The following is a 140,329-nucleotide window of genomic DNA, read 5'->3' on the forward strand; positions in this document are numbered from 1 at the left end:
ACATGTGCAGAGGCTTCAGGAACCTAGATATGAGTTAGTGAGAGCAACCTGGGAGCCCAGGTGTTCTAGAGCCATTGTGAACTGTGCATTATGATGTCACTGTTCTAAAGGTCAGCTTGCTTCCCACTCACCTGGTGAACTTTCTCACTCAAAACCAACCAGACACTGGCTTGGATTTTCAGTTCTGTCATATTGCTTTTCTTGATTTTTGACAAGTTCTAGCTATAGCACAGCACTGTCCAATAGAACTTTCTGCAATGATGGAAATATTCTGTATCTGCTCTGTCCAGTATGGTAGCCACTAGTAACTTGGAATGTAAATAGTGTGGCCAAGGAATTGAATTTTACATTTTATTTAATTTTAATTACATTTAAGTAGCCAATGTGGCTAGTGGTTACCTTCTTTTTTTTTTTTTTAAGATTTTATTTATTTATTTGACAGACAGAGATCACAAGTAGGCAGAGAGGCAGGCAGAGAGAGAAGGAAAGCAGGCTCCCTGCTGAGCAGAGAGCCTGATGCGGGGCTCGATCCCAGGACCCTGAGATCATGACCTGAGCCGAAGGCAGAGGCGGTTACCTTCTTTTTTTTTTTTTTTTTTTTTTTAAAGAATTTATTTATTTATTTGACAGACAGAGATCACAAGTAGGCAGAGAGGCAGGCAGAGAGAGAGAGAGAGAGAGAGAGGGAAGCATGCTTCCTGCGGAGCAGAGAGCCCGATGCGGGGCTCGATCCCACGACCCTGAGATCATGACCCGAGCCGAAGGCAGCAGCCCAAACCACTGAGCCACCCAGGCGCCCCTAGTGGTTACCTTCTTGAAGTGGTTACCTTCTTAAGTAGCCAATGTGGCTAGTGGTTACCTTCTTGAAGAACATTTCTGAAGATGCTTGGAAGGGACAGCAATTATTTTCACATGGCAAATGAGAAAACAGGTTGAGTGGAGATTTGAGGAAAGAGCTTAAAGAAAGCTTTCCTAAAGAGTTAGTAGTTTACTCAGTAAATATGGAGGGAGGTTATTCCTGGATTATTTTGCAGCATTCCCTTTTTTCACATGTCACTATTGCTTAGAAATTGTGATCTTTGGGGAGACTATTTAAATATATTTGAGCCTCATTTTGCTTATCTGTTTACAGATGGGGATTCCACATCCTTTGCAAAGCTTATATTAGAAACATGGTATAATTTTCTAAACACTTTGTAAACTATAGTGTGCTATACAATAACTTATATGGCATGTTATCAAATCAATTATTTACTGACTAGTACCTATCTACATTCAGCAAGGAGGTATGAAAACATAGTATGTATGGTCCGCACCCAAAACACTTACAAGAAAAGAGCTCATACACATTTATATTCTAAATTGAGATCAATTGTGAAGACAGCAAGAATCCAAATGAGGATTTGCACCAATAGGAGGGGGAGAGGCAAAAAGGAAGAGGAGAAAGGGTCAGTTATGACAATTTTTAGAAAAATACTGTCTGATGCTATTCCAATTTGTTCATTCTGGTCGAAATAACAGTAGTGGGGGGCTTGGTTAGGAGGAATAGTTTTTCTGTTCTTGCAAGAAGGGGTGGTATGACAAGTTGCTTGGGGTGTTAGAGATACATCCAGAAAACAGAGTCTAGTGTGCTGTTGGAAATGTAGTACTTATGACAGCGTGAAATAACGTACTGATTTACAAGTGACTGCTACTGATGTTGAACCCGTAGACTGCTAGTGAATGTCAATAGTCAGAATCCTCTCTAGGAAGGCATAACAGTGACTCAGATAAGATTTTGGATTTGGCTATTACGGGTTAAACATAGGTCAGGAACCATTAAAGAATGGTAACCAGAAACTTTGGAGAAAGATAGGGCTGTGACAATTAAATCATTACTTGAGACTCTCCATACTAGAGAAGAGCTCCTTATTACATGGCACCTCGCACTTCACTTTTAAAGCACTTACACAATTATAGTTATTTGTGCAATTTTTGGCTTCACATCTGTCTTCTCTGACTGTTGTAAACCTAAGGAACACACTGACTACTGTAACTCTATGGCTTGGCACAGAGCAGACATTAAATATTCGGTGACTACGAAGTCCCTTGGAAGAATTCTAAATATCGTTATGGCCTAATCTGTTCATTCATCAAGTGCCTATTACTGTATTTGTATACTTGTTCAGATAGAATCTTTATCGAGTAGCTGTTAAGAGGATAGGCCTTTGGGAGTGCAATGGATCTGGGTTAAAATTTTTGGCTCTCCTATTCATTAACCTTGTTACCTTAAGCAAATTATACTTAACCTGAGTCCTAATATCTTCACTTGTGAAATGGTAGTAATTCCTACCTGGTAGGCCTGTAATGAGAATTTGGTAATTTGTATAAAAGAACAAGCTACCAATACAGGTAAGTTGCAACTATTATCTGTAGTGACATCCATGACCAAATATAAGGTTATTATAAATCTCAGTAGTGTAAAGTGCCTTAAAAGAAGCTAGTCCGAAAAGCCCATTTATAGTTTGACTGCCTTCTTATATACCTGAAAACCTCCAGTGAAGAATTACCCCTATGCAAGGCATCTCAGCCCACCTTTAGTCAGAGCGACCCATCCATCTATCCAGCCATCCAGCCAGCAGTCACTTACTTCCACCCAATAGTCTTCCACATCAGACTGTTTCAGGACTTGTTGGCATACGCTGCAGCTTAATGACTCGTCCAATGCCTACTTTCATACCTTCAGAAGGTTCTTCATTGCTTTTCAAACAGAATTCAAAATGTAGAAGTTGGTTACATGACACTAAACTACCTGGTTGCTGTTGACCTACCCAGACTCCTCTCCTTTCTTCTTCCCATCTTTACTCTCAACACCAGCTATAGCAGACTTTTCTGTATTGGTACTTGAAAACACAACAAAGCATTAGCGCACAATAGGATTACCTAGGTGGCTAATTTCTACTGGTTCTTCAGGTTTCAGTGCAAACATAACTTCCTCAAGGAAGTTTTTCCTGGCCATCGCAGCCACAGCACTTTTGATTGTCTATCTTCTTTAGATAGAAGACGACTATCTTCTTTAAGAGACTCTAACCTCCACAATGCAGGAAGCCTACTGTGTCAATGTTCAACACCCAGGAGCTAGCAGATGTCACGGGCTTAAGTGAATATTTGGATATACCTTTGCTGCACTTCCATTCTTCTCTATTTTCCAGGCTAAACCTGTCAAATACATGTTGACGGGTTTTTAAATCTCCTATCCTGGTTACCTTTCTCAAAGTGGTTCAGACCTCCAAATGCAGTCTGTCACAGAATCTATTCCTGCAGGTGTAGACGAGGTAAGTCAGATTACGGTGGGGGCACTCTTTCCAGACTCACCTCTGCCTAACAGAAGGTTTTGCCCCTCAGTCAGCAGGATAAAGCCATGAGGTACCACAGTCTGTTGTAGGGGTGGGAGGTGGGGAGAAGGGACTGAGCAACTTTCCCGACTTTTACAAGTTTCTCTCAGAAATGAAAGTTTTCCTCTTTCCTCAAATGAGGAAATGTCAATAATAGATATGTGATTGGAACTGGATTTGCATTACCTGGATTTTAATTAGACTTCAAACTTTATCTCCCATTATTCACTTCCATAAATAATATGCTCGGTTTAATTATAGAACTGTGTTTTTTTTGTACTTTAAATGCCACTTGCAACTTTCCAATGTTCTTCCTTCACATGAAGTTCCCCTGATATCCTTCCAGTCGAAAGAAATTGGGAGACAAATCTCCAACCATACCCAGCTTTTATCAGCTAGACAAAACACTTCACCCTCAAGTTTTTATCTGTCAAATGAGGGTAAAAGTACCAATACAGAAGTTATGAAAATTCAGTAAGAAAATCTATGGCTCAGGGGCATCTGGGTGGGTCAGTGGGTTAAACCTCTGCCTTTGACTAAGGCCATGATCTCAGGGTGACCATGATCTCAGCCCCACATCAGGCTCTCTGCTCAGCGGGGAGCCTGCTTCCCCCTCTCTCTGCCTGGCTCTCTGCCTACTTGTGATCTCTCTCTATCTCTGTCAAATAAATAAATAAAACCTTAAAAAAAGAAAAAATCTATGGCTCAGTTAGTTAGGCATCTGCCTTCAGCTCAGGTCATGATCCTGGGGTCCTGGGACTGAGTCCTACGTCAGGCTCCCTGTTGAGGTGGGCTCTGCTTCTCCCTCTCTCTCTGCCCCTCCCACCCCATTTGTGCTTTCTCTCTTAACAAAAAAAAAGTGTAATTATAATTATCCTTATTATCCCGAATTCTCACAGTACTTTCCACTTTGTTCTAGTCATTGCTTCACAAATTTTTCCATGCCTATGAATCATCTATAGAGATTTTACTAAAATCCAGATTTGGGGACAGAAGGTCTGGAGTGGGATCTGGCCTGACAGTCAACATTTCTAAAAGCTCCAACGTGATGCCCATACTGCTGGTCCACTATCACACAACGATTAACAATGTTTAAGCTACCCCAGCCCTCACATGAAAGCTTCACACTGGAAGATGCTTTGACAAATTTACTTTGGTATTTTTATCACCCAAAGCATCTGAAACAGTCTCTAAATATGGGTGCACTTAAGTATTTGGTTAATGACTAATTCCATCCTCCAGTGTTGGCAATGCAGGTCAGAAGTAGGCAACCTGGGACAAAGAAGAGAGGATAGATTTGGGATGGAAGCTCTAGAATACTCCTCAAAAACTTTCTTCTCCATCATTCCCCACCCTCTTTCACACATGTTCATGAACATGGGGAAACACTGAAACAGGAATTCTGGGTAAAAGGATAGAATAAAAGTTTGGGCACTCCCAACTTATACCTATCATTTAGGGGGCATTCTCGAATTTTTAAAATTCAAGCCTTTTTAAGGCTCTGAGGGGCACTTGGGTGACTCAATTAAGCCTTCAACTCTTGATTTCAGCTCACGTCGTGATCTCAGGGTCATGGGCCCTGCATGGGCTCTGGGCTCAGTGTGGAGTTTGGTTTTTCTGTCCCCTCTGTTCCTCCCCCATTCTCTAATAAATAAATTAAAATCTTTAAATAAAAAAGGCTTTAAAAACGAAGCCATTGGGGCGCCTGGGTGGCTCAGTGGGTTAAAGCCTCTGCCTTTGGCTCAGGTCATGATCCCAGGGTCCTGGGATCGAGCCCCATATCCGGCTCTCTGCTCAGCAGGGAGCCTGCTTCCTCCTCTGCCTCTCTGCCTGCCTCTCTGCCTACCTGTGATCTCTGTCTGTCAAATAAATAAATAAAATCTTTAAAAAGAAAAAAAAACGAAGCCATTGTTTCCAGATTTGTACCAGCATGGGGACAAATCCCAAAGATGCAACAAGTAAAAATGAGTCCTAAAAGCTACAAGAATTAATTTTCTGATCTTCTGTATTATCATAGAACTGCACATGCTACAATTGACATAAAACACTGTTTTTAATAAAAATCAAATAAAGCAAGATGCTCCAGTGGGAACAGAAAGTAATCTTATGATGAACCACTTTGGCTTGCACTTGAAGCAAACTTTCAAAAGAGTTCTGAAAAATAGGATTTGGTTCCACCACAAACAGACTCACTTGGTCCTTTCAGGGGATAGAAATTAGGGGTAGCTGAGTGGATGTAGTTCAGTCGTAAGCAAATTAGCAACTTTCTCTTGTTCTGGGCTCAAAATCTCTAGTATAAGGAATTTTAAGAATGAAGCCAACAGATGTTTCTCATACTCAGATCACAGAGTGACTTTTTCAAGAGGCTAAACTATTATCTCCTCACAGATGAGTAAACAAGCCAACAGAAATCAGCTAAAGGTCCCAAGGAATCAGTAGTAGCCTTAGCCTCTAAGATGTTCCATGGTTTCTGCTACTTTTCCTTGCAAAAGATTCTTATTTGAGAGCCCTCTGTTATCTACTAGAATCTGAACTAAGAAACTACAGGGCAGGGGTATGCTTTAGACTTAAGAGTAAGAGGTGGCAGAATTAAATTCCTTAAGAGCCAACAAAAGAACAAGGTTTAAGAGTCAGAGAAAAGATCTTAAAATCCTAACCACGGACATGGAAAGGGATGTTAGGAGTGTCTGAATCACTTCACTGCTAGCTAATGAAAGTGACTGAGAATCTCACAAGAACAGAGAATAAAGCTGCCGTTATTTGTAAGAACACACTGCTTTCTTTGTCAGCAGACATACATGGCTTACAATCCACTGAGGCTCAACACATCCAAAGACCAAGCTCATCTTGGCTTTCCATCCTCTTCCCCAAATTCATTTCCACCTTCTGAATTTCCTCCTTAGTTGGATGCCATCACTACCAAATTGTTGTCTTCCCCAAAGTATTTTTTTCACCTACCAAGGCCCAGCAACCCTTTCTTTAAATTTCTCAGTTTCATCTCCTCTTTTCTTGTTCTGCAGCTGTCAGTATAAAGCCTCATCACATTTGCCTCTCATACTTCAACAGTCTTAGTATCGGTTTCCATTCTCAGCCCCTCAAATCATGCTCATGATCTACAAATTATTAATTTAACATTATTAAAGTTAATATTATGTTATTTTGTTCAAATCCTTCAAAGGCTCTCAGCTGCCTGTGGACTCAGGTCCAAACTCCTTAGCATTCATGGTGGGCTAGCTCGATAATAATCTCATCATCTCAGTGCTCCCCTTTCACTGAAGCCTACCAAATTCTTTGTAGTTCCCTGGAAACGTGATTGCAATCATCTATGCCCATCATGTTATGCTTTCTACCCAGACAACTTTTCTTCTACCTGAACAACTCCTGGACATCCTCTTTTGGGGATTACCTTGACTCTCAGAGCTAATTCCTCAATTTCAGTATTTTCTTTTCACAAAAAAATTTTAAGATAATAGTCATTCAGAAAGAAGCTTGAGCTAAGTGGTTTGGTTAATAAAAACAAAACACTAGTGGGGCAAAATACTAGTGCACATTCCAGAAAATACAAGTGCAGTTTATGTATGGCATGAAAACTCATTATGAGTAAACAAGAAATGGGTGAAAAATTGTAATTTATTGAAACTCAACTCAAAAAATATAAGATGCTGTAGTGTACAATATATTACACAAAGCACCCTCAGGTGCACATTCAAGTCAAGTAAGAACTCCATATCCCTTTCCCTAGCCCTCCCACCCTGGGATCTTAGTATTTGTTCCATATACAATCATGCACACTTAATTTGAAAAAGGAAGCCCCAATATATTTTGATGTATTAATTAGCACCAAACAAGAGTACAGTTCCATTTTTTTAATAAACAAACAAACAAACAAAAAAAAAACCCCAATCAATAAACCAACTGGAGAGCTAATGGACTCAGCCAATACTGCTGACATAGATATTATACATTCATGTAAATACACAGCCTATTCTACCCTAAACAACGGTGTGGCTGGTTCTCAGCCTTTGTTCAAGTTGGCAATTGTCCCCATGTTGCAGTGTTGGAGCCAGTCTGTTTCTAAAACAAAATTGCTATTTAGGAACTTCCTACACAAAGCTCATCTGTCTTTTTTGTTGGAAACAAGTCTAAAATTGGTGTGGAAAACTTAGATCTTTCAAGGACAACCACTGGCCGAAGATAATGAAGCTGTTTTAAGGCAAGCTCTCCACAGTCTGTTAATGCTTTGTCCAATACAACCCTCAGGTTTTCCAAGGAAGGAACTGCTGCTGTCTCAGCTACTATCAAAGGTGGGATTGCAGTCAGGTTCTCATGAATTGCAGAGTCACTGGAAGAATGAGGTATGTCAACTTCAGGGTCATTGTCATTCACCATATTATTTGCCATAACACTCCCTGTTAAGTCATTACTGGGTTGTGAAGAATTACTTAATGTTAAGTGCTCCGAAGGCTCCCAATCATCAAAATCATCTTCCTTCTCTTCACTTTCCTGAATAAATTTCAGAAATGAAGATTCAAATCCCATAGGTTTATAAGTCTTCAGATCAAATGACCTGGGCTGTGGATGCTTCCTAAAATTCTCTTTTGGGACATGGGTTGAATTTTTTACAGTGTTTTCTTGCCCTGAACTTTGCTGCCCAGTTTCAGAGTCTTTGATCCTTGGTAAAGGCAGCTGGAAACTTGTGAAGTAAGTCCCACTTTCAGTCCCACTAGGATTAGGTATGGAATTTTCTATTTTACAAGGAGGAGGCTGAACTATATTACATTGTTCCAAAGAAGTGGTTTCTGAACTATGATTACATTTCAAAGTTCCTCTGTAGAGCAGATTATCTGCATCAAACACTGGTTTGCTTTCTGTACATCCTTTCTGACCTCCTTCCCTTTCGCCTGGATGAAGGGAATCCGTGTTCTGCGCAGGCACGCTGTCACCTGGGGAATGGCTGTGCTTTGTGTGCTCTGATTCACAGCTATTTTCTTCTTTCTTTATATAGGGCTCTGCTTCAGAAGGGGGCTCCTCCTTAATTTTGGTACCATACTTAACACAGACGACAAGATTTTCCATCTGTTGCTCTAAATAGGCACTACTCATCTGATGGGTACGTTTATAATGCCTCACTATGCTGCTCTCCAGCTTCACCACAGATAAGCATCCCTGAACCATGCAGGGATACTGTGTGTGCTCAGACTGCTCCACACACATATGAAGGGCTTCAGCTCTTGTTTTAAAACTAATTGGTGCCTTCTTTTCTTTGATTAAACTACATTTTTTAGCCTTAGCATTAAATGATCTCCTGGTAGTCTGATGTCCATGCCCTTGAGCGAGCGCCGTCGGACACACCTTTTCACTCCTTAGTAGCCTTTCATTTGCCACTTTCTGGCTTCTAAACAGATCATCATAATAGTCCTTATGTCGGTAATATACGTGTTGAGAATAATTACTGCGATGGGTGAAAATCTGACCACAGCCATTAAGATCACAATGAATTTCATAATCTGAATGTATTTCTCCTTCAATATTATGCTGTTCCATCAAGTGGTGCTTCAACTTGCTGAACGTATAAAAAACAGCAGGGCACTGAGGCTGGTTACAGGAAAACCTTGCTGCAGATTCAGCTTCGGAAAGCACTTTAGGCTCTTCGATATGGTCTAGGTTATGAGAGTCACTACAGTGCTTAGCAAGAGCTTTGGAACATAGGAAGCGTTTGTTACATTCCTTGTATTTGCAAGCAAATATCTTTTTACATTTGACAAGTTCCCTTTTGGTTCTTGCTTTGTCTTTCTCTAAACACAACTGTTCTTTGTTGTACTGATGTACAGTTCTGTAATGACGAATCAAGCCTTTAAGATTGGTGAATGAGGAATTGCAAGTTTTATGGATACAATGGAATGGTTTGTGGTATTTATTCAAAATATAGCAGAGATTTCCTTTAGCAACAGTTCTCCTGCTACCTCGTCCCTCTCGTCCTTCTCGTCCTTCTCCATGGCCACCTATTGGTGATGAAATATCAGAGGTCTTACTTTCTGTTTCTTCACAGGATGACTCCAAATCTGTTTCTGAACTGCATTCATCCTTTTTAGAGTGACAGTGTGGCTTCTCAGAGTTACTGCTGGGATCACCGCCAAGTTCTGTGGAGCAATCACTTTTCAATCTATCTACTGAGCACGGGCCTTCATGATCACATTTTTCATTATCTAATAGTTTGTGAGTTACTCTGTCACTGCCAATTTGATGTTTATTTTTATAATGAATCCTAAGGTGTGTTTTTCTTGTAAATGACCTTTGGCAAATATGACACTGGAATGGGGAATACCGATGTTGAAACATGGTTAACTGAAGGACCTTTTCTTTTGAATAATTGTGTTTTTTAAGATAATGCATTAACAAAGCCTCTCTGGTCACAAATTCATATTTGCATCCTTGAAGCTCACAGAAAAACGGCTTAGCTGCCAACTGTGCAAGGTACTGACTTGGCATATTCTCATCTTGATTCTGGAAGTTCAGGTCTGAGATAGTAGGTGAAACTGACTGAAGAGACTTAGCACCACTGGATGGGTACCCCTGCAATGACCCTGAGAAAGATCCATGTGTTATTGAGTTTTTCAAGCTTAAATGTTTCAAGCGTAACAAGAGTTCCAACATGGTATCCTCCGTACACGGCCTTTTAGAAGCACAAATGGAGGCTTCTGAGGAATAACCTTGATATTCTCGTTTGCATTTAGTATGGATATTATGATCAAGACCTTCATCTGGAGAGTCACTATTTGTATCTGAGCTGGGTTTAGGTTCTGCATCAAACTTTTCAGTTGTTTGATTATGTTCATTACTCAAACAGGGAAAGAGATCTTTTGTCTTTATCTTTTTGGGTTTGAAATGGTATGGATGAACTTTCCGTAGATGCTTCTGCATCCCTCTTGCATTTTTGTATGTGGACCCACAGCCATCAAAACCACAGGTAAACTTAGTCCCATCAAAACAAACTGCCACATTGGAACATTTTTCTTTTAAACTGGAGGGCATGAAGACTTTCTCATGAGATAATAATATATCCTGCATGGTTTCAGAGTGATCCAGTGTATCAATTAACTCTTCATTCATGGAAGCTGAAGAGCTATGACTTAACTGATCACTAGAATTACTGTCACTGTTTTCTTTCAGATTTTCTGTAGTTTCTATTTGAGAACTAGCTGATCCTGCACAGAAAAGATCCTCTGGTAAATGCGATTTATCAGTTTGGTCAAGTATATGGGGCTGATCAATACAATCTTGCTTTTCACTTGGTGCAGCCTCCTCAAGTTTCACCGATTTCTTCACATCTCCATTTGAACTTTCAACATTATGCATTGAGAGGTGATCCTGGTATTCAATTTTGGAATAATAGAACTTTTTACAGCCAACAAAGTTGCATGTGTAAGATGCATCCCGAAAGTGTTGTGCTTCATGGTGGTAAAGCTGTCCCAAGTCACTGAAAACAATATTACAGCCATTTAATTCACATTTATAACGCAGATCATCATGTTTTTGTTTATGGTTAAGTAGTTCATTCACTGATCCAAACCTTGCATAGCAATCTATAGATACACACATATATGGTTGAGGACCACAATGCACTTGTTCATGCTCCCGCAGGTGAAAAGCAGACATGAAATGTCGTCGACAGTAAGTACACTTCTCTCTTCTGTTTTTCATATCCAAGTAGTGCTTGGCATTTTCATCATTATTTTGGTGTTCAGCTTTAAGATGCACACTTAAGTATTTAAATTGCTTAAATACACGGGAACAGTCTGTGCCAGGACATGGGTACAAATCTCTGTCTTGCAGGTGGCAATCTTCTAATTTGCTGAATGTGACATATTCATGAGACTCTCCTTTGGCTTGTTCATCTAATGCCTGGTTTTGCTCCAGGGTTGCAGAGGGGCTCTTGGGACAAATTCCTTTTTGAGAGCTTTTTAACAGTAATTTCTTTCTAGAGCGGTCCCTTCTGCTTGGTGGCATTTTAACATGTTCCATCACATGAGGAACAAATATTTCTTTTCTCTTGAATTTTTTAATACAAACCGGACAGGTATAAATTCCATCTTCCATATGCATCTTAGAATGATGAAGAATCCTGGCCTCTATACATTCCCGCTTACATAACAAACAAAAAAATTTATACTGAAGCCACCTCTGGTATCTTTCAGAAGAACCAATGGGTTTTTTATCTCTTTTCTCCTTATGCTGATCTGTCAAATCTCTTCTTCTATACTGTTTGTCTTCTTTACCTTCCTCATAGTCACTGAGAAATGACTCTAAAACATCTGTGTCATTAATTGATATTTCATAGCCACTTAGATCATCATCAGAATCGGAGGCTTCTTGTCCGAGCAGTTGGTGGCAGTGTCGTTTTAAAGTTTTCCAGTCCCAAAATTCAGGATCAAAAGGCCAGTGGGCCTTTAAAGCTAGTAAGAGCTCACATCGGAGAGAATTTGGAACTGGTGCATTTTCTTCATCAAATTTTTGATCTGGCTGCAAATACAGTTCTTCCAACATATTGAATCCATCCAAACTGGGTTCAATTAAGAATTCTGTAAGCTGACAGGCTCGTCTGACTTCTAAATCTTCCGGTAAAAGACAAGCAATTGTTTTACAGACTGATGCCTTCATTTCTTCATCCTCACTTGATCTGAGTTGAAGAGCTCTGACACATAGTAAAATCGACACCCCAAGACCAGCATCTTGTGCCTATAAAGAAAAACGGGAGGAGGGGAGAGGGGAGTTACTATTCTTTTTCATTACGGAAATATTGCGTAACGTTCACTAGTAAGACATATGCATCTCAAAACTTTTAGAATTCTTAAATTTATCTTTAATCTTTCTTCCTGCAAGTTACATTTAGATCCTTCCTTGTCTCAACATGCAAAGGACTGGATTAAATGTTACAACCATGAACAGTTACAATGTACATTTATAGAATGTCCAACTTTATAAGACACTGCATACCAAAGCAATCTCTAACCCTTAAGGAATATATGTCAAATGTATAAACAATAAAGTACACGAACTCAAAGGAATTCAGGATAAATAAAGTCACTGAAGGATTCAAAAAAGAACTGTCTTAAGCTGGTTAGGAAGAACAGGGCTTAAATGGGTATAAGAGGAAATACCTGTATAAAAGTGAGTTTGGGAATCAATTCGATTGAAGAAACACATGTGTAATGAACAGCTGGGTATTTTCAAAATCTTAAGGCTAAAATAAATGATTCTCCCAATTTCCTCCCCCACCTTTTTTTTTTTTTAAGAGAGGGGGAAGGGGCACAGCGAGGGAGAGAATCTTAAGCAGGTTCCATGCCCAGCATCCAGCCCAATGTGGGGCTGGGTCTCACAAACCCTGAGATCATAACCTGAGCTGAAATCAAGAGCCCAATGTTTAACTGAGCCACCCAAGGGCACCTCCGCATTTTCTCCTAAAGAAATTAGTACTTTAGTACTAATTAGCTATAGGTGTAATGTATTTCAGCTTCCCATGGGAAAAACAACAGAAATTTAAAAATCTGTCTATAGCAACAGGTTCTCAGAACCAATCAAAAATCAGGAAAAAGATCTGGTCATGTGATAAAATGCTAGTGCATACTAACAACTTATGTGAGAGGCTGAAATAGAATGTAAAAATATTATAAACAAAGACAAGTGGAATTATATGGCCGAGTGGCTTAAAATACTTGAGCATAACAAAGTTTTTAAAAAAGTAACCTCAAACAAACAAATAAAAAAGGAATCTCTATGCCCAAAGTGGCGGTCAAATTCACAACCCTGAGATCGAGACTCGCATGCTCTACCAACTGAGCCAGCCAGGTGCCCCAAGAGCACAGAATTTTCAGTCAGACTTTGAAGGCCTTTGAACCCCAGCTTCACTGCAGTGACGAGTTCTTAACTCCCAAGCTGTTGCTGCCTCATCTATAAAATGCTAACAGCAGTGATAATATCAGATTTTCCTCCTAACATTATTCTAAAAATGAAGTAAGATAATATAATTACTACATTGTTAGCACATCTTAAGTATTCATCAGAATACTATGTAAAATGACTGAGGATAAGTTCTACTGTTCAAACTGGTCATCAATTTGTTAAGCAATTATTCTGTGTTGGGCACCATTCCAAATTCTATGAACACAAAGAAACAACTATCATCAATTTATAGAACCCTTACTACATTCTAGGTACTATTCCAAATACTTCTTTTCATATATTATCCCCATTTTATAGATGAAGAAACCATGGCTCATCATGTTAATTGCCCAAAATCACCAAGTAGTGAGCAGAGGAAAAAGGATTTAAACTTAAAGCAATCTTTGTGCATGACCTCAGTTCTTAACCACTTTATAGCCAGTAAGAATTCCAAAGGTTACCTAACATGGCCATAATCTATGTTCTCTGGATATAATATGCCACACCACTCTTATTCAGCCACCTGGTTTAAAATCAATTTAGTCATGTCCATCAATGCCTTCAAAATTCAGCTCCATATTCCATATCCTAATTCTAATTTATTCATCACTCTTTTAACAAGTAACTTCTTGTTATAACTATTCAGAACGGATAACAGTGTTTTTAGACTGTTTTTTGAAAAGTGCTTAGCGATTTCATAGATTTTACCATTTCAAACAAATTTGGCTATTTAAGAAAGAATGGGCATTCTTGGGGCACCTGGGTGGCTCAGTGGGTTGGGCCACTGCCTTCAGCTCAGGTCATGATCTCAGGGTCCTGGGATAGAGCCCCGCATCGGGCTCTCTACTCAGCAGGGAGCCTGCTTCCCCCCCCCGCCCCACCTGCCTCTATGCCTACTTGTGATCTCTCTCTGTCAAATAAATAAATAAAATCTTTAAAAAAAAAAAAGAAAGAAAGAAAGAATGGGCATTCTTTGCTGTTTATCTTCATCTTCCAAATTATTAAATAATAATTTGTTGAGAACCTAGGAGTTATTTTAAAACTTATCAGACCCTCCAAGTCCCCTGTGCTCTGATTTAGAAGTGATAATCTTCTATCACATTATGCAATTTATCTAAAGACCTATGGCCAGTCTTCACTATGCTACGAACTAGGTTTATGATCCTTACAAGTCACACACCTCCAATTTTCAACCTCATCATTACTAAAGAGAAGGAATTAAACTAGACAAAGTCTTGTTTTGCAAACAGTAAGCACCACATGTTCTACCAAAAAGGGCCCATATGGCCAAATAAACTGGATTCAAGATGATCCCTCTTCTTGTTACTTTCATTTCAAAATATAACCTCATCTACATCCATTCTGTTATACTATTTTTAAAGTCTAACAATTCCAAGCACCTTTTGTTTTGTTTTTAAAGTAGGCTCCATGCCTAGTGTGGAGCCCAACTCGGGGCCTGAACTCATGACTTTGAGATTAAGACCTAAGCTGACCTAAGAGTCAGATGCTTAACCAACTGAGCCACCCACGTGCCCCAATTCTAAGCACCTTTATGTGATGATCTGGTATAAGCTCTTTATAGAAAATGGAAGCCCAGAAAATAAAGAGGTACTATTATAAAGCCCTTGCCATTATACACTCACAGTTGCCTCCTCCAAGAGGCCTAAACTCCACACAACCTTTTTAGCATCATTAACATATTCCATTCCAAGGGCTATGTCACTGGTTACTAGTTATCTCCCAATATCCTCTCCCCTCTTTTGCTACAAAAACAGAATGCCTGATTTCTATCTGGTTACAAAATAACCTGAAATAATAAACATTATCTCCTCTCCCTTGCAGCTACATATGGCCATGTGTATGTGTATTGGAGGGAGTGAGGAAAAGATGTATCATAGTGTGGTTTGTGTGGTTTACCCCTCTCTCCTCATCCCCTGCCACTGTGCTATCTAGAATGGAGACATGATACCTAGGATTAGAATATATAGGTCTTAGAATGAGATGGAAACTGTGTTGATGGCAGACAGACAAAAAAAACCCCTGGCTTTCTGCCATTAAAAGCATCCTTGGCCTGTCTGCCTAGATTATCTACCTATATGAGAGGGGTAGAAACTTCCATCTTCTTTAGACCACTATTATTGTGGGATATCTACCATTCATTGCAGAACTAGATCTTAATTGCAATAGGTTAGATCATCTCTACAAACCTAGCGGCGAGTCTCTCAATTTGAAAGTAATTCTACACTCACTCCCCCTTCTACCTACCAGTCCACATCTTTTCTACCATTCAGGCTACTTACCATAATGATTATAGTGGAAAGTACCCTAAGACTAGGATTAAAGAGAAATGGGTTCTGGTTATGCAAATAGATAGCAAGTTCCTTAGCCTGTGTCAGAAACCCATTTTCCCTAGTCCTCAAGTAGCTTTCCCATTCTCTGTGGTTCCTCATGGCAAGCAGAATTCTAAGATGACCCCAAGTAACCCTCACCTTTGAATGATCTCCTCAAGTTTAAGTGAATCCTGTAAATATGATACCCATTCCTATGATAATGTCATATGGCAAAAAGGACCATGCAGGTGTAATTAAGGTCCCAAGTGAGTTGATCTTTAAAACAGGTGCATTACTTAGGGGGTCCTGACCTAAACATTTAAGGTCTTTAAATCTAGGCCTGGAAGTCAGATTTAGAGAAGGTCAGATTCGAATTAGGAGAATTCCTTGTACCTCTGCTGGCTTAAAATGCAGGGAGGCTTCTAGTAGCTGAAAACAATGTGGCTGACAGGCAGCAAAAAAATAAGGACCTTAGTCCTACAACTGAAAGAAACTGAATTCTGGCAGCAGTAAGAATGAAGTTAGAGGCGGATTTTCTACAAAGCTTCTAGGTAAGAAAACAATCTGGCCAACACCCTGATTTCACCTTTGTGATACTCTGAGCAGCAAACCTTGCCACACCATGCTACACTGTATCATACAAAACTGCAGCTAACAATTGTGTGTTGTCTTAAGTACTAAGTTTGTGGTAATTTCTTAAGAAGCAATAAAAAAACTAAAACTTTCCTTAAAGATTACAAACTTTTAAAACACCAGTTCTAAAACTAATTTTTAAAATATAATTATTTGTACATGTTGTTTCTGTGATAGGAGATACAACTGCATTCACAGTGATTAGAAATAATTGCCACCTAACTTATCTGACCACAAATTTGCTCTTAATGTTTTACCTTTTCCTGTCTTCACCGGAGAAGACCAGAACAACATATTTCAAATAAAGTATAGGATACAGATGTTTACAACATTAAAGGAGGCAGGATGTATCAATATATAACTGTGCCTTGGATGTTGTCAAAGAAGTAACCCATAAAACATATCCATTAGCCACTACAGATATGGGTATACTGAGAGCTCAGTCATGAGCAGATACTAAAAACAACATAAAAATAGAGCACAGGAGAAGATTCATCCTGAATCTCCAGGCTGGTAGTCTTAATACAATACATATATAGGGCTGACCTCAAAACACAAGGCTTTATAGATGGCACTTTATTTCTCTTCAGGAAATAAATATTTGCTTTTGATTTAAACCAAAGTTTATAATTTGTACAAAATTAACTCTGGAACTGTTCTATTATTTTAAAAGTTAGAAAATGTATCACTCCATTCTTAAGGAAAATATTAAAAATCCAATTATATTTTCATTTATGAAAAATTATTTTAATAGGCAAACATGCCTCCATAAAAAAACAGAAAACTGTTCTAGTAGAAGTAGATATAGGGTAACTGAGGTGACAGCCCCAAAACATAACCTTCCTTTCCTACAATGGTCACCTCAAATCACCATTTTCCATTAAGAACAGCTGTGGATTCCAGAAGATCAATATGCAGAAATGGCTAGGTATGTCCAATTCCAAATCTTATTAAAGCCCATTATTTCTCATTTTCCCTCATCTAAGAGGAGTTGCCTGAGAAGTTATCTCCCCACTCATTTCTTCATTTCAGGACAATCATAAAAAAGCAAAATTACTCACTTCAGTTTGTATAACTCTAATCAGGCAAAATAAATGCTGCTGTGTTTTAGCTATGACACCAAATTGACGACAGCGCTCCAAAAAAGTGTCTAAAGAAGGGTCAATTCTTCTTTGCAGTTTACTCCAAAAGAGAGTCAATTCCCTATAAAAAGAAAGATTAAGGTAAAACATTTAAAGTAACTGGTATTTGCTGTCCACCTCCCCACCCCATTTTGGTGTTCTGTTTATTTATAAAAATAAGTTAATAGCAATCAAAAACTAAGAGGGGGGAGGAAGCTATTTATATTCCCTATTTGTGTCCTCTCAAACTGGTAAAATTGCTGAGAATCCTCCCTGAAAATTCCACCACTTCTTTCTTCTTTGTGGTGGGGAAAAGTAAAAACAACAAAGACTACTCCCTTTATGTTGACATTTTTTTTTTTAAAGTGGGCTCCACACTAGGCTAGGCGTAGAGCCCAACAAGGGGCCCAAACTTACAATCCTGAGGTCAAGACCTGAGCTGAGACCAAGAGTCAGATACTCAACCGACTGAGCCACCCAAGCGCCCCTTTATGTTGACATTTTAAAACACTTAGATCCCACTGTGTTCCAAAAGATTTTACCCCTTACACTGGTAATTATATTGACTGAATTAAACCTTATCCTAATGGGCAGGGATCATCAGATATCCCTAGACTGCTAAGAAAATATACACAACTAATAAATATCCTAACAGTACACTTCTCCACACTGATCTCCTGCTCCTTTCAAGCTCTAAAATGTTACGATGCTACTTAGGCATGTACTTGGGGATGTTTAAATATTACTAATACAGTTAGTAAAACTGCATTCTTGGAAATGGCTAAAGTACAAGAATCCTACAAATACTCATTATGGAAACAAAAGGTTGGAAAGATTAAATTAATTAAAAGCACTGAATGGGTTAAGAGAATACTCTTAAGGAAAAGCACCAGAAACTCAAAAATGCCTGTGATAAAAATGCTAATATGAATGTGAAATATGAATGCAAGGTAAGTTACTTAGTAAAACCAAAGAAAGTATGTTATCACTTAAAAAAAAAAGGGACTTTTTTGTGTGCTCTAATATCTACTGGGTAATATTTGTTAAATAATTTTCATTAAAAAAGTATTATTTTCACAAGCCAGTTTTAGAACACTAATATCTTACTGCTGTTAAAACACTATTCTAGAAAGCTGGGCACAAATACAATGCTTAACAAATGAATATATATCTTTTTATAACAGAAAATAAACATATTTAACAGAACTTATAAAGAGGTAACCTGGATTTTCATATGATGAAATGCTTTTTTTTTTTTTTAAAGATTTTATTTATTTATTTGACAGAGATCACAAGTAGGCAGAGAGGCAGGCAGAGAGAGAGGAGGAAGCAGGCTCCCCACTGAGCAGAGAGCCCGATGCGGGGCTTGATCCCAGGACCCTGGGATCATGACCTGAACAGAAGGCAGAGGCTTTAACCCACTGAGCCACCCAGGTGCCCCTCATATAATGAAATTCTTACAAACATATAAAACTTGTCTCAAAGACTGAAATGGATATACACCTTAAAAGATGTACGATGAAAGCTTATAATATTTCATAGTGACAAATTTGAGTTGAAATAAATAAAATTAACTTGAAATGCCTTTAAATATTTGTCGTTGGTGACTACTGTTGCTTTCCTAACCAGGAAACTATAAAGTGAGACAGGTCTCCTTTGAAAAGAGCTACTGGCCAGGCAAGTAACTGGGATGGGCCAGGCAAAGAAATTCACTTTTAAACTCACAAGATTGCTTCTTTTAGATATTAAGTACCTGAGTAATAAAAAGTTTTGAGAATAGTGCAAAATTCAGAATAACAAAGGAAACAGAAGTATACATGCTCAGGGATAAAAAGGGAGTTCAATCAAAATATATGTGTAAAATAAATCCTATCTGAGAAGAACAAAATTACCAAAACCAGTAAAAACCTGATTATGAAGAGAAAAAAATAAGGAATACCTAGGATCTAAAATTCATCAACCAGCTAGAGGTTTAAAGTTAGGCAAATCTGATAAACTGTTAAGTAAAGCTGAGAATTAAAGTCTTTCAAATACTTTTTTTCTTTTCTTTTTCTTTTTCTTTTTTTTTAAAGATTCTATTTATTTATTTAACAGAGATCACAAGCAGGCAGAGAGACAGGCAGAGAGAGAAAGGAGGAAGCAGGCCCGATGCGGGGCTCAATCCCAGGATTCTGGGATCATGACCTGAGCCAAAGACAGAGGCTTTAACCCACTGAGCGACCCAGGCGCCCCTCAAATAATTTTTCTTAAGATTTTTGATTTTAGGGAGGAGAAGCAGAGGAAGAGAGAGAGAGACTCTCAAGTAGACTCCCTGCTGAGCAAAGAGCCCACCACGGGGCTTGATCCCATGACCAAAAATGACTTGTGAGCCAAAATCAAAAGTTGGATGCTTAAACAACTGAGCCACTCAAGTGTCTGCCTTCAGCTCAGGTCACGATCTCAAGGTCCTGGGACTGAACCCAGCACCAGGCTCCCTGCTCAGCAGGGGGTCTTCTTCTCTCTCTGCACCCCACCCCATCCCCACTTGTGTGTGCTCTTTCTCCAACCAATAAATACATTTTTAATAAAATAAATCAGTATGTCTAGGGCTTGATTTATTCCAAATTAAATATTTTTAAAATTATTTTTATTAACATATAATGTATTATTTGCCCCAGGGGTACAGGTCTGTGAATTATCAGGCTTAAACATTTCACAGCACTCGCAATAGGACAACCCTCCCCAATGTTCATAACCCAACCACCCTCCTCCTACCCCCCCACCCCCCAGCAACCCTCAGTTTGTTTTGTGAGATTAAGAGTTTCTTATGGTTTGTCTCCCTCCCGATCCCATCTTGTTTCATTTTTTCCTTCCCTACCCCCACAAACCCCTGCCCTGCCTCTCAAATTCTTATCAGAGAGATCATATGGTAATTGTCTTTCTCTGACTGACTTATTTCGCTTAGCATAATAACCTCTAGTTCCATCCACATTGTTGCAAATGGCAAGATTTCAGGGTTTTTTTGATGGCTGCATAGTCTTCCATCGTATGTATATACAACCACTTCTTTATCTATTCTTCTGCTGATGGACATCTAGGCTCTTTCCATAGTTTGGCTATTGTGGATGTTGCTGCTCTAAACATTTGGGTGCATGTGCCCTTTCAGATCACTTCAATTGTAACCTCGTGATAAATACAGAGTAGTGCAATTGCTAGGTCGTAAAGTAGCTCTATTTTCAACTTTTTGAGGAAACTCTATACTGTTTTCCAGAGCGGCTGCACCAGCTTGCATTCCTGCCAACTTTGTAGGAGGGTTCCCCTTTCTCTGCATCCTCGTCAACATCTGTCATTTTGTCCTGACTTGTTAATTTTAGCCATTCTGACTGGCATAAGGTGATATCTCATTGTGGTTTTGATTAAATATTTCAAGCTATAGTTATCTTAAATCCAAATAACCATGACCAAAAAAGGTCATCTTTATCATGTATTTTGTTTTTATACATTATTTACACAATTACAATTCAATAATTTAGAACTGCTATTACCCACCCAAACATATAAACTTGCCTGAATGAAACCAATTGTTCCTAAAAATGCTACGATGCCATCCATTCAAATCTGCACACTAGAAAACTGAAACCACCAATAAACAGTAACTCAGCCTGCTGGATCGTATATGCAGCACTAGGAAGGACAAACACTTCTTCAATTACCACACTCACATGATTTTTAAAAATGAATAGTTGTTAAGTAATACACTGAAAATGATTCCACTATATGGATGCTTCTAGTGTTCAGATAATTTATTAACCCAATGCCTCAGATTAGCCCCTTGCCTACCATAAGTCAATAAATTATATACAAATTCATAAAAACTGGAAAGGAAATTAGTTCTATTAATAGTGGGAAACATATTTTGGCAGAGATCTAGCTACCAAGCAAGAGCTTTAAGCTACACTGTGTTATGGCACAACAGGAAGCCCGTGGAGTCCAGCTAGTATGTCACACTGATACCCAGAATTTAGGCATTTGGGGAATAAGGCAAAGAAAACTTTGGAATTAAGGAGTGACCATCCCTAAAGGCGGCTCCTGCAAAAACAGTAGCTGATTCTCATGACCACTTTTTTTTACTCTTTATTTCCAACAAAACTGGGTTAAATGAAACATATATGGACATCTGGTCTTTGACAGGCACTGAGGGCAACATATATGTCGACCCTGGTACATCATAGTCTAGGCTGGGAGAGAACAGGCATGAAATTACATCTGAAAAACACAAATGTACAAAATACAAGATTTAAACTCAGTTCTAAGAAAGTAAAGGTCATGGGCACCTGGGTGGCTCAGTCAGTTAAGAGTCTGCCTTCAGCTAGGGTCATGATCCCAGGGTCCTGGGATCAAGCCCTGCATCACTGGGCTCTCTGCTCAGCGGGGAGCCCGCTCCTCCTACTCCCTCTCCCTCTGTCTCTGCCACTCTGCCTACTTGTGCCCCTCTCTCTTTCTCCCTCTGTGTCAAATGAATTAAAAAAAAAAAAAAAAGAGGCAAGCAAGCAAAGGTCAACCTATCAAACACTTGCTGCAAGCTTTGTGTGGAGGTTTAAGGTTCATCTGTATAAACTTTATTTTAAAAGCAGCAGTAGTAAAAATAAAGTAAGATAAAAAAAAGAGAGGGAGGCAAACCACAAGAGACTCTTAACTACAGGGAATAAACTAAGGGTTGCTGGGGGTGGGTATGGGTAATGATGGGCTTATTAAGGAAGGCACCTGATATATAAACAAGCACTGGGTGTTATATGCAACTGATGAATCACTAAATTCCAACCCTGAAACTAATAATATACTATATGTTAACTAACTTGAATTTAAATAAAATAAAAAAGTAGCAATAGTAATTACACATCTTTATGCATACTGTCCCATTCAAAAATGGTTATCTTTATTATTTTAGTGGCTGCTCTAACACTACCACAGTAAACAGCTATAAGAAACTCATTCCTCCAACACATCTTTGATTTTTGCAGAGAGCCAAAACTCATTTGGGCCAGGGTTAATGAATAAGCTAAGCAATATACCTTTTGAAATCAATAATGTGGTGACTGCTATAAAGTAATATATTTTATTGTGGTTTATAAATACCTCTGAACGAAATTTCTCTTTTAAAATATTTTATTCATTTACCTGAGAGAGAGAGTGCACGCCAGCACAAGCAGAGGGGAGGGGCAGAAGGAGAGGGAGAAGGAGACTTACCGTTGAGCAGGGAGACCAAAATGGGATCCTGGGATCATGACCTGAGCTGAAAGCAGCCAGGCAGGCAGACAAATATACATACATACAATTATTTATTTACAGATTTTACTTATTTGAGAGTGAGTGAGAAAGAGAGCACAAGTGAGGGAAGGGGCAGAGGGAGAGGAAGAAGCAGGCTTCCCACTGAGCAAGGAGCCCAATGTGGGGCTCGATCCCAGGATCCCTGAGATCAAGACCCAAGATGAAGGGAGATGCTTAACTGACTGAGCCACCCAGGCACCCCAGTGCATGTTTTTAAAATCAAGTTGACTGTTCAGAAAGGCTAAAATTAACAAGTCAGGAAATGACAGATGCTGGCGAGGATGCAGAGAAAGGGGAACCCTCCTACACTGTTGGTGGGAAAGCAAGCTGGTGCAACCACTCTGGAAAACAGCATGGAGGTTCTTCAAAAAGTTGAAAATAGAGTTACCCTATGACCCAGCAACTGCACTACTGGGTATTTACCCTAAAGATACAAACGTAGTGATCTGAAGGGGCATGGGCACCCAAATGTTTATAGCAGCAATGTCCACAACAGCCAAACTATGGAAAGAACCTAGATGTCCATCAACAGATGAATGGATAAAGAAGATATGGCATATATACAACAGAATACTATGCAGCCATCAAAAGAAATGAAATTTTGCCATTTGTGACAACGTGGGTGGAACTAGAGGGTATTATGCTTAGCGAAATAAGTCAATTGGAGAAAGACAACTATCATATGATCTCCCTGATATGAGGAAGTGGAGACGCAACATGGGGAGTTGTGGGGGCAGGGAAGGAAAAAATGAAACAAGATGGGATCGGGAGGGAGACAAACCATAAGAAACCCTTAATCTCACAAAACAAACTGAGGGTTGCTGGGGGGAGAGGGGTCAGGAGAGGGTGGTAGGGTTATAGACAATGGGGAGGGTATGTGCTATGGTGAGTGCTGTGACGTGTGTAAACCTGGCGATTCACAGACCTGTACCCCTGGGGCTAAAAATAAATTATATGTTTATAAAAAAATTAAAAAATTAATAAAAAATAAAAATAAGTGACTGTTTTTGTCAGATTCCAGTTCTGTCACATTTTTACAAATATTGACTATAAAAAATACCATTTAATTTAAAGAAATTTTCTTTTCTAGACAAATAGTCCTAGTCCATATACCCACTATCTTCAATAAAGGAAATTTCTAGCACAACAAAAGAATCTATCCTATCTAAACAGAATTCCTGAGTTTCATTTTCTTTAGTAAAATTCACCGTTTTATGTTATAGCTATTCTAATTCCAATATCCCAAGAACAAAACAAACACCTATGAAAACAACAAAAGGGTTAAAAAAAAAATGCTGCCAAATCTGAAAATTTTAGATCCTATTTTCCTTTGAATTGCTTGGAATAAGTTTACTTTTAACAAAGTGTGAAGTGACTTATATTTTCTTTCCTCTACTCATTACAGCACCTCAGGAGGCCAATAAAAGGGAAATCCCTGTTAATCCCTTCCTGCTGCAGCAGAGCAGCATTAATCCTAGAGCCACTAACATCCTTGGAAGGGCTAATGTGGCTGAGTGAAGAAAGGAAGAAAAAAAAAGTTATGGGTCACTCTAAAGGGGAAACTCTATCAGGAATATTAAAAGAACTGTGTAACTACAGTTTTAAAATTACTTTGTAATCATGAAAAATCTCAAAGAACCTAAGCTTACACCTAAAGGAGCTATAAAAAGAAGAGAGATCACAGCCAGTAGACAGAAGGAAATAAAAAAAGATTATAGAAGAAATAAATGAAACAGAAACTAAAGAAAATAGAACAGATCAATGAAACCAGGAGCCGGTTCTTTAAAAAAAAAAAAAAAAAAAAATCAACGAAATTGGCACACCTTTAGCTAGACTCATTTAAAAAAGAAAAGGGGGGTACAAATAAATCAGAAATGAAAGAAATAACTGACACCACAGAAATACAAAGGATTACAAAAGAATATTATGAAAAACTACATGCCAATAAATTTGATAACCTAGAAGAAATGGATAAATTCCTAGAAACATATAATCTTCTAAACCCAAATCAGGAAGAAATAGAGAATGTGAATGTCAACAAATAGCAGTGAAACTGAATCAGTAATCAAAAAACTCCTAACAAATGAAAGTCCAAGACCAGATGGCTTCATAGGTGAAATGCCAAACATCTAAAGAACAGTTAGTACCTATTCTTCTCAAACTGTTCCAAAAAACAGAAGAAGATGGAAAGATTACAAATCCATTCTATAAGGCAGGCCAGTGTTACCCCAATATCAACACCAGGCAAAGACACTACACAAAAAGAAAAATACAGGATGGTATCTCTAATGAATAAGGATGCAAGTATCTTCACCAAAATATCAGCAACCAAATTTAACAATACATAAAAAAAAAAACTACTCACCATGATCAGGTGGTATTTATTCCAGGGATGCAAGGTGATTCAATATTCACAAATCAATCAACATGATATGTCACATTAATAAGAGGAAGGATAAAAACCATATAATCATCTCAAAAGAGGCAGAAAAAGCATGTGACAAAGCAAAATGTCCATTCATGATAAACACTTTGAATGAAGTGGGTTTATTTAGCCAAGACCATACTTCAATATAAAAAATACTATATATGAAAAACTCACAGCAAACATCATACTCAATGGTGAAAAACAGAGGTTTTCCTCTAAGATCAGGAACATGACAAAGATTCACTACCACCATTTTTATTCAATACAGTACTGAGAGTTCCAGCCACAGCAATTAGACAACAAAAGGAAAAAAAAAGGTATCCAAATCATTACAAATGACATGATACTATATACAGAAAACCCTAAAGACTCCACTAAAAAACTATCAGAACTGATAAATGAATTCAGTAAAGTTGCAGGATATAAAATTTATATATAAAAAATCTGTTGCATTTCTATACATTAATAAAATAGTGGAAAGAAAAATTAAGAAAACAATCCCATTTAACAGTTACACCAAAAAGAACAAAATACACAGGAAAAGACTTAATCAAGGAAGTAAGAGACCTGTACTCTAAAAATTATAGAACAGTAATCAAAGAAATTGAAGACGAAATAAACAAATGGAAAGATCCCATGGTTATGAGTTGGGAAAACCAATTATTATTAAAATGTCCACACTACCTGGGGCACCTTGGTGGCTCAGTTAGTTAAGCATGACTCTTATTTTGGCTCCGGTCACGATCTCAGGGTTCTGAGATTGAGCCCTGTGTCAGGCTCTATGCTGGGTGTGCAACCTGCTTGGGAATTCTCTCTCCCTCTCGCTCTGCCCTTCCTCAACCCCTCCCACTCTCTTAAAAAAAAGAGTCCATAGTACCCAAAGCAATTTACACATTCAGCGTAATCCCTATTAAAAAACTGATAGCATTTCTCACAGAACTAGAACAAATAATCCTAAAATTTGCATGGAACCACAAAAGAAGGCAAACAGTTAAAGAAGTCTTGAAAAAGAGGAGCAGAGCTAGAGGTATCACAATCCCAGATTTCAAGATCATATTACAAAGCCATAGGAATCAAAACTGTATGATATTGGCACAAAAATCAACACATTATTCAATGGAACAAAATAAAGAACCCAGAAATAAACCTACACTTTCATGGTCAATTAATCTATAACAAAGGAGGCAAGAATATATACACTACGAAAAAAACAATCTCTTCAACAAATGATGTTGGGAAAACCAACAGCTACATGCAAAGAATGAAACTGCACCACTTTCTTAGACCGTACACAAAAATAAACTCAAAATGGATTAAAGACCTAAATGTGAGACCTGAAACCATAAAATTCCTAGAAGGAAACATAGGCAGTAATCAATCTCTTTGATATCAGCCAGAGAAACATTTTTCTAGATAAATCTCCTTTGGCCAGGGAAACAAAAATAAAATTAAACTACTGAGACTACCAAAATAAAAAGCTTTTGCACAATAAAGGAAACCATCAACAAAGTAAAAAGACAAGCTACTGAATGGGAGAAGATATTTAAAGAAATTACACAATGGAACACATACAAAAATAACCCAATTCAAAAATGGGCAGAGGAGATGCCTGGGTGGCTCAGTCAGTTAGGTGTCTGCCTTTGCTCAGTTCATGATCCCAGAGTCCTGGGAATGAGTCCCCATCAGAATCCTTGCTCAGTGGGGAGCCTGCTTCTCCCTTTGCCTGCTGCTCCCCCTGCTTGTGTTCTCTTGCTCTAGCTCTCTCTTTCTTTCTCTGTATCTCTGACACATTAAAAAAAATGGGCAGAGAACACAAAAAGACATTTTTCTAAAGACACACAGATGACCAACAGACACTGAAAAGATGTTCAACATCACTAATCATCAGGGAAAATCAAAACCACAAATGAGGGACGCCTGGGTGGCTCAGTCAAGCTGAGTGTCTGACTCTCAATTTCGGCTCAGGTCATGATATTGGGGTCATGAGGGGGAGCCCAGCACTGGCACCACTCTGGGCATGGAGTCTGCTTAAGATTCCCTCTCTCTCTTCTTCTGCCCCTCCCTTCCGCTTGAGTATTCGCTTAAAATTTTTTTAAAAATAAAATAATAACAAACCCACAATGAGGTACCACCTCACACCTGCCAGAACGGCTAAAATAAAAAACACAAGAAATAACAAGTATTGGCCAGGATGTGGAGAACAAGGAAACTTCATGCATTGTTGGTAGGAATGTAGGCTGGTGCAACCACTCTGGAAAACAGTTTGGAGGTTCCTCAAAAAATTAAAAATAGAATTACCATATGATCCAGCAGTTCTACTACTATTTACTCAAAAGACACAAAAACACTAATTCAGAAAGATATGTGCACCCCTATGTTTATTACAGCATTGTATACCATAGCCAAGATAAGGAGGCAGCCCAATGTCTATCAACAGACAAATGTGTAAGATGTGAGATATATGTAAATATATGATATATATTTTATATAATATACATTTTTTGTAGTATCTATCTATCTATATATAACTTATCCATAAAAAAGAATGAGATTTTGCCATTTGCAACAGTATGGATGGATCTAGAGGGTACAATACAAATCAGGCAGAGAATGACAAATACCATATGACTTAACTCATATGTGTAATTTAAGAAACAAAACAAATGAACAAAGAAAAGAAAGTGGCACATGAGAAAACACTCTTAAATACAGATGACAAACTGGTAGTTACCAGAGGGAAAGTCAAGAGTGGTGATAGGTGAAACAGATGAAGGGGATTAAGACTACACTTATTGTGATGAGCACTGAGTACTGTATAGGAATGCTGAATCATTATACTGTACATCTGAAACTTAAAAAAAAAAAACAAAAAAAACCCCACAAAAACCTCCATAACTTATAACACATCCCATATGTGATTTAATACATTTCTTTGCCCTGAAAACCTAGGTATCATTAGCAGATACTTTTTCATTACAGGCAAAGAAATTAACTGTAACAAGAAAAAAATTGGGTGTTTGTTCTTTAAGAAATACATCTGTTTTAACTGAGGCTAAAATCTCTAATCTATAATGTATGAAAAATAAAACAAAACAAAACTCCTCTATTTAAATTAATAAACAAAACCCTCACTGCTACCTTAATTCTTTTTATTTGTATCACCTCTTTTTTAGTTTCTTAACAAAATGCCCATAATGATTATTACAAAATATATTTAACTCCCTATTCCACTATCTCCTTTCTCATAGGAGATACAACTCTGGCGTAGTGGACTCAGTGGTAGAAGATTACAATCTGAATTCTTGCCCTGTACCAAGAAAACAACCAAAGAAGAAAAGCACTGAATTAGCAGTCAAAAATCCTGGATGTGAATTTTAGCTCTATCACTTTTGCCTTAAGACCCTGGGCAATCACAAGACTTCGGATTCCTCTGTCCTCCATTGCCTCATCTGCACAATGATAATTATGAGGATTGGGTAAGATAATTTATAGTATATAAATAATATTTCTATACAAAATAGTAAATAAAAAGAAATAATGCTAATAATAGTAAAACTGTATAAATACACACAGAAGCTCCAAAAGGAGATCAATGAAGGCTAAAGTACATGAAGGGCTTTACTGCGTTTTTCTATAATCAAAATGCTCATCTTCAACCTCAAGCCATCCTTAGGTTCTAAAATGCTCAAGGTTCATCCCATCAAGATCATGCAAATCCAATCCACTCTTTGAATTAAAGCTGATAATATCTCCTCCTTGACACCCTTCTTAAACATACTATGAGAGTAACTTTCTCTAGTATCCTATAGCATTATCCATACTACTGATATGGTACTTATTCACAGTCTTACATTCTAGAGGTTTCCTGTGTACCAGGTCTGTCCTTTTGGTCTAAATAGATTCTATACAGCTAGAATAAAAGAACTGTGGGTTACACTTACTGTTTCTTTCTTACCAACTATTTTGTAGGCAAACACATATAAACTAAATTAAAACTAAAAATTTAAGTTTGGTTCTGCTATTTAGTACCAAAGTTGCAAGATTACTATTCAAATGGATATCCTTCTCTACTGCCAGGTTGACCTAGAAACCTACATAATTAGTGGGTTTCCAAATATGAGGGGGAAAAATGACTATCAGAAAGTATAGTAAGTGTTAAGGAAAATGACCTAATACCAATTCGTTTCATGTTGCCTAACTTTATTTTCAAAGACAACATATCTTAACAGACAACCCTCTATAAGATGATCAAGAGGAGCTCAAATTTTTCACTTTCTCTTTACTTCTGGATTCTTCTGGAAAAGATTAAACTAGTAACATTTTTTAATTAAATGGTTTAGCTTCTAAGCAAGATTTAATTCACATGTTATCAGCTAGGCATTAGATTTGAAACAAGCCTAAGTTTTACATCAACTCTAAATGCCATACTCTGTGCTAAACAAACAATAAAAAGTAAGTATACTTACCAAGAACAGTATACACTTGCAGTCTGCAGCTGCTGGGTAAGGTACGTCGTACAAAGAACAAATGCTGTGTTATCCTGACCCTCAGATTCCAGATTACATATGATGTCTAGTATCTCCTTGCAGTCGACCTTTGCAATCTATCAAAAATGAGAAGATGCAAGTAGAAAAGAAAATGGTGACTTTCCTGTAAGTTCTGTTATGCAATATGAAGCTTCTTTTAATGTTTTCTTTGATAATTGATGAGGCAATTAGAAGGATATAATTTTCTTCTATTAACTCATGGCTGAGTCTTCTAGAATATTTCAAATTAGAAAATACTAAAGAGGGTGCCTGGGTGGCTCAGTGGTTTAAGCCTCTGCCTTCAGCTCTGGTCGTGATCTCAGGGTTCTGCATCGGGCTCTCTGCTCAGCAGGGAGCCTGCTTCCCTTCCTCTCTCTCTGCCTGCCTCTCTGTCTACTTGTGATCTCTGTCTGTCAAATAAATAATAAATAAAATCTTAAAAAAAAAAAAAGAAAATATTATAGAGAAAAGAGCAGACTGCAGATAAAAACATTCTTGTACAGTTAAAAAAAAAATTATTCATGGGGTGCCTGACTGGCTCAGTCGATACAACACCCAACTCTAGATTTCTGGTCTGTGAGTTCAAGCCCCACAATGGGTGTGGGACTTACTTTAAAAAAAAAAATTATTCCTGGGTGGCTCAGTGGTTAAAGCCTCTGGCTTCGGCTCAGGTCATGATCTCAGGGTCCTGGGATCGAGCACTGGGCTCCCTGCTTGGCAAGGAGCCCGCTTCCGCTGCCCGCCCCCGTCTGCCTTTCTACCTACTTGTGATCTTTGTCTGCCAAATAAATAAATAAAAATCTTCTAAAAAAATTATTCATGAACACTGCTACCATATAAATAAGTCAAATTAAACATAGTAACTTCAGATTATTTTCACCTGAAGTACCATTGTTATATATATATGTTTTATGTTATATATATAACATGTTGTATGTGTTATATATATATAACATGTTATATATATATAATATATATATATTTTTAAGATTTTACTCATCTATTTGACAGAGATACACAGCAAGAGAGAAAACACAAGCGGGGGAGTGGGAGAGGGAGAAGCAGGCTTCCTGCTGAGCAGGGAGCCCAACACGGGGTTCGGTCACCTGAGTCAAAGGCAGATGCTCAATGACTCAGCTACACAAGACCCCTAAAAATAAAATCTTTTGGGTGCCTGGGTGGCTCAGTGGGTTAAGCTTCTGCCTTCAGCTTAGGTCATGGTCTCGGGGTCCTGGGATTGAGTCCCACATCGGGCTCTCTGTTCGGCAGGGAGCCTGCTTTCTCCTCTCTCTCTGCCTACTTGTGATCTCTCTCTGTCAAATAAATCAATCTTTTAAAAAAGTAAATAAATGAAATAAAATAAAATCTGCCCCCCCGCCCCGGCCAAAAGAGGAGTGCCTGGGTGGCTCATTCGCTGAGTGTCTGCCTTCGACTCAGGTCATGATCCCAGGGTCCTAGGACTGAGCCCCGCATCACTGGGCTCCCTGCTCAGCAGGGAGTCTGCTTCTCCCTCTCCCATCCCCCTGCTTGTGTTCCCTCTCCCTTGCTCTCTCTGTCAAATGAATAAAATCTTTAAAAATATTTTTTTATTTTAAAATAATCTCCACACCTAATGCACAGCTCAAACTCACGATCCCAAGATGAAGAGTCACATACTCCTACAACTAAGCCAGCCAGGTGCCCCTATTTCTGTTTCAATATAATTCAAGTCACTCTAGTTACAGACAGAAAAATACAAGGCTTATCCTTACTGCCAGTAAGGCTAAAGGCTGGTTGAGAAACTGTTTTAAATTCAAATGCTGGTAACATATCACTTTCTCATGGAGTTAAGAAAAAAAAATTTTTGGTGTAAGTGAATTTTCAAACAACTGAAACACTTAGAAATCTATCTTTTTCATCTATGGTATTTATAGAAATCTTAAAACTACCTCTGGGCAAATCAGAATTTTCTGGGGCTCTTTTTACATACTAATAAAACAGGAGAATAAGGCTTTTAAAGACCCTTTCTCAACTCTATTTTATCATTTCCCTATCTTAATAAAGAAGATGAAGGATAATTTCTTTGTCATTTGTCTATGTGTCAGTATTATAAAATGTTAATTATACCAGACACCAAATGTACAAAACAATGTTAAATTTCAGGATAAATAAAGCATTATCAGAGCAAATGAGGTATTTAAGAGTTAGCTCATATCTTCCAAGTGCTATGCAGTTCCAATAGGTGGTTTTAAGTCTGTAATTTTAGTCAGACCCTCAGGTAGGCACAGAAAGGCTTCTTTCAAAGTTTAGCTCAAACGTCATTTTCTCATAGAATCATCTCACTTCTAAGACCATGGTAGAATCCCCACCAAAATCTCTATTCTTATCAATTAAAAAAACAAAAAAATAATTCCTCCAAAAGTCAACTACACTTTAATTAAAAAAAGGACAAAACCACATACAAAAACTCTACTCTTAATTCTTACTTTGTAATATTTATCACAACTGCAACTCAATCATTAGATGAAGAACTTATTAGCATTTGTCTTCTCTGCTAATATGTAAAGTTAATGAGATCAGGGGCTATGTAAAGCTTGCTCAAAACTCAGCACCTAATACTGTCTGAAACACGTAAAAGAGTAAGTACATGCTGATGAATGGAGTAGAGGAGTAAAATGTTCATGTTTACAAAGTGAACCTCAAACAATTCTGTGCTTTTCTAATGTTTTCAAAGATAATGCAATGATACAATAAGCAGTATAGTATAGTGCCTAAAAGCAATTATTCTAAAACTAGATGGTGTATATTCTCTTCTCAGATCTATAGCTGCTGGCTGTGTGACCCTGGGTAAGTCAAAACTTCTCAGTAACTCTATGTATCAGTTTCCTCATCTGTAAAATGGAAATAATAGGACCTGCCTCATGGAGTTGTAAGAATTTAATGTTTTAGTAAAGCATGGTGACTATAGCTAATATAATATTGCATATCTGAAAGCTGTTAGAACAGACTGTAAAAGTTCTTACCACAAGGAAAAAAATTGTGAACATCAACTAGAGTTATTTTCGTTACCATTTCACAACTAACACACATATCGAATATTATGTTGTACACCTGAAATAATACAATGTTAATATATCAATTATACTTCAATAAAAATGTGGTATCTGTGCCTACTAAAAGTTACAGCTAAGTCTTAAAAAATATGTCCTAGGGGTGCCTGGGTGGCTCAGTGGGTTAAAGCCTCTGCCTTCAGCTCAGGTCATGATCCCAGGGTCCTGGGATAGAGACCCGCATCGGGCTCTCTGCTCGGCGGGGAGCCTGCTTCCTCCAATCTCTCTCTCTGCCTACTTGTGATTTCTGTCTGTCAAATAAGTAATTAAAAATCTTAAAAAAGAAATATGTTCTAAAAGGAATTGGCTAATAGGGAGCATGTTAAAGAGCTGTTAAAAACTTTTTCATGAAACATGTAAGAGAAAGAAAAAAAGAAAGTCAACCTTAAGAATACCAGAAAGCATTTCATGAGTGAAGTAAGTCAAGCAGAGAGAGTCAATTATATGGTTTCACTTATTTGTGGCGCATAAGAAATAACACGGAGGACATGGGGAGATGGAGAGGAGAAGGGATTTGAGGGAAATTAGAGGGGGAGATGAACCATGAGAGACTATGGACTCTGAAAAACAATCTGAGAGTTTTTGTTTTTATTTTTCCTAAAGATTTTATTTATTTATTTGACAGACAGAGATCACAAGTAGGCAGAAAGGCAGAGAGAGAGAGAGAGAGGAGGAAGCAGGCTCCCCGCTGAGCAGAGAGCCCGATGCGGGGCTCGATCCCAGGGTCCTGGGATCATGACCTGAGCCGAAGGCAGAGGCTTTAACCCACTGAGCCACCCAGGCGCCCCCAATCTGAGGATTTTGAAGGGGCGGCGGGGGGGGGCGGGCGGTGGGAGGTTGGGAGAGCCTGGTGGTGGGTATTATGCAGGGTATGTATTGCATGGAGCACTGGGTGTGGTGCATAAACAATGAATTTTGTTACACTGAAAAGAAAATTAAAAAAAAAAAAGAATACTAGAAATCATTTCAAAAGATCACTCTCAGATGCAAGATCACACCTGATGCAAATTTATATCTAAGGGGTACTGGGAGGTAAAGTTAAGTTGTTAAAGCCTAAAACACAAAGTTAAAATTCAGTTTTCAGGTAAGGAAAAGAGAAAAAAAAAACCTCATCATACTTAGTGAAGATGGAATTCCACTGATGCCCTCCCTAAACAACCGTAACTTCATTCACAGCTAAATATATCAGAAGGGTCATCTAGAGACAAAGGTCCACCACAGGGCGGTTTTAAAACTAAAGTGACTGAGGGACCAAAATGAGAATTCCACAGCAAATAAAAACAGCTATTCCAGAGCAACCATCTACTGTCTAGGCCGTGTTCAAGCTCCTGTCCAAAACCAAGAATTCTAAAATTTGATTTTGCAATGTTAACAGCAACATCTCTACAGAGAGAAACAGCATGAAAATCTAAGTCAGACATATAAATTAGAATGGAATGAACATACAACTTGCCTTTCTAGAACATTTTTCATCCATTTCAAGTAACTTGAATTAGATAATTTTATTATCTCATTTTATTAGCATGATAAATACATAAAATTGGCAAGGCAAGCAATATTATTTCTACTTCACAAATAAAAGATGAGCCTAAAGAACTGTGGCTAACAATCAGAAGAATAAACAAAATGAAAAATGAATCTCATGTCATTTTATTCCTACAGGGAAGCTCTTAAATTTTAAAGGAGTACAATTCAGAGATAGAATTTTCACCTTGGAACCAAAGTGTTAAGAAAAATGGAACAAAAGTGAAGTAAGCTAGAAATACAGGTATCAAGTCAAAATTCACTAACCTTAAATGATGGGGGAGGAGGAAATAATATGAAAAATCCAGATTAGTTTATTTTTTTTAAAAAGATTTTATTATTTATTTATTTGACAGACAGAGATCACAAGCAGGCAGAGAGAGAGGAAGGGAAGTAGGCTCCCTGCCTAGCAGAGAGCCCGATGTGGGGCTCCATCCCAGGACCCTGGGATCATGACCCGAGCCCGAGGGCAGAGGCTTTAACCCACTGAGCCACCCAGATGCCCCCAGATTAGTAGGTTAGAAGGCATAGATAGTTCTATTATTTCCATTTATTACAAATACTCTACAGATAAACACTACCTGATAGGGTATAATAAGCCTAAACAAAGAGCTCTCCTCCTCTGGCATGACAAGCTGATCCTCCCCATCTTTCAACACTCAGGGAAAACTTTTTTATCACGAAGTTTTCCTTACAGATTACTCTAGTGTCCAAGATCTCTTGCCCTGCTGTGAATTCACAGCATCTTATCAACATTTTTAATTGGGCTATTTTTTATTCCACTTTGGGCCAGCTTTTGAACTAGTGGCTCATACTGGCCTTTTTATTTTCCTGTTTTGAGCTATGAATTCCTTGAAGACAAGAGCACAGTCTTATAAATGATACCCAAATCCTCTGCACAAAATCCACAGGAAAAAAGCAGCCATGTTAAAATTAAAATGTACACATCTTTCAAAGCAGTGTTATTTACAAAGTAGTGGGGATACAAGTCAGCTTGATTTTTACCTTCATGGAACTCACATTTGAGTCAGAGATAATAAATGAGTAAACAGGCAACTGCTGAAATTACAATGTATATTAACTGCCACAATGGGAAAGTACAGTATTTTAAAACTACCTTTGGGGGTGCCTGGGTGGCTTAGTTGGTTAAATGTCTGCCTTCGGCTCAGGTCATGATCAAACCCCATGTGGGGCTCCCTGCTCAGCTGGGAGCCTGCTTCTCCCTTTCCTTCTGCCCCTCCCCCTGCTCATGTGGGTGTGCCAACTCTCTCTCTCAATAAATAAAATCTTTTAAAAAAGAAAATAGAACTAGTTTATAGTAGGGTTTTTATACAACCTTATAATTCAAGAACTCATTTGAATATTTATCGATGCTACATATTTATTTATCGATGCTACCAACACAAAGCCAATCCTTCTAGACTTTTTCACTTTCATTTAAGTAATGAGAAAAATCTGATCATTCTTACAAATGAAGAAACTGAATCCTTCAATCTGTTACCTACTCTCCCTGATTCTAACTCCTTTGAAAGCTGGTACCATTTCTTATCTCATGCTTTTATCCCACTTAGTGTCTGCTTTAGAATCTTTATGACAAGCAGGCATTCAGTTAACACTTTCAGTTAAAAAGAATATCAGTATTTTGCTTCCAAAACCTGTATTTTCTTGAATATAGAGGAAAAAGAGTTAAAGAAAAAAAAGTAAATAAACAGGAAAATAAAAAATAGAAAACCCCAGTAAATTAAAATGACATACTTTTAACACTTTACTAATAAGTATGGTTATAATACTGGTCCCCAACCTTTTCTAATAAATACCTTATAATCACACACTGAAAACCAAAATTTATGCCATAAAATACTTTTCAGCTACTGTAAATTAAAATAAGGTCACTGGGACGCCTGGATGGCTCAGTGGGCTAAGCCTCTGCCTTCGGCTCAGGTCATGATCTCAGGATCCTGGGATGGAGCCACACCAGGCTCTCTGCTCAGCAAGGAGCCTGCTTCCTCCTCTCTCTGCCTGTCTCTCTGCCTACTTGTGATCTGTCAAATTAATAAATAAAATCTTTAAAATAAAATAAAATAAGGTCACTGACAAGCTTCTGAGAATTTTAGTAAGTATCTAGGAAATACTGCAAAGGTACTGAAAGAATTTTTTTGTTCTTAAATATTATTCATATCCCTGTGGTTTACATTCTATAGTTATTAAGACGAGTATGACACACGCATCAAATAATGAAGTCTTTGTATACTGTCCATCTTGCCTAGTAGAATATATGTTCTGTCAGGGCAAACATCTGTTTTTATTCACCACTGTATCTTCAGTGCCTATAATGGTACTAGGCACCTGGGGAACATCAACAAATATTTGTAGGAATAAAAGGTAACCACGAGATAAATAACATAGTGGCCACAGGATAAATAAGTGGGACAGAATGAAGACAAAATTAATGTGAACTAGAGTAAACAAAGAAGGGTTTGAGGAAAATAGCTCTTGGGGGAATATGAGGGTCTAGATGCATGTGGGCGGGGATGGCCTTAATAAACAAAAAAAGATGCCAGAAATGCAAATTGATAAATGTGAGAGTAATCATGGCACAGGAGGAGGGGAAAGGTTATGTGATGTAATAATTGTAAAGAATTATATTTACCACTAAAGCTATTCAGTGAATAAAAGGTTGGATTAAGTAAGGTTAGAGCCTTTGGATTTAAATAAGATCATGCCCTAGAGTTCTGTAGTTTCATCCTACACAAAGATAACCAGCTAAGGAGGTTAATGGAGGCTGAAATTCAGTCAGCTTGCCAAGCCCTAAGTTTTGGCATGAGGCTCTTCCTCACAGAAGGGAGACCTCTGGAAGGCAACCATGTGAAAGCAGAGGTACTTTCTGCCAATTTCCATGAAGGTCCCATATAGACTAACAATAATGGGACACTGGAGGACAAGTGACTGTTTTGTTTCTAAGGGTAGTCAATAAACATTTACTGAACTGAAATGGAAGGACAGTGAACAGAACCAGCCAAGAGCTTAAAAGCACCTGAAAGACTAGTCAGGGACATTCACTCCACACCTTAAGCCTTCTCAAAATTCTAACTAGTTCCCTCAGATTTTTCCTTACCAAAATCTACTTCATAATAAAGTCTGATAAACTTAATGATACAAAAATATAAATCATGCATAAGCACTATCAATGGCATTTGTATTTAGAAGAATCAAAACTTTCAGCATAAGGAATAAAGTGCTGTCTCTGACTCAGGGATGCCTGGGTAGCTCAGTTGGTTAAGCATCTGCCTTTGGCTCAGGTCATGATCCCAAGTCCTGGGATCAAGCCCTGCATTGGGCTTCTTGCTCAGCGGGGGCCTGCTTCTCCCTCTCCCTCTTCACTCTCTCTCAAGTAAATAAATAAAATCTTTAAAGAAAAAAAAAGGAATAAAGTGGCAAATTCTGGAAACTCTGGTAGCAAAGATGAAAATGTACCACCTTACCCTATGAATTTTATATATATGAAAACCATATACATCTGTGTGTGTGTATGTATAACAATATATATGTATGTATTTGTAAATATATATATAGAGAGAGAGACAGAGAGAGAGTTATATACAGTCCTGCCAACCCTGGCACTAAATAAGGAATAGAGTTGGACCTGACAAGAGTAAGCCTGTAAGTTCTCCTGTGGCAAAGCACTTAGAAATCCTGGGCAAAGATGCCTTTATGCCAGAAATGCCTTTTACAGAACACACAGCCGAACTCTGAAAAAATAAAATCAGGATGCCTGGGTGGCTGAGTCAGTTATGCACCTGCCTTCAGTTCAGGTCATGATCCCAGAGTCCTGGGATCAAGCCCCACATCAGGCTCCTTGCTCATTGGGGAGTCTCCTTCTCCTTCTGCTTGCCCCTCCCCTCTGCCTGTGCTTTCTCTTACTCTCTGACAAATAAATAAATAAAATCTTCAGAAAATAAATCACGGGGGGGGCGGGGGGAGGATGTTTAAGTGTGAATGGACAACTGCCCTAACTTGCTAGATCATTGTTAATTTTACTAAGAGGCTTGTGTGTTCCAAGTCCTGGTTGGGAGCTGATAAAGCTTGGACTGAGGGACAGGAAGTTGACAGGCAGTGAGACCTTCTGCATAAAATTAGAACTCCTAAAGAGCTAAAAACTCGGAGGAGTGATGGCAATCTCATCCTGGGTTCTGCTGGGATAAAATAATATTTGAGAATTTATAACCTGTCTTTCAAACTTGGAATTTGCCATTAACACTATTACGCTATTGTCTAAAAACTGCAAAATGAGGAAAAAAGAAATTAAAAAGAAGGTTCTGACTGGTAACATCTCTGAATCACCTGGGAGAAACTAAGATAAAACTGATTTATAGAGACATATGCTAAGGCCTATTAGAATTCTCAGAAATAAAGCACTCCTTATTCCCACCCACCCCACCAAAACTGACTTAAAAAGTATAGGGGCGCCTGGGTGGCTCAGTGGGTTGGGCTGCTGCCTTCGGCTCGGGTCATGATCTCAGGGTCCTGGGATCGAGCCCCGCGTCGGGCTCTCTGCTCCGCGGGGAGCCTGCTTCCCTCTCTCTCTCTCTGCCTGCCTCTCTGCCTACTTGTGATCTCTGTCTGTCAAATAAATAAATAAAATCTTAAAAAAAAAAAAATCCCAAAGTATAAAAAGCACAAATACACCAGTCATTCCAGAAAATGCAGCATACACAATAAGCAGCAGAATGAGACTGCCAAGAACATCAGATAACAGAATGTACAACACAAAGACTGAACGCTAACCACGGACTTTGGTTTGTTAAAAGAAAAGAAAGAAAAGGAAAAAAAAGCAGAGGAGAGATCAGGTGCCTCTGTTAGTTAATTGTCCAACTCTTGATTTCAGCTCAGATCATGATCTCAGAGTCATGGGATCAAGTACCACTTCAGGCTCTGCACTGGGCATGGAGCCTGCTTGGAATTCTCTCTCCCTCTGTCCCATCTCCCAGCTTACAGGCTCCTGCTCACTCTCTCCCTCTCCAAAAAAAAAAAAAAAAGGCAGAGAGCAATAGGAGTGATGAAGAGAGGTAGGGAAGTATAAAGTTACAAAGTGGTATGAAGGAACCTTAAATGCATACTGCTAAGTTAAACCAATATGAAAAAATCTACATACTACATAAGTCCTAGTATATGACATCCTGGAAAAGGCAAAACTGTGGAGGCGGTGAAAAGATCAGTGGAGGATGCCTGGGCGGCTCAGTTGGATAAGTGACTGCCTTCACCTCAAGTCATGATCCTGGAGTCCCAGGATCAAGCCTGCATCAGGCTCCCTGCTCAGCAGGGAGTCTGCTTCTTCCTCTGATCCTCCCCCTTCTCATGCTCTCTTTCTCTCAAATAAATAAATAATCTTAGTTTAAAAAAAAAAAAAAATCAGTGGATGCCAGGAACTTGGAGGGAGAGGGGAAATGATGAATTAAGTTGAGAACAGGACATTTTTAGTACAGTAAAACTATTCTCTATGGTACTGTGATGGTAGTTACATGTCATATGTTTGTCAAAAACCACAGAAGGTATAATACTGAGACTGAACTTTAAAACTATGATTTTAGTTAATAATAATTAAGTAGAATAATAATAATTATAATAAGTAATAATAATAATAAGTATTAGTTCATTAATTACAACAAAAACAGACTAATGGCAAGATGTTAACAGGTAAAACTGGGGATTTGGGAGATATACCTGCGAGCTCTGTACTGTCCAATTATTCTTAAACCATTTCTGCTTTTAAAAAAAAGTCTATTAATTTTAACAAAAAGGCCTTTACCATTTTTAAAACTGGATTGTCTATCGTTGACTTGTAGGAGTTTTTCATATTGCCTAGATTCAAGTCCTTTATGAGATTTTTGGTTTGCAAATATTTTCTCCCACTCTTTAAGTTGTTCTTTGGATGGAGTTGGATGAAATCTTATTTTTCTTTTGTCACTTGTATTTCTGATGTCAAATTTAAGAAAAAATGGCCTAATCCAAGGCCTTATATATTCATTCCTGTATTTTCTTCTAAGATGTTATATTTTTAGCTATTATATTTAAGTTTATGATGTATTTAGAGTTAATTTTTATATATGGTGTTAATGGTCAAACTTTGTCTTCTGCAAGTGGATATCCAGTTGTCAAAGACTCATTCACTGAAAAGATTATTCTTTCCCTCACGAAACTGTCTTGGTATTCATATAAATAATCATTTGTCTGTAAATGTGAAGGCTAATTCCTAGATTCTAGTCCACTGATCTATTTTTTGCCAGTACCACACTGACTTTATTACTGTAACTTTTTAGTGAAGTGTGAGTCCTCCAACTTTGTTTGTTTTGTTTTTTTAAAGACAGAGAAGGCACATGAGTGGGGTGTGGCTGGCAGATGGAGAGGGAGAGAGAGAATCTTAAGCAGTTTCTAGCATGGAGCCCAATGCCAGGCTTGATCTCAAGACCCTGAGATCATGACCTAAGCTAAAATCAAGAGTCAGAAGCTCAACTGACTGAGCCATCCAGGTGCCCCTCTAACTTGTTCTTTTACAAGACTGTTTTGGTTATCTTGGGTCCCTCAAATTTCCACGTGAATTTCAAGATCAGCCTCTTAGTTTCTGCAAAAGAGGAAGGCGTAATTTTGACAAAGATAGCACTAAATCTGTTGATCAATTTGGAGACCACCTTCATCTTAACAATAGCTTTGATATGCCTCAGGGAGAAAACGCATGTGTTAGATAAGCTTCCCTCAGGCTTGTGCTACCAAGCTGCTGGCTATGAGTTCAATGTTAACGAATCAACAATATATATTAAATAAGGTGTCCTTAACAGAAGCACACATAGAACAAAATTATGTATTGATCAGCTGACAAAAATGTCATGACCAGAGTCTTGCAGGAACCTAACCACATATTTCCCCTAGGAGCAATGGTTTCAGTATTTGATTTGATTTAATTCAGTGTTTGCAGTTACCATATAGACCATAACTACCACAAATGACTAGAACTGCCTATATTTGTAGTAGCTGAGTTATAATTCTATGTCTAGTAAGTCCAAATATCTCGGTGTTCTTAGGAAAAGCTTCTACTAGCTGCTGTTTTCACTGTGTATAGACTATCATGTTTCTTTACATGGTAAGTGGTATTTTAAGTAACATACTGTGGCAACTGTGGAAATCAGATTCCCCATATCTTTAGGGTTTGCTACTGTTACTATTTGTTTGTTTAGTGACTTCCCTATTATAATTCTGTAAAGTCTGTATTCTTTGTCATACGTATGGCCACTAGAGTCTCCACCTGGTTAGCTTAATGGTCAGCTGTATGTTCAATATATTCAAGAGATTTACTTAAATGCATGAATGAGTTCCTGCTTTTGCCAAACAGCTCTGTCTGCTGAGGCATACTTTCAATATTTCAGTAGTCAGTTTAAAATTTTGCCTTTTCATTCCCTATCTGTGCAGAGAGTCTCGAGGTATATAAGAGATGAGGGATTAGGGCCATACTGGGCCATTCCTCACCAGACACATAGCTCTGTACATACATGCTACCTTATAGAATTCTAGGAATATATGAGAGGTTTTCAAGATCCCCTATGGACATCCCATATCCCAGCTTTTCTTTTCCATCTTTTGGCCAGTCTCATTAGCCTGTCTGGTAATGACTCCTCAGACAACTGTCTAAGGAAAACTATCATGTTAAACAATTACCACTGTTTCTGACAAATATATTCAGGACAGAGCTTTTGGCATGGTGAGCTGTCAGTCAAATAAAGACAACTCTGGAGAATGGAGTTTTTCAGAAAGATGCCAGAAAGATCAAATACTGGTAATTCTCTGGGGACAGGCTTTTGGAGAGTTCCAAAATCCATTCTGCTTCCTCGGTTGGCTGCTGGGCTGCTGGTTTTCATAACTACCGTAGTTTCGAAGGTGTTTGTTTTCAAGGTTACTGTGAAGCTGGGGAGGACATGAGAAACAGGGCAAGTTAAAATGCCACCAATTTCACTGTTCTCAGTGAGATTCCTCTGTTTTCCTTGAATAAAAACATCCTTGTGGTGAAGCTTTAGCTAATTTCTGGGGTTCTGAAAAAGTTAATCTTATTCACTTTCTGGTTTCAAATGCTGATGACTTGGATCTTTTAATTTCTAACTCAGACCTCTCCCTCTTAGTCTCACAGTACATGAATACTGTCTCCTTTCTTCTCCCTTTCGTCTTGTTCATTGTTATACCTCTAGTGTCTAACAGAGTACTCCAATGAATATATGTTAAGTGACTGGAAAGCAGATCTATACTATTTCTTACAATAATATGTAAATGTAAAATGATCTCAAAACAAAGTGTCTTTTATTTTTTTAAAAATTTATTTATTTAAGAGAGCGAGCATGCAAGGCCATGGGGGGGTGGGTGCCACAGGGACAGAAAATCTTAAGCAGACTATGTGCTGAGGGCATAGCTCATCATGACCCTGAGACTACAACCTGAGCCAAAACCAAGAGCTGGATGCTTAATCAACTGTGCCACCCAGGTGTCCCAATGCCTACTTTCATTTTAAGAATAAAGAAAAAAGATAACCTTGGATATTGTAGAGAATGAACCTTGGGGACAAGAATAGATGCAACTGGAAGACTTTCATAATAATCAGCCAACTGAACACCAATGGTACAACAGGCAGTCAAGTGGCATGCATAAGAGAAGGTGAGCAGAGGCAGTATTAGCTGCCTTCTTGTTTTCATGATTAGGCTGCCAAGGTAAACTAGTATTCTGGCCAGTGCCATTACTGAAATATTTTATCATTTATCTTTCTCTAGATTAGCGGTTTTCAATTTAGTATTTTTCTGATGAGTTCTGAGGCATAATGCAAAGAATGTTATTCCTAACAGACCTTTAGAACTGGGGCACCTGGGAAGGTATCTCTTCAGACCTATTTAAAAGAACTCTGCCTTAGGAGAAAAAATATTTAAATAGGCAAATCCTCAATTTCTTCATATAGCCTTTTGACCTTTAATGTATTTTTTGAGTGTACCATTCATTTCCCATATAATAAAATTAAATTATATAGATTTTAATTTTATTTTTTAATTTTTATTTATTTTTTTTTTAAAGATTTTATTTATTTATTTGACAGACAGAGATCACAAGTAGGCAGAGAGGCAGGCAGAGAGAGAGGGGAAGCAGGCTCCCTGCTTAGCAGAGAACCTGATGTGGGACTCGATCCCAGGACCCTGGGATCATGACCTGAGCTGAAGGCAGAGGCTTAACCCACTGAGCCACCCAGGTGCCCCAAGATTTTAATTTTAATTATATACTATTATTATTCCTTATTTAGGATCCATCTTAATCTTCTTATTTAAGCTACACCTGAAATTTCTATGCTCCTGTTTACTTTTTCTTCTACTCCCAAACTGAATTCTCAATGGGTCCTGTTTATATGTATTTGCTCTGTTTATCATCTATACCTAGTGATTGTGTCAATTCCCAATAGTGTTAGACTAGTGAGTAAATTAAGTCCTGTTTGTCTTTTCATTTCCCCATCACCAGAAGAAACAAACCTCTCCTGCTATGTCTATTAACATCAGACACTGAAGATACAGTTCGTTCAGGGATTAAAACTGAAATGGACTCCTACTTTAACTATGCCAAGAGTTTTACTGACAGATTCCTTGGCTTTTCATAAATAAAAGAAATGTTCCATGTTTAAAACATCATTATCCTTATATTATATGTGGAAAACTTGATCTCTGAAAAAATTTCCTCTTTTAGTAATGAAAAAAACATAGGAAACATTCACATGGGACACTAGGCCACACTAACTTTAATTAAAAACCTTTCATCTGTAAAATTAATAGCAATATCATCTCAATATCATCTCATTCAACTCTAAATGAAACTAGAATTTGAAGATTCCATTGAGTTCTGAATTTGGGGTTCTGAATTCTGGCTTTCAAGCTGATCCCCTCAATTAATCTTAATTATATGTGCCTGGCTAAATCTTCCCCAGCAGAGGTTTCCTATTACACACACACCCATTACAGTGATACCCACAGGAGCCAACACACAAGTACTTTTATTCCCAGCTGTTGCTGAAGTTAATTTGACTCTTCTCCTGAACTCAGTTGAAGTAGATGGCAAATGTGTATAGAACTCCGTTACCTTAGAACATACGCTGATTTTAAACTCCAATTAATGAACATCTAGTGATTCAACAGTACTTACTTTTCCAAAGCAAAAATTTTTTAAATTCTCTTTAATTCTGTGTCAGAATTGCAAAAGAAAACATCACTGGAGAAGAGACTAATTATAATTATGATGGTAGCAGTGAAATAATTTTAAGATGTGTGTTAAATGTTTTTACATTGATATATTTAACTAATTAATCCCAAACATTATAAAACTTTTAAATCGCACCTATACATAAATATATAAATACAAACAGAATGATATACCACTAAGATGTTTCCTATTTTAACATGGCTCACCATGTTTACCAACTGGAAATAAGCTGTACTGTACAGCCAGGAAGCAAGGAGATTTATGTTATAACCTGAGTTTGAACTCTCTAATTAGTTTAATGCAGGTAGGGCCTTGGAAACATTATCATCTTGGCCTCAGTTTCACCAGTAAAACACGAAGGGTTACACTAAATGATATTTAATGTCTGCTATACACTGGAAAATCTGCTTCTTGTAGACTAGAGGCCGGCCAACATTTTTTATAAAGTAGATATAAAATATTTACAGCTTTGTGGGCCTGGTCGTTTCTCTTACAGCTACTCAACTCTGCCACTGTAGAGTAAAAACAGCCACAAATGATAAACAAATAGGCATGACTGTGTTCCAGTAAAACTTTATTTACAAAAGCATGCAGCTGGGGTGGATCTGGCCCACAGGCCATAGTTTTCCAATCTCTGTTGTGGAAAATCAAATCACATTTCCTCTAACCCTGTTTCCTACAAACTCAACAAATTTGCTGAAAGCAATTAATTATGCTACTTCAGGGGGAAAATCCTGTTTTGTTGTCTTCTTATCAATAAACTGGGACAGGTCATGAATAAAACAAAGCCAATTACTCTCCTAAGTCCTCCCTGTTGTCCATACCTCTGCCACTCTAGTCAGTTAGCAGAACACTGCCATTCTTCTGGTCTCCCAGACCCTATGAGCCTCTTGACAGCGTCTCCGCACATTATCCTCTTAATTCGGTCCTGTCAGCAAGTCCTGTTCTTTCTCCTCTTGCTAAATGCAACCTCTTCTAAACCTAATATACCCTTTCTAAGCTTCCTAAAACACAGTTTGAGTCATTTTTACTTCCCACCTTCAAAACCTTCCTACTTTCTACAGCGAAAAATCTTTCTTTAAAGAAAAAATTATTTATTATTATTATTTTTTAATGACTTTGAGTGAGAGTGAGCGTGCACACTCACGGTGGGGAGGAGCAGAGGAAGAGGGAGCAGCGGACTACCCACTGAGCAGGGAGCCCAATGCAGGGCTCGATCCCAGGACCCCAGGATCACGACCTGAGTGCAAAGCAGATACTTAACTGAGAGCCACCCAAGCACCCCAATGTGTATTTATTTAAGAGAGAGAGAGTACATGTAAGCAGAGGAAAGGACTGAAAGGAGGGAGAGAGAATCTCAAGCAGACTCCATGCTGAGTACAGGGCCTGATGTGGGGCTTGATCCCATGACCCTGAGAGCATGACCTGAGCTGAAACCAAGAGCTGGATGCTCAACTGACTGAGCCATGAAATGACCCTCAAATCTAAGTTCTAATGCACTAGAGTCCCAAAGGACTTCCCTTCTCCCCACCCAAAAGGTCTTATTTTTCATAAGACCTCAACACGTATACTCTGCCATGGCAAGCTGTGCTCTACTGGGCCCCTATAATGTACACATTCATTTCTCCGCCTTTACTATCACCGGCAGTTATCCCAAAACCATTCTTTCTACTTATCCAAACCCTATCATCATTTCAAGGTCCAACTAAAGGATTGATTTTTATAAAGGTTATATGTCAGTCTACAAAGATTCTACACTTCTCCTGAATTTAGGGGCAGTAGCATACAGCTTAGTATTTATTTCTAGAATTGTTTCTGGCATCCAAACTAGGTAATACATATTCTTCTGTTTTTGCCAATGTCTCATACAATGCTACAAACAAATTAAGTTTTAAATAAACAAAGGCTGAGACATTAAAGGAAAAGCTGTTAATAGTACAGAATGAAGAGGAATCAATTCATGTCTAGTATTTTCACTTCTTCTGAATTCTTCTGGCATATATGAAGCGCTGGATATAACCATTACTGTAATTTAACCTGATTAAGTTTCCCAAACACAAAATATTGCAACTGTTATTAGAGGTAAGCAGTCTCTTATCTCCTTACCCTTCCCAACAATGCAAATAAATAAATTAGCATACAGGTTGATAGATAGTCCCTCATGAATGCCTATTATGCTAAGTATTCTTCTCAAATGTAGAGATACAGCAGTGAACCAACCTATGTCCCCATCCTTACAGTTTTCAGTCTAGTGGGAGGAAAGAGAAAAGCAGCAAATATGAAGTCTAGTGGAAGCAGTAATACAAACGCAAAGAAGAAACAGGCAGGTAAGAGAACAGAGAATGAAAGGGACCATTTTAGATGTATCGGTATTTATTTCTAGTAAGGACAACAGGTATTACTTGAAAAACAGTGCAGTGTAGGGGACAGCACACTATTTTAGATGGAACGGTGAGGATGGTCTCCCTGGTATGGCAAAATTGCAGAGGAATGTGAATGATGTTAAAGGAACAAGCCACCCAAAAGATCTTACAGAAGGGCATTCCAGGCAGAAGAAATGGCAATTATAAAGCTCTAAGGCAGGAATATGCTTGGTTTGTTTAAACAACAGCAAAGACAGGGTGGCTAGAGAGCAGGGAGCATTAAGTTGTACAAGATACTGTCAGAGATATTTATAGGAGATATTTATAGAAGTAGCCAGAGGCCATCACACACTGAATAAAGGCTTCTGGATTTATTCTGAAGAAGATGGAAAGCTGCTGTGTGGTTCTTATCAAGGGAATGACATGGCCCCACTTAAATTTTAAAGAGATTATTCTAGTTACTTTTGGGAAGATAAAATGTAGAGGGCAAGAGTGAAAACAAGAAGGCCAGTTCAGAGACTTGTGGATTCATCTTTGTATGCCTAAGATACCATTTGGCATATAAACCCTTAGGTATTTATCACCTAGGATAATATTTATTCTGTATCTGTTATATAATATTAGTAATCACATACCAAACTCAGGTTTGAATCTCAGCTTACACTTTCATGTAAGCACAAACTTATTACTTGATCTGAGCCTCACTTTCCTCACTAATAGAGTCGTGAGAACTGAATGTGACAATCTAAAGCATTTAGCATAGTGCTTAACATACAGTAAGGACTCAAAAAAATGAAAGCCGGTTATTCACTCCCTGCCTACCTCCACTTCTTAACAGAGACTAGACAGCTACAGACTTCATTCAGAAGAAAGCTCATTAAAACAAAGCCCTAATATCAGGAAAATCAGGAGCTTAATTATGGACATGTGAAGTCTGATATGCTATTAGCCATGCCAGTAGAGACAGTGATTAGGCAGCTGGGTATGAGTCTGAATTCAGAGCAGAGGGCTAGGCTGGTGATTTCAGATTCTGACCATAGTTGGTATTTAAAGCCATGAGTCTAAAAGAGATCGGGGAGTATGTACGGAGTGATATGCACGGATATGCATGGAGATAACGGAGTATGTATAGGTAAAAACAGAGGACACACAAGGAGAGTCTTAGAGTACTGCAACATTTATTCATCAGAGAGATAAGGAGGAAGAGCGAGGTAGAACTGAGAAAGACTAACCTGTCAAGTGCATAGAAAACCACGAGAATGTGATATTCTAGAATCTAAGTGAGAAAACTGTTAAAAGTTTAAAAGACAAGTCCGACTAGGTAAGATGAATACTGAGAAATCATCATGAATACATGAAAAATCACCACCACTGCGATGTGCTGGACTGGCAGGGGTGAATGCTGTATTACAATGTGTTCAAGGAGAGGGGCACCTGGGTGGCTCAGCACAGAGTCTGCTTGAGATCGTCTCTCTCCCTCTGCTTCTCCCTATCTTGAGCTCTAAATAAATAAAACCTTATAAAACAAATAATGTGTTCAAAGAGAAAAATGTTAGAACAGTAAACTCGGGGCACCTGGGTGGCTCAGTGGTTAAGCCTCTGCCTTCGGCTCAGGTCATGGTCTCAGGGTCCTGGGATCGAGCCCCACATCGGGCTCTCTGCTCAGCGGGGAGCCTGCCTCTCTGCCTACTTGTGATCTCTGTCTGTCAAATAAATAAATAAAATCTTTAAAAAAAACAAACAAACAGTAAACTCACACAATTTGTTCAAGAAATTATGCTGAAAGGCCAGGAGAAAAATCGGGTGGTCTCTGGAAGGGGAAGTGGAATCTTTTTAAAGATGAAAGAAAGAACAGCATAAATTCTGACAGGATGGTTTCAGCAATGGGGTCTAACTGATGATGCAGTAGAGAAAAGAAGTACTGTAGCATTATTCTTGCGGGGGTGAGAGCAGATGGGATGTGATACTGAAGTCAAGGGGAGTGCCTTGTGTAGAAGAACAGATAGTTATCATTGGTAATGAAAGCAAAGGTGTGCATGCATAGATACAGGTACCGGAACAGATGTCATAGAAGCAGCTTATGGAAATTCTCTTTGAACTGCCTCAATTTCCTCGGAGAAATAGGGAGAAAGTTCATCAATAGAAAGTGCAATGGGGCAGAAAGCATTCCAGTATTGGTTTGAAGAAAAATGACAAAGTATGAAATAGTAATCTATGAAGTAGAAAGAGAACGGCTTTAAAAAATTTAATGTGACTGACTGATACAGTAAAGACATAGAGGCAGTAAAGATTTAGGGATAATCAGGATGCTGGTTAGTCAAATTAAGTACAATTAAGGGAGAAACCAGTAGAGAAAGTGAAGGAATGATAACTTTGACTGACTATGGAAAAGCAGAGTAAGGAGGGAAGTGGGTACATGAGAAGGATGAGGGAGAGTGACACAGGTGAAGGATCAACAGATTTTTGGTCCTGGGGAATGAGGGAGGTAGAAAGAGAGTTGCATTTGGAGTAGGAAATTATATATAAAACTGTAAGCTGAAATTGTCATTAAAGTTTAAGAATTACTATGTCATAAAGCCAGACCCTTGGGATTCTTACCTTTAATAAGAAAAGTTCAGTGTACAGGTAAAATGAGAATCCATGTATCAGATCTAAGAGAATTATAGGTAGATGATGGAACACAGCTAGGAATTCCTCATCTTTCTCCATATAATTTATCAAAAACTATTAGAGAAAGCAAATTCCAACTTTTTAAAAGACAATGATTCAGGTTAAAAAAATGCAATCTGACTGATAAAATAGGTTTTTAAAAAGACTCAACTGTTCTTATTTTCCATGGTAACCAGCTTATCCACTTAGTAATAGCTCAAAATGTATTCATGGGTTCTAAAGTCCTACACTTCTCTGCTTACACTTACATATATGAAGTGACTTAAACTACAGCTAAGCGCCATTCTATTTAGTTTATCTTTTGATGTAATAATTTCTACATTCCCCAAACACAGAGAAATCAATTTAAAAAAATAACTTTACATTTAAAGATTTCAAAGCAAATCACTGCCCAAACACATAAATACCCATCTGCATATTCTCTACTTTTCGAATCCACCTACAAAATAAACTTTATATTCCAACCGCTGAACAGTTATATGCAATTAAAAATGGCACTTTTAAGTAGTCAGAAAAAACATGAGTCTTGGTTTCCATCCTGCCCTACAACATTTATCAAAATCTACTTAGTAACTGTGAACGACAAGAGTGGTTATTTGCTTTACTCACCTCCTTGATGGCATCTTCATTAGGGAGAATGGAACATAAGCATGTGATATAGGCTTGCTGAAAAGATGACACATTTGAAATTTCTTTAGATTCTGCACACAGTTTTGATAAAGCAGTGGCCTGAGGGATGCAGTTAGATTTCAACAAGTGTTTTATTCGCATCTGCAGAAAGGAAGGTCCTTCTTGTGCAATCAATTTATTGACTAGAAAAAAGGAAAAATAAAAATTTGGTAACATTACCTCATAACACATCAAGGTTAAGTTCAAAGTGATCAAAGTTTGATACCTTCTGTTGCTGGTTAGTTATATCAGCTGAGTAAAAGTTCAGCTGATATAATTTGGGAAATTTATTCTGATCTCAATACTCATCTAATAGAGCATAGAGCAAAATAAATTAAATTTGCTAATGATTCCCACCTTACTGAGTAGTTTTATTCTGAACACCAAAACTCTTAATAAAATTACTAACATTTTATCAAAATTAATTATTTGACTTTCTCCTCCCTCTCTTCTGATTAGGATATTAAGAAATACGGAAAGGATCTGTAAGCACAAGTGCAAGAAAAAGAAGTAACCCATGGAACATTAACAACTACCATGTGAACACTTTTATGAGGTACCAAGCTTTAGGCTGAATGTTTCTATGTACCTTTCATTTATTCTTCACACCACCACCAAGGCAAGTATTATTATCCCCACTTTAAGGTTAGGAAAATTAATATTCAGAGAAATTAGGTAACTTGCCAAGGATTCCAAAGCCAGTGGTGTTCTTTCCTCTAAACCAGGAATTTCTCAAAGTGTGTTCCACCGACCAAAAGACCTGAGAGATAGTCCTAGAAAAAAAAAGGATTCCTTGGTCAAATCTCTGAACAGTCCTGCAATAAAGAAAACTGTTCACTTTTATTTAACCCAGTGTCTCCCAAACTGATTTGACCAGAGAACCCTTTTACACATATTATTAGTACAACGTAAAATATATGTTCCTGGTTCAGTACACACTTTGAAAAACGCTGCTCTGAGCAGTACTAAGTATTAGGCATCTGAGCACTGACTTTTACCGTGTTCAGACAATCCCTCAATTTATGAAAAGCAGATACTCAACAAGCATAGGACATCATTACACACCATTATTTAAAGAATAGAGGTGAGAATATTATATGTCAAGGCAAGTCAGGAACAAATTGCTTTAGGTGTTTCATCTAAAATAGTGCTTCTCAAACTTGAAAGTGCCGTCTGAATAACCAGGGGTTATCTTGTTAAAATGCAGATTCCAATTCAGTAGGTCTGGAATGGGACCCGAGATTTTGCTTTTCTAATAAGCCTCTCAGATGATAACCATGCTGCCTTGCCCACAGGCCATATATGGAGTAGAAATCATTAATATTAATGATAAGCCACTGCAGGGAGAGCCACTGGCCCAGTCTTAGCTACATCAAAACTAACTGCACAGTTTTTTTTTTTTCAAAGTTTTATTTAAATTCTAACTAGTTGATCTTCGTCTCTTGAGCGTTGGCCCCCTGCCTTCTTCTCTTTCACAGTGAAGTGTGGAATAATCGTTCATCTCTAGGTATAGGAACTGCTGACCATTCCCAGCATATGATGACCCCAACATGACCATCATGCAATGGACACCGTACGGACCCCACCCCTGGCCCCGAAAATGAAAAGTCTGTGCACAATAAGTTGGCATCAGGTCATGGCCGAGTATGGGGAAATTTTAGGCTTAGGTATTTTTACAGAATTAAAAGTTCTCTAAGAACTCTTGATACGGGGCAAAGCCTCTCTCGGACAGCAACAATACATGTTTCAAAGCAACTTTTAAAGGTTAACGGGGCTACTATAAATAAGAACAGCTCCTTAAGCTGAGCACGGCCTCTGTAATGGAGGACCAACTCTGGGGTTTGTCAGAGGTTGTTACTAAACTGAAACCAAGGTTCCCGGACTGAGGAACGTTAGATTTAGAAGTATGGAAGAGAACAGGAAAGAATGTGAAACACTGCCATAAACAAGGTAAAAAGGTATATCTTGCTTCTCTTACTATCTGAGGTCTAGTCAGGTCTGCTCTGGTCCCTTTACATACTGAGGACAATTCAAATGTCTTTAAAGAAAAAGAAGGGGAACTACAACTCCTCTGGCTCCCCAAATTTGCCCTTTAACTTCTTAAGTTGGACACAACAAAGAGGAAGGGCTCCCTCTTACCCCTGACTAGGAAATTCCACCACCTTGCCCCCTTTGCCCTCCACTTAGTCGATTCTTACTGGGGGCTATATCTAGCAAGCAATACTTCATGGGACCATTTCCTAGGCTAGAAGTTGGCTGTAAAGATTACATGTGTTGCAAGTTACTTAGACCATGATGGACTATCTTTACTGTCCATCAATGTCCTCTACTAACTACTTAACCTATAAAATTGGACGATTTCCCCTTTGTAAAACTTCTAGTGTTTTCCATGGGTTAAAAACAGCAGGTTCTTCAAGGCAAGGTAAAATAAGGCATGACCTTTATGGCACAGTCTTTAGGTCCATACACCGGTACCCACGGTAGTCTAGCAGGGAGGAGGGCAGGCCTCCCTCCTATAGGGACATATATCAGTGGCAGTGGTCACAGGGATTTTGTTCTGGGGACACCTCGGGTTGATCTGACACCAGGACCTCTGACATCCTGTGTGGGATGCTACCTGGGAGTCAGGTAGATTTTCTAGGTCATGAACCTTCTGTTCTGTTCCTAAAGACTATCCTTTGGGGTGCCTTTTAACCCACTGGAAATGATTTGGATTGCCAAATTTAGGTAACGACTGATCTGGGATCTATCAGTTAGATCTCTTCTAGGGCAAAGAGACCTAGGTTACCTAGGGTATTTTCATTGCTCTATACCAGCACTGTAACAGCCTCTTGCAGAACGTGTTTGGCTAGTAAACTCCCTCCTGACATACTGCATGATAATTACCTAAATCGGCCTCCTCTGAGTAAACCCACGTTACTGGAGGAAAACACAGGCTATCCCAGACAAAGGGGCCTCCTGACTCCTCTCTGTTTTTAACAGATGTAGGTGCTTCTTCCTCACTTATTTCCCAAGTTAATGGCTATAACTGGAGCCAACTGTGGTTAGTCTACCTGAGGATGAGGACTCTAAGGCATATTCCCAAACAGCTGCTGAAACTCCCTTTCTTTTGGGGAAATTCTGTCTTCTGTAGCCTGACATAGACCGTATATTCCCCCTTCTTGGCAGGAAAACATGGCACTTGTGCCTCTGTTGGAGCTGATGAGCTCTAGAACCAGGAATCCTTTCTTCTCTGCCTTCTGGCAGCGCTTTGCCTCTTTTGTTTCCCCCTCCCTTTTCTCTTTCTGCACCACCTTGGATGCAGCCTGCATTAACTGGCTTCCAGACCATCCTTGGTGCCTCAAGCACCATGGCTCCAAGATTCTCCGTTCACTATCAAGGAGCAAGAAGAGCGCCCCCTGGACCTAACACCACTCACTCTAGAATTCCCCACCCGTGTCTCAGGTAAAAACTGACAATGGGGAATATCCAGATGGAACATAATTCAGTATTTAAAGTTAAGTTAAAATAGTTAAGTTAAAGTTGTCAGTTTAATTAAGATAGACACGTATTTAAAGTTACCAGCGCTGAATATGAAACATCTATTCCACCAAAATCTACTGAAGGCCAAATAAGTTTGTTTTCTCCGCTGCAATTTTTAACAAAAACGTAACTTAAAATGATGGTTAATTGCCTGTCTCAAAGTTTTCATGGATAATTGTTAAAATAGCTTTCAAAGTCTTTAGTAACCTGAAACTTTAAAGTTTTGCTAGGATGGCAAATGGGATTAAATTCACTGGACATCTAGGTTTTTTCCAAATAGGATAAGGTCCTAAATCATTGATTACTGGACATAGGTTTCTGCTTTTCACTACTTACTGAAAAGAAACTAAGGATATTTAAGTCTGCTGGTAAATATGCTTTGCACTTAACTGATTGACAAATTTGCCGTCTAAAGTTTTGGTGTAACGATTCAGTACTGGTTACTACTTAGTCTTCACTGGAGACTAAGATTTCTAAGAGTGCAAAATTTGGCAACTCTGTATGTAGAAAAGTAGGAGATGTACAAGAAAGATAAGGAATGGAAATACATTTTTGCTGAAGGCAAAAAGAAGATAACTTTGTCCTAGGTAAGATTAGTTGTTTGGAAAGAGATGGTTTGGGACAAAATGTGAATGCAAAAGGAAGTTGTAGAAAGTCTGTGAAGGAAAAATTTTTGGAAAGGAATTTTAGGTGTGGTCAGGACAGACTAAGATTAAAATAAAGGGATTTTGTGAGTAGATTGGTATAAGACTGAAAATCTGCTATCTCCAGAAAAATACAGTTTCTATGTTTTGCCTTTATTAAGTCTTTGACGATCTGTAATCCCATTTAGGCATGTCCTTTAAAACTTACCAAGTTTTTAACAAACTTCCCCAAGATTTAAATCATGAACAAAGTCTTCTTGACTAATTAGGCTTGTTTGGTATGTTACCTTCTGGTACGAGGTCATCAACACTCAATATTCTGGCTACTGAATTGTTTCATGTGTTACAGAAATAAACTGAGTTTCCTTGTCAACAGCATCATAAAGAATTCTCATATCAGATCATTAACAATGTCCGTTTCTGGGTTTTCACCATTTATAATTGTTCTTATTCTCTTACAAAATGAGCTTCGTCTTTAAGGAAATTCATATAAAGGACTTAGGACAAATACAGGTATTTGATATCTTTAAAACGTAAAAAACTGAAATGGGTAAAAACTTCCAGAACTAACCGAAGATGCATCAAATTAAGCAAGAATTAGTAACATGGGACTAAATGAACTGAGAGATTATTACAGTTTTGTGACTCTTATTTAAATCATTGCTGACTCTCCTAATGTTTACTCTTCTAGGATTAAGGAAACTTTCTCTTAAGATATCAATGATTTGGGGTGCCTGAGTGGCTCAGTCATTAAGGTCCTGGGATCCAGGCCTGCATCGGGCTCCCTGATCAGCAGAAAGCCTGCTTCTCCCTCTCCCACTGCCCCCTGCTTGTGTTTTCTCTCTCACTGTGTTTCTCTCTCCATCAAATAAATAAAATCTTAAAAAAACAAAAGTCATCAATGATTTACAGAAATGCGATAAAATATTCATTTGTAAACAAAAGCATTTATGTAAAGCAGTACTTGGGGACCCTCAGTATTCCATCTGACATACTGAGTATGATGATTATGTGAACAAGCTGCTCTATCACTTAGCAGGGGTTTACTTAGAGTTGACAATATGCCTAAGGGGAGAAGTCCATTCATAGATAGAGGACAACTTCTTTTTTTTTTCTTTTTTTTAAGATTTTATTTACTTATTTGACAGAGAGAGCTCACAAGTAGAGGGAGAGGCAGGCAGAGAGAGAGAAGAGAGAGGGAAGCAGGCCCCCTGCTGAGCAGAGAGCCCAATGCGGGACTCGATCCCAGGACCCCGAGATCATGACCTAAGCTGAAGGCAGCGGCTTAACCCACTGAGCCACCCAGGCGCCCCCACAGATAGAGGACAATTTCTTACGGACCCTCTAGTACAATGCTCTTTGTGCATACTGAGCTTGGGAATGAATCCCTGATCAGGGCAATCATCAAGGCTCTTTCGCCTCTATTAAGCAGTCCTCCCAGAATCCTTTATTGAATTCACCAATAAATTACAGCAAATTATTGGGAGACAAATCAGTCATAATCAGGCTATTATTCAGAGGCACATTCTACCCTTAAGTGCACGATACAAAACACAAAGGGAGAGATATGGATCCTAAAGCACAATTACAGAAAGCACTGCTTATTCTAGATCTTTTTAATTTAAATTCTAGTTTTGAAACTCCAGCTAAAGAAAAACATTTTAAACCTTACTCCCCACCAAAAATGTCAGCCCAAGTACTCTGGAAGGACCCAAACATGGGCATTTGGCAGGGACCAGTAGAACTCATAACCATAAGCCTCATATGTGGGCAAGGTTATCCATGCTAGAAATGCTAAACATTACCATGGCCTGGCACAGCCAGAATCCAGGCCCTCAAAAGAGTCACCGGAATCTAGAAGCAAAACAGCTGGCTATCAGGTGCCTCCCCAGTACCCACAAGGTCAAATTCATGACCTGGGGAGACCTTAAGAAAATGACCCAGAAAGCTGAGGAGATTCTACAACAGACTAGTAAACCCTCTATTCCTGAAGACATATTCTTGGCTATGGTATCTGTACTTAACACCAGTTCTACCATGGTATGTATTCTTGTCTTTCTGCTGCCACCTAGGTGCTCCATGTCCTTTTATGGACCTGCAAATCTCCCTCTGGAAACCTGTTACTTGGGCAGATACCCCTTTTCCTATTTTTTAAAAAAAGATTTTATTTATTTATTTGACAGAAAGAGATCACAAGTAGGCAGAGGGCCAGGCAGAGAGAGAAGAAGAGAAGCAGGCTCCCTGCTGAGCGGCGAGCCCGATGTGAGGCTTGATCCCAGGACGTTGGGATCATGACCTGAGCAGAAGGCAGAGGCTTTAACCCACTGAGCCATCCAGGCACTCCCCCCCTCACCCCCGCCTTTCCTATTTTCAACCATGCCACTATCCCTGTTAATCTTACCGAGAGGTTGGGAAGAATCCAAATCCATTAGCTTTCTGAATGAGGCATTATCTGACATCAGCAGACCCAAGTGCTTCTTAGGTCTACTCATTGCGGCTTTATCGTAGCTAACTCAATTATTACTCCCACTAGCCTGTAAGTTGCCTTTCTTCCTCACTCGGTTCAGACTGATGCCTTTGTGGATCAGCTGGCTATTAATACTACAAGAGAATTTCAACTTCAACAAACTATCAATCAAAAATATTACGACGTCTTCAACCAATGGGAGCTGCTATTGATTATCTTGGGGAAAAACAAGAAGTCTTAGCCTATTGGCAAGGCCTCTTATATCTGTGTTACCCCCATGTCCCAGAACCAGACCATACATGATTGGGAACAGATAAAGAAGCAAATGCATGGATTAACTTCTGATGTTCAGTAGCTAAAGGATCAAATCCTCACCACATTGATGGTGGTAGGAAATTGTAAGCTTCATAGAGAAGCTCAGTGATCTAACAATCCGGAGTGGCTTAACCTGGCCACATGTTTCTCATGGGGATTCTTTGCTATTGTAATAATAATTACTATTTTTCTTCTCATCATAGTCTGCAAAACTAGAATAAATGCCCTATCCACCATCAGAGATGTGAAGCATATGTACACAGAGCAATGTCTCAAGAACTACTTGCTGCCACTTTAAAGAAACAAAAAGGGGGAGATGTGGGGATTAATGTAGAGCATGAAATCAGCCATTAACACCTGGCTTGCTAAAACACAGAGCCCCTGAGGGTAGAGACGGTTTTGGAGAAGGGTTTAGGCCTTTGGAATGCCAAGAGGAACTACCTGTCCCCCGACCCGCAAGCTTTCTTAGCCCAGAACAGCCACTCTGTGACCTAAGAGATGTATACATTGTCCCTTAGGCTATGTTTAGCAGAACTCAAAGAACACAAAGATTAGCATTTCATATCTTTCCCATAAAGGGATCTTCTTACTTCCTATAAGACCCCTTGCCACACATCATGTGCTTGAGAAACAGTGATAAGGATTTGTGATTTTGTGTGCCTGGTGGCTCAGTTATTAGGCAGCTGCCTTCAGCTCCGTGGTGGTTCCAGGGTCCTCCGATCAAGCCCCCCACCAGGCTCCTTGCTCAGCAGGAAGCCTGCTTCTTCTTCTACCTCTCCCCTGTCAAATGAATAAACAAAATCTTAAAAAAAAAAAAAGGATTTGGGACTATCCTGAAGGACCAACCAATAAAAGCAGGAGCAAAGAAGCGCAAAGGGTCTTCATCTCTGAGCGTTGACCCCTTGCCTATCCTCTTTCACAGCAATAAACAAAAATTCTAGTTAGTTTATATACAGTGCAATTATTGGTTTCAAGAGAATTCAGTGGTTCATCAATTACATGCAACACCCAGTGTTCATCACAATGCCCTCCTTAAAACCCATCACCTATCTAGCCCACCCCTGACCCACATCCCTCCATCAACCCTCATTTTGTTCTCCACTGCTAAGTCTCATGGTTTGTTTCCCTCCTCCCCGCCCCAGATTCGTATATTTTATTTCTTTCTTAATTCCACATATGAATGAAATCATATTGTATGTCTCTCTCTGACTTATTTTGTTTAGCATAATACACTCTAGCTCTATCCAAGTTGTTGCAAATGGCAAGATGTCAATCTTTTCCACGGCTGAGTAACATTCTATTGTGTATATACATACACACCACATCTTCTTTATCCATTCATCAGTCAGTGGATAACCACTGTCTTTCCATAGTTTGGCTATTGTTTATAGTATTAAACATTCTTTACAGAAACAGGTAATACCATATATGCACATGACACAAAATTCAAAAGGCACAAAAAAGGTGTACAATAAAAGTTGTCTCCTTTCTGCCCTAACTCCAGTACTCTAGTCTCCCTCCCCAATTTCTTGCGTATCATTCCAGAAATAGAATTCTGAGTACAGAGGACCTATTTCTTTTCCCACTAAAATATATCACATAGTTCCTTCTATATAGATAGGTGGAAGGCTCCCACTTCCTGTGGTACTTCAAAAAGGTCTAGATTCTAGAGCTCCAACTCTGCAGATTTTGATTTAGCAGGTGAAGCCTAGACCTGGGGTGGCAGGAGGGGGAGAGGGAGGAAAAAAAGGAGAGACAGAGGGGGAGTAGGGGAGGGACAGAGAGAGAGAGGGAGACTGTATGTGTTGGTTTTAAATTCCGTAGATGTTCTAATATGTAGTCAAGGTCAAAAAGTATGAATGGAAAACAGATCACTTCCACTTGGATTTTTCCATTTTAGTCCCACAGGCACTAAATTGAACTCAAAATCCTATCTCCCACTCAAAAGGCTCCTCATTCCTCACTTCTATTTTCAGTAATGGTATTCTCTCAATCATACAGAAATGAAATTTTGGCATGATCCTTCCTTACCAACTCTGTCCCTCAATTATTATTACATTCTCATTGTATCCTAGCAATTCTTTTTTAAAGTCTCCAAGCTATTTCTTCCATATATTGCCTGCCACATCTGCCAACCCAATATCCTGTTCTGCCTAACATCAGATTCTGCTGTTAATCTGTCCTACTAATATACTATTCTGCCTAACTTCAGATTCTGCTGTTTATCTGCTGTTTATATGTTGTAAGCATATTCACAAATCCTACCATGAATACAGGCATGTTATCTATACAAGCTACACTCGTCTATAAATCTTCACAGCCTTTTTCTTCTTTCACCATACTTACTCTTCTCTTTAAGTACAGGAAGAAAGGATTATAGTGTAAAGAAGTTAGTATTTCAGGTTCTGGAATCATCAATGTGAAGCTGAATCATGACTCTGGCACATACAAAGCGGTGAGACCCTTGGACAAATTAACTGACCTCTCTGAGCCTCAAGAGGAACAAATCATAAACGAAATACCAGTAATGCAGATAAGATACTTAGCACCGGGCCAGGCAAAGGGTAAACGCGGGCCAGGCAAAGGGTAAACGCGCTACACCAGCTGCTATTATGTTTAAATCATCTCCCTTCTTATACCATGAGCAATTTGTAAACAAATACCATGTCTCGTTAACTTTTGTATTCCCCATCGCACTAAGCACTATTACATTTTTAGAGGAGTTTAATAAAACCATGTATTTAGCAACTGAGTGGTTATCAGTCTTCAATCATAAACTTTTAATATCTCCTCACCTGGGTTCAAATTCTGCCCTCCAATTTTAACTACGTGGTCTTGGGCATGTGTAATCCCTTACCTGGTTTATGGACTAAATGAGATATGGAAAGCATTAACATGGTGCTTACCACGTAACACTCTAAACTGTAGCTATTATTTCTACGAAACAAAACTACTTTACTTAATATACTACAACCAATTACACCACTGTAACAACTTTTAACACAAAAACCAATCTTACATTTTAATTATTTTTTTTTAAGATTTTATTCATTTATTTGACAGAGACAGAGCTCACAAGTAGGCAGAGAGGCAGGCAGAGAGAGAGGGGGAAGCAGGCTCCCCGCTGAACAGAGAGCCCAATGCAGGGCTCGATCCCAGGATCCTGAGATCAAGACCCAGGCTGAAGGCAGAGGTTTTAACCCACTGAGCCACCCAGGTGCACCTTATGCTATATTTTTTAAAGATTTATTTATTTATTTATTTATTTGAGAGACGGCAAGAGAATACACATTGGGGGAAGGGCAGAGGAAGAGAGAGTCTCAAGCAGACTCCACACTGAGCATAAAGCCCAGCACTGGGCTTGAGCTCATGACCCTGAGATCACAATCTGAGCTGAAGCCAAGAGTCAGTTGCTTAACCAGCTATGCCACCACGCTCCCCTAATCTTGCATTTTAAAATTCAAATTATACATCTTAACTTTGTTTTTCATTTATTTTTTGAAAGGTTTTATTTTAGAGAGAAAGAAAGAAATAGCACAAGCGGAAGCAGCAGAGAATGAGGGAAAGAAAATCTCAAACATACTCCCCACTGAGCAGGAAGCCTGATAACCCTGGGATCACAATCCGAGCAAAAACCAAGAGTAAGACACTTACCTGACTATGTTACCCAGGCGTCCATTAACTTTGTTTTTATTTTTATTTTTTTAAGATTTTATATATTTATCTGACAGAGAGAGATCACAAGTAGGCAGAGAGGGAGACAGAGAGAGAAAGGAGGAAGCAGGCATCCTGCAGAGCAGACAACCCGATGCGGGGCTTGATCCCAGGACCCTGAGATCATGACCTGAGCCGAAAGCAGAGGCTTAACCCACTGAGCCACCCAGGCAGCCCTTAACTTTGTTTTTAAAAAGGAAATTCAACTATACATTTCTATATTTAAAATGAAAATAAAGTATACACCAACAAGTCTTATCCTTTCTGTATTTTTGTCATTTTAGTACAAAATAAATTTTTTAAGTTTTCATTTATTTATTTGAGAGAGAGAGTACAAGCGGGAGGGAGAGAGAAAAGCCCAAGCAGACTCCCCGCTGAGTACAGAACCCTATGTGGGGCTCAACCCGACCCCAAGATCACATTCTGAGCCAAAATCAACAGTCGGATACTCAACCAACTGTGCCACCCAGACACGCCTAGTACAAAATAATTTTTAATCATATATCCCTTCTTCCATCTAGATTCAACAATTGAACTGTTTTGCAATCTTTCCTTGGTTTTTCTTTTCCTGAGCCATTTAAAAATAAATTGTAAACATCGTGACAGTTTACCTTGTGTATACTTCAACACGTAAAAAATGGTTAACACTTAAGGTCATTAAAAACAGCCTTTTTCTTTTTTTTCTTTTAAGATTTTATTTATTTGAGAGGGAGAGAGAGATAGAGAATGAAAGGAGAGAGGTCAGCGGGAGAAGAAGACTCCCTGCTAAGCAGGGAGCCCGATGTGGCACTCCATCTCGGGACTCCAGGATCATGACCTGAGCCGAAGGCAGTCTTCTTTTTTAACAGGAAAGCCCATTTTTGTTTTTACTGGAGGCTCAAGCGGCACATGACAATTCATAAAATGGCTTCAGAGGTCAGGGGTAGAGGGGGTCACAAAAAATAAACTAGGGTAGGGAAGAAAGTAAACGGTGTAGGAGCTGGTTCCTTGTCAGCTTGATTTAGGGAAAGGAGTTGGTGAATCTGAGCAAGGATGAAACCCTTCCTTTATCTCTTAGTAGGGGAGAGAGAGAGAGAGAAAAAAAAAAAAAAGACTGTAGCTCTGGCTCTGAGCCTCAAGGCAAAAGGGGAAAAGCCATTGTTTTGATGTCATAAGATATGGGAAAGTAGGGGAAGGAGGGTGCCAGGTAGGGTAGAAGTCAACTGGAAATACTAGCAGATACCAGATGGTAGCTCTGGGTGTCCTTTGAGTTGGGAGTTGGAATCACTCCATTATGGTGGTGGGGGTCCCCACTGTTCACAGTGGGCTGAGGTCTCCTGGTCAGTGGGCCACCTGGATCTAGGAAGCTGTTGCCATCACTGCTGCGAGGAGGGACAGTTCCGTGAGCTGACGCTCAGAATGGGAACCATCAGTGTAGCCTTAGGTGGGCTTGGTCTCACCATCCCACCTTCTGTGGGAGGCCACTGGGGATGGAAAGATCTTTAGTACCTGGGCTAAAATCTGGGTGGGAGAACCCATTACTTCTCTGTTGACTATTCCAGATAGAAGAACCAACAACTGGCATTTATTACATTCTTTCAGTAATATGCTGTTTTTTTAGGGGGTGGGGAGGACACAAAATTCAAGAATTCAAAGCAAGATAAATAAAAATATTTTATTTGTTTATTTCAGAGAGGGAGGCGGGGAGTGAGAGAGGGAGAGAGAGAATGCGGGGGGGGGGGCAAGGGGAGGAGAGAGAATCTCAAGCAGACTCCACTCTGAGCATGGAGCCCAATGCAGGGCTCGATCCCACCACTGTAAGATCACAATCTGAGCCAAAACCAAGAACTGGACCCTTAACCAACTGCGCCACCCAGGCACCACAGGAAAAACAAAATTTTTTTTTATCCAAAAAAAATAAATAAAAAAATAAAATAAACAAAAGCATTTATTGAGTTCCTTGGAGGCTAAAAAAAACGTGTACTTTTATTGAACAGAGGACAATTAATGAGATGATGGTCACTGCTTTCTAGTTTGAAATGAATGTTAATACCTGGGCTACAAGAGCAATGAAGCCATAAAAGAATCTTCCTCATCTCCTGACCTAAAATTAGGGTAAGAGCCAAATGAGAAAGCAGGAAGACTATATAGGTTGCCCACCAGTTATATGCTGTTCACAGAATAATTGCTTAGATATGCAGGTGTTCTGTACCCATTCAGAGTCTTAAGATAGTGGGTACTTAATCTTTATTGAATAGAGAGGAGACAAGACGTTAGGAGAGCAGTGCTTCTCCCTATTTTCTTGATTTTTTTCTGTATGAAAAGAAATTAAGTACTGTTAATTTCTGAGACAGGGTGATGTATTTGATTAGCACATCAAGAGAATATTTAATAAAGTGGGGACATTTAATAACCACTCCACCCTTTTTCCTCTTGGGCTTAGGCCTGACTATACCCTGAGTAAGCGTTCTTCTAGGCCTTAGTCAAGCCTCATCTGGACTGGGATCTTCCTAATTCTGGGATTATTCTGAAACTACTTGGTTTTGTCCTCTAAGCAACTTTTATTAATTAGAAAAGTGGTATTTTAGCCTCCATCTGCCTGTATCTACAAAGGGATGAGATTTATGGGGAAACCTCAACAGAAAACAGTAAAACCAACCTTTTTCTACTTAACAGCTTTCTCTTATTCTTTTTTCCCCTAATGAGCGACAGAATTAGCAGAGAAAAAGAACCAAGAGAAAACTCTGAGAACTCCCATCGCCAATCTTCTCACTATAATAGCATGTGTATAGTAGGTTGTCAAACTTGATAAATGAGTAAGTTAACTGGGATATTCAAATGGTCTGTTTAAGACCTAAATTAAAGACATACCAGAAGTATAAAAACTCTTCTGAACTTCATTTTTGTTACAGAAACATACTTAACAAAATGTGATCCTTTTAATTTTCTACTAACTTAAAGCAAATGAAATCACAATTGGTGGTATCAAATGAGGTAATTTTTTGTGCTTAACATGCAAATACCAATTCAAATCCACAAATCATCTGTTCTTAAACTAATGATTCTGCAAATAAAAATTTTCATTCTTTGCATTTCTCTACAAAATGCTAAATTCCAATATTTCATAAGTTTAAAATAAAAAAGCAATTTTTCTTCATGGTTCTTAGCTATAGTAACCAGTAAAGAACATATGAGCAAAGCTCTACCATATACCAAAGACTAGAAACAGATTATTGATTTGTATCTCAGGAACTTTATATGAACACTGTTACTCAATGAAACATTTTAAAGTAAGTACAAGGAATATTTAAAACACTACCTAAAACAAGAATATTTAAGCAAAACATTAAATGCTAACGGTTAGTTTTTACTACTCAAAGGAGAACAGACTGGGTATAGACACATAGGTGATAAGTCACAAAATTCTAACCCATTAATGAATTATAATACTCTTAGATCTATATCTTCCTTCAATATAGTCAGTAAAGTTTTAAGGCTTACCTTCTTCTGTTTCTACTGGCTGCTGAGACAGAATTTTAAGAAGAATTGGGTTTTTCCACACCCCTTCCTTGGTAACATGAACCAGTATTTGTAGGTTATTATTCCCAAATTCCAATAATGCATCATGTGACTCCTAAAACAAAAACAGCACATCCAGAAAATAGGCTAATAAGCAATGTGAAAAATAGTTTTGCCTTTTCAATGTATCTGAACATCTACAAAAGGATCTACTATCTTGCATTTCCTAAAAAGAAATAAGCAGGAAAAAAAACTCCTCCAAGCTTTGTGAATTCTATTACTATTTTCTTTAAAAAGAAAGAAAGAAAGAAAGAAAGAACGAAAGAAAGAAAGAAAGAAACTAGAATGTATTCACTAAATTAAAGGGCACCTTTAAAATGTTTTCCTAAATTCTCCTTAGGTAAAATTATGACAATTGAATTTACAACCTCACATTACTAAATTATTTTAAGGCCACTGTACAGCTTTCTTTTAAAGGATTCTACAGTACGCACAAAGGCAATTCCTTCTAATAGAAGTATTACTTAATGAGGCCAAGTGATGTATTTTTTCAATGTTTAAATTCTTCTATCAAATGACATTTTAAATGAAAAGTGGCTCTATCTAAAGTATCATGGAAAGCCTAGGTTATTAGCTCATTCAATCTCCTCAGAAAACAAATATAATTGCCAATAGTTTGTTCTTCAAAATATTTATGTACACAAAGGGTCAAGAGAAAGGGATCAGAAATTTAACTTGACATAAATTATTAAGTTTATGTCTCCACTGTCCTCTATTACTAGTGAGGATTGCTGGTTGTTCCCATATTCTAAAATTTTAATGTTTTTTTTTCTTATTTTAGAATGCTGATATTCTCATGAAACATTAAGCTTCCATTTATAGCAATATTCTTTGGAAAATATAAGTTAATGATATTCACAGACCAAAGAATATAATCTTATATTCACTTAAGTGAAATATAAAAAATAAAATTCATTTTTCCCATAATTTTAGTGTCAAAATTGTAGGTTTTTAACACATGCACTCCCAATATGCTGTTACCTTCTCAAGAGAAAGGTTTTAAAATTTAGAACTGACACAGAAAGTGTTATTTCCAATTAACAGTTTACTAAAAGCAGTATTCAACCAATGTTGCAATTTTTCCTTTAAGGGCTTGAACTCTCTTCAGGCTTCTTTCTCCTTAACTTAAGATAACAAGCATTTATTCTACAATGAAAATGAGGATTCTATGTAAAAATTTCAGAATTTGCAGTGTCTGATTACCTTATATGTAAATTATATGTAAAATTTAATAGACCCATATCATCACACTTTGGCAGGAAATAATACCATCGACGATGATACACAGAAACTAAAATGAAAGACCATAGTCTGGGTTAAAAATAAAAACAGCTTTCTGTTTTTCATCTGTTCAAAATATAGTGTATTCTGCATAAGAATGATGTGTATAATTCTTTGTTACCAACAGGTATATATTACAGCAAAGTTACTTTTTTTTTATTTTTTATTTTTTTATTTTTTAAAGATTTTATTTATTTATTTGACAGAGAGAGATTACAAGTAGGCAGAGAGAGAGAGAGGAGGAAGCGGACTCCCCACCGAGCAGAGAGCCCGATGCAGGACTCGATCCCAGGACCCTGAGATCATGACCTGAGCCAAAGGCAGCGGCTTAACCCACTGAGCCACCCAGGCGCCCCAGCAAAGTTACTTTTAAAGGGTAATACTAAAATCTTTTAAAACTATGGTAGAATTTTAAGAATCATTTTAAAACTTAAATTTGTTTCTTTTTTAAGGTAAAAAATATACAAGTCCACATCCTGAAATCTGTAATAAAGAAATACTAGCTCAAGAAGTTTACCTTAGTACTATTTACAGTAAGTTACAGAGATCTGGCCAAATAACTTATGGTGCAACCACGTAACAGAAGTGCAGGCAATCATCAAATAAGGGAGAACTACAGATACAAACTTAGACATACATCCATGATAAAATTAGGTTTAAAAAAGTTGCAAAAAATAGGACCTCGTTTTTATTAGAAAATCCATTTCAGCGTTTATTTTCATATCCACAGGAAAAGATCTGGAGGGTTACATAAACTGAACGTCGTGAATGAGAGTGTTCTGTCTGCAGCCTGCTCTGATAAAACTATTCTCTTACCAAAACTTTCCTCAAAACTATCTGCTGCCTTGTTCATTTATCACTAAAATAAGAAAACTGCAGGGCTTTTACCTTTTAGATTTCAACAGGGACCATGTCTTAGATTTATCTGTACCTCTACTGAAATTAATTTTATTCAACACATATTCAAAAATATATCCTATCTGATAAACAGTGGAAAAAGTTACACAGGTAGAGAGAAAATGCAAGTATTTTATGTAGGCATATGATCTAAGAAAGTAATAAAGAAATAAGACAGTATTCTCTCTGCAAAGAATACTATTATAAGTAAACAGTAACAACCCAAACAAGAATAGTAAGATTTGCCCTTCTAGACCTTTGTATGCCAGGACAAAACTACTAGCAGGCCTCAAAACACAGTGTGACAAGGTGATTTTACCAGCTGTATGAGTATGTGAGGAATTAGGATCACATTATAGGGATTAAAATAGGCCAAGGACAGGACCAAAAAAAAATCCTCTTTTCCCCAAAACAAAAAGATTAACATTATTATCATTTCACTTTGGGTTATATATCCCAAAGGAAAGAAATGTCCAGATAATGAAGTATGTATGTTAATACACAAATCTTTACTTGTGCCTACATCAAACAGGTACAGACTACTAGAGTTTGTGTCCCAAGAAGTAGCTGGCAAAAAGCAAGCTCTGGGTATAAATCCTTTGGGCAAGCTAATTAATATTCTCTATGCCTGTCTCCCTGTTTGTAAATGGATATTCAAATGATCCCTACATTATAAGGTTTGTAATTTGATTACAAGACACAAAACACATAAAAGAAAGCAGTATTTAGTATACAGTGATAACGAATGACAGCTATTACTATTGTGTGTATTTTTTAGAACAGTTTTTCTGTCTCTATCAATGACATGCAAATTTGCCTCCTGTAGTCTTTTCCTCCTATCCAATTCTACCATTCATAACTTGCTGCTTTCTGATGTACTTACCTATTAAGGAAGCTGATAATCAAGCCAATATGAGAGCCAATGTAGCTCTTCTGTAAGTAAAATGCATGAATAGAATCTATGATGACTATTTTGGTTGTCTGAGGGACTCATTATGCTAGACACAATCTCTGAAGTATTAGAGGAAAATTACTAGATAAGTGTACTCAGAATGATCCAAATACTGTTACCTTATAACCACATACAATTTTATATTTATAATAGCTTTATTCTGTCTAAAAACTTTGCTTTTGTTTTTAAACTTTGTTTCTGAGTAATGAAAACTTGTGTTCATTCCTAAGCTATACAAAGGCTAACAAAACCAAATGAAAGACAAAAACAATTTTTAACACATCCCTTCATTTGGAAGACCTCTTTCTCAAAATTTCATGAACTGAATACCAATATACAATGTACTTGTTTTTCTTCAAAATTTTCCATTTGAGTTTGCTGGGAGAAATTAAGTAGGTGTCTTGGATATCTTAACAAAGACCTTTTTTCAGCCCAAATCAACTCACCTGTAGAGACTGAAGGAAGAGTACCCAGACTTCACATGGCAGTTCACTTTCAGACACTGAAAGCAGTAATTCAAAACAACTCCTATAATGTAAAATAATGAAGTCAGTATATAAATGTGGCTATACACATATCAAATACAGTATGATAATGATATTGTATATGTTTCACATTTTTTTGAAATTTGCTTCTTACTCTTTAAAATTTTCTTCAACGTAGTTATATTGGCTTTTCAACTTTAAAAAAGAGAAAAGAAGAAAAGCCAGGAGGCATTATAAGGACACCGTGGCTTTAAAACATTTGGAAAATAATATATTCCCTCTAGAAATCATATTCCAAGCAGTTTTATTTAGTTTATTAGGATATAGGAGGGTACTCAAATAGGAACCATTCTGATTCCAGAAGACAAAAACAGGAGCTCATGCTACTGTCAATTCAGCTGATAAGGAGATAAAGATATGTAACTATCGTGTGTGTAGGCTCTTGACACTTGCAAAGGAACAGAAAGATTGGCAAGATCATTTCTCTACTTATAACATATCAAGACCACCCAGACTAGAAGTTATCCTCCCAAACAATCTGTAAGCTAAACAAATCTAAAAATTGAATAGCTGTTATACCTCTTCAATTTGCAGATGAAAATTACGTGAAAGGTATAATTTTATTTGCTAATAGGCAGCCAAATATTAAAACAGCAGCTAAATTATTAACTCAGGCTGGTAATCTTATATATATCCTAATATTTTCTGCTAGTAAAATTGTTCTTAGTTCCAATAATCTAACTGAACTGCAGAATTTTATAGTATTTCCCCTCAAAGTGATCCTCAAAGACCACTACAGTTTCCTGATATTCTTGTTAGTTATACTGATCTATACCTAAATAAAGAAACTGTATCATTCTTGGATGCTAAACCTGAGTGAGAAGAGACTCTGGAGGCAATTAAAGATTATGTTGATTATGCTGTCTGGCTAGAGCTTCACTTGTACTTAATCTCCTAGGAACCAGAGTATGAAGACTCAGAGCAAAGGAAATTTCATTCGAAGGTATGACTTCTGGTGCTCTGAATAATGGGATTTCATAGTAAAGAGAAGTCAGGCAAACATTACAACCTAAGTACTCAATTTTAACAGTGACTTAAGTACTTCAACTTACAGTACTAATCTGCCAAGCACTAAGAGGACATCTTCACATTCAGTAGTTAAATATGGGCGTGCACTGGCAAAGCTTTGGATGGCAAGTCGATATACCTCCAGAAGATACACCATATGTTCCGAGGCATTCTTGTTGCTTGCATATTGCAATAAGGTCTAAAAAATAAAATTAAAGTATTAATTAAACAATAAAAACAATGAAACAGACAGTCTTTGTTCTCAAATACGTGGTTGCTCCCCTTTTTTCCTAATAAATGCATACAATTTTTTAGGCTCTGATTTCTTTAGAGGATTCTATTTTCCATCACTTCATTAACTGATTCTACTGAGTTAAAGAAAAATCAGAACTGCTATTCTGACACGAGAATAAATCTAAGAGTAAAGCCATAAAATGTCTAAGGCTGTTCTCACTAGAGGTCTGGGAGTTTCGATCTCTGAAATTCAATAATGAGTTTCACTAATACATTAAATTGAGCCCCAACCATGTGCCAAGGACTGGGTATTCGAGAATAAAACAATGATCCCTGCCTTCTTCAAAAAGACACTTATTCCTGAGTATGACCTCAGCTGTGTAACTCCACAAAATCCATTTTTTTCCTACATAAAGAGAATTGATTTGGCTTAATTTACACTAACCAATTTATGAAAGAATGATATTATATTTGTATTTTTAACTACTTTTATTTTTAAAAATTAATTTGTAAAAATTTTTAAAAATTTAGAAACACATTCTGACTGGGCTAATCCTAACTCTTTGGGGCTACTTCTACAGGAAAGTCTTATTTACAGAGGCAGCTTTATCTTGAGTGAATTACATGTGATTTGAATTCATTACCACCACCACACACACCCCCCCACCCGCAACGGAACAATTTCTTCAAAAAATTCTAACTTCTTGTCTTTAATTTTTTTGCCCAAAGAACTACAAATAGCTGTGGTAGCATTGCAGGATTCCACTGGATTCTCTGCAATTTTAGTTTCCAAAGTAACAGTCCCTATCTCAGTTCCAATAATTAAGAATAGCCTTGATTACTTTTTTTTTAAAAAGAAAAAAAAGACTTAAAGGAAATACATGATAAACAATTATACCATAGATAATAAAAACACTTAGCTGGATTATCTGATAATAATACTAGATTACCTGGTCTTCGCATACCTGAATGATCAAGCCATTTATTTTAGGATAGCAATTCAATTAATCATCTTGCTACCCTACCACATTTTAGAGATGTGAGCTCCTTCCGTATTTTCAGAAGAACATTATGTCCTCATTTGATCAAATCCCAAATTTTAATTAAAAAAAAAATCCTTAATAACAGAGGATCATAAAATTCACCCCATAACAATCCTTTTTGCAGCTAAATGAGTACAGAGAAGGAACACAGAATATGTGCTTATCTGTTATATAAATAAGAGTTTATATAATCTCTGTTAAGAAATTTATTAAAATCTTCGTTAGAAACAAAGCCCGTTTCAAGTCACCAAATTACTTATTGTCTGCACTGGTTAATCTAAAACCAAAGAACTTGACAAATTTATATGCAATACCAGATTTTATGTTCCCTGAGGTCAGATATTATGTGTTATCAATCTTCACAAGCCTAACAATTCTCCACCCACTTCTACCACCACAGAACATTCTCAAGTCTCACTAAATGTTTGCTGTTCCATCCACCATTTTATTCACTGGACAAATATTTATGGAGAGCCTACTCTAATCCTACACTGCTAAGTGCTAGGGAAAAAGACATGGGGGGGCTATCCTCATGGAGCTTTCAGAATGAGTCAACACAGACTGACAGTTGAAACCACACATGCAAATTAACCAACTGGTGCCTGAAGTATACAAAGAGAAAGGTACAGTGCATACAGATGAGGTGGGTCTTTCCAGTCCACCTTCCCACTCAGAATTTTCCTGACACCATTCTAGTATCTTCTGACCCAATCGTTCCATTAAGACTTCTTCTACAAGTTACACAATTTCAAAGATCCAATACCCCATGGGTATTTATGTTTATAGCTTGCCCTATATTGACTTATACATTCTTAAGTTCCTGAATCTTTTCACCCTCATGTATTAGTCCAATTAAACAGGTCTCCTTTAATATATTCATTATGACATATTGTGAGCATTTAAAGAATTACTGGAACAATTTTCTTCACTATAACCTTTTTTTAAAAATTCAGGATTAAGTTAAATGAATTATAGCCATCCATGACATTCCATCAGAAGCAGTAGAGAAAAAGGGAGGTCTTATTTCTTCTTACAATTTAAATTTTAGACACCAACAAAACTGAAAGAGAAAGGGAAGGTAAATAATAAATTCCACTCTGGGGCGCCTGGGTGGCTCACTCCAGTGCCCCTCCCCTCATCCGAATTCTATCTATATTCCTCACTACATGGTTTCAAAGAGATTGGCAGCATCCTTAACTATTTTCTAAAAATATCAAAGAGGGAGCATTTCTTTTCTTCTTAAGTTTATTTATTTATTTAAAGTAACCTCTACACCGAGCATGCTCAAACTCACGACCCCAAGATCAAGAGTCGCATGCTCTTCCACCTGAGCCAGCCAGGAGCCCCATAAGAGGGAGCATTTTACAGAATGGTCAAATTTGTATCGCAATTTAAAACTCAAATGGTGCAGCACCTTGGTGGCTCATTCAGTTAAGTGACGCATCCAACTCTTGGTTTCAGTTCAGGTTGTTGATCTCAGGGTCTTGGGACTGAGCCCCAGGTAGGCCTCCACACTCAGCAGGGAATCTGTTTGAGATTCTCTCCCTCTCCATGCTCTCCTGCATGTGTGTGCATGCTCTCTTTCAAAATAAATCAATCCTTTTCAAAAATGTCATTAAAGGGGCGCCTGGGTGGCTCAGTGGGTTAAGCCGCTGCCTTCGGCTCAGGTCATGATCTCAGGGTCCTGGGATCGAGTCCCACATCGGGCTCTCTGCTCAGCGGGGAGCCTGCTTTCTCCTCTCTCTCTCTGCCTACCTCTCTGCCTGCTTGTGATCTCTCTGTCAAATAAATAAATAAAGTCTTTAAAAAAATGTCATTAAAAATAATAAAATAATAAATAAAACTGAAATGGTTCAAGATGAATATTCCCAATGGAATACTCCTAGTATTTTTGAACACATAGTATAAGCTAGGCATTCTCCTAGGAGCTTTACATCCTACTAACACAATTTACAACAACCCTGTGAACTAGGTGATTTATCACCAGCCCATTTTAAAAATGAGGAAACAGAGGCACCTGGATGGCTCAGTTGTTAGAACATGCAAGTCTTGATCTCGGGGTTTTAAGTTCAATCCCCACACAGGGTGCAGACATTACTTTAAAAAAAAAAATTTTTTTTTAATGAAAAAACAAAAACACAGACAGATTATTTGTCCAAAGTCAACCAGTAATTAACTGCTGGATTCAGGATTTAAATTTGAATTCAGGGTCATCTGGCTCCAGAGCCCACACTTTAGGCTTTGCTTTAGGTCTTCTCAGAAAGCACAACTCTATGACTATTTTAAGTGTGCTTTTAAATTCTGCTTTCTTCCCCCTACACACTATCTTTAATATTTTGCAGCAAGCAGTATCATGGAAGTGACTGCTTCTGGTAAGGTTTTGCAGCAATGGAGCTGACTGACATACTGGTGGTTCACAAAAAAATGAAAAGAGGTATCTGGTATTTATCATTAAAGCTACATGTCCTGTGGCAAAAGGATATCATCACTTTTTTTTTAAAGATTTTAATTACTTATCTGACAGAGAAAGACACAGAGAGAGAGGAATACAAGCAGGGGAGTGAGAGGGAGAAGCAGACTCCCCACTGAGCAGGGAGCCGGACATGGGGCTCAATCCCAGGACCCTGGGACCATTACCTTAGCTGAATGCAGACGCTTAATGACTGAGCCACCCAGGTGACCCAGAAATCGTCACTTTTAATAATAGAAGAGGATTTGCATTATTTCAAATTTTGCACATGAAGTGAGAAACCTTACAGATTTTAATTTTCAACATAGCAGAATTTCCACAATTAAATAAATTTGAGTAAAATATGACTGCACCATGACAAACAGGCTTCCAGCAAGACAAAGTCTGGCTTCTGCAGTATGGGTCAAGTTTGAAAAAGCAAAAGTAAGAGGAACAGGAGGACTCCAAAGAGACAGCAACGTTGAACAAAGTCAGAAATGACTACAACAAATGGGGTCAAACGGTAACAAGACTTAATAACACCCGGCGAGGAAACAATGGAGGCTTCCCATGAAGAGACTAAGCTGGGTGTGAGATGAAATAGAAGGGGAGGAAAATGGTTGGCTGCTCACACACAGAAGGTGGCTAAGTCAACTAAAACCTTTAAGTCTTTCACATATGTTGCTACTGAAACATAGTTTTAGTACTTTCCGTACTGGTTATAGTTGGTTTTTTAAGTCCAGAAAAGTATGACTTATTACTCTATCGTATCTACCTAACTCAACCATCCTGATTAAACTTCACTGGATTCAATCCATCATCCCAGCCTACCAAGGTTATTTTTAGATAATGATTCTGCCAGAAGATTTAACTACTCTTCTTGAATCTTTCCATTTTGAATTCTAATACCTTTTATTGTTTTGTCATAAAACTAGTATCATTTACTGTTTAAAAAATAGAGAGATGGAGGGGCACCTGGGTGGCACAGTGGGTTAAGCCTCTGACTTCCGCTCAGGTCATGATCTCAGGATCCTGGGATCGAGCTCTGCGTTGGGCTCTCTGCTCAGTGGGGAGCCTGTTTCCCCCTCTCCCTCTGCCTGCCCCTCTGCCTGTTTGTGATTTCTCTCTGTCAAATAAATAAATAAAATCTTTTTAAAAAGAGAGAGATGGAGAAGTAGAAATAAAAATATCAAGAATCCTTACTCTCATTAGGGTAATAGACCACTGTTAAGAAGTAATACTATGTTTGAAAGGGTTTTTTGTTTTTGTTTTTTTTAATAATGCCTCAATAGAAGCATTTTAGTGGCATTATACTACACATTGTTTTATAAAATTTTCTCCAACATCAGTATGTTATTGCTGCATGGCCTGTGTTGTGTACCACAATTTATTATTGAATTCTCTGCTTCTGGACATTATGGTTTTAATTTTGCATTATTATAATGTTGAAAGCACTGTTCCAACTTCTTCCATGTATCCATGACAATTTTCTCAAGATAATATCCTATAAATGGAATTCCTGGGTCAAAGGACGCATTATTTTTTAAGGCTTCACATAATGTCAAATTGTGCTCCAGAAAATTTGTTCCAATTTACATTCCTATTATTAGTGTTAAGACAGTGACAAATTGAAAGCTGTCAAAATTATTGTATATTATAATCTAAATATAATTTTTTGAGTATTAACTGGATAGGAGAAATACAATTATTTTGTTTATTCAATTTACAATCATTTCAATACTGGTGAAGTTGTATAAAATTTTCATATATTTCTTTTATGAAATCATTTTAAAAAATCACCATAGCAGAGTGCCTGGGTGGCTCAGTAGGTTAAGTGGCTGCCTTCGCCTCGGTCATGATCCTGGGGTTCTGGGATCGAGCCCCACAACGGGCTCCCTGCTCAGCAGAGAGCCTGCTTCTCCCTTACTCTCTGCCTGCTGCTCTGCCTATCTCTCTATGCTCTCTGTGCTCCTGTGCTCTCTCTCTCTCACCAAATAATAAATAAAATCTTTCAAAAAAAAAAAACAAAACACCACAGCATCTGTAGTGTCTTCATCTGAGTTACTAATAACAGTAAGGAAGAAAGCTTGGATGAGGACAGTTCCAATAGTTAATCTTCCAAAGAGGAAGAAACGTTCTCTAATTCATTCTATGAGGCCAGCATTATTCTGATACCAAAACCAGACAAAGACTAAAGAAAACTACACATCAGTATCCCTTAAAAGCACTGATTTAAAAAAAAAAAAATCAACAAAATACTAGTAAACTAAAATCAAGGATATTTTAAAATGCATTAGATACCATGACCAAGTGGGATTTATTCCTGGAATGCAAGGATGGTTCAGTGTATGAAAATCAATCAATGTAATAATGATTAACAGAATAAAGAGGTAAACCCTCAAGATCACTTCAACTAGTGCAGAAAGAGCATCTGAAAAATTCAACAACTTTTCAAGATAAAAAACAATCAACAAACAAGGAACAGATGGAAACTATCTCAACATAAAATATAATCATAAATGAAAAACCCACAGCTAACATTAAACTCAATAGTGAGACTGAAAGCTTTTCCTTTAAAACTGAGAAAAAAAGGGATGCCTGGGTGGCTCAGTGAGTTAAGCATCTGCCTCCTGCTCAAGTCATGATCTCAGGGTCCTGGGATGGAGTCCGGTATTGGTCTCCTTGCTCAGTTGGGGGTCTGCTTCTGTCTGCCACTCCCCCTGCTTGTGCTCACTCTCTGACAAATAAATAAATAAAATCTTTTTTCAAAATGCCCACTTTCGGGGCACCTGAGTGGTTCAGTGGATTAAGCCACTGCCTTCAGCACAGGTCATAATCTCAGGGTTCTGGGATTCAGTCCTGCATTGGGCTCTCTGCTCACTGGAGAGCCTGCTTCTCCCCTCTCCCCACACCTGACTCTCCGCCTACTTGTGATCTCTCTCTCTCTCTGTCAAATAAATAAAATCTTAAAAAAAAAAAAATTTCAGCCTTTAAAACTAAATAAATTAATTAAATAAAAATTTTAAAAACGCCCACTTTCACCAATTCTATTTAAGACAGTACTGAAGCCTAGTGAGAGCAATTCCGCAAGAAAAATAAAAGGCACCCAAATCTGAGAGAAAGTAGAAGCACCACTGTCTACAAACTACATGACTGCATATGTAGAAAATGATAAAGATTCCACATTAAAAATCAACAGTGAGAATAAACAAATTCAGAAAACTTGCAGGATACAAAATTAACACACAAAAATCAGCTGATTTTTATACAATAACAATGAATAATCCAAAAAGTTAACTATTTCATTTATAGTAATATCAAAAATATAGTTAGGAATAAATTTAACCGAAGAGACTTGCACACCGAAAACTACGAAACTTTGCTGAAAGAAATCAAAGACACAAATAATGGAAAGACATGACATGGAAATGTTAACAGACTAGGAAACTCAATAATGTTAAGATGTCAATACTACCCAAAGCAATCTACAGATTCAATGCAATCCCTATCAAAATCTCAATTACTTTTTTTTTTTTTTTTTTTGCAGAAACAGAAAAATCTGTCCTAAAATTGTTATGGAATCCCAAGGGACCCTGAATTGCCAAAACAATCTTGAAAAGAAGAACAAAGTTATAGATCTCACGTTTCCTGATTTCAAAATCTACTACAAAGCCAGAGTAATCAAAGCACTGTATACTGGCAAGAAGACAGACATAGAGACCAATGGAACAGAGAGCCCAGTAACAAACCCTTACATGTATGGTCAATGAGTTTCCCCAAGGGTGCCAAAACCATTCAATGAGAGAAAGGGCAGTCTTCTCAACAAACAGTGTTGAGAAAACTAGGTATCCATACACAAAAGAATTAATTAGACTCTTACCCTATACCATCCATAAAAATTAATACAGATCAAAGAGCTAAATATCTTAGAGGGGCACCTGGGTGGCTCAGTGGGTTAAACCTCTGCCTTCGGCTCAGGTCATGATCCCGGGGTCCTGGGATGGAGCCCTGCATCGGGCTCTCTGCTCAGTGGGGAACCTGCTTCCCTTCCTCTCTCTCTGCCTGCCTCTCTGCCTACTTGTGATCTCTCTCTGTCCGATAGATAAATAAATAAAAATCTTTAAAAAAAAAATTCTTAGAAGAAAACACAGGGGGAAAAGCTTCATGACATTGGATTTTAAAATGATTTCTTAAGTAAGACACCAAAAGCATGGGTGACAAAAGTAAAAACAAACAAATTGGATTATATCAAAACTTAAAACTTGTATACACCCAAGGGGCACTATCAACATGGTAAAAAGGCAACACAAAGAACAGGAGAAAATATTTGTACATTATGTATCTGCTAAGTGATATATATATAGCAGTCTTGGGGCACCTGGGTGGCTCAGTCATTAAGCATCTGCCTTCGGCTCAGGTCATGATCCCAGGGTCCCTGGATCAAGCCCCGCATCGGGCTCCGTGCTCAGTGGGAAGCCTGCTTCTCCCTCCCACGCCCCCTCTTGAGTTCCCTCTCTTGCTGTGCCTCTCCCTCTGTGTCAAATAAATAAATAAAATTTTTAAAAAGCCTTAAAATTCAACAAAAAAAAAAAAACCCAACTAAAAATAAGCAAAGGATTCGAACAGGCATTTCTTTAAAGAAGATACACAAATGGCCAAAAAGCACATAAAAACATGCTTAACATTACCTATTAAGAAATGCAAATCAGGGAGTGGCATGCCTGGGTGGCTCAGTTAGTTGAGTGCCTGACTCATGATTTCATCTCAGTCATCATCTCACAGGTCATGAGATCCAGTCCCGCATTGGGCTTCATACTCAGTGGGGCAGTCTGCTTGAGATTCTCTTTCCTCCTCCCCCAGCTCATGCATATGTGTGCTCTCTCAAATAAATAAATAAATAAATCTTTTAAAAAAGAGGAGGAGGAGGAGGAGGAGGAAGAAGAAATGAAAATCAGGGGCACCTGGGCAGCTCAGTTGGTTTGGTTTTGGCTCAGGTCATGATCTTAGGGTTGTGAGATCGAGCCCTCCATTGGGCTCCACACTCAGTGCTAGTCTCCTTGAGATGCTCTTTCACCCTCTCCTTCTGCCCCTCTCCCACTCCCGTGCTCTCTCTTTGAATAAATTAAATCTTTTAAAAATGCAAATCAAAATCACACTGAGATAACCACTTTATACATTAGGATGGCTATTACCAAACAACACAAATCAAAAACAGAAAATAGTAAGTACTGGCAAGGAAATGAAGAATGTGGAACCCCTGTGTTGTCAGTAGGAATGCAAAATGGTGTAGCCATTGCAAAAAATGTCATGGTAGTTCCCCCCAAAATTAAACAACTATCATATGATCCAGTATCCACTTCTGGATATACACCCAAAACAATCAAAAGCAAGGACTTGATGAGGTACTTGTACCCATGTTCACAGTAGCACTATTTATAATAGCCAAAAGGTGGAGCAACCCAAGAATCCATCAATGTATGAATGAATAAATAAACTGTAGTATGAACACACTATGGACTCTTTTTTTAAAAAAGATTTTTATTTATTTGACAGAGATCACAAGTAGGCAAGAAGCAGGCAGAGAGAGAGGAAGGGAAGCAGGCTCCCCGCTGAGCGGAAAGCCCAACACAGGGCTTGATCCCAGGACCCTGAAACCATGACCCGAGCGGAAGGCAGAGGCTTTAACCCACTGAGCCACCCAGGCGCCCCACACTATGGACTATTATTCAGCCTTAAAAATTAAAGGAAACTTGGGGCACCTGGGCGGCTTTCTCAATTAAGTGTCTGACTTTTGGTTTTGGCTCAGGTTATGATCTCAGGGTTGTGAGACTGAACCCCGTGTCCAGCTCTGCAGAATCTGAGTGTCTCTCTCCCTCTGCTTCTGCCCCCACCCCCACTCACTCTCTCTCTAAAACAAACAAAAAAATAAATCTTTTTTTAAAAAGGAAATGTGAAGGACACCTGTGGGTGACTCAGTTGCTTAAGCATTTGCCTTCAGCTCAGGTCACAATCCCAGGGTCCTGTGGCTGAGTCCCACGCTGCGCTCTTTACTAGCGGGGAGCCTGCTTCTCCCTCTGCCTGCTCTACCCGCCGCTTACCTTGTTGGTACACTCTCTCCCTCTCTAACAAATAAATAAAATCTTAAAAAAAAAAAAAAAGAAAAGGAAATTTGACAATGCTACAACATGGATGAATCCTGAAGACATTATGCTAAGTAAAATTAGCAAATCACAAAGAGACAAATAATGGTTTCCACTCCTATGTTGTACCATAGTCAAATTCTTAGAGACAGAAAGAAGTATGGTTGTCAGAGGCTGGAGAGAGGGAGGAATGGGGAATGAGTATCTAATAGGTGCAGAGTTTTGGTATGGGAAGATGAAAATATTCGGGATATAAATGGTGGTGATGGTTTCCTATCAATGCAATATATTTAACACCAATGAATATACACTTAAAAATGCTTAAAATGGTAAATTTTATATTATGCACAATTTTATATTTACTACGATTTTAAAAACACCCCAAAAGGGGTGCCTGGGTGGCTCAGTTGGTTAAGTGTCTGCCTTCAGCTCAGGTTATGATCCCGGAGTCCTGGAATTGAGCCCCACATCAGACTCCGTGCTGATCAGGGAGCCTGCTTCTCCCTCTCCCTCTACTACTCCCCCTGCTTGTGGCCTCTCTCTCTCTGTCAAATAAATAATAAAACTTTAAAACAAAAACAAAAAAGAGTCAACTCCATGTCATTTTCAATTGGCAACTTTCAAGAAACATGAGTGAGCGAGCATACAACAGGAAGATGGGGAGGAGAAAAGGATAAATTCAAATACCCTCCATTTCTGCTTTAGTGAGTCATTATTACTAAAAGGACTGATCTAGAATACTTTTTAAGTTTGGAGATTTTAAAATCCAAGCCTTATCACACTGGGGAAAAGTATTACAATTTGGACCTAGCCATGTAATACAGTGAAATGCTACGTCCTGTGGTTGTTCATTCAAACCTCTTACCCTCATCATTTGCCAGCTGACCTCTTTGGGTCTTGATTACTTTAAAATCTGTCACCTGAAACTGAGTATCATTTTTCCCCAGACATTATACAATATAACTTTTAATAATTAAGAGTTTAGTAAAAATGAAAAAACAAAACAAAACAAAACAAAAATAACCTTCTTAACCATTTTTCAAAGTACAGTTCTATGGCATTAAGTATATTTATATTGTTGTGCTACCACTACGAACATCTATCCATAGAATTTTCATCTAAACAGTAACTCCCTATTACTCCCTCCCTTCAGCCCTCTGGCAACCACCATTCTACTTTCTGAGTCTACTTTCTATGTGCAATACAGTTTTCATACTATATTTTCTGTTTGAAGAAGCAGTACAAGAACATGATAAATGGCATCAGGGTAGACAAATAGATCAGTGAAAAGAATAGAGTCCAGCCTACATACATATGGCTAAATGATTTTTTAAAAGGTGCAAAGGCAATTTCTTAATTCAATGAGAAAGCAGTCTTTTCAACAAAGGAATGCAGTATTTAGATTTATTTTAAAAACACAAAAAACTTCCAACACCCCCCATACAATATACAAAAATTAACTTCAAGTGGATCATAGTTCTAAATGTAAAAGCTCGAACAAATTTCTGGGAGAAAACAGAAGAAAACCTTTATGGTCTTGAGACAGACAGATTTCTTACATATATAACATGAAAAACATAATTCATAAAAGAGAAAGCTGACAGACTGAACTTTATCATAATCGAGCACTTGTATTCTTCAAGATATACTTGTTTTTTTTATTTTTTTTTAAAGATTTTATTTATTTATTTGACAGAAATCACAATTAGGCAGAGAAGCAGGCAGAGAGAGAGAAGGGAAAGCAGGCCCCCTGCTGAGCAGAAGCCCAATGCAGGGCATGATCCCAGAACCCTGAGATCACGACCTGAGCCAAAGGCAGAGTCTTAACCCAATGAGCCACCCAGGCACCCCTCAAGATACACTGTTAAGAGAACAACAACAACAACAACAAAAGCCACAGCCCAGGAGAATATTTTTGCAAAGAATATACTCAATTCCATTTTTCCCCTGACCCCATCAACTCTATGGTTATAGAAGGGATCAATTTAATAGAAATTAACCATGGCTTGGCTGCTTGTGTGCCCACCTAGTTACAAAGGACTTTTCCCTCCTGTCTTACCCAGTATTTCCTAGTAGTTCTTCACGGTATCTCACATGAGTTCACCAACAGTTCAGTCCAGAATGTGTGACATCCATCTCAACTCATCCTTGTGATTTGCTCCCTACAAGCAGGTAGACAGCACCTCAGGCTTTCCCCATTGGCCACATCACCACAATGCAATCTGTGTCAAGTCCAAGGGTATTCCCTCCAGAGTCCCAAGTGAACCACAGACAGAATGTGTATAACTTAGAAGTGATACAAATCACCATCCCCATTCTGCCCACTCTTTGCCATCTAAGCCTCAACATGAAAAAATATATATATTTTGTGTGTATACACATACACACAAACACACATAGATATCTGATGGTTTATGTCCAGAAACAGACTCCCACAACACATCCCTCTCAAACCTCAACAATAAGAACACAAACAACCCAATTTTTAAATGGCCAAAAGATCTGAAAGGTACTTCACCAATAAAGATATAAGGATGGCAAATAAGCACATAAAAAAATATTCAATATAGTAACTCATTAGTGGGGCACCTGGGTGGCTAAGCCAGTTAAGCACCCAACTCTTGACTTTTGCTCAGGTTTGCTCTCATCAGATGAGATCAAGCTGTGTCAGGCTCCACACTCAGTGGGGCATCTGCTTAAGATTCTCTCTCTCCCGGGCGCCTGGGTGGCTCAGTGGGTTAAGCCGCTGCCTTCGGCTCAGGTCATGATCTCAGGGTCCTGGGATCGAGTCCCGCATCGGGCTCTCTGCTCGGCGGGGAGCCTGCTTCCTCCTCTCTCTCTGCCTGCCTCTCTGCCTACTTGTGTTCTCTGTCAAATAAATAAATAAAATCTTTAAGAAAAAAAAAAAAAAAAAGATTCTCTCTCTCCCTTTGCCCCTCTCCCCATTCACGCAAGCATGCATGGATAGCTTCCTCTCTCTGTCTCTCTCTCAAAAATAAATAAATCTTAAAAAAAAAAATTAGGAGCGCCTAGGTGGTTAAGCATCTCCCTCTCCCTCTGCCTCACCTGTCCCCTGCATGCTCTCTCTCTCTCAAAAGAATAAATCAGTCATTAAATAAAATAAAAATAAGTCATTAGGGAAATGTAAATTAGAACCACAAAGAGCTACCAATAATTTCAGAATGGCTAAAGCAAAGACTGGCCACACCAAGTGCTGATCAGAAGATGGAAAATTAGAACTCTCATACATTGTTGGTAGGAATGTTAAATGATACAACTACTCTGAAAAGACCTGTCATGTGATCCAGCCATTCAACCTAGGTATTTATCCAAGAGAAAGCATCTGTCCACACAAAGACTTATACTAATGTTCACAACAACTTTATCTGTAATAGCCAAAAACTAGAAATAAGACAAATGTCTATCAATAATAGATGAATGAACAAATCATGACAGAACCATAAAATAAAATGTATTAATTAGTAATATAAACAACTTGAGTGAATTTCAAAATAATTATACTAAGTGAAAGAAGTCAAAGACATTATAGAGTTTTATTTATATGAAATTCTGAAAAATGCAATCTAATCTGTAAAGACAGAAAGCAGCTCAATAGTTGAGTGACGGTGGAAAGATGGCAGGGAAAGAAAGAGGAAACACAATGGAGTGAGAAAGAACTTCTAGGGGTAATGGGTATATTCATTATCTTGATTATTTCATGGGTGTTTGGATATGCCAAAGCTTATCAAATTGCACATTTTAACTAGGAGCAGTTTACTGTCTGTCAATTATACTTCAACAAAGCTGTTTTTAAAGACATACAGGCTATAGGGTGCCTGGCTGGCTCAGTCAGTGGAATGTGTGACTCTTGACCTCCAAGTTTTAAGTTCGAGCCCCATGTTGGGCATACAGATTACTTAAAAATAAAATCTTTTTTTTTTTTTTTTAAAGTAGGCTCCACACCCAACATGGGTCTTGAACTCATGACCCTGAGATCAAGACCTAAGCTGAAATCAAGAGCGGGACACTTAACTGACTAAGCCAACCAGGTGCACCAAAAATAAAATTTAAAGAAAGACATGGGCCAAAAGTACACAAAAATCATAAAAGGAATTTAAATAAATTTTGTTTCAATTGTCAGATCTATCAGACTTGTAATTTTTACTGTAAAAAATATAAAACTCCTGTGCATAAATATAATGTAACAAATGAAAAGATAAACTGAAGATAATTCTAAGGTATACGACTAGTAAAAGATTCATGCTTAACATACATAATTTCATAAAAACTGTAAAGAAAAAGTTGGGGAGCCTGGGTGACTCAGTTGGTTAAGTGGCCAACTCCTGATTTCGGCTCAGGTCATGATCTCAGAGTTGTGAGACTGAGCCCCACAGCAGGATCCCCACTTAGTGCGGAGCTTATCCCTCTCCCTCCCTGCACTTTTCTGCATGCTTGCTCTCTCCCACTTGTTCTCAAATAAATAAATAAAATCTTAAAAAAAGAAAAAAAAGTAAAGAAAAAGACAAATAAGGGATGCCTGGTTGGCTCTTGTCAGTAGAGCAAGCAAATCTTGATCTTTGGTTCTTAGTTCAAGCCCCACGCTGGGTGTGGAGACTACTTAAAAATAAATTCTAAGATAAAATAAAATGGCAAATAACCCAACTAAAAAATAAGAAAAAGAAATTCACAGAAGAGAGAAAATATGAATAGCAATAAATATAACTAAACCTGTAACCCCTTACAAGCAGGAAAAAAAATTAAAACCACAATGAGATATCACAGTCCACCCATGCAAATGGCTAAAATTTAGCTACACCAAGTACTGGCAAGAACGTGGGGCAATGTTCAGTTTCATATACTGATAAGTGGCACAACTTGGCAGTATTTATTATAGCTGAAGGCAGACCTATATATGAACCCAGCAACCCCACTTTAAGCATATACTCTAAAGAAATTCTTGTACCCATGCATCTCAAGATATACTGGAAAGATGTCCACTTCAACAGTTAATGTAAATAAATGCCTCTAAATCCATTAATAAAAGAATGGACAAATGAATTATAATATACTTACATAATAAGACACTACATGCCACTGAACAATGAATGTGCCAAAGCTATAAAACAAATACAGATAGGGACGCCTGGGTGGCTCAGTTGGTTAAGCAGCTGCCTTCGGCTCAGGTCATGATCCCAGCGTCCTGGGATCGAGTCCCACATCAGGCTCCTTGCTCTGCAGGGAGCCTGCTTCTCCCTCTGACTCTGCCTTCCACTCTGTCTGCCTATGCTCGCTCTCGCTCGCTCTCTCTCTGACAAATAAATAAATAAAATCTTTAAAGAAAAAAACAAATACAGATAAATCTTAGATACATTATGTTGAATTTATTTTATTTTTCCATATGCTGAATTAAAAAGCTGCTAAAGAATACATATAGTACAGCATTTAAGTAAAGCTGAAAAACACATAGAATACTACTACAGACTGTATTAAAATGCACAAATATTAAGTAAAGAGATGCAGCAAAATAATTAAATACCAAAATCAGGATGGTGGTGGGAGATAAAAGAACCTGTAAAAGGGTATATAGGTAGCTTCAATCATTCCATTTCTTAGGTCAGGCTCATTTTATACTCTCTTTACTGTTTTCTATGTTGGAGATATTTGACATTTAACATATGCTTCAAAGTTCTGAGCAAAACTGATTTTCAACCTAGATTCTTTCCCCCAGTCTAACACAAACAAGAGATAGGAAGAGATCTCAGAAAGCTACTAGAGAGTATTCCTTCACACCCAAAGTAAGGGAGTAAAAGGAGAAAAGGACACAGGGGGTAGGAAACAGAGAAGAGGGAGAGAAGATGTTCTAAAACAACAGTTGATAAAATAAAAATGTATTTAAAAGGGTAACAGGTGGAGCACCTGGCTGGCTCAGTCAGTGGCTCTGATCAAGAATACAACTCTTGGGGGTGCCTGGGTGGCTCAGTGGGTTAAAGCCTCTGCCTTCACCTCAGGTCATGATCCCAGGATCCTGGGATCAAGCCCCGTGTTGGGCTTTCTGCTCAGCAGGGAGCCTGCTTCCTCTTCTCTCTCTGCCTGTTTCTCTGCCTACTTGTGATCTCCATCTGTCAAATTAATTAATTAATTAATTAATTAAAAAAAAGAATACAACTCTTGTATTCTCTTGATCTTGGGGTTTTAAGTTTGAGCCCCACACTGGGTATAGAGAATACTTAAAAATAAAATATTTTTAGAATGAATGGGTCAACCAGGAAATTAAAGAAGAATTTAAAAAATTCATGGAAACAAATGATAATGAAAAATAAAATATTTTTTAAAATAAAAATAAAAAGGCAAAAGGTTAAGTACAAACCATATAAAAACCCAAGAAACAAAATAAATGCCCCACTAACTCATGCAACACATAACACTTTAGTAATTCATTCAAAACTTTTTCTATACATCACTGCTTTTTATCTTGGATATCCTTTCATACTAATACCTATAGCACTATCTTATCTGTTTAAATTTTACTTTAAAAAAATACTGAAATACAACAAAAATGTAAAATTCACCTACAACCCAACCACTTTAAAATTTTGTATGCAAGAAAGAAGTGAAAAATCACACTTGTATTCCATCTGATTCCACTCCCAATTTCCAACTTCCAGATAAACCCTAAAAATATTTTGGTATAAATGCCTTAGGTACATAAACAAAAGCTTTCCAAGCTCTTTGTAATAATCTCCTGGGCTCAAATGTCTTACTGGTTTCGTGGTGTTCAAAGGGTACTTAATTTTTTGGCATTTCCAAGCCTAAAGTAAAAATATTTCTGCATTCCTACTCTCCCTTAAATTAGTAAGGTCTTCCCTTCTTAACCATATACTTGCTTCAATTTTTTAGCTTGGAACCAAGGCCAACAAAGCGGACTACAGAAAAGTGGCAAGGAAAATAATTTATTTATAATCTATACAAACTGGAAAAGAACAATGTTGTTTATTCAAACCCACTTATATTAGACCTCAAAATTATTAAGCAATAATTAAACATGGAATTGTTTCACTTATACTCCTCTTACCTAAGGGCAAACTAATTGGAAGATGGATAAATACATATGATCATCAAACACTGACTACAGCTCTACTGTAGCAATAAGCAAACATAACATAAAAATTGTTTAATGTTTATCTTCTCCACTACACAATAAACAAGGAGGGCAAGAACCATAACTGGTTTCTCATCACTGTAGACCAGAACCCAGCATATTGAGTAGTATATAGCAGGTATTCTATAATGACTTGCTTCTGATGCTTGGTACTATTTTTAAAGGATTTGCTAACTTATTTTTGAAGTTTGATTAAAACAGTTTTTGAGGGGCGCCTGGGTGGCTCAGTAGGTTAAGCATCAGCCTTCGGCTCAGGCCATGATTCCAGGGTGCTGGTATTGAGCCCTCCGATGGCTCCCTGCTCATTGGAGAGCCTGCTTCTCCCTCTCCCTCTGCCTCTTGCTCTGTCCCCCTCTCTCTCTGTCAAATAAATATATGAAATCTTTAAAAAAAAAAAAAAGTTTCTCAGATACACATCTTTGATGAGAGTAAAATATGACTGTATACTAAAACAAATTCAGGGGTGCCTGGGTGGCTCAGCGTAGGTGAAGCAACTGCCTTTAGCTCAGGTCATGATCCTGGGGATCCTGGGATTTAGCCCTGTGTCAGGTTCCCCGCTCAGCAGGGAGTCCGCTTCTTTCCTTCTCTCTCTGCCCCTGTCCCCATTTGTTCATTCTCTCTAATAAAATCTTTTTTAAAAATTCTAAATAAATATGTAAATAAATAAAACAAATTCAACTAAGTAGATTTGGTTCCAGATTCTCACTGCTTCATTCAAATCCTACAAAGGAGAGCAGCATAATGTTGACCAAACTGCACTAATGAGAATTTTTACAAGGAAATGGTTAGATCCTATTTTTTAGATGGCTGTTCACAGATTAATGATATGCTAGCCATGAATTTTGTTTGGTGGTAAATAAATATGTCAATGTTCAGAATTTTTTTGATACTATCACCTATTTGAATCCTCACCCCACATCTTACAGTGAGGAGTTTCCCCCTTAAAAGTTTTAAGCTGGAAAGGGAGTGAACTAGGTAACTTCTAAAGTTCTTCCCTCAAACATATGATTATGAAAACATGGCCACCTTTTACCTAGGAACTCAAATTCAATGTGTTACAAATTCAAATCACTTTTGGTATGTATGGATTTCAATAAAATGAGATACATAATTTAAATGCCAAACAATAAACCAGGTTAAAACCAATAATCAAGGGAATATTATTATGCAGAATGATCTTTTTTTTTTTTTATGCAGAATGATCTATTAAACAGGTCAAACTCATTATTTCCACTAGATATGGATCCCAAAGGGCATCCATATTGTTTCAACATAAAAAAATATTACTGTAAATTACACTTCCAGTCTGCAAAGCTCATCACCAGCTCTCTGAATCTAAAACCACACTGCAAATGCTCTATAAACATCTAGGAAACTTTTTTCTTTTAATGAGCTGTATATCGACAGGAAAATGGTGGAAATGTGCCCTACAGGAAATACTTTAAAACATCATTCAGGGTGGAAATGAAATAAAGAAGTTGACACACTGGGTACCTATCTGTTACCAAAAGTTATGCCAATGGCAATGCTATTACTGTCCCACTTAATATTCACAATCACCTATCAGGGAGCTTTCTCTTACCTCCAAGTAAGAAGAAGATCTTCAAGAAGAAGATCCAAGGCAAGGTTTAAGGTCACAAGAATGTTAGATAGCGTATTTAGAGTGAAATCTCCTAACTTCTATTGGATATGCTATCCATTTCATAAGACAATAAAACATAAGACAGACCAAAGTTGACATATGCACACTTACTGATAGAACTTTGTGGGATAATTTCTTCTGTATTTAACATATTCATTTATCAAGTCCCTTACACACTGAAACAAAATTTCACTCTGAAGGAAAAAGCCAAATAAGGACAATGAACATAACTAATGTAAACAAATTACTTCAGTTAAATTAGTACAGTGGTTTCCACTGGGGTGAGCATTTATACTACTATTGCTTACCAGCAATAACCTACTAAGGGCAGAAATAAGTATTAACATGTTAAATGATTTTCAAATATTTCTTTTTTTTTTTTTTTAAGATTTTATTAGAGCACGCACACACGCACGAGAGGGGTGAGGGGCAGAGGAAGAAGCAATCTCCCGCTGAGCAGGAAGCCTGATGTGGGCTCAATCCCAGGACCATGAGATCATGACCTGAGCCAAAGGCCAATGCTTAACCACTTAACCCCCCCAAATTTCATCACATTAATATTTTTCTGTGATTGCTTATAATACAGGCACTGCATTAATAAAAGATTTATTATTCATTTATTTCAATAAGGATAACAAATGCTTGGAGCTGGAAAATAATCTTTGGCAAATGTTTTTCAACAGAAAAATTATGTAATTTTGAAGGAGAATCAAACCTTAAAAATTATCTCATTTAAGCAGCAATCTGAAACCCCCAAAATGAACTGATTTGGCCCAATTCATACATCCATTCAGTGGCACCTTACTTAAAACACATAAAAATAACAATATAAGAAAAAGTTAGCTAATGGAAAGCACTAGGGTCTTTCCAGTTACTCAGCTATGGCTTAAGTCTTCCTAGACACTAGTAGCACTGGTACATAACATCAATAAACATTTGCTGGAAAATGACTACATGGGCGTTTCTCACAGCAATAAGCAATCACTAATTTGTATCATATATTCCAACAGCTTCAGGTTAGGCTGCAACTAATTATGCTTCTTTAGAACCTTTTCAAAGCAGCATGGACTCTGAAGATTACATCATCACTCTCTAAGACTAGACAATCAAAAATTTTTTTAATGTCTTTGGCCCATTTTTATTTATTTTTAAAGATTTTATTTATTTGTCAGAGAGAGACAGAGAACACAAGCAAAGGAGCAGCAGACAGAGTAGGCAAAGGGAGAAGCAGGTTCCCCGCCGAGCAAGGAGCCCCATGTGGGACTTGATCCCAGAACTGCGGGATCATGACCTGAGCCAAAGGCAGCGGCTTAACTGACTGAGCCACCCAGGCATCTCTAGACAAGCAGATTTTAATGACTTTCAACTAGTAACATTTTATTTTTTTTAACTAATAACATTTTAAAATACAGGTATGCAAAAAAAAAAAAGTAAAGACAAATGTCAAGTATTTAATACACATAAAAAAGCATGCAAATGCTGTTAAGATGAAAATTAGTAAAATGGTATGAGAGCAATTACTTGCCACTATCAGACTGGCCAATATTAAAAAGTTCAATAACACCAGGGTTAGCAAGGATATAGTCAAACAGGGACTCCCAAACACTACTGACAAAAGTACATATTCTGCTTTTTGTAGACCAGTATTCAACAAAATTTAAAATAAACATTCTCTTTAATACAGTAATTTCAATTCCAAGAATTTATGCTATGGGGGGCACCTGGGTGGCTCAATGGGTTAAAGCCTCTGCCTTCGGCTCAGGTCATGATCTCCGGGTTCTGGGATCAAGCCCCGCATCGAGCTCTCTGCTTCTCCCCTCTCTCTCTGTCTGCCTCTCTGCCTACTTTTGATCTCTGACAAATAAACAAATAAAATCTTAAAAAAAAAAAAAGAGTTTATACTATAGGTATTAATAACCACTGCTTAATGTTTAAGGATGTTCACTGCAACCTTATTTATGATAATAAAGATGAACAATGATTTAATTATGGTACATACTCAACGTGTGTTGATATAGAGAATTGTTTTCAATATACTAAATTAAAATCTGAATTGCAGATTTGAGTTTTTAAGAATACACAAGAGATTTAACTCTTCTGGGAGTGACTAGAGGGACTGAAGGCAGAAGAGGGCTTTTAATTTTTCCTTAAGCCTTCCTGTAGCACTATAGATTTGCTATATAAAAGCACTGCTTTTATAGTTAATTTTTTTTTTTTAAGTTAAAAGAGTATTGAGGGGTACCTGGGTGGCTCAGTCAGTTTTGCAGCTGCCTTCCATCAGGTCCTGATCCCAGGGTCTGGGATAGAGCCCTGAAACAGGCGCCCTGCTAAGCAGGGCGCCTGCTTCTCCCTCTCCCCCTCCCTCCACTCATGTTCTCTCTCTCTCTCTCTCTCTCTCTCTCTCAATCTAAAATAAAAATACTTAATTAGGGGCACCTGGGTGGCTCAGTTGGTTAAGCCTCTGCCTTCAGCGCGAGTCATGATTCCAGGGTCTTGGGATCGAGCCCCACATCAGGCTCTCAGCTCCACGGGGAGCCTGCTTCCTCTTCTCTCTCTCTGCCTGCCTCTCTGCCTACTGTGATCTCTGTCTGTCAAATAAATAAATAAATAAATTTTTGAAAAATATATTTAATTAATTAATTTTAAAAAGAGCACAGAAGGCTTTGCTACCTGCAGAATTTAAAATCAAGGGTGTTTTTCAATGGAATACTATGATTTCTTTTCTTAAATAGTAAATGTGTATATTCCATGAGAAAGATGTCTGTATTACGTTTTAATATATAACCTCAACACTATTTTTCTAAAAATGTGTGTATACACACAAAAAAATTTCATAAGTATACATTCCCAAACTGTTCACAAAAAAATTCTGTAAGTATACATTCCCAATCTGTTAACCAAAGAAAACTATTAATCTAGAAAAACACAGTACTGAAGTATAAGGCTATGTGACAACTGTCATCCTTTACTGGCTCTTCTTTTACACTGTTCTGGTTTTTTACAATTAGATTCTATTCATGAATTCCTTGGACAATTAAAAATTCCAATCTTTAAGCAATCTTGAGAAAGAAAAACAAAGCTGCAGATATCATAATTCCAGATTTCAAGATCTACTACAAAGCTGTAGTGATTAAAAAGTACGATACTGGCACAAATACAGACATACAGATCAACGGAACAGAAAAAAGAGCCCAGAAATAAAGTCACGCTTATGTGGTCAATTAATATATGATGAAGGGAGCAAGAATATACAATAAGGAAAAGACAGTCTCTTCAATAAATGGTGCTAGGAAAATTGGACAGGTAGATGTAAAAGAATGAAAATGGACCACTTTCTAACACCATATACTAAAATAAACTCAAAATGGATTAAGGACCTAAATGTGAGGCCTGAAACCATAAAAACCCAGAAAAGAATATAGGTATCAATTTCCCTAACACCAGCCCTACCAACATTTTTCTGATATATATCCCAAGGCAAGGGAAACAAAGCAAAAATCAACCCTGGGAATATATCCTTTTGCACCACAAAGAAAACAATCAACAAAACAAAAAGAAAACCTACTGAATGGGAGGAGATACTTGCAAATGATGTATCTGCTAAGGGATTAATATACCAAATATATAAAGAACTTAAACAACCGAACACCAAAAAAAAAAAAAATCCTATGAAAAAATGGGTAGAGAACCTGAACCAAATTTCTCCCCAAAAAACCATATAGATATCTAGTCAACAGACACATGAAAAATTGCTCAAGAGCTCTAATTATCATGGAAATGTAAATCAAAGCCACAAGGAGATATCACCTTACATCTATCAGAATGGCTAGAATCAAAAAGACAAGAAATGACAAGTGTTGGTGAGGATGTGGAAAACAGTATGGAGGCTCCTCAAAAAGTAAAAATGGGGGGGCACTAAAAATAGAAGTACCAAAAAAAACAAAAAAAAACAAAAAAAAACCCCCAACCAACCCCAGAAGTACATTATGACCCAACAACTCCACTTCTGGGAATTTACCCAAGGAGATCAAAAACACTAACTCAAAAAGATAAATACATCCCTGTGCTTACATAACATTATTTACAATAACCAAGATATGGAAGCAATGTTAACTGCCCATCAACAGACAAATGCATATACATACATATAATAAACTATTACACAGCCATAAAAAAGGGGTAAGATCTTGCTATCTGCAACAACATGGTTGGACCTAGAGGGTACTGTGCTAAGTGAAGCAGGGCAGACTGAGAAAGACAAATAACAAAGGATTTCATTCTCATGTGGATTCTAAAAAAACAAAACAAATGAATAAACAAATTAAAAAAAAGGAGAATCAAATCTATAAATACAGAGAACAGAAGGCTGCCAGGGGAAGGGGGGTAGGACAATGGGAAAAAAAAGGTGGGGGGAGTGGGAGATACAGACTTTTGGCTATAGAATGGGTAAGTCATGGGAATAAAAGATACAGCATAGGGAACATACTCAATGACACTGTAAAAACGTTGTATGGCTGACGGGTGGTAGCTATACTTTTGAGCATAGCATAACATATAGAGAAGCTGAATCACTACACTGTACACCTGAAACTAATGTAACACTGTGTGTCAACTATACTCAAAATTTCTTCTTTAATACTTACATATACACACATACTGTATACATATTTTTCCAAAAATCAGACTAATAGACCAAGCTATTAATAATGAGATTACAGGGCGCCTGGGTGGCTCAGTGGGTTAAGCCACTGCCTTCGGCTCAGGTCATGATCTCAGGGTCCTGGGATCAAGGCCCGAGTCGGGCTCTCTGCTCAGCAGGGAGCCTGCTTCCTCCTCTCTCTCTGCTTGCCTCTCTGCCTGCTTGTGATCTCTCTGTCAAATAAATAAATAAAATCTTAAAAAAAAAAAAATGAGATTACATGGTGGTTTCACTTTCTGCATTTATACATCTTGTCTTAAGCTTTTAGAATGAGCATGTATGAGAGTCACAAAAATTTTAAAATGTAGATATTTCATTTTTTTTTAAGATTTTAGAATTTATTTATTTGAGAGAGGATGAGAGAGAATGTGTGCATGTCCAAGCGGGGCGGGGTAGTGGGGAGCAGAGGAAGAGGAGGAAGGAGACTCCAGGCTGAGCAGGGAGCCTGATATGGGGCTCAATCCCAGGACCCCGAGATCATGACCTGAGCCAAACAGAGACACTTAACCAACTGAGCCACCTAGTGTCCCCCATATTTAATTTTATTACTTTAAGATATATCTTGTGCATTTTAAGCATACATATTTAAAAAGCAAATTTAAGAAAATGAAAGCACAATTAAAAATATGTCTATTTTATACAACCATATATCATAAAAATGCAATTTCCAAACTAGGTCATTCACTCTATCATATCTGGTAATAATTCCTACATATGTCCACTTTAATAAAGCATTACTGTAGTGGCTAATGTGACACATTCAGGCTATTTCCTTAGGAGTAAAAATACTATGTAACCAAGTGTCAGCACAAAAACCTAATAGATCACCCCAAAAAGGACAAGCAAGGCATTAAAAAAACATATTAAAGAATTCAGACACAGCACAAAAACGAGAAGAAAGAGACAAATACATTCATAGTTCCCCAGCTAGCTATACTGAAGAAGTTCAGGTAAAACTAAATGAATAACCCTGAACTCAAGATATGTCTGAAATAGAATTCAATCTCAATTTCAAAAAAAATTACAATACATTGAAATATTTTTCATATGGGACAATATGTATAATTCAAAATTTGCAAAAACTTTAAAGGGAAACTTTTTTCATAAAAAATATCATTATCATGTTTTAAGCTGAAACTGGGGAATCAAAATTCAGTGGTATGTATACATACAGCAATCCACTCTTCCCCAGTGATTTACTTTGCTATAATGAAAGAAAAACATGGAATTTGGGGGTGATATCAGGTTTAGAACATGGCAAAATGTTAAATGTTCTGGACCTGCTAAGTTTGGCAAATGCTGCACAACACTTAATGCTCTCTGGGAGCATTAAATTAATGTGTAAGACACATTAAAAAATATGTATCCCAACTTATATGAACACAGAATCCTTAGTTCAAGAAGTACTTACTAATACATAAAACTCATGGAACAAAACACAGTTTAGGAAATGCTGATATAGGAAAGAGAGCATGGTCTTAGGAGTCTGAAGACTCTGCCACAGCTTACTAACTGTGTGACCCTGGGAAAGTTACTTAACCTCCCTGTGCCTCAGTTTTCTATCTGCAAAATGAAAATAACACCATCTACCTGAGTGCTTTGGCACAAAAAAGATGATTGACTGATAAGTAAATAAATAGTCCCTCTAATTTTTCATGTAATGGTTAATATGTTGGCTTTAGTGAGCAATCCAAGTTTGAGCAATCTATTTTTTTATATCATCTTGCTCAATCCCATATCTATGTTCAAGTTTTCCAGTTTGATGTCAATCATATCCAAAATAAATGTTTCAATCTGGCTAAGCAAACCCTGTTTCAAAAAAGTCTTTAAATATTTGTAGAATATAGACAACCATGGGAAATTTTTTTTTAAAGATCTTATTTATTTATTTGACAGAGAGAGAAATCATAAGTAGGCAGAGAGGCAGGTAGAGGGAGAGGGGGAAACAGGTTCCCTGCTGAGCAGAGAGCCCCATGCTGGATCCCAGGACCCTGAGACCATGACCCAAGCCAAAGGCAGACGCTTAACCTACTGAGCCACCCAGGCGCCCCAACCATGGGAAATTCTTAAGAAGCATAAATAAAATTAATTTCTACTCTTCAGCAATCAAGATACAAAGAATAAGAATGGAACCCTGCTGGGAAGCAACATAAACTGGCTAACCAAAAATATCCCTATTTCTTAATAAAGACAGGTGCAAGACTTGTTACTCTCAAGAAGTCTAGTCAGGGATTTAAGGAAGGAAGGAGATAAAAGATTAACAAATCCTGACTGAATACCCATTAAGGGCCAGGGACAATTCTAGGCACTGCGTAAACAGTCAACACCTTCATGATGCTTACATTTGAAATGCAAGAAGAGACAGACACATTTGTCATAAGATATCAGATAGTAGTTGGTAATTTAAAGAAATAGAAAGCAGTGTTAAGGAGCTGGAAGAAGATGCAAAAGCTTTGTTTTAGATAAGATAGTCAAGAAAGGCCTCTGGGAGACGTGACAGTGTCTAGAACTAAGTGAAAACAAAGCATACTTTAGTTTACCCGATGCCTTCACAGGCTTGAAGTAAATGGTGCTTTCTACTAGACTTTTTATTAACATTGTTCAGAAGAGCACGATCCACAGGGAGATACAGAAATCACTACTATAAAAGAGACTGGGTGGTACCAAGTAACTGATAGCATCAAAGTTCCCACTGCTTCACAAGTCCCATTTATAATTACATTTTGGTCATATGTAGTACAATGTTAGCTTCTGCCATTGTAACTACCTGTCATCCAGTCTCTATTTAGACATCTCCCAAGAGAAGGCAGCACAAAAAGAAAAGATAAAATATTAAAAATCTTTTAAAATAAAGAGTTCAAGAGCTTTAAAGTTTTCATGGCCACCGATCTCAAGGAGTTAGGAAGACTGATCCCCATCTCAACATCTTCGAACTGTTGCCTTATTCAGCTGCTAACTCTTCCTCAATACTATAATGCCTCCAATTTTCTCCCTCCAACAACACTACTCCTCATTCCGCACACGTAAATGTGTACATTATTATATGAATGGAGGCTAAGTTGACAAGGTATGTTTCCAAGAAACACGCAAAGTTTCCTCTCCCGTTCCTTTACAGTAATTTCTTATGATAAAGTTGCTTTTTAACATATCAGATTTTACATCAAGTGTTCCTTTTGAAGTAGTCACCTCTTGAGTATATCATTAAGTTCTACAATGGAATTCATTCAACAAATTAGTTTTCTGTGCCAGGCACTGTATTAATTGCTAGGTACCAAGTATACAAAAAGACTAAACAAAATCCCTACTCAGGTTGGTTTACTAGTCAATACAAGAGACAAAGGAAGAAACAACTATTCAGGTACCACACTTACATAAAAGATGCTACTGGAGTATATTAAGTGAAAGAATCACCTCATTCTGTCTGCTGAAATCAGGAAACACTTCTGAAAGACGTAACATCTAAACCTGGTCTTAAAGGATAAATAGGCAGATGGGGAAGGAAGGACCTTAAGGTTAATGAGGCCAACTGAGAGAGATACTGTAGTGAAGGTAGACTCCCTCCCACCCACCCAAAAGGAAGCTGGAAAGGTTGGAGATGGGAGCTGGGAAAGGGGGAGGCAGTGGCCAGATTCTAAAAGGCTTTGTCTGCCAGGCTAGGCTATTAAGTCAGACTTTTATCTTGTCTTTGGTGTAAGAAACCATTTAAGAATTTTAGGGAATAAAGTGCCTAATGAGATTATATTTACAATTTAGAAAGAACACCAAAATGTACTGTAGATGAAGCCAGGCAGAAAGCAAGAGAGATTAATGAACAGACTGCTCCAATAGGACATCATGAAGCCTGAACTAAGACAGTGACAGAATGAAAAGCAAGAGTTAAAAGCAAAGGTATGTACAAAGTGTCAAAAAACACAAACATCTAAGAGGAAAACTATCCAGTGAAATCAAAGAAAGCTTCACAGGAGGTGGTATGTGCCATGGGCCCTAAACAAGGAAAATTTGCTATACAGAAAATGAGAGTAAAGGACAGAGGACAGAACAGCACAGTGGGAGGGGAAGACAGAATGCTTAATGACCTGAGATCTTGTAAAAGTAGTAATTCTATCCTTTTGGAGATCAAGCAGTTGGTAAATATTTACTGAAAGCCTAAGAGGGATCTTGAAGAATCAGATGAAAATTAAGATCACCCTTCCCAAAATAATGCACTTGGAAATTTACAGGCAAAATTTTAGTAACAGGAGTAATTGAGATGGCATTTTGGTCCAAGAACTCCAAGTTCAGTACCGCTAAATAAGAATAGGATTATGATGATGGGATTGGCTAGGCTAAAAGCTGATAAGTAAACTGGGAGTAAGGCGATGAAGACTTTTTATTCTAAGGCTAAGAAATCTGGAAAACTCAGACAATTTCAGGAACACTGAGTTTACAGATTATCTTATTTAGTCCATACAACAATACATTTAATTGGATAAGAGTAAGTACTATTATTATTCTATCTGTCAATGAGAAAACTAAGGGTTAAAGAAAATAACATACCAAGGTACCTCTCTAGTTTAAGTGGTGAAGCCTGTAGGCCTATCTGCTTTAGACCCTTTGAACTCAATTACTAACCTAGGAGAAACTTAAATATATGCCTTACTTATTTTAACATTCAAAAATCTACAAAGTCGGGGCGCCTGGGTGGCTCAGTGGGTTGGGGCCTCTGCCTTCAGCGCAGATCATGATCCCAGGGTCCTGGGATCAAGCCCCACATCAGGCCCTCTGCTCAGTGGGGAGCCTGCAACCCCCTCTTGCTGCCTGCCTCTATGCCTACTTGTGATCTCTCTCTCTGTCAAATGAATGGATAAAATCTTTAAAATAATAATAATAAAAATTTAAAAAAATAAAAATCTATAAAGTCACTATTAGCCTACAACCCAAAAGTTTTTCATATAAACAAGGTTTACTCATAAAACTACTTCGGTATTCTCATAGTATAATCATTCACTCAATAATTTCAAGTTTGTTCAGGTTACTTAAAAGGCCTTCAAAATACGTATTACAAAGAAAACTACCAGCTGTATAACTTTAGGAATCATGCTGCCCCCCCTCCCCGCCCAAAAAAGCAAAAACTTGAGAGGATATTATCAATTTTTCAACAAACCAGAGAAAGGCTTTTTTCTGGAGTTAATCTTATCCACACCACTTGGAAGACAATGTTTTCAGAAAAGGAATTAAGGGAAAGGAGGGAAAAGCCACATCCCATAGTCACTGAATACAAATATTCACTGAATACAAGTTGATCTAAGTATCATTTTCTTAGTAACTATTACTTCTGAAGTTTCATTTTTATCATCTTCACAAACTTCTGAAAATTGAAAACATGCCCAGAATGAGACAAGCTCTCTATCCTTTCATATGTTGGTTTATTTCTTGATTTGGTGCAATTCCAAAGATAGAGCCATACTGCAAGAGCTGGAGAGAATATGGTCCCAGCCTGTTGCAGGAGGAATCTACTTGGTACAACCTAAGTCTCTGGAACACTTCTAAACTAAATACCTAATGGGGCACCTGGTTGGCTCAGTTGGTTAAGCATCTGCCTTTGGCTCAGGTCATGATCCTGGGGTTCTGGGATCAAGCCCCAAGTCTGGCTCCCTGATCAGAGGGGAGTATGTTTCTCCCTCTGCCCTTCCACCTACCTGTGCTCTCTCTCTCTCTCTCAAATAAATAAATAAAATCTTTAAAAAGAAAAAAAAAACCTGAACACCTGATGAAAATATTTTGTGGCAGTTAAGTATCCAAGAGAACACAAGTCAGGTTACTTATCTTTACATATTAAGTGCTTCTAGAGGGCATGGTCCTGTCGCCAGCACATAGTGCAATGTCAGGCACACCACAATGCAGGGATGAATAAATCTTATTCTGCCTTTCAAATGTGAAACCAGGAGCTATTCAACCAAATTTGAATGGTGACATTGTTCCTCCATCATAAAATTATGAACAAGGACACCCTGAATTGATTTTATCTTGGCTATTGAAAAAAAAAAAGTGACAAAAATATTGTGGCAAATATTGTGAAGAGCTGTCTATAAACTTTCTAGTCTATTGTTTGTATAAAGCATTACAAGGTGATAAAGACCAGAAAACAAAATAAATTCCACAGGCACAGTTTGCCCAAGGTTATTAGCTAATAAGTGGAAAAGTCACAATTAGGACACAACTAGCTCTCAATCCAATGTGCTTCCTATTATATCAGTCATCACAGAAACATTTCTCATTTATTAGTCCAAAAAAAATATTTTGGGAAAAATTTTAGGCAAAAGGAAAACTCGTAGAAAAGACAGACTGCAAAAGTACTTTCCTTCTGAAATTCTTCTGTGCCCTGACATTTCTAGGTGTCACCAAGACTCAAGACATTTAAACATTCAGTTAAAATGAGATAGATGAGAGCCGCAAGTACCATGCATGAAGAAAAAAAGAAAGAAAGAAATTATATATGTGTGTGTGTGTGTGTGTATATATATATATATAGTATCCTCTGACAGACTTCAATTTGACTAGTTACATCCATTCTTGTTATCCTTCTATGATGACAACACAAACTTAGAAGGCTTCCCCCAAACCTACATCTTCTCATCATCCTCACTCTTCCTCCTTGTCCAATTAGCTCCACATTCTCCCAAAACTTGGGTTTTCCTTCACATCTCTACCTTTTGGCACCGAAATGCTCCACTCCCCTCCCTTCCCTCAACATTGCCATGATGCATTTTTATCCTTTCAGCCATAGGGGCTTCCTGGACCACCCTATCTAAAGCGGCCTCTCCCAGTTACTTCTAAGTTCATGACTACAAATCACAGTTAAACTTTTAATTGATTTTTACTAGTTAACTGTCGTTCCCATTAGGATGTCCCATGATGGCTTTCCCCTCTACATTGTCTCTACAACACCTCCTTTTCCATCATTACCAAAACTGATTTTGGAAATAGTTATTTCTACCACCTCCTCCTAACTGTAAGCTCATCAAGGTTGTAAAGTGCCGTCTTACTCATTTGCTCAGCACCTAGTGAAGTGCCTGACACCATCCAATGCATTTAGTAAAAGTTTGTTAAAATAAATGTGTGTAATAAGTGGGAATATTCATTAATAGAGAAAAAGCAAAGAACAATTACACCTCAACACTTCCTAGTGCAGGGAAATGCTGTAGGGTGTAGACATAAAAACTGTAATGATACACTGTATTAGCAAGGACAAAATTCCATTTGAAGAGATAAGGTGTCTCTGGCTCGGCAGAGAGGAGGTAGAAAAGCAATCAAGCAAGTCTACTTTTTATTTTCCACTGGACCACCAGAGCAAATTGTCCCCTAAAATTACAACTTTGGAACACTGCCATTTATTCAGCAAACTCAACTACTCATCAAGTGTCCAAGCACCGACATACTACTGTATTTTGCATTCTCTAAGATACACCAGGTGAGGAGCAGAGGGTTGGCCCTGAAACACGGTAGAACAAACAGCAGAAGTAATAACGGCAGATCTTTATAGAGAAAAATCCCGAAATGGCCATGCAGACCAATCTAAACATACCAATAAATATGTAACCACAGGTTAGGACCCACTATAGCACAAAAATGGTCATACCACTACCAAAGAGACCGCACTCCCTCCACCTTACTCAATCCTCTTCTACTCAAAGATCGTAATAGCCACTACAAAGCTCAATAGCCTCATTCCTGGTAGCACAAGCCTCAAAGGAATACAGGAGAGGCGAAAAGAACAGCTTCACAGTCTCCCCCCTCCCCGCCTCAAAAAAATAAAAGAAAATAAGAAAAAATAAAAAACCAAACAACCAATGGGCTCCACAATCCCTAATGAGAAAGCCCCAGACGCCTTTCAAAGCCAACTGTCAAACCTTTTAGGGACCCAAATGACGTTGACTCCAAAGATAAGTCTCTGGCCACAACATATATCTCCGGATTACTCAGGAAAACCCAGGTTTTCCAGTTTGGAGATATGCACTCAAAAAAGGATCTCCCAGCAGAACGAGCAATCAATCTCTCAGGAGGCAATGGCGCTCCAACCACCCGGCAGGGGGACAGGCAACGGCGACAAGGCACGGCCCTTCCAGGGAGCCGCCGGCGCCCTCGGGGCTCTCAGTCTGGCCCAGCACAACCCGCCCTGGCGGTGGCCAAAGTCGGGCAGTGGTGAAGGGGGGCCAGCGGTCGAGCTTCCCGAGCTGGGCCTTCCCGGCCCGGGGGCGCGGCAAGACGGGAAGGTGGCGCCTTTCAGTCCGGCCCCGGCTGCGGCAACGGATCGGGGGCCTCTTCCCCTGGCCTCCCCACCCCGCCAACCTCACCCAGCCAGTCAGCAAGCCCCTCACCTGGCAGAAGCTCCGGCAGTAGTTCAAAGATGAGACCTCCGACACCTCCTGCTCCCTCAGCTCTGTCTCCAGCTGCCAGAGACACGGTCGCAGTCCCGGGGCTCCAGGCGCCGGAGATGCAGGGCGATGACCCCGAGCCATGGACTCAGTCTCGGTTCCGTCTCCGGCTCCCGTTCCCGCCGGAGCCTCAGCCCCGGCCCCGGCGGCGACGGCGGCGTCTCCCTTTCCGTCCGCCATCTTCCCACGGCCCAGCAGCGCGTAGGCAACCAAGCCACGTGATTCAGCCCCGGCCCCGCCCCCGGCCGACCGCACGTGGTGACGCACTCCTTGGCGACGCGGGCGCGGGACGGATTCCGTCACTGGGTCTCAGGGTACTCCCTCTAGGCGGCCTTCCCAACAGCCGCCCTGGCAACTGCCAGGAGGCTACTGGCTTCAGTCCTACCTGCCTCAGCCCTTCTAGACTCTTAAGAGTCACGAAATCACCGAGCCTGACATACATGTAGACGTAACCCAGATATGAGAGGGATGACACTGGAGCTGCGATCTCGAGAACGAGAGAAAAGCATCACCAGTAGAAGGAACATAAGCAAAGGTTGTGAAGCTGAAATGAAGACTAGCTCCGTGGGAAGGTGGTTTTTAACAGTGGGCATTACAAGTCAGTAGGGAAAGGATAACTCTTCAAGAAACGGTGCCGAGAAAATTTTTTCCAAAAGGAAAGAAAAATAAATGTTTCAAACCATATCCAAAAATAAATCCCAGAAGGATTAAAGGCCTCGAAATATTTTTCAGGAAATATATCTGTATGATAATAGAATAAGGAAGAATTTCTTAAATAAGATCCAAAAGGTACAAACCATGTGGGAAAATATTGTTAGAGTTGACTGCATTAAAATTTGTTAACTCTATGACAACATAAGTTTAAAAAGATGCAACACAAAGACAAGCCAAAAACTAGAAGGTATTCAAATAGATAAAACCATCGAAAGATTAATATCCAAAAAAAGTTCTCAAAATCAAAAGGAAAAAAGCACACAATCCAGTAGAAAAGTAAATAAAGAGAATTCAGAGCTAGTTCACCAAAAAAGAAATATGAATGGCCAATAAACCCATGAAAAGATGTTTAACTTCACTGTAACTGTCAAAGTACAAATTCAAACAACATATGGGGCACCTGGCTGGCTCAGAACAGTATGTGATGCTTGATCTCAGGGTCGTGAGTTCCAGCCCTATGTTGGGTGTAGATATTAGATAAATAAATTATATGTAGATATAATTTCATACCATTAGATTGGCAGAAAATTTAAATTAGTACCATGTTTAAGGATTTAGGATTATTGAATTTATATATTGCTAGTGGAGACATTTATTGGTACATCACTTAGAAGAATGTATAATATTTAATAAAATTGAAGATACACATGTCCTGTGACTCAGCAATTCCTAACATTAATAAGAGTTGATAACTCATTGAGATTTATTATGTGTCAGGCAGTTTTTAAGGTTCCTTACATATTTCAAATCATTTCATCCTACTAACAATACCATGAAAAGTTATTATTATTGCTTTCATTTTATAATTCAGGAAACAGACACAGAGAATTTAAGTGACATGACTAAAGTGACAGAACTAGCAAATTATGGTACCTGGACTTCAATCCTAAGTAGTCTGCTCCAAAATCTGACCTCTTTTTCCTTTTTTTTTTTTTTTTTTTTTTAGGTGGGGCAGGAGAAAGAGAGAATCTCACAGGCACAGAGCCCGATGAGCTTGATCTCATGACCATGAGATGATGACCTAAGCCAAAATCAAGACTCCATCGCTTAACCGACTGAGCTACCCAGGTGCCCCGAGAATCTGACCTTTTAACCACTATGTTGCTGGTGTTCATTGTAACACTATTATAATGATAAAATATAGGAAATAGCCTAAATGTTCAACAAAAGAGAAATGGACAAATTATGGTATATTCACACATGGAAATATATAGCCAGTAAATGAATGAATGAAAACATCATATATTAGCATAGTAAACTGCATACCTCAACATTGATTAATTAGCACCTATTGTACTGAATAGATTCAGTAATATTATTACTAATAATAATATTATTATTATTCAGTAACATAGTCTAATGGACAAATGTGACTAAATATTAATGTGTTAAGTCTAGGTAGTGGAACATAGTTTTCTATAATTTTCTCTGTGCTTTTTTGGTATCTTTAGAATATAAATAATTAGGCTTTAAAAAGGCAAGATTGGGTGGAATGGAGAGAAATTCAGTGTATCTATAGTGTGATTCCAGATAGGAAAGGTGGTGGAGATGAGGTTGAAGGAGGAAAGTGCCAGATAATACAGGATTTTATAGCTCAAGGCAAGCAGTGGGGATTTAAAAGTATGACGGGTAGGGGCGCCTGGGTGGATCAGTTGCTTAAGCATCTGATTCTTGATTTTGGTTCCGATAATGATCCCAGGGTTGTGAGATCTATCCCCACATCGCTGTCTGCTCCACACTCCCTGCTGATCTTCTCTCTCCCTCTGTCCCCCTTCCTACTGTGCTCTCTCTTGCTCTCTTTCTCATTATCTCTCAAATAGATAAATAAATCTTATCAAATGTGACATGTAACCACTGGAAAGTGTTAAGTGGTTGTGTGATATCATCTGATTTACACCCTTGCTGCCACCATATGCAGAATAGGTGGTGGGAGGCAAGAATGAAGCTATTGTAGCAGTCCCAAGAGTGAAGGTAAACAGATTATGGAAACATTTTGGAAGCAGAACTAACGGGAAATGCATGGGTTATGAGGAGTGAGGGAAAGAGAAGAATCTGAAATGGCCACATGGCTTTTGGGTTAAGTGGTTGGCAATGACGCTTATTGAGAAAAATGAAGAATTAGAAAAGAACAGATTGGGGGAAAAGGGAGAGAGAACCAAAAGTCCTGCTTGGGACAGGTACAGGTTAATTTTAATTTTCCTATGAGATATCCAAATGGATGCACTTGGATCTATGTCTTTGGAACTTCAGGTAGAGCAGGACTGGAGACACAGAGCCATCAGTTATGTTCCTGCTGTAAGATAACAACAGAGAAAAACCACAAACCTTCTTTGACTCCACCACATCCTTCTCTAAGTTTCCATCCCATTTTTCTACTTTCTTTTCTAGAAAAACTCCTATAAAGAGCTGGCCAAGCCCTCTGTTTATACTTTCTTCTCATTCTCTCTTGAACACTTTTCAGCCAGGCTTTCATCCCCACTCCTAACTGAAACTGCTTTTTAAATTTTTATTTCATTTTTAAAAGATTTTATTTATTTTTTCAGAAAGAGAGAGCATAAGCAGAGGGAGCAGCAGGCAGAGAGAGAAGCAGGCTCCCCACTGAGCAAGGAGCCTGAGGTGGTACTCAATCCCAAGATCCTGGGATCATGACCTGAGCCAAAGGCAGACACTAAACTGACTGAGCCACCAAGGCATCCCTGAAACTACCCTTTTTAATGTCACCAGTAATTTCAACTTGTGCTGAATCAAATGGCGAAGTATCAGTCCTTTATCTACTCTCTCGGCAGTGTTCCGGCTTGTTGATCATTCCCCAGTATTGGATTTCACCTGGCTTCCAAGCCTCCATGGTCTTCTGGTGTTTCTTCTTGGTTTCTTTTCTTGCTCTCCCTTCTCTTTCTGATTTCTATATGTTCCAAGCACAGCCCTCAAAATCTTTATATTTATTAATTTGAGAGAGAGATTGCAACCAGGGTGAGGGGCTGAAGGACAAGGACAAGTAGACTCCATGCTGATTGCAGAGCCCAACATGGGGCTTAATCCCATGACCATGAGATCATGACCTGGGTGGAAATCAAGAGTTGGATGCTTAGGGGCACCTGGGTGGCTCAGTGGGTTAAGCCGCTGCCTTCGGCTCAGGTCATGATCTCAGAGTCCTGGGATCGAGTCCCACATCGGGCTCTCTGCTCAGCAGGGAGCCTGCTTCCTCCTCTCTCTCTGCTGCCTCTCTGCCCACTTGTGATTTCTCTCTCTGTCAAATAAATAAATAAAAAATCTTAAAAAAAAAAAAAAAGAGTTGGATGCTTAACTGACTAAGTCACCCAGGCTCTCCAACCTCTTGTCTATCTATACTCACTGCTATATTCACCCAGTTCTAAAACCACTTATATACTTACACCCATTAATACCATCCAAAGGCACTCTGCCCCGGCAAAAATCTCTCTCTCTGTACACATACACACACATACACACACATATACACTTTATAATTATATTAAAGAATACAAGTTTCTCTATCTTTCAAGATCCAGCACTGACCAAAAAGTACAACTCTATTTGCTTTTATAACTACCACTATTCAAGCTCAGGAACATTTTCCCATTTCTTTTGCTCTATGTCCTCAACTGAAAGGCACCAAAAGAATTGAAAGCAAAGACTTGAGCAGATATTTGTATGCGTATGTTCACAACAATATTATTCATAATCACCAAAATGTGGAAACAACCCAAGCATTCATTGAGAGATGAATGGATAAACAAAATGTGGCATATGTATACAAATATACACAATGGAATATTACTCAAACTTGAAAAGGAAGGAAATTCTGACATATGCTACACAACCGATGAAACTCAAAAATGTTTTACAGAGTAAAACATGTAAATTCCAGAGACAAATATTACATGATACTAACTGTGTGAGGTACCCTAAGAATTTAAAATCAGAGACAAAAAACAACAGTGATTTCAAGGGGCTAGGGAAATGGAGAATAGGGAGTTAGTATTTAATAGGTTCTGAGTATCAATTTTTTTGACAATTTTATTTGTTTGTTTATTTGAGAGAGGGAGAGACAGAGATAGTGAGAGAGAGCACAAACAGGGAGGAGAGGGAGAATCAGGTTCCCCACTGAGCAGTGAGCCCAATGTGGGGCTCCATCCCAGGACCACGACCTGAGCTGAAGGCAGAGGCTTAACGGTACTGAACCCAGGAGTCTCATACTGATTATCATCAATTTAGGAAGATGAAGAAGTTCTGGAGATGAATGGTGGTATGGTGGCAAAACAATGCGAATATACTTAATGCCATGGAACTATATACTTAAAAATACTTAAAAATGGTTAAATGGTGAGTGCCTAGGCAGTGCAGTCGATTAAGTGTCTGACTCTTGGTTTCCAACTGGGTCCTAATCCCAGGGTAGTGAGATCAAGCCCTATGTCTGGCTCAGGGCTCAGCATGGAGTCTGCTTGGGTTTGTCTCTCCCTCTGCTCCTCCTCCTCTCAAATACATAAATAAATCTTTTAAAAAAATGGCTAAATGGTAAATTTTACATTATACATATTTTATCACAATATTAAAAAAAAAACTGAGAGGTACCTGGGTGGCTCATTCAGTTAAACCTTTGCCTTCAGTTCAGGTCATGATTGCAGGATCCTGGGGTTGGGCTCCCTGCTCAGCAAGAAGCGTACATCTCCCTCTCCCTCTGGCCCGCCAACATGCTCTCTCCCTCTCTCTCAAATAAATAAAAAAAATCTTAAAAAAAAAAACAAAAAACTGAAAGGCAACTGCCTCCTAATGCCTCGATTTTGGGTGGAACCACTTAAGAGAAACAAGCATCACTTTGCAGTGCCAAGAGACTTTGAACAGCAGAAGTACTTAGGTAAGAGAAAACACAAATTAACTTGTCATACTCTTCCTCTTAGATAGCACAAATGCAGCATATTCTTGCATAACCGAGTATTATTTTCCAGTAGTAGTGAATGTTCCTTTTTAAAAATTGCCTCTTTTCATGTTCAAATTCATGGTTTGGAAACAATTGATGAATTAGCACAATCTCCACAGTGGCTGAAGAAAATTTTGCAATCCTAAACAATTCTTTTGACCCTTAAATGTTATATTCATATGTATATTTGTCTGCTTGTAACATATTGGAGAGACTGATTCTTTCCATAGTCAATAGATAACAATGAATTCGGAATGTATCCACAATAACTTTATTTGTATAAAAATATTTAATAAGGCAATAACTTAACTTAATAAAGTTAACTTTCTATTTCCAGCATTGCTTGTATAATTTTGATTTAAAATTCTGATTATTTTGGGGGTGACTGTCTGGGTCAGGTAGAGCCATGCAACTCTTGATCTCAGGGTGTGAGTTCAAGCCCCACATTTGGCGTAGAGATGACACATAAACAAATCTTTAAAAGTCTGATATTTTTGTATTTTATTTTGTATATTAGTAGATAATTTGAATGTTTTAAGACAAAAAACAATTTTGGCAATTTATATTTTATATATTACTTTATTTTTAAAAGATTATTTATTTAACAGGGAAAGAGAGAGAGAGAGCACGAGCAGAGAGAGCCACAGGCAGAGGGAAAGGCAGAAGCAGGTTCTCTGTTGGACAGAGAGTCCACGCAGGGCTCAATCTCAGAACCCTGGGATCATGACTTGAGCCAAAGGCAGACGCTTAACCCATTGAGCCACCCAGGCACCTCTAGTCACAACTTCTAAATAGCTAGACATATGGTAGGTGGGTCACCATCTGTGCTCTTGTTCCTGACCTTACAAATAGTAAGAGTGAACCTGCTGACTATCACCACTGGCCTCATATCCAGACTCAGCCTCCTGTGCCCTCTACATATGTAGCAAGCATCTCACGCAAAAAGTGCCACAAACTTTTCCTTTTCCAACAAATGACTGTGTACTCATTCAGCTGCTTAAGCCAAAAACTATGGAGTCATGCTCATCTCCATTCTTTCTCACACACTCCATATCGAATCCAATCTACGTTGAAAATATATTCTCAAATCAAATCCTCCTCAGCTCTACCCACAGACCTCTTCACTAATGCCCCTCCACTCCCCACCCCCATCTAAACATGCATGATAATCCTTCTGGTAGACTAGCTATTTCTATTCTTGTCCTTCTGCACTCAATTCTCCAGACAACAGCCACATTAATACTTTTAATACATAATACAGATTGCATTCTCTGTTCAAAATATTCCAGTGGCTTCCCGTCATCCAGAGTCCACAAAGTCCTGCCTTAATGGCCCCTGCTATCTCACCAAATTCACATCCCCACCACTTCTTACTCGCTCCATTGTGGCTCCAGGCACACTGGCCTTAGCATGATTGAACAAGACAAATCAGGCCCATGACTTTCATACCTACTGTTTGCTTTCTCTGGTGTACTTTTCCTTTTCTCATTTTATTCAAGTTCAACTCTCACCTCAGAGAGGAATTTCTTCATGAACCTATCTGAAATAGCTTTCTCTATCCCCTTGCTCTTCTTTAATTTTTTCATATTAATTGGCTTCATATTGTCATTATTTTGTGTGTCTCCACTTGCCAGAGGCAAGTTTTTTTTTTTTCCCGTTGAGCTATAATTGACATATAATAGAAGATAAGGTCTTTGAAAGTAGGGTGACTTGCTTTATCAATACTGTAACCCTAGGGTCTATGGTACAATAGGTCCTGTCATATTGTGGGCAACTCTTTGTTAAATTAAAGAAGAAATTTAAAAGCTTGTAGTGTTAAATGGGATTGGAGGAGCTATCTTAGGGAAAGCATGAATCAAGGGTCACAAACTCATATTCTTTTTTTTAAGATTTTTTTTTATTTGTCAGAGAGAGAGAGATAGAGAGAGAGAGAACACAAACAGAGGAAGCAGGAGGCAGAGGGAGAAGCAATCTCCCCACTGAGCAAAGAACCTGATGTGGGGACTCCATCCCAGGTCCCTGGGATTATGACCTGAACTGAAGGCAGACGCTTAATCGACTAAGCCACTCAGGCACCCCCAATAAGCTCATGTTCTTGTACACCTTTGGCAAATAACCTAAATGAATGAAGCACGCTGGATATCAGATGTTTGAAGTAGTAAAACTGATTAAGAAATGACCCAGGCAGGAGGTACTCCAGCAAATTACTGCTGTGGGGAAATGCAGATCTCATTTTGTTAGATCTTCAAATTCTCCCAGAGAAATTGGTAATCCGGGTTTTTAAACACAATTTCTCATTTTTAAAGCTACAGGCCATTTAGGGGCACCTGGGTGGCTCAGTGGGTTAAGCCTCTGTCTTCGGCTTAGGTCATGATCCCAGGGTCCTGGGATTGAGCCCCACATTGGGTTCTCTGCTCAGCGAGGAGCCTGATTCCCCTGCTCTCTCTGCCTGCCTCTCTGCCTACTTGTGATCTCTCTCTCTCTCTCTCTGTCAAATAAATAAAAATAAAATCTTAAAAAAAAAAAGCTACAGGCCATATAATGTCCACTTATGTGTTCAGATTGGATGATGAACCAATAATTTGTGACCTTAAACATAAAAAAGGAGGAGGATCCAGGATCACCCCACAAGATACAAAACACACAAGGATAGGCTCTAGCTTGCAAAAATGTTGAGAAGGAGCTACTGAAGAGGCAGAGGGCAAACCAAAAGGGCAGAATACTCCTGAAGACAAAAGAAGAAAGTGGCAGGAAGAGACTAGTCAGGTGTGTAAACTGCTAACAAGAGTTTGGGTAAGATGAGGACAGAAAAGCAACCACTTGAAATGACCTCATAGGCAGTGTTAATAGCCTTGACTAGAGAAGTTTCTGTACATCTCTGGTACAGAAGCCTGATTGGAGAGGGTTGAAGAAAAAGATAGGATGGGGAGGGGAGGAGTTTAAACTTTTGAGAAGTTTTTTTCTGTGAAAAAAGAACATAAAAATGGGGATGTGAGTTTTGGAAGGAATTCTTAAAGATAAGGAAACTCTTACCTTACTTCAAAACAGTATGGTTGTATACATATGGAAATGATACAAGAAAACAGGAAAAACTGTGATGTTGAAAAGAGGACAGGGGCACCTTGGTGTCTCAGTCCGTTAAGCATCAGGTCATGATCCCAGGGTCCTGAGATGGAGCCCCATATGGGGCTCCATGCTCAACAGGGAGTCTGCCTCTTTCTTACCCTCTATCCCTCCCCCTACTCATGTGCTCTCTTTCTCTCTTTCCCTCTCTCTCTTTTAAATAAACTAATAAAATATTTTAAAAAAAAAAAAAGGACAAACTATAAAAGTCCTTGAGAAGGCGAGAGAAGATGATTTCCAGAATATAAGAAAAGGTTTGGTCTAGGGTAGAAATGAGAGACACGTTTTTATTTTAACTGGAGGGACGCTAGCAAATATGGATATGGGTGGGAGGAGGTGTGTGTCCATGTGGCAGTGGGCGACTCTGGAGTCGCTGCCTGAGTACTTCTTCCTCCAGGAAGTACGAGATAAAGTGCTGAGCTGAAAGTAAGGAGGTGGGGAGAAGCAATGTTGAACATTGGGGGAGAGAAGGAACTTTAGAGTTAGAGCTGTTTCAGAGCGAGATAGGAAAGAATACTTACTAAATGTGTGCATGAAGACTGAAGGGCCACCGTGTTGGGTGGCATTCTTCATTTGTTTAACAAATACTCATGGCCAGTCTGCTATGTTTCAGGTACTGTCCTCAAGTCAGAAACAGGTCATTGAACAGAGGCACCTGGCTGGCTCAGCCAGTAAAGCATGTGACTCCTGATCTAAGGGTCATGAGTTCAAGCCCCACATGGTTTGTGGAACATACTTTAAAAAAAAAAAAAAAAGAGTCATGAATAAAGGATGTCCCTGGGTTTTGCATTTTTTTCCACCAGAATCTACAATACAGTTAACTTCTTTGTCTTGAGTTGTATTCTAGTTCTACAGAGACTCCCAGTTCTTGATGAAGCTGGGTATTTCCCAATACGCCATCAGTAATACATTTACAAATGAGGATTTAGGGTAGTTTCATTTTGCAGATCTTTTTTTCCAGATTCAAAAACCCTTATGGATATCTACCACGGTTGTGGTAACTTCTTTTCAAAATATGTGAAAAGCAGAGGATTCTGGAGTCAAGTTTGGTGGGTCTGAATCCCAGCTCCACTACATGATTAGTTCTGTGCCTTTAGATCATTTAATTTCTTTGAGTCTCACATTCTTCATCTTAGGATGGACATAATATTAGCATGTATCTAAAGAACTATCGTTAGGGATGCCTGGGTGGCTCAGTCAGTTAAGCATCTGACTCTTGCTTTTGGCTCAGGTCATGATCTCAGTGTTGTGAGATTAAACCCTGTGTTGAGCTCCGCACTCAGTGTGGAGCCTTCTGAAGAGTCTCCCTCGCCCTCTGCCCCTCTCGACCTCTTCAACGATAATAATAAAATAAAATAAGAGAGAGATTGTTCAAGTGACCAAAGAGGGCTGGACACATAGTAAGTGCTCAATAAATAGGATTACTATTGTTTCTATGAAGTTGAGTCTCAGAGAATAACTTTAGCTTCCCTTATGGTAGACTCCCACACATAGTGACTATGGAAACAGTCTATTTTCATGACTGTTGTGTGAGACATAAAATGTCAGAGGACAGACCTATATTGTGGATCATTAAAGCTGCTGATTAGGCTAGAATTTCCGATTTGCAAGTTCAAGAACTTGACTCTATCCTTTCACCTAGGTGGTGATTAAGTCACAAGAGCCCAATTTACTAATTCACCCTAAGAAATATAATGGCGTCCCTATAGAAAAGTCCACTTGGGAAACAAAATTAGCATCAGAAGTTTGCTTAGGGCAAGTAGGATGGGTATAAAGGGAGGTACAAGATCTTAAATCACCCCATTCCATACCCAGGCTTCTTCACAATTATTTTCCTTTATTTTTAAATTTTTATATATTTATTTAATTTACTTTTTAAAGATTTTATTTATTTCAGAGAGAGGGAAGAGAGAGAGAGAGAAGGAGAGCACTCAAGCTTGAGCAGGGGGAGGGACAGAGGGAGAAACAGAACCCGCCCCCCAGCAGGGAGCTCAATGCAGGCAGACGCTTAACCAACGGAGCCATCCGGGCACCCCCAAAATTATTTTCTATTTTCTTTCTTTCCTTTTCTCAAGATCTAATCGGGTTAGACTCTAAATCATATCCATTTGTCCTCAGGAAACTTTCTTCTAGCCATCTTTTCTCTGACCCATTCCCATTTATCCATGCCCTGCGAATGGGAACATATACAGAACACAGCATAACGTCCTCTAAAGGTCTGAGAAGAGCAAGGAGGAGGAGAGTGGCTGCAAGGGGAGGGAGCAGTGTCTATCGGATCCTGGGATCCCGGGAGTGTCTATACTCCAGAACCACTTTTGAGTGCTTATCCCCCATGACTGCCACCACACGTTCCCTGTCTCTCTCCTTTGGACTCACCACCTCCCCGGGATCCCAGGAGCCTAGTGTTCCATTCTGGGAGGCTTTGTTGTTGTGTTTTGACGAAGGGCTGGGGGTCCCAAAGGCAGAGAACCCTCAGAGGAGATGCAAACTCGAAAACCTCACAGATGCTGTTTCAGTCTTCCTTCCTGCCAGAGAGTGTCCCCTAGAAAACGATTCTTTGCTCTTTCTTTTGGGGGATTTTACATTTGTTGGATTTATTGAAGGACCCAGTCCTTCCCTGTCACGGCATCATTAGACAAGTCCTACTTTTCTCTTGCTTGAGCTATTGCAAGGGTGTCCCAACAGTTATCCCTGCTTCTAGGTCACTCCACTTATTCCCTGAAATTCATCTTCCTAAATTCACCTCCATGGCTTAAAAATGTTAAGCCCCTTCTTGTTTCAAATTGAATAAAAATCTTCAGCTTGGGTTTTAAATCCAACCACTCACCATTTGCTATTCCTAAGAGCACAGAGTTCTTTGCTAGCTGCAAGTCACCATCCCCCCTTATACAGTTTTCCTACCTTTGTGTCTTTGCTCAATTTGTTACCTCTTCATGGAACTCCCTGCCACTTAGACTAAATGATATAAAGAGATAGTATTATTCAGTCATAGTGGACTGGCCCTTCCTTCAGCCCCTCAAATCCTCACCTTTTTCTTACCTCAAGGGCTTTGTATTTACTGTTCTGTCTTTCTGGAACATTCTTTACCTATCCAGCTCCTTCTCTATCTTCAGGGTTCTTCTCTTAAAGTTAAGTTCTTCACTTGTCTCTCTTCTAGCAGCCTGTTCTTTTTTTCTTCCTACTGCTTAACCAAATCTGTAATTATGCATGTATTGGTTTATTTTTTTAAGACCCCCTACCACCTCCTCACTAGATCACAAATGTGCCAGCCTATGTGCTCCCAGCTCTATTTCAGTGCGTAACACAGACGCCATGGCAAGCATGTACATTCGCTGAATGCCTGAGTGACTGATGGGTTATAATGCTTGGAACTCACAGTCCATGATCAGCAAAACCACCTGCATTCTCAGTCTTTTGTCTGCGTTAACTTACACCCCTCCTCTCAAGTGCTGCGGTTCCTCTTCTGTTTCCTTCATGGATTGGGGAGTGGCACACAATGGTTGCTCCATATATAATCACTTCATTGCTTTCTGCTCTGTCCCTTTCCCTTCAGTCTAATGAATGGTCAGGTAAGATAGCCCAACAGAATGAAAATCCATTACTGTTTTGCATTCAGACAGACTGAGATCAACTGCCAGTTTTGCTACTGACTTTCGGGCCATCTTGACCACGTTATTGAACTTCTCTGAGCTTCAGACCTTCATTTCTTTTTTTTTTTTTTTTAAAGATTTTATTTATTTATTTGACAGAGAGAAATCACAAGTAGATGGAGAGGCAGGCAGAGAGAGAGAGAGGGAAGCAGGCTTCCTGCTGAGCAGAGAGCCCGATGCGGGACTCGATCCCAGGACCCTGGGATCATGACCTGAGCCGAAGGCAGCGGCTTAACCCACTGAGCCACCCAGGCGCCCCCGACCTTCATTTCTAAGAGAATTTTAACGTGGGCACGGGTACTTTGTTAGATTGGGCCATGGTGTTAAGCTACACTGCCCCCTAGAGGGCTTTTGTTTCTGGAGTAGTGGACTCAGAATCCCAGGAATGTTTGAAGGTCTTTGCCGGCTATACTGACCCCCTGCAGAGAAGGGGGGCGCCCACATAGACTGTGGGCCACAGATGAAGAGTTCAGCGGCCTGGAAGAGGGCAGCAATCCTTGAGCAGCAGGGTGACAGTGGTAGTTCTAGTTGTTTTTGAGAATTGGGGAGGGGACCCGGTTGAAAGTCCAGATTTATTGCCACTTAAGCATTTGGTGGGTTGCTTAGAGTTTAGAAATTTGGGTTATTGCTACATGTGTGGTACATTTGTGCCAGTCATGATTAGATAAGGTTATGGGTATTTCTGAGCCACACATTAAATGAAGGTAATAAGAAATCTCTGCCTCTCAGTGTTGTTGTGAGGATCAAATGAGAAGATGGATTTATGTAAAGTGTAAATATGGTGCCTGGTGCATAATAGATCCTCAATAATTGCCAACTGGTACCATTGTTCTTGAAAATTAGGTAGCTTTTCCACTTTTCTTTCTTTTGCCAAATGGCAAATTTATTCTCTAAAAATAGAGAATCTGAAAAAAAATGGATTAAAACAAGAATACGATCAAAGTATTTGTTTTTTTAAGGCAGTCCTTTGTAGGTAATAGCCTATTTTTGTAGGCAGTCCTTTGCTCTTTGGGTTAATAAAAGAATACACAGAGGTGCATGGGTGGCTCAGTCATTAAGTGTCTGCCTTCAGCTCAGGTCATGATCCTAGGTTCCTGGGATCAAGTCCTGCATTGGGCTTCCTGGTCAGCATGAAGCCTGATTCTCCCTCTGCCACTCCCCCTGCTTGTGTTCCCTCTCTCACTGTCAAATAAATAAATAAAATCATTTTTAAAAAAGATAACACAGACCTTCTGTTAAGTGTGTGAAGTTAAATATATTTAAAAATCCATTAATAAATATAATATAATTATTAAGTATTGCCAGTGGCCAAGGTTAGGAATAGAAAATGATCGAGAAGGGGCAAACAGAACCTTCTGGGTTGGCAAAAATGTTCTATACCTTGATTGTGGTCATTGTTACATGTGTATATACATTTGTCAAAGTTCACTGAGCTTTACATTTATGTGGGTATTTTACTGTATATTAGTTATACCTCAATAGAACTGATTGTTTTTTTAAAAATCCAATCTTTTCATAGTCTTTATTATTTTATTTTTTTAAAGATTCTATTTATTTGTCAGAGAGAGCACAAGCAGAGGGAACAGCAGGCAGAGGGAGAGGCAGCCTCCCGCCAAGCAAGGAACCCAATGTGGGACTCAATCCCAGGACGCTAGGATCATGACCTGTGCCAAAGGCAGACACCCAACCGACTAAGCCACCCAGACATCCCAGTTTTTATTATTTTCATACTTCTTTTATTTAAATTAATTCAAGTAGTAATTAAACTTGAAATTATATTTCTTATTCATTAACTTATGCTTGAACTAAATAATTTAATAAATATTAATTTACCTTAAAATATCACGATAATATCATACTATCAGTAATAGTAACGGAAATGAAACAGTGGAAATAAAAATGCTGTTTTTATTATATATCCAAACAGCCCAGATGATGACTTGGACCGGACTACAGTGCTGGGCTCTTGGCATACAAATTGAAATAGACATGGCCCCTCACCTCAAGTAGCAGCTTACTGTGCAATGAGGGACCCACACATAAATAGATCATTTCTTTTTAAAATAATTACATATTTTAAAATAATTGATTAAGGGACGCCTGGGTGGCTCAGTTGGTTAAGCAGCTGCCTTCGGCTCAGGTCATGATCCCAGCGTCCTGGGATCGAGTCCCGCGTAGGGCTCCTTGCTCGGCGGGGAGCCTGCTTCTCCCTCTGCCTCTGCCTGCCACTCCGTCTGCCTGTGCTTACTCTCTCCCCACCTCTCTCTCTGATAAATAAATAAAATCTTAAAAAAATAAAATAAAATAAAATAATTGATTAAAATATGCCCTTGATTTTTAAAAAATATGCACAGAAAAAATAGATAGTGAAAATAAAAATTAAGTCTCCCTGTGATCCCTGCCTTGGTCCCCCAGTTTCAATATGGTATATGTATATGGTAACTTTGTATATAGTAGCCTTGCTCTCTCTCTCTTTATTTTGGTTCTTCTCCTTGCCTATTTTTTTTTTTTTAACTTAACACCTCTACTCTGGAGATAATCCCATAACAAAATATATCAAACAGATAGTCTTCTTTCTTTCTTTCTTCTTCTTCTTCTTCTTCTTCGACCCACCCACCCACTCCAAACAGAGAGTTTTCAATAAAGGAGGTAAAAATCATAGTAGAGGGATGAAAAGAATGCAGTGGGTCTTCGGAATACTACTGACTACTAGCTAACTTAGGTAAAGCTTCCTGGAGGATTAATGGGGCAGCCTCATCTCATGTGCATTCCAGGATAAAAACACACAAACTCATTAATAAACCAAACCCTCTAGTTGTCTACTAAACTGTGTGCTCCTGTCTATAACTCTGGTAGTTGTTTGATGGGGAGCCAAAGCAGTACATACGGAGCAAGGATGGAGAAAGGATGCTGTACAGGAAATGAGACTGGGGTTGGGGGTGGGGACTTACGTGCGCCTTTCAAGCAGAGGTAGGAGTTGGATGGGACTTGGTCCAGGAAGAGCTAGAAGGCCAGTGTGTACAGGAAAGTCTGGAGTTACAGATCATGTTTCAGATCGCAGTTCTCCAACTATGATTGCCAGATTCAGCAAATTAAAATGCAGCAAATCTAGTTAGATTTCCAATTGAGATAAACAACAAACACTTTTTTAGTACAAGTATGTCCCAGATTCAAAAACAGCTGGGCTTCCTGTTTTTTTTAAATATATATATTTTTAAGATTTTATTTATTTATTTGACAGAGAGACAGCGAGAGAGAGGTAATACAAGCAGGGGGAGTAGGAGAGGGAGAAGCAGGCCTTCTGCTGAGCAGGGAGCCTGATGCATGGCTCGAACCCAGGACCTTGGGATCAGGGCCTGAGCCACACAGGCGCTTCCTGTATTTTATCTTGCAGCCCATATGAATGAATTAACTGCTCAACACCACAAGCTCAAAAACAATAGGAAAACGGGCATGTTGAATGGGATGAGAGACAAGAAAGAAAATGTGAGGAATTAAAGTCAAGACTTAGCTAATGAGGGGCACCTGGGTGGCTTAGTGGGTTAAAGCCTCTGCCTTCGGCTCAGGTCATGATCTCAGGGTCCTGGGATTGAGCCCCGCATCAGGCTCTCTGCTCTGCAGGATGCCTGCTTCCTCCTTTCTCTCTCTGTCTCCCTCTCTGCCTACTTGTGATCTCGGTCTGTCAAATAAATAAATAAAAATCTTAAAAAAAAAAAGACTTAGCTGATGAGTTTAGGGCTGATGGGGCCCAAGCTAAGAAGGCAACTCTGGTAGATTGGCCTGGGCTGACAGGGTCAGGTCTGATGTGGCTTGAAAGGTCAGGACGGGTAGGCCCTCAGGGCAAAGGAGGCATCTCTCTCAGTCAGAATCAGTGGGGATGGGGCCAAGCAGATGGCTCTTGTGGTCAGGAGATGGAGTAAAAAGTGAATATACCAAGAATAATGGAACCAAAATTCTCACTGTTGGAGAAGACAGTTACAAATATGGGAATGGTAAAGACTAGAACAAACTCCGATGTTGAAATAGAACTAAAGGTAGAATGGGGCCCCTGGGTGGCTCAGTCAGTTTTAAGCATCTGCTGTTGGACAGGACCTGGGGTAGAGCCCTGCATCAGGCTCCCTCCTCAGTGGGGAGTCTGCTTCTCTCCCTCTGCTCCACCCCACTGCTCATTCTCTCTCTCCCCCTCTCAAATAAATAAATAAAATCTTAAAAAAAAATTAAAGGTAGAAGTGTGAGCCTATGGTGTTTGTGTATATGTACATGTGGGTGCATGTTTGTATGTAGACAGAGATAGAGTTAAAAAAAAACTATCATTTATGAAGAGAGAGAGAGAGAGAAGTGCAGATACATGAACATGATACACATTAGTGGTTTGTTGGTAAAGTGGCTTTCTGATTAGAAAAAACACACACCGATAAGTAGCATTTACTGATTTCCGCGGTATAAATACTCCTGCTACAGCCAATTTCAAACGACCATCACTTTAACAGCTGCTTGCAGAATTCAACCATATTCAACATGGTGCTTTTGCAAGCCCCGATGAGCTGACTTCAGCCCAACACTTTAGAAGGCACGTGATATCTATGTTTGCATGGATGTGTGTCCATGAGTCTATTTCCTAGCCAATGTCCTTTTTTCTAGTACTACTAAAAGGACCTGCAAGAATATGTGGCGTCTAAAAAACAAAACAAATGAACAAACAAACAAACAGAAACAGACTCGTAAGTATGGGAAAAAAAACTGGTGGTTGTCAAAGGGGAGAGGATTGGGGGAATGGGCAAAATAAGTAAGGGGTTTAAGAAGTACATGCTTCCAGTTATAAAATAAATTAGTCGGGGCGTCTGGGTGGCTCAGTCGGTTAAGCATCTGCCTTTGGCTCAGGTCATGATCTCAGGGTCTTGGGATAAAGCCCTGCATCAGGCTTCCTGCTCAGGCCGGAATCTGCTTCTCTCTTTCCCTCTTCCCTCGCTCACTCTCTTTCTCTCTCTCAAATAAATAAAATCTTCTAAAAGTAATAAAATAAATAAGTCAGGGGGATGAAAGTACAGCACAGGGACTATAGTCAATGATATTGTAGCAACTTTGTATTGGCGACAGATGGTAACTACACTTACTATTGGTAATGTGTATAAATGGTATTGTACACCTGAAACTAATATAAAATTTGTGTCCATTATACTTCAGTTAAAACAAAGACTAAAAAAATAATTTGATTGTATGTGTGAGGGTTCCCCCCCCCCACAGGCCCTCTATTCTATTCCTTTGGTTTTATGCCTGTGTTTATGTCAGTACCAAACTGTTTTGACTCCTGAAGTTTTGGATTAAGTTTTGAAATTAGGAACTGTGAGACACACAATATTGTTCTTTTAAAGATTGTTTTGACTATTTGGGGTCCCTTGTGATTCGATATAATTTGAGGATGGATGTTTCTATAAAACCACATAGTTTGAAAGATATTTTTCTGTCGAATGAAATGGTACACACTCTTATAATTCAAAGTGCTCCCTAAAATGATCATGACTGGCTGACTCAGTCTGTAGAGCATGTGACTCTGGATCTAGGGGTTGTAAGATGGAGTCCCACATTGGGCATAAAGATGACCTACACCTAAAAATAAAATCTTTAAAAAAAAAATTGTCAGTTGTGAAAGTAGGGACCCTTTAGAGAAACGTCATAATGGTACTGGATCCCCGTATGGAAAAAGTTGAAAAGCCCAAGACAGCATTTTACAAGATCTCCCTTCCCTGGTTTGTAGCCGTAAGAAACAAAGAGGGCTCACTAACACTCTGGGTCCACTTTCCGAAGGCAATTACACCAGAACTAGACCTTATCTCTCATTGGTTTGTTTCAAAGGCCTTTACAGAGTTATGAGGAATTTAGTGGTTCTTGATAGGATTGCTTTTATCTCATCTGGCGGAAAAAAAAAAAAAAACTTTAACAAGTACTATAAAATCACAATGTCTTTTATGGTCCATTATCACTTAGCAGTGTAAAATGATCTCAGATTCATTTGTCCAAACAATGCATTTGACATGCATTCACCACGACTTTTCTCTTTCTAAGACAAGAAAAATCATAAATAATGTATATTTTACAAAGAGGTTTAGGATTCTAGTGCTACACTTACTTGATAAGGCTCTTAATCTCTTTGTCTTACATCTTTAAAATGGAATATTAACAGAAACTACATCACAGGGTAGCTTGAGATCAAATGCATTCATAGATGCAAAATGTTTAAAACAATGGCATATCAATGTCAGCCCTTATTATTACCTTATCAGGTGTTGAGAGGATTAAGATAAATGAGAAATGAGACCCCCCCCCACCGCCCTCCAGGAAGGTCTTGATGTGGCATCCGGCGCCTGGAAAGTGCTATAAATACATGTTGATGATTGTTATAAACAGATGTTTTTGTGATTTCCTAGGAAGCCCACCCCTTTATTAGGTGCATCTTGCCTTTCTTCACAGTTTGGACCTTTGAGGAATTTGTTGTCATAACAAGTATTGTGTTCTTTCCACAGTTATCTTCATCCAAGCCATTGGCTTTCAAGGCCTTTGGTTGTTTTGTTCAACATAGTAGCCTGTGGACATCTATGGCTGTTGAACCCTTGAAACGTGGCTAGCACAAATTGTGATGAACTCTGATGATAAAGTACACACCAGATTTCAAAGTCTTTGCATGAAAAAAAGGAATGAAAAAATTTGGTTAATAATTTTACATTGATCCCATGTGTAAGTCATAGTATTTTGAATATACTGGATGAAATAAATATCCTATTTAATTTTACCTGTTTCTTTTTACTTTTTAAATGTGGCTTCTAGAAAATTTAAAGTTACATATGTGGTTCACATTTTATGTCTGTTGGGTAGTGCTGCCTTGTAGGGTCACAACTTGTGATTATTTAGCTTTAAGGTAGACTTCTCATGATTTGGCTTAATCAGTAAATGATATTTCCAAATGTTTATAAACATACATTGATCATTTACCTCTACATTGCAATTATATTTTAAACCTACTTCATGTTAAAAAAAATGACTGAGATAAAAAACAAATCTACTTCATGTTAATATCTCTTTTTCTCAGGGGCACCTGGGTGGCTCATTTGTTAAGTGTCTGCCCTGGACTCGGGTCATGATCCCAGGCTCCTGGGATCGAGTCCCGCATCGGGCTCCCTGGTTATCTTGTGTTCCCTCTCTCATTGCACTCACTGTCTCTCTCTCTCTTGTGGAGAGCCATCCAGCAGATGCAAGGAGTCACGTAGACGAAAATGCCTGAAGGTTGAGGAAGTGAGAATGATTGGCTAGGTAGGGTATGGGTGCGCTCGTGGCTGACACATGAACAGCACCAGGAGCCAAGAGAGAAATGCATGATTACTGCTTGAAAACAATAGAGCCCTACACGGTTACGTAAGGGTCCACGAGGAGACCGCGTGCACGGGGCTGTGATTGGATAGTTGGGCTGGACCGCCTACATGTATATATTGCCAGAACTTACTTGTAGAAGGGAGAACAAAGAAACCCTAATAAAGAAGCTTGCCACTCATCACGTCTGCGGGTCGTTCTTGCTGGCGAGAGCGACACTCTCTGTCAAATAAATTTTTAAAAATCTAAAAAAAAATTATTTTTTCCGTATTATCCTGGATTTAAGGCATTTTTATAGACTTAAGTTGTTCCATTTGATGACAGTCATTGATTCCAATATTCAGCTTGTCACAGCGTAACTGTCCCTGAGCATGAACATCTTCTTCTCACACTGGCCTGTTTGCCTCCTCCAACGCCAGGAGTGAGATCCTCAAAGAGTTGCTGTTTCCTGTCAGTAACAAAATGTACCAGGAGTTTCTCTGCCTGGAGATTTGGCACTGGCTGCCCTCCAAGAAACCCTGGCTTCTTTTCATGAAGGAGAATGTGGGGGATTTAGGACCTGAGGCTGCATTTGTATCGTTCTCAGTAACTACAGGGTGTCAGCTGGCCCAGAACAAAGCAGACATTAATCATCTTATGGACTGAGTGGAAGGCTTTCAGTCCTGAGTTCCCTTTAACCCTCACCTCATTATTTTTATCTTAGTCTAATACAAATAATAATTTAAACACAAATTAAAATTTACACAAAAATTTGGATCCTTTAACAGTGCAATGCTATAACATTTCCTCTTATCTGCTCTATTTTTACCATGGTACTAAAAATTTTCAATATACTTCTTTCAGTTTTCACTTATTTTCTTATCTGAACTGTCAGCTGCTTAATGTGTAATATGTGATATACCCATACCACATATATTTTAAAAAGTTTTTACCTAATTTATTTATTAGGTAATCCTGACACCCAGTGGGGGGCTCAAACTTATGATCCCAAGATCAAGAGTTGCAAGCTCTTCCGACTGAGCCAGCCAGGTGCCCCCATACGCCCATTCCATACACATTCTTGATATCATGAGAAAGAGACAAGCAGCCCCGTCCATGGGGAGCTGTGCTGGTACTCCCACTTAGGCCTTAACACAGCAGTGAGCTGGCCACCTGGCTCAGCCATGGTGTTCTCCTGCTGACCATAAAACACTTTGCAGAATACAGACATGAGCTAAGGCCACTCTGTGATAGAGGCAGACGAAACAAGACTACTCCATGATTACAACTGAGTAGATGAAAACAATAATGTCGTCTACGAGACACAAAATCACAAAAGCGACTGAGTACATGCCCTTTTCCCCAGATAATATAGCTGACTACTGCTCCTTTACCAGTATAGCTTTAAATCTACTCTGTTCCCTCTGACTTCTGGATAAAAATTATTAAGATACTAAATCATAGAATTATTCCTGCTTCCTAAAAGTATCCAACCCAAAGCAAAGCCATACTTCCTTAAACCCTTTCCCAAATCAACCAGGCCAAGCTCACATTTTGCAATGTGACATTACAAATTTATGACATCTTATGGAGACACTCCATGGACCCCATGGCTTACTGTCTCCCAGATGGCAATGAGCTAATAAACCCTGCTTTGATTAACTACAGGTGTTTTCCTTCTGGTCTCCCACTGACAGACATTGACACACACCAATTCATACGTTTAAATTAACAGTGTAACCCAAAACTTCAGAAACATTTATGTTCCATTTTCAATATGGCAGCTTGTTTCCATTAAATTTATGCTATGATTATTCATTTCCTTTGGCCAGAGTCCTATTCTCATAAGACTTCTGAATTTAACTTTTCCAGTTTACTCAACTGAATATTAATATATATTAATATATATATTAATATATTATCAGGGATGCCTGGGTGGCTCAGTCATTAAGCGTCTGCCTTCGGCTCAGGTCATGACCCCAGGATCGTGGGATCGAGCCCCTCATCAAGCCCCACATCGGGCTCCTTGCTGGGCGCGAAGCCTGGTTCTTCCTCTCCCTTTCCCTCTCTTGCTGTGTCTCTCTCTGTCAAATAAAAAGGAAAAAAAAAAGATGTTAGTAGTAATATCAAATTCACTAAAATTGATCTTATTTAAGGACATTATAAAGAAATATTCAGGGGCAGGTACATAAGATTCAATAAGATACCTTTTTAGACATTTGAACTAGCATATAGAGTCATTTGATAATATACATTTGATTCAAAAAGATTACTACATAGAATAAGAAACATTGAAACACTGCATAAAATCTGTATCATAACAAATAGCTGCCTATGAACTAGACTAGGTCACTAACATGCTGCTAAAACATAAACTGAGACGTCCCATAATTAACCATCTTTCTTAAATTTATTCTATTTTTACTATGTGAATAAAACCTTTCAATTATTTTCACCTCTCTTGAATTTTCATATCAAGAAGATCATGTAAAAAAAAACCCTACTTTGGTTATTTCCTGTTAATAGGGGGGAAATGAGTTCCTTTGCTCATCATAAACAGCTTTGACAATCATTTAATTGAAAAAAAAACAGAAAAGTAAAAAAATAAGCAAGAAGGGAAATATAATTAATTTATGTAAATTATAAGTTATGATTTGGCTTTGCTATGAATGACAAGTACACAGTTAAAACAGTAGAAATATTATGTTGTTGACTTCAACTTTTGGAGTTAACTTCTAGACAAGGCACAGAAAACTGAATGTGAACATTCTTCACCTTGGTCACATAAAAGTAGACATACCCATGTTAGAAGTCTGGAGGTGAATGTGGTGAAGAATCCTGAAGGGAAGGAAGGTTGCTAATATTTGTGTTTTACAAAAATGTAGAATCTAGATATCTTTTTATTGTTGCCTAGACATAAAACAAATATGTAAAATATTGATTAGAATTACTAATTAAGAAGAGAGCAGGGTAGTAAGCTAAACCCCTATCTATCATAGCAGTTAGCCAAAAATGGATGATAAATCAAGAAATAATGACATTGAGGCACCCGGGTGGCTCAGTAGGTTAAGCGTCTGCTTTCAGCTCAGACCATGATCCCAGAGTCCCAGGATCGAGCCCCACATCGGGCTACCTGGTCAGCAGGAAGTCTGCTTCTCCCTCTGCCCCTCAGCTCCTCCCCCACTCACTCCACTCTCTCCTGCTCTCTTTCACTCTCTCTCTCAAATAAATAAATAAAATCTTTAAAAAGAATAAAAAAGAAATAATGACATAGTGCATTATTTAGAAAGATGAAGACAAACACAAGAGGGAAAACTTTTTTTCTTTAAAAATTTATTTATTTATTTGAGAAAGAGAGGGAGAGCGAGCAGGAGGACAGGCAAAAGGGGAGGGAGAGAGACAAGCAGACTCCATGCTGAGTGCTAAGCACAGTGCAAGGCTCAGTCCCAGGACCCTGTGATCGTGACCGGAGCTGAAACCAAGAGTTGAATGCTTGACTGACTAAGCCACCCATGTGCCTCAAAAAAAAGAGAGAGAGAGAGAGAGAGAGAAAGAAAGAGAGATTTATCAAGGAAAAGGAAAACCACAACACTGTTAGAACTAATAAACAAACTGAGCAAGATTTCAAGATAATAAGATTAATATAAAAAAAATCAGGTGTCTTTATACAATGAACAATCCCAAAGATAGAATTAAGAAAACAAGCCCACTTATAGTAGCACCAAAAGGAATAAAATACTTGGGAATAAATTTGACAAAAGATGTAGAAGACTTGTACAATGAAAACTAAAAATATCGGGGCACCTGGATGGCACAGTTGGTTGAGTGAATGACTCTTGATTTTACCTCAGGTCGTGAGCCCTATGTCGAGTTCTAAGCTCAGCATGAGGTCTGCTTGAGATTCTCTCTCTTTACCCCTCTGCCCCTCCTGCTTGTGCTCTCTCTCTCTCTCTCTCTCTCTCAGAGAAATAAAGAAATCTTTTTTATTAAAGATTTTAATTTTTTATTTGACAGAGAAAGAGATCACAAGTAGGCAAAGAGGGCAGGCAGAGAGAGGGGGGGAAGCAGGCTCCCTGCTGAGCAGAGAGCCCGATGCAGGACTCGAACCCAGGACCTTGAGATCATGACCTAAGCCGAAGGCAGTGGCTTAACCCACAATTAATAATTCTTTAAAAAAAGAAAAGAAAAGAAACCTAAAAATTTTGTTAAAAATTAAAGATCTAGGGGCGCCTGGGTGGCTCAGTGGGTTAAAGCCGCTGCCTTCAGCTCAGGTCATGGTCTCAGGGTCCTGGGATCGAGTCCCGCATCGGGCTCTCTGCTCAGCGGGGAGCCTGCTTCCCTCTCTCTCTCTCTCTCTCTCTCTGCCTGCCTCTCCATCTACTTGTGATCTCTCTCTGTCAAATAAATAAATAAAATCTTTATTAAAAAAAATTAAAGATCTAAATAAACAACAACAACAAAAAGCCCATGTTAGTGAATCATAAGAGTCAATGTTGCTAAGAAGGAAATATCCCCCAAGTGGATCTACAGAGTCAGTGCAATGCTTATCAAAATACCAGCCAGAATTTTTGCAGAAATTGATGAGCTGATCCTAAAATGTATTTGCAAATTCAAGAGCCTCAGGGCGCCTGGGTCGCTCAGTCAGTTGAACGTCTTACTCTTGGTTTTGGCTCAGGTCCTGATCTCAGGGTTGTGAGATCGGCCCTGCATCAGGATCTGCACTCAGCAGGGAGTCTACCTGAGATTCTCTCCTTCTTGGTCTGCCCCTCCCCCATTGGCACTCTTTCTCTCAAATAAATAAATAAATATTTTTTTAAATGCAAGAGATCTAGAACAGCCAAAATAATCCTGAAAAGGAAGAACAAAGTTGGAAGACTCACACTTCCTGATTTCAAAACTTACTACAAAACTACAGTAATGAAAACAGTGTGGTAGTGGCATGAGGATGGACAAGCAGATCAATGGAATTGAAACGAGAGCTCAGAAATAAGCTCTTATATTTACAGTCCATTGATTTTGACAAGGGTATCAAAACAATCAAATCAGAAAGAATGGTCTTTACAACGAATGGTTTGACTACGTAACTATAAACTAAAAAGCATTGAAATATATATTTTAAACAGGTGAATTTTATGATATGTAATTATATGTCAATAAAGCTGTTTAAAAATATGTAAGATGTAACTCCTCTGCTTACAACCCTCCAATGGCTTCCCATAGCATCTACAGTAGTGTTTTTTGACCAGGGAGAGGAAGAAGGTTCTGTTCCAGGGGCCTTTGGACATTGTCTGAAGACCTTCTTGGTTGTCTCATTGACAGGGTACTACTGGCATCTAGTGGGGAGAGGCCAAGGATGCCGCTTACTTCTTAGAATGCATATTTTTGACCTCTGCAACAAAGAATTGTCTTGCCAAAAGTGTCAACAGTGCTAAGACTGAGCCTCTTTGATCCAGAGCAAAAAGAGCAAAGTCCTTACAATGGTCTATGAAGCTCTCCTTCCTTGATCTGGTGCTGGTTGTCCCTATTTTCAGATTCCTGTTCCTTCAGACACCCTGGCCTATTCACTGTTTCTCAAACTCCCTAGACACACTTCTGCCTGGGACGCTTTGCACATATTAATTCCTCTGCTTAAGGGCCTCTTCTCTTCCCCTCCCGAGAACCACACAGCTAAATTTCCCTCCTTAAAAAGATTTTGAAAAAATATCCTTTCTCAGTGACACCTAACTTGACCATCCAATTTAAAATGACAAGACCCTCGCAGGCACTAGCATCCTTCTTGCCCTGTTCTATTTTTTAAATTTTTAAATTCCACTGTATTTATCACCTTCCAACATATTATTGAGTTAGTTTGTTTACTTATTTTTATTACTGTTGTCCGTTTCCCCTACTATAAGCATCACAAGAATTCTTGTCCTATTCGCTCACTCACCTGTTGCAATACCTGGCATATAGGAGCTGTCAATAAACATTAATTGAATGAATTAAATGTATGAATTTGATAATTTCCATAGCCATTTTTTTTTTGAGAGGGAGAGAGAGAGAGTGAGTGAGTGGGGGGGGACAGAGGGAAAGGAAGAGAGAATCTTTTTTTTTTTTTAAGATTTTATTTATTTATTTATTTGAGAATGGGAGAGAAAGAGCGAGTGCACACGTAGGGGAGAGGGGCAGAGGGAGGGAGAGAATCTCAAGCAGACTCTGTGCTGACTGCAGAACCAGTGCGGGGTTGGATCTCTGGATCTTGAGATCATGACCTGAGAGGAAACCAAGAGTTGGATGTTTAACCGCCTGAAACGCCCAGATGCCCCAAGAGAGAGAATCTTAAGAAAGCTCCACACCTGAGGGCAGTCTGATGCTGGGTTTGATCTCATGACTCACAGATCACCTCCTGAGAGAAATCAAGAGTTGGACACTTAACTGATGAGCCACACAGGCACCCTGAAAGCCTTTTAAAATAAAGATATTTTCTATTTACTACCAATACCAAATTTCCAAAAGATTTTAAAAATTAAGCATTGTCTTAAAAATCCAATTATGGGGCGCCTGGGTGGCTCAGTTAGTTAAGAATCTGCCTTAGGCTCATATGTCATGATCTCGGGGTCCTGGGATCGAGCCCTTGCATCAGGTTCTCCACTCAGTGGGGAGTCTGCTTCTCCCTCTGTGCTCTTGCATGTGCTCTCACTCTCTCAAATAAATAGTCTTAAAAAATATATGCTACCGTTTTCATCTCCAATTCAAGTTTTGCGAAGTACACATATCTTTGAGATCAGCTCAAGGGTAAATTCAGTAAGAAAAGTCACAGACCTCCCAGTCTAAGTCAAATTCCCTTCCTTTATCTTTTCTTTATGGAAATGACCAGAAGTATAATTTTATTATTTTTTACATAGTCATTTCATTTGTATCCGTTTTCCTACAAAAGTGCAGGTCCCAAGAGGGCAAGGCCCTACTGCTCTTTTTCCCTCTCCTCTCCATCTCCAGGATCTAGCAGACTGCCTGGCATATAGTAGGAATTTAAAAAACATGTTTTGAAGATTAATATTGCTCATGGAATAATCCATAAATATAAGTTTTTTTGTTAGACTTTAATATTAAAAATTATTTTGTAGTTGAAAAATATGCTTCACAGTTATTACAATAGACTTTTAATGGGTGTTGGCAGCATAGAGTTGAAGCTTGTGTTCTCTGGTAAAATCATAGCACTCTGACCTTCTGATTTGCTGGCAATAGTGACTTTAAAAAGAATGAGTCCCAAATAGGAGATATACTTGAGACAAGCTACAGTCTCCAAATTTCCTACTGTGATGACTCTGAGGGCAACCAGCAAGCAATCAGGGATTGCTGACCTCTGCATAATTTAATTACCTTGGGTAGTCTGCACATTTTGATAACTGTTCTTATGGTGAAATAATCTTGTGTGCATTTTCTATTTCACTTAGAAATAACAGGGGTTTTTTTCTAAGAAACTAACTATGTCCACTTCAGTAGACTCTATTTACTCTAATGGCCTAGGTTTCTGGCTGATCTCCAATAAAGCCCAGCCTGAAGCATCCCAGGGCCTTTTCAGGGCTAAATGGCTAGCCTTTTATTTTGCTTCTCAGCAGACAAGATTATCTCATCAAAGAGAATATTTATTAATAAGTTGGCATTTGTTTTATCCTAAATGGCTCCCAAATGAGCTAGACGAATTAAAGACAGAAGAACTTCCAATTCTTTCTAATGCACCCACAAGAGACCATTGAATGAATCCCTCCTAACATGAGGCTATTAATAAGAGGGGGAAGGGTGCTTGTTTACTGGGAACCAGTAGACAAAGGAAGAAGGACTAACACCAATAACCTCATTCTCCCTAATTGCTCATGCTTCTCCCAACAGAGTTCTCCCTCAGGATGGGGGTGGCTAGAAGTACTGAGAGTGGCTCCTCCTGGACTACAGATGTTCCTGGACTGTTTTTAGAAGGAATAAAGCCACTGAGTTATCTGTGGTGTCAGGGTATCATATGAACAAGCAGGATGCACCAACAGGAGCCCACCCCCAGGGTTTCCTCAGCCACCGAACCATCCCCTTTTCCCACATGAACACCTGTACTCTTCTCATCTCTCAGGGCATGACTATCACAAACAAGAACCTTCAGAATTCCTTTATGAAGGGTTAGACTTTTGGGAATCTGGTTACTGTGATGATCCTGATCCTCTGTGGTGCACTGACAGAGCTTAGACTCTGGACTGGGAGGCCCCTGTTTGAGCACGTGACCGACTTCTCTGCATGTCATGCTCCGTTTATTTAGATGCAACTATAGGGGGCGCCTGGGTGGCTCAGTTGGTTAAGCGACTGCCTTCAGGATCCTGCAGTGGGGGGGATGGAGTCCCACATAGGGTTCCCTGCTTGGCAGGGAGTCTGCTTCTCCCTCCGACCTCTCATTCCCTCTCTCACTCTCTCTCTCTCTCTTTCAATCAAATAAATATATTTTTAAAAATCTTCAAAAAAAAGTTACAACCATAACAATGACAACATTCCATATATTTTAATAAACACTGTCCTCCTAGGAAAAGTTAGTGATGGTTTCTTTCCAGTTGGCGCTTTATTATCTGTAAAGTGGGGGTCTTGTCAATCCAAAGCTATCCTGTGAGCATGCTGTGGAACTGTTGGCTGGAGTTGGACCCTCAAAGACCTCAAAGATGGTGAAGAACCTTGAACTTCCCTGAAATAGAGGACATGTTTGCCTTGGCAGAATTCCCATCCCCGAACAGCAGTTGCAAAGATCAAGAAGAATGCGTGTATTCAAAGAATTTTCTTGTTCTGTGTTTAAAGTACATGCCCCCTTGGGACGCCTGGGTGGCTCAGTTGATTAAGCGGCTGCCTTCGGCTCAGGTCATGATCCCAGCGTCCTGGGATCGAGTCCCACATCGGGCTCCTTGCTCCGCAGGGAGCCTGCTTCTCCCTCTGACTCTGCCTTCCACTCTGTCTGCCTGTGCTCGCTCTCGCTCTCTCTCTCTGACAAATAAATAAAATCTTTAAAAAATAAATAAATAAAAATAAAAAATAAAGTACATGCCCCAGATAAAATGCTGCAGGTACTTCGTGATAGAAAGACTATGCTGGGAGAGGCTCTAGTTAATGGGAAGATTGTTGGTTAATGAGGAGAATGGGTCTAGTGGAACACTGAGGAGTCCTCTGCAGAGAAACAATGGGCCTCCCTGAAGCTCCCCCTGTTAGAGACCAACTGACTCCTGTGACCAAATGAGATATACTAAGGAATAAATTGTTAAAAAGGGATTGTTGGTCCTATGAGGACCTATGAGTATGGTGGTATTAGTGATCCTATTTTATTTTACTTAAGATTTTATTTATTTATCAGAGAGAGAGAGCAAGAGTGATCGCGCAAGCAGGGGCGTGGCAGGCAGAGGGAGAAGCAGGCTCTCCGCTGAACAAGGAGCCTGATGCGGGGCTCCATCCCTCAGGACCCTCAGATCATGACCTGAGGTGAAGGCAGATGCTTAACTGACTGAGCCCCCCAGTCATCCCAGTGACCCTATTTTAGTGAGGAAATACTGAGACAGTGAAGTAATTTGTCCAAAGCTCCACAGATAGTCATAGAACTAGTCTTAAAAACCAGACATTCTCTTTCTAGAACCTGCACTCCTAACTGCTACACTCTAAGGTAATAATACAATGAAAATAAAAAGTTCCATGTAGGAAGGATCAATTGCAAAATTCTGTAAGGTCCAAAAATGAGTACATGTTGGTCTAATAAATTGTGGTAGGTCTACTACCCAGCCACGACGAGGAAAAAGTAGAGCTCATAGAATCAAAGAAAATATTTAAGAGATTCTGCAGCAGAGTATAGTGGTTATTGGATGAATGAATAAACGAGCAGAACCCCCCGCTGTGGTCCATGTCTGGCTCTACGGGATCATTAGTTGCTGCAAACCCAGGGCCAACTCCCATGTCTCCACTCACAGTGTTTTCCTAGTGCCTGTGGGAAGCGAAGCTCCTCCCTGGGTGAGCCACAGGCAAATGACTCTGGAATCAAGCTCCACCTGAGCCACAGAACTTGGCCTTGGAGTTGTTCCCCAGGGACAGAATTTTTTTGGTGTGGGGGGCAAAATTTTGATGGTGTCTTCTGTGTTTGTAAAAGATTGAAAAGACATCTATCTGCATGTGGACAAAATCTGAAGATGGTATGCAAAAATAAAAATAATTGCAATTTTTGTTGGAAGAATTGTGAAGTTACTTGTTTAAAATTTCTTTTCAATATTGTTATACTGACTTTTCACAACATTTTGTTTTTAAGAAAGGGGAACTTGGGGCACCTGGGTGGCTCAGTGGGTTAAGCCTCTGCCTTCGGCTCAACTCATGATCTCAGGGCCCCGGGATCGAGCCCGCATTGAGCTCTCTGCTCTGCAGGGAACCTGCTTCTGCCTCTTTGCCTGCTTGTGATCTCTGTCTGTAAAAAAAAAAAAAAAAAAAAAAAGACAATGATGCCATAGAGATGGATGGTCTTTGGGAAAACACCTCGGAAGAGGTGATATTTGAGCTGAAAAACTAATGAAAGGAAAGAGCCAATCATGCAAAGATCTGGGGATAGAACGTTCCAGGAGGAGGGAAAGACCCATGCCCTGAAGTGAGAATGAGCTTGGGGTATTTGAAAAATAGAAAGATCATTTCTGTAGAACTTTGTGAGCAAGAAGGAAAGTGATCCAAGATGAGTTGGAAGAGACAGATGGAGGCAGAATCTGTAGGGTTCCGAGGTCATGATGAAGAGCTTGGATATACCCGTCTTAGATTTACCCTCTTCCTATCTTCAGAGGATGGCTGGTCTTGAGGTTTGCAGAGAAGCCGAGACATTTGGCTAGGTTTTTGAGGCTATGAATTGTGTATTTAGTCACCTGAGATCCTGAAGCAGAGCAGAGTTGCAGAGCCTGACTAGGATTTTGGAAATGGGTAGCAGGTGGTATCATAAAAGCTGGACTTTCCAGGACAAATAAGAGTTGAGGGACCCGCTAGCAGCATTCACAATTCCATTATTGGATCAGGTGCTGGACTCACTTGGGTCAGTTGGTACTTTCGTGGGGCTAGAGAGAGATCCTCTTTGTCTGCCTCCTGAAAGGATGGTAGATCTAAGGTTTTACCCACTTAGTTGATTCCACCCTAAGAAAAAACCTTTTGGTTGTTAAAGTGTGGTTCAGGTGAGCACAGAAGCTGGGGTGGGGAAGGGAAGAGTCACATCCTCTCATCCTGAAACAATCAAACACACAACTGTCTTCCACCCATATCTGATATCCATTCATCCATTCATTTCTTCAACAAATATGGTTTACTTAACTACTTGTGCCATAACACAAGTCATTGGGTGTTGGGGATACAGCAGTAAACAAGACAAAGTTTTTTGTTCTTATGTAGTTTACAAAGGAGGTAACAAACAAATACTTAAAACAATAGGAGGAAATTTATACAGGAAAGGAGATAGTCAGTGAATACATTTGTTTTACATATATTGTTTGGGGAAAGCTCTACATAAGTAATGACTGACTGGAGTTTGGATTGAGGAGAGAGTTTAAGCCAGGCAAATGCTTGGAGGGAAAGCATTCCAGGCAGAAGGAACAGCAGATCTCTGGAGGTGGAAATCTGATTCATAGGCTAATGGAACAGTAAGCCAGGGTACTGGAACCCAGTAAAGACCAGGGGAGCAGGGAGAAAGCAGCCCCAGACGGGAGGCTGGAGACTGGGTACAGATAATGACAGAAAAGGATGGTAACACTGGAGGTGGTGAGAAGTTGTCAGATAATGAGTGTAACTTGCTGTTGAGATTGGATGTGGATTATAAGTGAAAGAAAGAAGGGAAGGATGACTCCAGAGTTTTTGGTCTGAACAACTGGAGAATGTAATGTCACAGAGACAGCAAATCCTGGGAGAGGCAGCATTTTTTGTGCGGTGGTGGTGGCGGGGGGGTTGTGGTAGGTAGTTCATTTTATTTTATTTTTTTTTTATTTTTTTTTAAAGATTTTATTTATTTATTTGACAGAGAGAGATCACAAGTAGGTAGAGAGGCAGGCAGAGAGAGAGGAGGAAGCAGGCTCCCCGCTGAGCAGAGAGCCCCATGCGGGACTCGATCCCAGGACCCTGAGATCATGACCTGAGCCGAAGGCAGTGGCTTAACCCACTGAGCCACCCAGGCGCCCAGGTAGTTCATTTTAGACATGTTAAGTTTTCAATGACTATTGAACAACCAAGTAGAGATGTTGAGGAGGCAGTTGAAAATATATGTTTGGAATTTAGGGGAAAAGGCCTGGAAGCATGAACAACGAAGTGTTCAGTATACAGATTGTACTTATTTATACATTTATTTTTACTACAGAAAAATTTTAAGCAGACACAAAAGTAAAGATAATAATATGAATATTTGTGTACCCATCACCTAGTTTTATCAATGATTAATATTTTGTTAGTTTTGTCCCATCCCTCTTCATTCCTCCCTGGGCTGAGGATTTTATTTTATTTTATTTTTAGGTTTATTTATTTAAGTAATCTCTAACCCCAGTATTGGGCTCTAACTCATTATCCTGTGATCAAGAGTCATCACACACTGTCTAACTGAGCCAGCCAGGTGCCGCCAAGGCTGGAGTATTTTGAAACAAATTCTGGATATTTACTGTTCTCCTTGTAAACACTTCAGTATGTAAAATACTGTTTTAAAAGTCACGGGGCCAGATGATATTACCCAGAGAACATGTGTAAATAGAGAAGAGTTATGAGGACCAATTCATCATCACTACATACAATCTGCCTTTAGAAGTTAGGAGGAACAAGCTAAGGGAACTGAGAAGGAGCAGGCATGCAGAAAAGGTGTGGGAAGCATGCAGTCTTGGAAGCCAACTGAAAAAATTAGTTTCAAGAAGGAGGGTGTGATCAATTGTGCCAAATGCCATTGAGAGATGTAAGGACTGAAATATAACCCTTGGACTCAGCAAAGGGGTGTTGTCAATGACTTTGATGAGAACAGTTTAGTGGAGTTGTAAGCATATGAGCTTGATGAAAATGTTTTCAAGAAAAAAATGGGAGGAGAGGCAGCAGAGACTTGAAGCACATACAACTTTACAAGGGATCTTTTTTCTGAAAAGGGGGATCTGAGAAATAGGGCAATGACCAGAGGAAGATACAAAGTTCGAAGGAGGTACATTTTTATGATAGGAGAAATCACAGTGTATTTATACCCTCATGGAAACAGTCAAGTACATCCTGATGATGTACAAGTAAAAGGGAATAAATTAATGAGCTATGTCATGGAGTAGGTAAAACAAGTGGGATCTAGGGTTTTAGATCACTCATTTCAGAAGCTATAGGAAATCATAAAGACCCCAGGACTTGCCTCTTGTGGTTTGTCTGAACAACCAAGGAAGAGGTTAGCATAGAAGAGGTTGGCAAAGAAGAGGGGGGCGTACCTTCTTCTTTATCAACACTGGTCCCAGGGAAGGAATATCTTTGCCTGGAAAATGGCTGGGGCTTGTTCTTGAGATTGGCAGGCTCCTCTCCCACAAGTGGAGTCATTTGAATATGTGTCATCCATTATAGGGTCTATATCTATCCAGTGACGCCTCATGTAGGCAACCCCTGTGCCCAGTCCCAGCTATACAAGAAATGAGGGTCCCCCAAGAATTGGCAATACAGTAGACCAGATATTAAGAATAGAAAACATTGGGGCGCCTGGGTGGCTCAGTGGGTTGAACCCTCTGCCTTCGGCTCAGGTCATGATCTCAGGGTCCTGGGATCGAGCCCCGCATCGGGCTCTCTGCTCCGCAGCGAAGCCTGCTTCCCTTCCTCTCTCTGCCTGCCTCTCTGCTTGCTTGTGACCTCTGTCTGTCAAATAAATAATAAAATCTTTAAAAAAAAAAAAAAAAAAAAAGAATAGAAAACATTTTTTGTCTCCCTTCATAGCATTCATTTTGTCCAAGGAAGTTGACTCTAAGTCACAAGTGGAGCATATCACTACATACTTAGCCGCACCAATAGTTCCAGGGGTGGGCATGTGATCTAATACAATCCAAGCATATGCCTTTTAGGAATGCTAGACCAAAGGCTCCCTGTTTTCTTCAGGATGTGGAAGAGAAAGTGTGTAACCCTGAAAGTATAGGCATCAATGTTGGGGCAACAAAAGAGGTCAGGGTTTTTGTTGTTGTTGTTGTTGTTACTGTTGTTAACAAGTATTTTTTAAATTTTTAAAAAAGATTTTATTTATTTATTTGTCAGAGAGAGTGAGCACAGGCAGACAGAGTGGTGGTAGAGGCAGAGGGAGAAGCAGGCTCCCCGCTGAGCAAGGAGCCTAATGTGGGACTCGATCCCAGACGCTGGGACCATGACTTGAGCCGAAGGCAGCCGCTCAACCAACTGAGCCACCCAAGCATCCCAACAAGTATTTTTTTTTTTTAAGTAATCTCTACATCCAACATGGGGCTTGAACCCATGACCCTAAGATCAAGTCACATGCTGTACTGACCGAGCCAGCCAAGTACCCCCAAAAGAAGTTAGTTTTAATGAAGCCAGCATTTTTGAAGGCAGAGACTAAGGGATGAAATGAAATTAGATCTTTGTTGAGCTGTTGGAAAAAGTCTTGCCTGAAGTTCTAGTATCAAGTTTCAGCATAGCTCTAAAAATTTTTCAGATATGTGGAATAATACATTTCCCTTATTGCTCAAGCCAGGTCAAGTTGGATTTTCCGTTACGTGCAACCAGAAGCAACCTAACTGAAGCACAAAGACAGGCATAGCCCTCTACTGGGTAATTCATTTATTAAATATGTTCACACACCAATTTTGTATCAAGCACATGCCATGCACTAGGGATACAGTAGTAAACAAAGAAAACTGTGTTGTCACAGTCTAAAAGTCTGCATCCTCCCAGTCACCTTTTCCTCGAAGGGCTGTTGGCCCTTTGTTCTTTGTGTGAACTCGAGTGATTCAGCTTTTGTCTCTTCTCTGAGCTGCCACCTCCTGCCTTCACAGCATGGGATTTTCTCCAACCAATTTTGTCTCAAAGTAAGCTTATCTTCCCAGCTTTCCTTATCTTGGTCACTGTGTCATTTAGGGACCCGTCAGGGAAGCGAACTACTCTAGATATTTTAAGCAGGAAGGCATTTATTTCAGGAAAATAGCTGTTTTACCAAACCATTAGAAGAGTTGGAGGAATGAAGGTCAGCAAAAGTCATCCTTCCCTCTCAGACTTGCCACTAGAGTTCAGAGTCAGAATTTTAAGGTGGGAAATTTGTGGGAAATTATCTGGAAGCCACTGTAAAAACCTTTTATCTTCTTGCTGCTGTCTGAGGAACAATAATGCATGGTTTCTCCTTCTTCTTTTCTACCCATATCTTTTCTGAATGCCTCTCATTGCCTGGCACTAAACTGAACTCCATTGGGAAGAGATTTTGGAAAATGTAGATCCCACATTTCCAGTCCTTGTGATGTGGGATAGCACAGAAGAGGGTGAAATTCCAATAGATAATCTGGCAAAGGGAGACAATCCACCAGAGGAAGAACCCAACTGCTTCCTTTTAAAGCTTTGTCTGCTAATCAGAACAGAGATGCTATCTGAAGACAGTGAGGATTTGCCTGGAGGATGCTCCTGGAAGGAATATTCAGCATGCAAAAAGCATATCAGTTTTGTACAAAAGGTAGTGTGGGTGGGGGAACAACAGCTTTATTCCAGGATGATTCATGCAGTGTACTCCACCCTCATGATGGAGTCAGTTATGTCACTGAATGGCCTGCCTACTCCTCAGGCAACCCACAAAGAAGCCTGCTTGCCTCCTGTTCACATAGAATTCAAGGTTAAGGGATAGGTCTATTGAAAAAACACACAGGCAGAAGAAACTCAGGCTAGCTCTCTCTGGAGAAATATGAGTAGGCTACCAGGCAACCAAAGAGAATATTAAAAAAAAAATTTTTTTTAAAGCAAGCAAGCAAACAAAATAATCTTCCTGTAAAGGAATGAGGCTTGTCATGGTTAGTAATGTCAACGTTGTGAGGAAAAAATTATTTAAACCCAGAACTGTCAAGGAGAGATAGAGCCACACACTAGTTAAAGGCAGCAAAGACAGATTTTATTCAGTACTATTGCAATAGAGCAAAGAGGCTTCAGTAAGAGACACTCAACTCCAAACGGAGCAAAAACAGCTAGCAGTTTATAGGTTATGAGCAGAGCTAAAGGGAGTCAGTGGATGGAAAAATTACTAAGAGGAGACCTCAGGGGACTCTTTAGTCTTTTTATTTTCTTCAGATTTTATTTTTAAATGATCTCTATACCTGACATGGGGCTACAACTACCCTGAGATCAAGAGCAGCAAGCTCTACTGACTTAGCCAGCCAGGTGCACTGAGTGTAGGGGGATTCTTGATAAACTTGTCTAACAGGATTCTTTAGACATCAAGGGTGTGGAATGAGGAACTTGATCAAATATCAATGGCGATCAGATATCAATGGAATTTTAAAAAAAGATATCAATGGAATTCTTGCCAAACTAACTTAGCAGGATTCTTGCTAAAACTGGACTGTGCAGGCTGAGGACAGATCCCAGGAATGAGGCATGGTCAAAAATGGGGCTTAAAGGAGTCTGTCTGAAGTCTGGTCAAGGAGATAAACTTTTTTTTTTAAAGATCTTTTTGTTTATTTATTTATTTGACAGACAGAGATCACAAGTAGGCAGAGAGGCAGGCAGAGAGAAGGGGAAGCGGGCTCCCTGCTGAGCAGAGAGCCCAATGTGAGGCTTGATCCCAGGACACTGAGACCATGACCTGAGCCAAAGGGAGAGGCCCAACCCACTGAGCCACCCATGCACCTCCAAGAAGAGAAACTTTATTAGAATTCTATACCTAGCCAAACTGCCAATTGAATGTGACAGAAAATAAGAAAAGGGTAGGAACTCAAAATATTTAATATCACATATTCTGTGAAAAAAGAATTACAGATGATGTGGAGAACAAAGACAAAAGAAATATAGAAAAAAAATTAAATTTCCTTAGAACTTGTAGCCCATTGACAAGTATTGAGACAGGCAGAGTGACCTCCCTCAAGGGCCTCAACTGTCTCAGTGTTAATATTTTGCTAGACACAAAAGGCAACCTTAGCTGGGACATTAGCCTAACCTCCAGGATTCTGTAAAAAAAAGTCTCTTTGGAAACTTCCTTTATCTCTGCCCCACAAGTTATATGTTAGCAATCATCCTCTGCTCATATGGCCCCCTTATATACCTGAAAGGTCTCATGACTAAAGTTTTACTGGACAGTCATAAATGACCTTTTCCTAACAGCAGCTAGCCCCTCAAGTTCCTGGAAAGAAACCTTGTTTCCAAATTCCTTAGAAATTTACACTATCCCTAATGCACTCCCAATTTAAAAGTATGTAATCAGTCACTCCTCATAATCCCAGTGCTGCTCTCTTCTGCCCACAGGTCCTGTCCCCGTGTTTCAATAAAACCACCTTTTTTTGTACTGAAGATGTCTCAGGAATTTTTTCTTGACCGTTTGCTCCTGAACCTGCCAACATTTCACATCAGTAGATCTACTCCAGCAAAATGTAAATGGAATCTAACAAAGAAGACCGAGGGGATTTAAGTAATAGAAGTATAAGACCAAAGTTAAAAAAGCTTGGGGGGGAGGCTTGGGAAGAAATAAAAGATCCATAAGATCCTAATACATGGAAGGCTCCCTAGGAATATACTTTCATCACTAAGATCTAATCATACTACTTGATTCTACAGTTAATAGTTATAAAATTATAATATGGTAAGTGTTGGGTTTTGGGTTTTAATTTTTAGTCAATCTATATACAAATCAATTTAGTATTTAATTTAGCCACAGAAATAATATAAATGTGGGGGAGACTGGGTGGCTCAGTCGGTTAAGCATCTGCCTTCGGCTCAGGTCATGATCCTAGGGTCCTGGGATTGAGCTCTGCATCGGGCTCCTGGCTCAGTGGGGAGCCAGCTTCTCCCTCTCCCACTCTCCCTGCATTTGCGTGTACTCTCTCTATCTCTCTCTCTCTCATAAATAAAATATTTTAAAAAGTGTTAAAAATAATATGAATGGTATAACTACTTGCAATAATTAACAAAAATTAAGAGGTGGAGAGGAGAAGTGGAAAAAAGGGGAAATTAGTTAATTTATCTTTTAGTGTTAAAATCAACAAATCAACAAATTATACCGATTGAAGAAATCATGATAAATATCAAGAAAAGGAAACAACAAAAGTGCTAACAGAATTGCCTCTAGGAGGTGAGACCTGATGAGGAATGGGGAGGAAGAGAGATCTTATTTTCTTTTTCATGTCCTTCTTTTAATTTAAATATTGTGTATGTGAGGGTGTCTATATATGACAAAAAACATCAAAAGCTTTAAAACTGTCTCAATATTACAGAAAAAAATGGATGATATTCTTTTCCATTGGGCAAGAAGAAAGCATTTTTCTCAAAAGTTTTTTAATGTAGATGGCACATCTAATATAACTTTTCACTTTTTTTAAAAAGATTTTATTTATTCATTTGACAGACAGAGATTACAAGTAGGCGGAAAGACAGGCAGAGAGAGAGGAGGAAGCAGGCTCCCTGTCCAGCAGAGAGCCCGATGTGGGGCTCGATCCCAGGACCCTGGGGTCATAACTTGAGCTGAAGGCAGAGACTTTAACCCCCTGAGCCACCCAGGTGCCCCAACTTTTTCACTTTTATTAATCACTTTTGTAGCTCCAATAGTTAATAGACTAAAAAATCTTTTTTTAAGATTTTATTTTTAAGTCAGGACGCCTGGGTGGCTCAGTCCATTAAGCTGCTGCCTTCGCCTCAGGTCATGATCCTAGGGTCCTGGAATTGAGTCCTGCATCAGGCTCCTTGTCCAGCGGGGAGTCTACTTCTCTCTCTGCCTCTGCGTGCTACTCTGCCTTCTTGGGCTCTCTCTCTGACAAATAAATAAAATCTTTTTAAAAATCTTTAAAAAAAAGATTTTATTTTTAAGTAATCTCTACACCCAACATGGGGCTCAAACTCACAACCCCAAGATCAAGAGTTCCATGCTATAGCGACTGAGCCAGCCAACTGCCCCCAAACCAAGAAATCTTGGTACTACTTTTATCCATCGCTGCCACCAGGTAATGGTATCATGATCTTTTTTAATGGCTCCAACAATGGAAATAGATTGTTTCTCAGTCTGAAAGTATTCACTATAAGTGGTCAGTTGGTGAAATTTCTGTTCATTTTATTGAAAAGCCAGTAGACATCTAAACCTGGATTATTAATAAGCATGATGTGTTTTTAATAGCAAACAAATTTTTAATTAAAAAACTTAATTTATATAAAGCAGTTTCATTTCCTGTATGCAAAAAAAGCCCATAATAATAATAACAACAAAACACAACTGAAACCTATGAGCATTCATGTACTACTCCACTGTTCCTTGTCTATTTGGGGAATAGGTATGCATCTTACTTTCAGTACTCTTTGAAGTCACACTGAAATTCAGGCTTTGCAAGTTCTCACTTACTGTTACAGTATTAATAAGCTTCAGAGGCTGTTTATTAAGATAACAACTTGGCATTGACTTAAATTGAAAGAACTTTTCTTGTCTCTCACTAAATGGTTCCTCTTCAAACCAAATCCAGAGGAAGTAAGAA

General features: G+C 38.9%; 2 protein-coding genes across 2 annotated transcripts in view; both read right to left on the reverse strand.

The window, feature by feature from the left end:
* TMCO2 (transmembrane and coiled-coil domains 2) overlaps window positions 1-85 on the reverse strand; it is a 2,834-nt gene extending 2,749 nt beyond the window's left edge. The window contains exon 1 of the mRNA XM_032302637.1: window positions 1-85. This exon is cut by the window's left edge and continues 273 nt beyond it. The gene's annotated coding sequence lies outside the window, so the exon portion shown is untranslated.
* Window positions 86-6,986: 6,901 nt separating this feature from the next.
* Window positions 6,987-101,144, reverse strand: RLF (RLF zinc finger). Its single transcript, XM_032361635.1, has 8 exons — window positions 100,866-101,144; window positions 69,187-69,341; window positions 68,036-68,117; window positions 64,382-64,514; window positions 50,180-50,382; window positions 29,599-29,735; window positions 17,338-17,479; window positions 6,987-12,110 (listed from the first exon to the last, which is right to left on the reverse strand). The coding sequence occupies exons 1-8, from the start codon at window positions 101,100-101,102 to the stop codon at window positions 7,467-7,469; spliced, it is 5,733 nt and encodes a 1,910-aa protein (XP_032217526.1). The 5' UTR covers window positions 101,103-101,144; the 3' UTR covers window positions 6,987-7,466.
* Between the last annotated feature and the right edge of the window lie 39,185 nt (window positions 101,145-140,329).

This window comes from Mustela erminea, chromosome 10 (assembly GCF_009829155.1).
Source record: "Mustela erminea isolate mMusErm1 chromosome 10, mMusErm1.Pri, whole genome shotgun sequence".
Taxonomy (NCBI): domain Eukaryota; kingdom Metazoa; phylum Chordata; class Mammalia; order Carnivora; family Mustelidae; genus Mustela; species Mustela erminea.

Bases quoted from the DNA above. Each gene is read 5' to 3' on its own strand.
- RLF (XM_032361635.1), bottom strand. From the start codon at position 101,102: ATGGCGGACGGAAAGGGAGACGCCGCCGTCGCCGCCGGGGCCGGGGCT. The intron at 68,118-69,186 runs GTAAGTTGAAGT...TTTACATTATAG, and splicing joins GTGCTTGGCAGATTAGTACT to GAGTTGTTTTGAATTACTGC. The intron at 64,515-68,035 runs GTGAGTTGATTT...TTTTTGTTTTAG, and splicing joins TCTTCCTTCAGTCTCTACAG to GAGTCACATGATGCATTATT.